General features: G+C 32.2%; 3 protein-coding genes and 3 long non-coding RNA genes across 14 annotated transcripts; 2 read left to right on the forward strand and 4 right to left on the reverse strand.

Annotated features, from left to right (window-relative positions):
• Window positions 1-6,014: 6,014 nt before the first annotated feature.
• On the reverse strand, window positions 6,015-34,875 carry LOC127713497 (baculoviral IAP repeat-containing protein 2-like). 2 transcript variants are annotated; one of them, XM_052219793.1, is made up of 5 exons: window positions 33,376-34,871; window positions 9,540-9,721; window positions 8,478-8,622; window positions 7,746-7,919; window positions 6,015-6,626 (listed from the first exon to the last, which is right to left on the reverse strand). In XM_052219793.1, the coding sequence occupies exons 1-5, from the start codon at window positions 34,676-34,678 to the stop codon at window positions 6,427-6,429; spliced, it is 2,004 nt and encodes a 667-aa protein (XP_052075753.1). In that variant the 5' UTR covers window positions 34,679-34,871; the 3' UTR covers window positions 6,015-6,426. The 2 variants fall into 2 exon arrangements, with proteins under 2 accessions (XP_052075753.1, XP_052075762.1); XM_052219802.1 differs by lacking the exon at window positions 7,746-7,919 and having other exon boundaries at window positions 33,376-34,875.
• LOC127715127 (uncharacterized) lies at window positions 10,567-20,052 on the reverse strand. 3 transcript variants are annotated; one of them, XR_007988238.1, is made up of 3 exons: window positions 19,962-20,052; window positions 15,560-15,753; window positions 10,567-10,963 (listed from the first exon to the last, which is right to left on the reverse strand). It is a non-coding gene; the product is annotated as an uncharacterized LOC127715127 (long non-coding RNA). The 3 variants fall into 3 exon arrangements; XR_007988208.1 differs by lacking the exon at window positions 19,962-20,052 and adding an exon at window positions 18,414-18,964; XR_007988201.1 differs by lacking the exon at window positions 19,962-20,052 and having other exon boundaries at window positions 15,560-16,351.
• On the forward strand, window positions 25,534-32,057 carry LOC127715465 (uncharacterized). The gene is made up of 3 exons (XR_007988444.1): window positions 25,534-25,582; window positions 30,064-30,150; window positions 31,322-32,057. It is a non-coding gene; the product is annotated as an uncharacterized LOC127715465 (long non-coding RNA).
• A 23,284-nt stretch (window positions 34,876-58,159) lies between the features above and the next one.
• Window positions 58,160-82,646, reverse strand: LOC127713758 (allene oxide synthase-lipoxygenase protein-like). Its single transcript, XM_052219816.1, has 16 exons — window positions 82,560-82,646; window positions 81,074-81,565; window positions 78,176-78,220; window positions 76,843-76,971; window positions 75,646-75,743; window positions 74,605-74,740; window positions 73,090-73,185; window positions 71,896-71,992; window positions 70,556-70,673; window positions 66,289-66,381; window positions 64,783-64,843; window positions 63,047-63,155; window positions 62,387-62,478; window positions 61,629-61,802; window positions 60,226-60,389; window positions 58,160-58,454 (listed from the first exon to the last, which is right to left on the reverse strand). Exons 2-16 carry the CDS (start codon window positions 81,530-81,532, stop codon window positions 58,340-58,342), a joined length of 1,986 nt encoding a protein of 661 aa, XP_052075776.1. The 5' UTR covers window positions 81,533-81,565; window positions 82,560-82,646; the 3' UTR covers window positions 58,160-58,339.
• On the reverse strand, window positions 66,441-69,886 carry LOC127715576 (uncharacterized). Its single transcript, XR_007988491.1, has 2 exons — window positions 69,465-69,886; window positions 66,441-67,499 (listed from the first exon to the last, which is right to left on the reverse strand). It is a non-coding gene; the product is annotated as an uncharacterized LOC127715576 (long non-coding RNA).
• A 29,111-nt stretch (window positions 82,647-111,757) lies between the features above and the next one.
• LOC127714376 (spermidine synthase-like) lies at window positions 111,758-133,952 on the forward strand. 6 transcript variants are annotated; one of them, XM_052220609.1, is made up of 10 exons: window positions 111,758-111,878; window positions 119,165-119,335; window positions 122,247-122,367; window positions 123,553-123,645; window positions 125,364-125,517; window positions 126,827-126,910; window positions 128,287-128,432; window positions 129,946-130,068; window positions 133,158-133,199; window positions 133,616-133,952. In XM_052220609.1, the coding sequence occupies exons 2-10, from the start codon at window positions 119,199-119,201 to the stop codon at window positions 133,646-133,648; spliced, it is 933 nt and encodes a 310-aa protein (XP_052076569.1). In that variant the 5' UTR covers window positions 111,758-111,878; window positions 119,165-119,198; the 3' UTR covers window positions 133,649-133,952. The 6 variants fall into 6 exon arrangements, 5 of the variants coding, with proteins under 5 accessions (XP_052076569.1, XP_052076681.1, XP_052076626.1 ...); XM_052220721.1 differs by having other exon boundaries at window positions 119,175-119,335; XM_052220666.1 differs by lacking the exon at window positions 111,758-111,878 and adding an exon at window positions 117,071-117,281.
• The last annotated feature ends 10,227 nt before the right edge of the window (window positions 133,953-144,179 follow it).

The raw sequence follows: 144,179 nt of genomic DNA on the forward strand, positions 1-144,179 counted from the left end.
CGACGACAAAATGTTGCAAGCCCGACCAAAAAAAATATCACAATAAATCATTCAAACAAAATTTACAAACAAAAACATCATCAAAGTGTGCAGCAAAAAAAAAGCCCAGACACAAATTTAAGTGAACAAATTTAATAATTTACCTATATAATTTTGTAAATAGGCAAACGCTCCACTTTTTAAACATTATGATAGTAAAATACTTAATTCAATTTTACTTATGATTTTAAAGGCAATCAAAATTTCCATTAAATTTATTTTCCCGCATTTTGTTGTCCATATTCGTGTCAAATCCTATATAGAATTTATGAAGTTGAATGTTGAATTTGTTAACAGATCAATAACCTCCTTGGACTAGATTATGACCACGTTTGTTTACAAGAACAATATTGACACATATATATATATATATATATATATATATCTCACTATATTTAGATTTCAAATTTTTCCACAAATTAGGTCACATGAGTCTATTTACAAATCATTGTAATTGTAGTGCATAATTACAACATTAAAACTCTCATCCCGTGATTTCATTTTTAAATTAAAAATCTCATCCCGTGATTTCCTTTTTAAATTAAAACTCTCATCCCGTGATTTCATTTTTAAAGTAAAACTCTCATCCCGTGATTTCATTTTTAAATTACATATATCTTAAGTTAATTTTTATATTTTTGGCAGTTCTATCTCTCTTTCTCCCTTTTTAGTGTAAATTGCAGGGTCAAAAATGTTGACAAAAATATCGCTTTAAATTGATATCATTCAAATAGACTTAATATAACGTATAGATAACGATGAAAATTTGCTTACTCTTAAAAAACAAAAACAAAAGAAAACAAACAAAATGGGGAGTATGCATTGTCCGAATCAACTTTAGGCGCTTAAATAAAAAAACAAACAAAAGTTAATTTAATTATATCTTTTAATCTAATTCTTCGACAAAATTAAAGTAGAGCTATAAGGAAGTATCTGATGGCAATCTGATGGTGGTTGCGTGTTGCTTGTTCAACGGTCAATGGCAAATATTCCACGTATATTCAGGTCGAGAACACAATGTCATTTTTGCAAAATTGGATAACCGGGATGAACGACGGGAAATTTATTTTGCCACTGGAAATTTTTTTTTAGAAGGGCAGACATTTTACATTGTAACAGGCAACCTATGAATCACTAAGTGAGTTGAATTTTTTTTCAATCAGCAGAGGCCCTCACATTCCACTTAAACGAAACATCGCGACACAGAGACGTTACCGTTGTTTTAGAGATTGAAATTTAAGTTGCGTCGATATCGTTTCTCGTTCACTAAATTTTGTATTTTAAGATATTTTATAGATCAAGATGATATTTTGTAGAAATCGTTAAAATAAACTTATACAGGTTATCGTGCTTGTTTTGGAGTAAAATGGGTATCAAAATAAGGAAAACACAACTTGGACTTTCATAATGCATTTAAAAGTCTGATGTATAAAGGAGTTTTGTATACAAAGAATAAACACAAGCAATCGAACAAAAGAACGAAACTAACGAACAAAAAAACAGCCTAATGATGACTATACAAATCTGATTAAAATACAGATCATATGTCTAAGCTTTGCTTAACAGGATCTGACAATATTCCTTCCTACTTTCTGGTTCAAAGATCTTTCGGGATGCTCTGGTTTTGTCGGACCAATACACACCTTAAACAAGAGTGCACATGCTGAAATGTCTCGCCTACTATACTGACCATTGATTTTCTGTTGATAGTCCTACATAATTATAAAGTTTTACTACAAGTATCACATTCACATTTATGATCCAAGAAAATGAGGTCAAGGTCAGATAAACCAAGCCGGAAATACATGTACACCTTTAATACAATCATTCCATACACAGAATATAAATAACATATTGCTTATAGTATAAGAGAAACAGACCAAACCATGGAAATTCTATACTGACCAATGAACCATGAAAATGAAGTCAAGGTCAGATGAACCCTGCCAGACAGACATGTACACCTTTAAACCATTCCATGCATCAAATATAGTTGACCTATTGCCTAAAGTATCTAAGAAACAAAGTTAACCAGGAAAACTGAACATTGACCAATCAACCATGAACATGAGGTGAAGGTCAGATGATACCTGCCAGACAGACATATACACCTTACAATCATTCCATACACCAAATATAGTTGACCTATTGCTTAAAAATTAAGAAAAACAGACAAAAAACAAAAACTTAACATTGAGCAATGAACCATGAAAATGAGGTCAAGGTCAAATAAAACCTGTCAGACTGACGTGTACATCGTGAAATATTTCAATACACCAAATATTATTGACCTACTGCATACAGTATTAGAAAAACAGACAAAAACACAAAAACTTAACATTGAGCAATGAACCGTGAAAATGAGGTCAAGGTCAAATGAAACCTGCCAAACTGACATGTACATCGTAAAATATTTCCATACACCAATATAGTTGACCTACTGCATACAGTATAAGAAAAACAGACCAAAACACAAAAACTTAACATTGAGCAATGAACTATGAAAATGAGGTCAAGGTCAAATGAAACCTGCCAAACTGACATTTACATCGTAAAATATTTCCATACACCAAATACAGTTGACCTATTGCATACAGTATTAGAAAAACAGACCAAAACACAAAAACTAAACTATGACCACTGAACCATGAAAATGAGGTCAAGGTCAGATGACACCTGCCAGTTGGACATGTACACCTTACAATCATTCCATACACCAAATATAGTAGACCTATTGCTTATAGTATCTGAGATATGGACTTGACCACGAAAACTTAACCTTGATCCATGAAATGAGGTTGAGGTCAAGTGAAAACTGTCTGACAGGCATGAGGACCTTGCAAGGTACGCACATACTTAATATAATTATCCTATTACTCATAATAAGAGAGAAATTAACATTTCAAAAAATCTTAACTTTTTTTTCAAGTAGTCACTGAACCATGAAAATGAGGTCAAGGACAATGGACATATGACAGACGAAAACTTCATATTATAAGGCATCTATATTCAAAGTATGAAGCATCCAGGTCTTCTACCTTCTGAAATATTAAGCTTTTAAGAAGTTAGTTAACGCCGCCGCCGCCAGATCACTATCCCTATGTCGAGCTTTCTGCGACTAAAGTCGCAGGCTCGACAAAAATTAGAAGGCTGCAATTTCATTCACTGTTGTGACAAGTACCAGAACAATAGAAAGTAAAACTAAAACGGACTGTTGTCAGATCTTTGTAAGCAAAGATGGACGCAGGATCTGATTTTAATCAGATTGTGATAAAGAAAAAAACATCGAATTTGACTTCAAAAATATTCAGGATTTATTTTTTTTTTGCCTTTTTGAAACCAATTGTTAGAGATAAGTTCATCTCTTAAGGATCCAAGACAGTATTTGGTGGGTTTTTTTTTTCAGACGCACTCATTGAAAAAAAAATGTCCATCCAATTCCGATCGATAAAAAATTACATAATTAAAAATTAAAAACTGGTTCGCTTTTCACTTTTCAATCAACGAATAGAAATACACAACTCTATATAACAATAAGGAGATGTGGTATGCCAATTGCCAATGAGACAACTACCCACCATAGTTCAAAAGAAGTGGATGTAAGCAACTATCTAATCAATTTATGAAACATTTATTAAACTTACATGAAAAAACAAAGAACAAATAAAATGCTTCGCCGAGCGCAGCCTGATACGACCGCAGAGGTCGAACCCTGAACAGTTGGGGCAAGTTTGGACATAATATTCAAGCTTGATACTGTCTGAATTTGGATTGTGATCAAATTTTTGACATAAAATAGGTTTCTGACACAAAATAAATGTGGTCAAAGATCTTTAAAATTTGAAATGGGACATTTAATTTACCTAGTATGGTCTGATATCCAAAATCTAACAACATGGTTAGATTCGGCATATAAAAAAACACCAAAAATTTAATTTTAGTTGAAATCAATCAAAGTTTAATTTTGGACCCTTCAAACCTTAATATGGACTAATTTGAAAACAGGGCCAAAAATAAAAAATCTAAATGCACAATAAGATTCAGCATTTCATAGAGCCGCAATAATTTTTGATGAGATCAAACAAAGTTTAATTTTGGACCCTTTGGACCTCAATGTAGACCAATTTAAAAATGGGGCCCAATATCCAAAATTGTAATACAAGGTTAGAACCCCAAAAAATTAAAGACTAAATTTAATCCCATTGAAATTGGTTAAAAGATTTGTATTTAATTTCAATTGAAGATTTCTTGTAATTGCGCAATACTGTGCTATTGCGCAATACTGTGCTATTGCGCAATACTGTGCTATTGCGCAATACTGTGCTATTGCGCAATACTGTGCTATTGCGCAATACTGTGCTTTTGCGCAATACAGTGCTGTTGTACAATACTTAGTTAATCTGTTATAAATAATAATTTACACACCCTGTTTGGTGTGTATCTCCTGCCATATCAGTAGTTGTTGCTTTTATATATAAATCAGAAATAATCAATGTAAAAATGGAAAAATTTTGGGAAAAAAAACCCCAAAAATTATGAAAAAAAATCCCCCCAAAAAATGTGTTCCCCCTCAAAAAAATATTTTGAAAAATCTTGAAGAAAATAGTATGAACCCCCAAAAAAAATTGAAAAAAAAATCCCCCCCAAAAAAATTTTTTCAAAATAAATTTCAAAATTTTGAAGAAAAAAATATGAACCCCAAAAAAAATTTGAACCCCCCCCCCCCTCCCCTTCCAAATGTTTTTTGAAATGTTGAAGATTGTTTTCTTTTCAGGAAAAATGTACAATTTCAGAGAGTTCCATAAACTTTAACACAAGTTATTGTCTGGAAACTAGAAAAATGCTTGTTTTTGGCCCCTTTTTTGCCCCTAATTTCTAAACGTTTAGGGCAATTACCCCTAAAACTCAATCCCAGCATTCCCTTTGTGGTATGAAACCTTGTAGTACAATTTCAGAGAGATCCATACACTTAAACACAAGTTATTGTCTGGAAACTAGAAAAATGCTTGTCTTTGGCCCCTTTTTTGCCCCTCATTCCTAAACTGTGGGTACCATAACCCCCAAAATCAATCCCAACTTTTCTTTTGTGGTATTGAACCTTCTGGTAAAATTTCATAGGGATCCCTTCACTTAAACTAAAGTTATTGTCCGGAAACCAAATGTGTCTTCGGACGACGACGACATGATTTTTTGCGGTCGTATAAAAACATGTCAAAATTTGACAAAGGGAATGTGCATAATTTACACAGGGGATACATTGTAACCGATTTTTTTTTGTAGTTTTGAAGATCATTAGTTTGCTAATTTAATCACAAGTTTTTCATGTGTTTGATTGGGTGATTTGGAGGGTTGGTACAAGGTGTAAATTAAGAATATTGAAAATGTATCTTTTGAAAAATTTAAGGAAGAATGGTACTATGACAAAGTTATGTCAAATGATAAAAATAAATAACGTACATATAGACTGTTCAAAAATGTATATTGTATAGAAAATTATCGGATTTTTAATATAACTGGTAGATACAGGAGTGCTTTAGATGGTTGGAATCTCAAAACAATTAAACCCCTTCACGTGTTTATGAGTCTGCAAGAACCTCGTAAGGTGTTCCGTCTCTTGCCATATCTAAGAGTTTTGGGTTTTTTCTTTAGTTTAACTCATTTTTGGGGTTTTTTTTAAATCGCGTGTGTGTGGAGGTGGGGGTCGGTAAGGGGGCATTGGGTAATTAAGTCCGATCATAATTGTCTTTGTTCTATTTATTAACCATTTGTTTTGCCTAGGGACGAGTTAGACCTTTGCTTATTATATTGACAACTGATTGTTGTTGAAGAAAATATTGAACTTTTTTGGTTTCCATGGACATCTGTCTCATTGACGTATCCCAACATCCCAACATCTCACTTTTTTTCTTTAAATATACAAAATCGACGTAAAATTACCGCATTTTGTTTCACCTGTGATGCATAAAAATTCCAAGTTATCGCAAAATTGTTTTATTATGGTCAAGTATCACAAAAAACGAGGAACTGCAGATATAATTGCGATATACCATATACAGTCACTTTATAGCTTATATATATAAGTGCTTTTCGGAATACTTGTATAAATCAATCATATCATATATCATCCCTTTTCAGCGCAAAAGGTCAATTGGTCAAAGTTTCAGAAACTAAACATCTCAATATACTGAAGTTTCAAAAGTTCATATAAAGTCAAAGATCACACTGATCGATATTCTTCACAAGCTTTAGTAAATTGTTTCTTTGGAGTATGCTAGACAAATTAAAAATCACTTCATTTATTTGTGAATATATTGCTTCATGGGTGTTTGTTAAACTATTGCAACATCCATTGGGCTTCTATGATAATCCTTCTACAGGGCAAACTTCTTAACTTATGATTGCTTTAACAGTTCCTTTAATGAAAGCTCTGCAGATCGGACAACGTCTTAGCGCAGGGGCACAGTTTGCACACGCTGCCATGTGCCCACATGGCAAGAAAACGATCGACACTGGTTCATCTAGACATATTTTGCAAGTTTGTTGGTCTTTTAAGTTCCTATTTTCTTCTTCAAGACTTTTTATTGATACTACAAAGAACAAAAAGATACCAAGTTCATTACATAAAGAATACCAATAAAGTAGTGTAATAAATCTCACTTCAGTCTTGATTCTAATTTTAGATTTAAAAAATGGTTGAATAATAGCAAACTATTTTATTGATATATTTAGTATACTAATAAATGTTACATAAGCTTTACACACTGGGAAAAGATGCACCGATATAAACAAGTAAAATATAGATCTATAGGGTTATATATTTGTCTATGCGGCAAAAGGATAGTAGGAGAAAAGACAAAGTTTACAAACTTTTAAATTTAAATTTAGAGGCATGGCCCTAAATAAAACGGGAGAAAACGGAGTGCAACTTTCATGTACTTTGGAAGAAAACATTTCCTGGATATACTTTAACTTTACCAAAAACGATGCTTTTGTATGTTAAACAATGATAGCGTTATATCATTTCTTCCAACCAAATTTTCTATTTTCATGACATTTCTACGAGTAACCTCAAATTGCGCAGATTGGCCTAATAGCAAAGCAATATTTTTTTGGGTTAATTAAGACATGTGTTTTTTTCTCTGATTTTATGTTCATGCACTGCAGGTTGCACTTTGTAAATACAGCTGTTTCACAAACCACGCCTCTTTTGGGGAGATATATAATAGTCATAGATATTTTGTTTTGTTTACATACTGGTTCCCAGATATGATCTCTATGTTTCATCTCGTAGAGACGTAACTTGGAGATGTCACCAGTATAAATACACATGAATAGCGGCCAAATTGAAATCTGTGGAAGACCCAAAGTGAAGGGAGTGAAAAAACAGAATTTTAGTACAAGTTTAAAGTCTTAGAAGTTCGGGGCATATAAATGTTAAAAATATGCCGCACAGCCCTATATTTTGACCTTTGAAAAAATAGTAGTGCATATGAGCTTTCCATTTTAGGATATAAATTTTTACGAAACTTCCTATTAAAGTGGTACAGTTTTAGCCGTAAAAGGAGTTCCTATGCACGGGAAATTGTAATGTCTGTATTTACAGAATTGCAACCTACAGGATATGTATTATTTCGGTCCATGGAAGACAAACTCGAAATTGGTGTGTTATATAGTTTTTCTTCAAGAGTAAAATGAAATACACTTACATTCAATGTTTGGGTCAAAATGTTCCTGTTCTTTTTTACGTGTATTGTGAATGTCATTTTTGACTTTTTGTGCTGATGGAGAGCTACTTTTAACCGGTAGGCTACAAGCCGATTTATTGTGTTCTCTTTCTTCTTTTTGGTCAATTGTTTCAAACAACAAACTAGCTGTTATATCTGAAAGAAACATCATAAAATATTTATATACATATGCATATGGGAAAATAACATTGCAATCTGATATATTTTTGTATATTGCAGTATCACAAGACAAGAACATTACACGACCGCTTGTTAGTTCATTTAAATATGCTACAAAGATACATGTTAGATTTATCTTTTAAATAGATTTTTTACTGCATATTTGAATGTTCTATATGACTCAATCTTCCTCTGAACAATTTATTGTTCCATTCATCTGCATTAAGGGAGCTACCATTTGATTTTTCTCGGGGGTGGGGGGGTGGGGGTAGGATAAAAAAGGCAGGACAGGAGTTTTGAGTAAAAAAAGGCAGGATAAGCAACTTGGCAAAAAAAGAAGGCAGGATGACAAATTATGTAAAAAAAGTCAGGATAAATTAATAAAAAAAAAGGCAGGACGGAACAGAGTGAAAAATAAAAAGGCAAGACAGAGTTTACAACTAAAAAAAATGCAGAACAAAATTTTTCATCCTAGAAACCCCCCCATAAAAATCATATGGTAGCTCCCTAACTTAACATTTCTACTTATATTACCTTGAATTCCAATTGATTGTAAGCTCGTATAAGCTGATTTGACTACATTTGGTTCATATCCAAATTGTAGAATTGTTTGCACTGCTGGGTTATTGGTGAAACCAATTAAACCTTTTGACTCCATCTTCTGTTCCTCATGTGTGCTCTGTAATATCAAATATAATTCAAAATTTAAATTTTCGAGCAATATTATTTATTGGATTTCTTGGATGTTAAGTCTACACTAGTCCATCATTCACGAAGTTCAAAAGTCAGGCAATTTAATTCCATCATAAATGGGGAATGTGTCCCATCAGATGATGTCCCCGCTTATATATACAGTTATAAAGGGACATAACTCAAGAAGGTAAAAGTGACGCTACCTAAATTTGTACTTGATCTGAGTTTTGTGGTAATAAACATTGTGTATAACTTTCATAACATTTGGTTGAGGCAAACTTAAGTTAGAGAACGGAAACAAATATTTCAGCAATTTTTCCATTTGAAAAGGGCATAACTCTAGAACACGAAAAGTGACGCCACCAAAATTCAATTTGATCTGTGTTTTGTGGTAATAAACATTGTGTATAAGATTCATAACATTTGGTTGAGGCAAACTTAAGTTAGAGAACGGAAATGAAAAATTCAGCAATTTTTCCATTTGTAAAGGGCACAACCTTAGAAATGTGAAAGTGACGCCACCCAAATTCACACTTGATCTGTGTTTTGTGGTAGTAAGCATTGTGTATAAGGTTCATAACACTTGGTTAAGGCAAATTGAACTTAGAGTACGGAAACGAAAAATTCAGCAATGTTTCCATTTGTAAAGGAGCATAACTCTAGAACAGTAAAAGTTCCGACACCAAAATTCAAACTTGAACTGTGTTTTAAATATTAAGCATTGTGTATAAGTTTCATAACATTTTTTGAGAACGGAAGCCAATTTCGGGACGTACGGACGGACGTACAGACGGACACGGGTTAAACTTAAAGCCCCCTCCGCAACGGCGGGGGGCATAAAAATGTGATCAATATCAATATTTGTTTTGATAGACAATTTAGCATAACAGTACTTAGTCTTACATTTGGAATATTTTCAGGATCCTTTCCTTGTTGTACATCTTCTATAAACTTTTCCCCCATGCACTGTATGACGAATGAGCATTTTGGATACCAACGCGCATGCTCTGTCCATGGCAAATCCCCAACTTCCCATCTACGAAGACCACCTCCACAAAAGAAACATCTACAGTGATCTTCTATACCTAGTAATAGAAATTGTGCAATTAGAAAATAATTTAATATAACATACATCTGCTAATTATCAATGTCATCCATGACAATTTTTAACGAATGACATACGATTTTATTATTTCTATGTCCCGATCTCTTATAAGATATCAAGTAGACTGACCTCTTTCATATAAAACATATGAACTGTAATGATCGGTCGCTTGCACAAAATCTCCCTCATTGCAATTATTTACGACAAAATGTATGTACCGCTATAGATCTCTATAGAAGCGGTGTTAAACATAGAACACTGGACACTTTTAATTTGCAAAACACTCATTTGCAAATCCGCCGCCGCCTCTCCTTAGAGCTACAGTGTCGTGTATATAACCAAAATGTGCGGAATTACATGGGATTCAATAAATTCATTGCTTTTCTGCTGTTATTATTATATCTATTTTGTAATTTGATTTAGAAAAACATGGGATTTTCAATATCCCATGGGATAGGGCAAATCCCATGGGATTGACCATTATCCCATGGGATTTTGGTTAAATCCCATAGGATTTTTTGGGGTCCCATGGGATAATTGTAGTCCCATGGGATATTTGTTGTCCCATGGGACTATAATTATCCCATGGGACTATAATTATCCCATGGGATTTTTAATATCCCATGGGACAAAATAAAATCCTATGATTCAAATTATAAATATACAGTAAATAAATGTGTATGTTACAATGAATTATGTTTGGTAGTAAATTGTTTTAAGATGAATCTTTTTAGTTGAATATCTTTTTTTTCCTTGGTAATGTTAATGCAATTATATTGTTCTATAACTGTTCAAAACTAAACTTTTAAACAACAAAGCAGATAATGTAAGTATCAATATATGTTTATTTATGAATTCTAGAATACTTTTTTGAAACACAATTTTTTCCCATTTGAAATCAATGAAAACTCTATTAATAGGCTTAACATACTAGTAGCTTTTTACATAAATCTATTTTTTTTCAGGATATCCCTCCACCCAAAAAATTAATAGTTTCTTATCATCCAGCATTGTGTGATCGTAATGTATAGTCCACTTTTTTGCCATTCAGCACAGAACATTGTCATTATTGTGGTTTTAATATCTTTAAATATTTCATAGAACTTCCAATTCATTGGCTGAGTGATGAAAATAATAACTGATCTGACTTTTGTCTTTGAATTTATTTTGGTCTTGTTTCTGTGTTTTCTCCTTTTATTCTCAGTGATGAATTTCAATCCTTCTGAAAAAGAACCAATAAAATCCGAAGTTATGGATAATAAAAAATTGTTTGCATACATGTAGCAAGAACATATGATTTTCAATAAAAATAACTATGCGGTATGGATTTTACTGATTGTTGAAGGTTGTCCAGTGTCATCAGTTGCTAACCTCCTACATCCTTTGGTCTCTGATGGAGAGTTGTCAAATTAGCAATATACCACATCTTCCTATTTTAATATTATATAACAATCAATTTATGTATTCTTCTTTATAACATTTGGGTATTTTCCCCAGTTATATATATATAGATCAATGTTAAAACTTTAGGCAATTACAATAAAATTCCATTTTTCACAAGAATTTGCAATATATTATACAGAAAGCCAACAATAGAAACAGCACTTCTTTAAGCTTCTGAAGTTCTGAAAGAGTTCCACTTGTGTTTTATTTCAATTAGAAAATACATTGAACTCTTTGGACATGTTGGAAATTATAACATTGATACAAAAAATTATATTATTTTTTTTTTCTTATTTTTGTGTTGTTCGGTTGCTGTCTCATTTTTATATATGGTTATACATATATCCTAAATCTTCTTTTTTATATACCTAATCATTAATACACAATGTACATGATGTAGTAAAAATGGGATATTTTTTATTTTGATAATCTCAAAACATTATTATTCTATCAAATAACTTATTTCCAAGTTCACAAAACACCAATGTGTCAGATATTAATGTTAAGACATGTATAAACATGATCAACAAGCAGTTGAAACAAGGAATTATTTGGATCTGGAATAATTTTGAATTCTGGAAAATTGATGAGTAATTTATGATGAAAACTAACCCAACTAAATAGGGTTAGCCATGCACGCATGGCTAAGGGGGGTTAGTTAGTTCATACTGAAATGATAGTGAAATTAAAATTAACCTTAGCCATGGCTAACCCTATTTAGTTGGGTTAGTTTTCATCATACATTTCTAATCAATTTTCCAGAAGTCATAATTATTCCAGATTTAAATAATTCCTTGTTTTGACAGGATGTCATGCAAAAATCTCACTTATATTAAACTTTCACAAAAACTCCATACTCAGCAAGTACTATTAAAGTTCTTAGTACAGGAAAAATTCCTAGTACAGGAGACAATGCCTGGCAAACACTAGCATGTGTCAATGTCTAGTCAATCATGTAATCAGGCTCAAAATCTAAGTTTGGCACTGAATTTAAAAGTTCACCACATAATGAACATGTGTATGAAATTCAACTTCATGGTAAGCTATGTACCTTAACCTAAAACTTTAACCTAAGAATGTACTATAATTTCACCTTGACATTTCTATGTTCAGTGATCCATAAAATCAGGGTAAAAACAGTAAATGTGGTGTTTAATGTATACACAAGAGTGCACACGCTGAAATGTTGCGCCTTCTTTACTAATCATTGATATCATGTTGATAGTCCTAACTATAAAGCTTTACTACAACTATCACATAAACTCAACATGATCCAAGAAAATGAATTCAAGGTCATATAAACCTGACAAGAAATATATGTACACCTTACAATCATTCAAATTACTAAATACAGTTGACCTACCGGTATTGCTTATAGTTTCTAAGAAGCAGACTTTATTAAGAAAACTAAACATTGACAAATGAACCATGGAAATGAGGTGAAGATCAGATGAACCATGCCAGGCAGACATGTACAGCTTACAATCCTTCTATACAACACATATAGTTGACCTATTGCTTATAGATTAAGAAAAACAGACCAAAACACAAAAACTTAACACTGAGCAATGAACCGTGAAAATAAGGTCAAGGTCAAATTAAACCTGCGGGACTGACATGTACATCATAAAATGTTTCCATACACCAAATATAGTTGACCTATTGCATTTAGTATTAGAAAAAAAGACCAAAACTCAAAAATTTAACTTTGACTACTGAACCATAAAAATGAAGTCATGGTCAGATGATACCTACCAGCTAGACAAGTACACCTTACAATCATTCCATACACCAAATATAGTAGACCTATTGCATACAGTATAAGAAAAACAGACCAAAACACAAAAACTTAACTATAACCATTGAACCATGAAAATGAGGTCAACGTCAGATGACACCTGCCAGTTGGTCATGTACACCTTACAGTCCTTCCATACATCGAATATACTAGACCTATTGCTTATAGTATCTGAGATATGGACTTGACCACCAAAACTTAACCTTAAATATAAAAAAGAAGATGTGGTATGATTGCCAATGAGACAACAACTCTCCACAAGAGACCAAATGACACAGAAATTAACAACTATAGGTCACCGTACGGCCTTCAACAATGAGCAAAGCCCATACCGCACAGTCAGCTATAAAAGGCCCCGAAATGAAATGTAAAACAATTCAAACGAAAAACTAACGGCCTAATCTATGTACAAAAAATGAACGAAAAACAAATATGTAACACATAAACAAACGACAACCACTGAAGAACTTAAAAAATTTTAATTTACCTATTCAAACCATATCATTATTATTTGCTTTTATATATAAATCAGAAATAACCAATTTAAAATGGAAAATTTTAAAGAAAAAAAATGGAAAAAAAATCCCCCCCCCCCCAAATTTTTTGAACCCCTTATGATTCATCACCCCAAAACTTAATAACAGCTTTCCCTTTGTGGTATGGTACCTTGCAGTACAATTTCAGAAAAATGCTTGTTTTTTTATCCCTTTTTGGCCCCAAATTCCTAAACATTTACGGCAATTACCCCCAAACTCAAACCCAGCTTTCCCTTTGTGATATGGAACCTTGTAGTACAATTTCATAAAAATCCATACACTTACACACAAGTTATTGTCCTGAAACTAGAAAATGCTTGTTTTTTGCCCCTTTTTGGCCCCTAATTCCTAAAATTTTGAGGCAATTACCCCCAAAATCAATCCCAGCCTTCCCTTAGTGGTATGGTACCTTGCAGTACAATTTCAGAGAGATCCATACACTTGAACACAAGTTATTGTCTGGAAACTAGAAAAATGCTTATTTTTGGCCCCTTTTTCCTAAACGTTTTGGGCAATTACCCCCAAACTCAATTCCAGCTTTCTCTTTGTGATATGGAACCTTGTAGTACAATTTCAGAAACATCCATACACTTACACAAGTTATTGTCATGAAACTAGAAAAATGCTTGTTTTTTGCCCCTTTTTTGGCCCCTAATTCCTAAAATTTTGAGGCAATTACCCCCCCAAAATCAATCCCAGCATTCCCTTTGTGATATGGAACCTTGTGGTACAATGTCAGAGAGATCCATACACTAACACACAAGTTATGTCTGGAAGTTACAAAAATGCTTATTTTTGGCCCCTAATTCCTTAACTGTTGGTACCATAACCCCCAAAATCAATCCCAACCTTTCTTTTGTGGTATTGAACCTTATGGTAAAATTTCATAGAGATCCATTCACTTAAACTAAAGTTAGAGTGCAAAAACCAATGTGTTTTCGGACGACGACGACGACGCCGACGTCATACCAATATACGACCGCAAAAATTTGCGGTTGTATAAAAATCAGTTGAAAGAGGCTTAACTCATCAGATGGATAAAAATACAAATACTACAAATACAAGTGGACGTGGCCGGGGAATTATACATCCAAACAACAAAAAGACACTAAGTACAGATCTGAGAGTACTCACAGTTACTGATAGCTAGTACAAAGCCACTAACAACTAATAAAAAAAATCATGCATCTAAGACTAAGTTCTTGTTCACTGATCTATGAAATGAGGTCTAGGTCAAGTGAAAACTCTCTGACGAGCATGAGGACCTTGCAAGGTACGCACATACCAAATATAGTTATCCTATTACTCATAATATGAGAGAAATTAACATTACAAAAAATCTGAACTTTTTTTTCAAGTAGTCACTGAACCATGAAAATGAGGTCAAGGACAATGGACATGTTTCAGACAGAATTCGTATCATGAGGCATCTATATACAAAGTATGAAGCATCCAGGTCTTCCACCTTCTAAAATATTAAGCTTTTAGGAAGTTAGCTAAAGCCCACGGGGGGGTCTCAACATGGGATTTTGGGTACAGTTGTGCAGCTGGAATTTAAAAAACTCCCCCCATTCATATATTGAATAATTGTGAAATCCCTACCTATACATATATTTCACAGCGAAATAATATCCCATTAAGTGAAGATCGTTGCACAACAAACTGAAAAATTATGACCCATTGATATATTTCCTCGGTAAAATTGCACCCCATTGATATATTTGATGCATCAAAAAAGGGACCCATTCCAGCGGCACATATGTATATACCTTAATATAGGAAGAGACTCCCCCGTGCTAACGCCACCACCGTAGCCGCCACCGGATCACTATTCCTATGTCGAGCTTTCTGCGACAAAAGTTGCAGGCTCGACAAAAATACATGAACATTTTAAAGTACTAAATTTTGAGTATATACATGTAAAACCACAAGTTACTAACTGAAGTTCATGGTGAACTGTAACCATAAACTTTAAGTGAATACAATTTAGAGAAAGACAGATGGATGCACAAACACTATCATAACAGAGCATAAAACTTACCAAACAAGATGTTTTACATTTATCCTTCAGAAGCAGGAAAACTGAAGTGTTTCTTTTCTTTCTCTGCCCTCCATGATATAAACTTCAAATTCATTCATGCAAAATATGAAAATCTGCAAAAGTAGGACCTTGTACCGCAGCTTATCCACATTTTGACTTTTGAACTGCATTGTTCTTTTCATCTTGCTGGCAACCTAAACATAAAAAAAAATGATAAACACATAATTCTGGATTAACTTTGTGTATTTATTTTTGTTGGTACAAACAATTTTTTCCAACTTTAAACTAAATCTGCCTCTGCTTTAAAAAACAACTGAAAACCATGTATTTATCTTAATTGAAAACAATTTCTTGAGTTTTTCTCATTTGTATCACCCTGTTATTATATATAAATTTTATTTTTGTCCCTTTTTAAAAATAGGAATGGTTTAAATTCCTCAATAATCATGATAATTCTAGTCAGTCAATTAAAAATGTATGAATAAATTATTTAACCTGTATACTATTAATATCAATATATTTCATTTTTGATAAAAACTAGGCTCTGTGTTGAAGACCATACCTTGACCTATAATGGTTTACTTTTATAAATTGTGTGACTTGGATGGAGAGTTGTCTCATTGGCACTCATACCACATCTCCCTATATCTACAAACAGATTCTATGGGCGAGCAGACATTATACCCTGGAGGTGGTTTTAAAAAAAAGCATACGACTTAGATGTACCATAAGCATGGAAAAACAATTCAGCAGTCAGTTTCACAAAAAAACTTACAAATAATATTGATAGTAATTAAGTCATTTACAATACAGTATACTTACGATAAATTGTAAGTTTTTGTTTTTGTAAAACCGACTCAAGTATACTTATAATCAATCTTAGTCGTAAGTATTAAGTATTATTCATCTTTTGGATAATTTGTTGGGTTTATTTTATGAATATACAGTGGCAGATCCAGAACTTTTCATAAGGGAGGGCCGGCTCCAGTCATGCTTCAGTGATCCCTATATAATCAACCAAATTTTTCCCAAGAAAACCTGATAAATTTTTAGATGTTTTGTAAAATATTTTTATTTTCATAAATAAAAAAACCTGATAAATTTTTAGATGTTTTGTAAAATATTTTTATTTTCATAAATAAAAATTCGGGAATTTTTAAATGAAATATTGTTTTAAATTGATTTGATGATTAATTATTAAATGTTAATTATGTATGATTACTGTTAATTGGTATTTATACACAGCCTAATATGATGTTATTGTTGGGTGTTTAAAAATCATGATTATATATATATATATATCTTTCTTTATTCTCATCACCAAATACATAGGTACAGAGAAGACATGCATGTAATACAATACATTAGATACATAAACATAAATATACAATATATACAACAACAACAAAGACAAAAAGAAATTATTCAGGAGGACACACTCGCTTGTTTAAAATTCGTATAAACTTACATAAATTTATGAGATCTGTCCTATTTGTAGACGACATAATTTCAGTAAATAATATAATATTTGGCCTTATACTAAAATTTCGATTTATAAATTTATTTCTCTCTTCTCTAAAATGTGAGCAATTAATAATGTAATGGAATTCATCTCCAATATCTAGCTTACATAAATTACACTTTCTTTTTTCCCTTTCTATATTGTACCATCTTCCAAGTTCGACTGGAAGTTTATGGTTACATATTCTAAATTTACATAATGTTAAAAAATCTTTTTCGTCTAAAATATTAAAATATTCTTCAAAACACAATAAATTTTTAAAAATACGATAATTCAAGGCTTTGGAACAGTTTTGAATAGTCTCGTTCCATGTTTGTTTGAATTGATCACACAATCTTACTTTGATATTATATTTCAACCATACATCATTTAAAAAGAGCTGTGTGTTCCAGATATAAGAAAATCCACATTCATCAAATATATTTTTAACACATATTAACCATCTAAAATCTATGTTTTTAGTACAATACAAGTGGTACAGTAGCTTATAAATAATACAAGAATACTTTGACTGCTTTCCCATAATTAATTTAGACCAGTAGGATATCATCCTTAATTTTACATCAATAGCAAGTGGAAAACGTCCTAGCTCACCGTATATCATACAGTTGGGAGTGGAAGATTTCAGATTTAGGAGCAACTTACAAAATTTTAGATGAACCTTTTCGATAATATCACAGTTACTGAATCCCCATATTTCTGATCCATATAACAGAATAGGTTTGACTACTCTATCAAAAAGATCTAACTGACAAGAAACTGATAGGCTATGAAATTTCCCCCTTTTTAGTATCTCATACATCGCTTTTGTCCCTTTTTCAACTTGTGATTTAATTGCCTTTTTATGATTTCCCGATTGTTGTCATGGTTGTTTTAACTTGCTTTAAATGTAAATACTGCATGTATTTAGCTTGGTATGAGTAAAACTTTGAAGATTTTAAATAAAAAACATGAAAGATAATTGTTTTTAACAGCTTGGCTCCTTTGATCTCATGTGTGTCAGAATCTCACTTTATTCATAAACAATGAAAAAAAATATTTATAGCAATACACTATCCAAAACATGCTTACGAATTATTCAACATATAAAAAAAAAACGTTGTCAGAATCCCATTTCCTTTTGAAACAATTAAAAAGAAATATTTATAGCAATACACTAACCAAAACATGATTAAGATTTTATAAACACCTAAAAAAACGTTGTCAGAATCTCACAGAAAGTGGTGGGTTTTCACCCTCGTTGTATTGCGGAATAACGATTTAGACAAATTGAGAAAAACATCATGTCTGTGGTTGATAATAGTGTGTGTGCATTAATTTAATTTTCTATACCTTCTTATTTAATATTTTTCCAATTTTGAGTACTGACGGCAAGTGTTGTAACCAATGTCTTGAGACCAATGTGCTATTTACAAGTGCGATCGAGAAATGCAGGGGAAAGAAACTTATCAATTATGTTTATTCTTAAGACAAAACTGAGCCGCCGTAAAAATGAACCGTGTCGAGGAGGTTACTGACACGTAATAGGGCAGAGACATATTTACACATATGTGTATATATGTCTCTGTAATAGGGTCATCCCTCGAGAACATTAACTAGTACATTGATAGTTTACTATGCAGTCAGTATCCCGAAAAAAAAACGTATGGATGCAAAACGCTTAAAAAGTGGTTTCGGCTGACTACTTATACGTGCACTTTGTCTAAAAAATATCCCGGCAGCGTTAAAGTTGAAGTCAGGATCTTGGTGGGGGTGGGTCTTCTTTTTCTGTGTTCTTTCTTTTTTTTTGTTGCTATATTTCTACAAACTTACACTTTTTGCTCATTACTCTCTTTCCTCATATTTTAGCATTTCATTATTCTTTCATCTTTATTGTTTGCCCGTTATTCTCTTTCTGTTAACCCCCATCCATACCCTGTTATGTGGACTTACGCTTTCTGTAGTTTATTTTATCCTATTTCTGTCTAAATACATTATTTATCACAAAACAAAAACTTACTCAATATTTTTTTATGAAGTCCTCACCAGTTGCGGATCCAAAAAATGTCATTAGGAGGCACTAACTGTCATGTATAAAGAGGGGGCCCGCTTCGGTGATTCTCTAAATAATCAACCAATTTTTTTTCCAAAAAAGGGGCGGGCCCCCATGCCCTCACCTTAATCCACCTCTAAACCATTCCCACTTCGTATCCTTGAATTCAGATTCAAGATCTCTCTGACTAAAGTAAGTAAGTAAGTCACATTTGCTTATATCAGGTTTTTGAATTGAACTGGCGGATAGTTGTTTCATTACCAATCGTACCACATCTCCTTATTTATATATATACGAAAGCTTTATTCATATTTTTTGGTGTATTGATGAATGTGTAAAGATGCAGCAATTGTAATATACATTTTAGAGTACAGCACAAGAGATGCAGATTATATAAAACCAATCTCACTATACAAATCCTTGATACAACTTATAAGTCGAAGAAATACTGACAAACGCCATGGCAAAAACTTAAAAACGACCTAATGATGTACAACAGTCTATAAAACTTGACTATAGCATTTAAAACACATAAGAAGCACCCAGACAGTCAAACAGAAATTAAAAGAATAAATAATTTGTAAAGATTTTCAACTAGGCCTACAGCTATATTTTCTTATCGTGTAACAGTAGGCTAAACATAGGTTCTGGTATTATGTGATAAGTCATTTTTTCATGCAGACCCAGTTTTATTGATACCTTGAACTTAAAGTGGTTTTATGCATATCAGCCCAGATTATGTGTGTAATTTTATTGAACAATTCAACAATACACGTTCTAAAAAGGTTAAATTCAATTTAAAAATTTACAAATTCAGATCTACTGGCATTCAACACCCAATTACTTACTTGCTGTATATTGCTAACTTTGATTGTATATTGTCAATCCCTCCACATCGTGAATACGCCATGCGAGGTGTTGGATAACTTTGATACAGGGTGGCGGCTTCGAAGCGTAGAAAAAAATCCAGGTAAATGAAAGTGTAAAATTTTGTTGTTGAAAATTTTAAGTACTAAATTCCTAAATTTGTACTTCACTCCGTTCTACGGGTAACATGGTTGTTTGATATGAAAATAGGATAAAAAGCATCCGGAAAAAATTAATTATCACGTTATAAGTATTTGTAAATGGATATGAAAAAACTTAACAAGGAATAAGTATTGGTAAACGGACAGAAAGTCGCAGGACAAAGGTTTAAATTAATTATTTTACAATTGTTTAAATATTTGAGAGAAAGTTCTTGACGAATTGACTTTATTTATAGATAAATGTATTTAGTTGAGGAAATGATTAATTCGCCTTCAAATAGTTTTTTTTTTATCAATAACTTATAAAAAGGAGACATTTTTGACAGCATGACTTCAGTTAATTACCAAACCACTTTGGCAGATTGTTTTCTTAACAATCATTGTTCATATTAATATTCAAAAATAAATTTTGTTTACAAGTCCGTTTACTTTTAAAAATGTTTCAGAAAAATACTGAAACGTTTTTAAAATTAAGTTTATTCAAAAAAAAATATATCCCAAAACTGAATCGTGACTTTTTACTTGTTACTTTTTGTTGTACGTTCTAAGTGTCAATCCTAGCAAACACAAATTTGGAAATAAAATCGATTACAATGTAATTTTATAGAAGGAAAAAGGGGGGTTAATGAACAAATTATTACTATACACTCACATACTTCTAAAAAGATTTGCATATGTAAGCTGTCTATAGATAATGTTAAATTATTTCAGGAGTTTCAATTAATTAAGGAGAAAAAAAATTATAAACAGTTTAGTTTTCAACGCCTACTACTACAAAAAATAGTGATTCTTTTTGTAGATTGGGTACTTCAGTTTCGACTCAAAATTTCCTATTGTAATTGTTAGATGGCATGCCAAATATTTAGAAGATTGTATTTGTACTTTATGTAATTGTGGTGATATTGGCGACGCGATTCATTATATTATAGCAAGGATTTGTAAAAATCCTTGATTATAGAATGTTCGGCAATAGACGAAAGTAGACAAACCCTATTTAAACGGGGTTTTGATCTCCAAGGACGCCACATTTTACATCGAATAAGATCTGTATTTGTTAACGTTTTCAAATGAAATAACTTGAATTAAAAATTTCCCGACTATGTGAAGATTTCTTATATTTCTAAATGGCTTCAATTATTACATGCAAAACGAAAAATTTATTTAACTTTTTTTGTAAAAACAATATTCATATATTTTTATAATTTTTCCAAGGAAACGTTTTTTTTTTTGTTTTTTTTTGCAAAGTTTACTTGTATGTGTTTATAACCATCACCAATCAGTCCTAATTATTAAAGATCAAACGTCGTAATCAAAATGATGATTGGTATTGAATATGATCATCGGTCAAGCATGACGTATCCCAAATAACTTCTTTAATGTTGGTTTGATTTTATCAAAACCAAAATTATAAGATCAAATATTAAATTATCTATCGAATGTTTACCCTCAACGCTCACTAAAACATATATACATGTCCTGAGTGACTTTTTATGTCCTGTCTGCACTCAGGAGGTCCTGAGCGGTTTTTAGACGTACCGTTAATTTATAGGCATATATTTGAAGCTGTTCTTAATTATGTACATTATCTATAGGTATACATGTATCAGACAAAAAGCCTTTCCAATGAACTTAGTTCTAGTTACCTTAGTTCCTAGTCACAGGCACTTGTCTCAGAAAAAAAATTTCCTATATACTTTTAATGTTATATTAAGCAGGGACTTTCTATACTAAGTTAGTACAGAAAGTCCCTGTATTAAGGTATATAGGAAACAAAATTCTGAGACAAGTGCCTGTGGTCCTAGTGTGAAATAAATCCACTGGGAATTGGCCTTTTTAAACACATCTATATATACGTTTTCTCAAGGGTTTGTACATGTAAAGTGAAATTATGTTTACTCAATGCGTAGTTACATAAGTTTATTTGCTACTTTTTTCTTCTTTATTTTATATAAATGATTTTTTTTTTTAATTTTAACATTTTTTTCTTCGAAAGAATTGTAGTGTTGCAATAGGGAATGGACACAGATACTTAACTACATTTAACGAAAAAAAAATTGTGTAATGTCATCAATCTGTAATACACATAGACAGGATGTTCTCTAGAAAACTATGATATTTCAAATACGTTATACACACCCCAGGGTACACGCACTGTCGTAATGGAAAATTACTGCATGCTTTAATTACCTGTAATCAGCCATGCAACAAATCAGTTGACTGACCATGTCATTACAGTTTTAAAAGTTTTTCCTCAGATCAAAACGGAATATTCATTTTAACTTTAAAATTTAAAACTTTAAAAAGTATACATTGATATAATTATAACGTAAAAGAATTTAACAATTTAATAATCGTATTTTTCCAAAGATTAAGATACAATTATATTTATTATTCTGGGACTGACATATATATCACAGGCATTTGTCTCAGAATTTTTTTCCTATATACTTTTATTAAAGTATATAGGATTTTGTTTCCTGAGACAAGTGCCTGTGAGATATATACATGCATAAGTCCCAGAGGCTTATTCTCATTTCGCCTTAGCTGTCAAAATCTTTATATAAAATTAATCCCATTTTGCCTTAGTACAAATTTTCAGGTAAAAAAGAATTAACTAAGGCGAAATGGGAACATGTGTAAACAATGTAAATAAGTTATTTTTTGTTTGTATTGCAATAAGTGGATATTTGTTATTTTATTGTCAAAATCTGCCATGAAATACTTTTTAAAAGAAGATGTTTTTTTTGGTGTCTTTCCGATTGCTTTTAATTCTTTTTATAGTAGCTCATCTTTTTATGAAATGTCATTTTTTTGTACTAGCTGCATAAAGAGATCATGGTTCGTCCGGCTTTCTCCTAAAGTTACATCATCATAACAAGGACAGTCTATACTAACTATATAATATAGAAAGTCTCTGATCATACAATACATACTTTTAAATTTATAATTTCCTATGGTCAGGCGGGGGCATCATTTGTGTCTTACAGACAGCGAAACAATTCCAAGTTATATGCCAACATCACTGTTTGTCAAATCTAAAATATGTGGAACTATACTCATGCATATATGGAAGAGCAGAAAGGGGGGGGGGGGGGCATTGTCCATATCTAGTTTTTACTTATGTGATATATTTTGTGAATAAAGTCTTTGTTCTTGTTTCTTATTAGAGATGACCAATAGGTTACAGAATATTTCATATTTTACTGAATAAAATAAAGAAAAATATCATACAATCATAACAAATATTTAATTTCTGATTCAGCACTGAATTACAAGCACAATTTTAAATTAGCATACTAATCAGAGCTATACATACTAATATTATCATATATAATTAGCACAATTTTAAAGATTTTTGTTTTTGATTTTTTTTATTAAAGTTTCTGTTATATATGTAAACAAGTCTGTGGGGAAACTTGTCTTTTTTTTTTGTTCTATTAAACTTTTTGTGTTGCATAATCTAAAGGATAATTGAATTATTTAGATTTTTCTAATTGCATAAAATTCATAAAATTGCAACTTTTATCAAATGAAACAAAAACTATTTCAAGAGAAGCAACATTCCTACTGACAAATCTTTTTATTGCAGATTTTTTTCTGATTTCACAACTTTTGAAATCATAGAAATATTCAATTTTATTAATTGAATATAAAAATAACAACTCAAGAGAAACAATTCAACCATTACATGTTGTTTAAATTGTTATAAAAACACAAAGGTTTAATTTGTTTATTTAAATTTTTTAACTAAATTCACATTTTGCCTTAGTTCAATTCCCATCTCGCCTTAGTATTTTTTTTACCTTTTTTACCTGGAATTCACAGCTAAGGCTAAATGGGAACACACCGTCCCAGACATATATAATTGTAAATCAAAATGATTTACATAATTACTGGGAAATAATATAATGTTTCAATGTTGATGTCACAAATACACATGAATTATTTGATGATGCATGCTGGAATTTCTTATCTAACTGCATGACGGTGACCACAGACATATATATATATCCATTTACTGATTCCAGAGACATATATATGTCTCTGCTGATTCTATAATTTCTTGAGAAAAAAAATCAGGAGGGAAGTCATTGGGAAGTGAAACAAACATTTTAAGCTTTTATTCAAAATTGTTGGGAAAACAATAAAATACGACACTGAGTTTTGAAAAAAAAAGTTTATGATTGGTCTTAATTTTTTTTTTTAATAAAGATAGAAACAATTTTTGGTCCCAAGAAAAAAAAACAATGCCCCCTTTTTAGCCAAACCGACACACGCCGATGAATGAAGAATTCCAAGTAGGGTCACAAGGTCACATTTTAAAACTTTTTCAGTCGCCCATTCTCAAAAAGCAATTTTGACTGACATTGTTTTTAGTCGAATTATGTTTTTTCAGGTCAGGTTGCAAAGTGGCAGGTCGGATTTGACAATGTCAAGTTGACAACGGTCCTAAAAAATATCTGAAAAAACGTTGAATCAAACGATATGAACCTACGCAGTTTTATATTATAAGACTGACACACACCAGTGTGCTAACTGTGCTGGGTGAGGTGCTGTAACTTGATATACATGTATCATTAAGTTACAATACTGTTAGGATTTGCCTGCCTTTTTACAGGGACTTTCTATACTAACTGTTAGTATAGACTGCCCCTGGCTTGAAAGTATGGTTCTCTGCTCATCAACGGGTGCGTGATTAGCAAATCAAATATCTTGTAGCAGTAAAATACCTCCGGGGGTGGGGGGCACTTCAATACTTAATTGATAGGGGTGTCGCTGGGGTTCTGTTACCCCACCCTATTCATATAATTTAGATCTTAAAAATGTATACCTTTTCATATATTGCGTGGGTAAAATTGTAACCTTTTCCCGTATTGGTTGGTTTTCGTGGGGTGTGTTGGAAAAGTGGAATATTTAAGGCTAAGATTCTGTATGTAATGTTTACTTACGGCGAGACTTTCGGCTGTGAAAAAATGACAGGGCTTTTCATATACAAGTAATTGGAACTTTATCGACCTTATCATATATTTCTGATAGTTTTCCCCACCTATTCCCATATTTTCAAGATGGAAAAAGTGACCTATTCCAGCGGCACTTCCTATATACAAGCCCCCCCCCCCCGAGTAAAATACACAAATGTATGTCATGTATAATACCTTAATTCAGGAGCACAGTCTGTCTTTACCGTAAATAACTTCGAGATTAATATGTAAGTTTACTTTGCTAATCGATGTTCCTGTAATTCATATTTAAATTTATTTGTGAGACCCCCGTCACTATTTATATTCACTCAAAGAAAGGGGTTCTCCGTTACTGGGAAAATCCAAGGACGTATTGTGTTAGTTATACGTCCTTGGAAAATCTTATCTGATTCAGGATCAATTCATCGGTTACACTCCCCTATCACCAGTGATTCTTTGTGAACTGACATTCTGAAAAAGGTATACTGTTGACTATCAATTTGCATGATTAGTTACAAATGTCGACTCGGACTACTGCAAAAGACAATAATTCAATTCACTGATTTAGATTGAATAGTGGTTCGGTTAATCCCCTCTTCCCCAAACAAGTAAGAATTGGGTTACATCTTTTTTGGTAGTCCAAATAATTATGATGTCTAGCAAGGCTTTTTTATTTTTTGTATGCCCCCGCCGTAGCGGTGGGGGCATTAAGTTTTACCCTTGTCCGTCTGTACGTACATACGTCCGTACGTCCCAAAATTGGTTTCCGTTCTCTAACTTGAGTTTGCCTCAACCAAATGTTTAAGTAAAAACTTATACACAATGCTTATTACCACAAAAAACAGATCAAGTTTGAATTTTGCTGGCGTCACTTTAACCGTTCTAGAGTTATTCCCCTTTATAAATGGAAATATTGCAAAATTTTTAGTTTCCGTTCTCTAACTTAAGTTTGCCTCAACCAAATGTAATAAAACTTATACACAATGCTTATTACCACAAAACACAGATCAAGTTTGAATTTTTGTGGAGTCACTTTAACTGTTCTAGAGTTATGCCCCTTTATAAATGGAAAAATTGCAAAATTTTTATTTTCTGCTAAATATCAAGTTATTTTTAAAATTGGAATTATCCTCCTTTGTCCATTATTATAGTTGAATCAACTACAATCAATGCTTTATACAATGCAATGTTTAATTTTGACTTCCACTGATAAAACACAGATCAAGTTGAATTTGGATAGTGTCACTTTAACCATTATTGATTTATGCCCCTTTATAAATTGAAAGATTGCAAATTTTTAGTTTCCATTCTGTAACTTAAGTTTGCCCCAACCAAACATTATGAAAGCTATACCCAATATTCATTACCACAAAACTAAGATCAAGTACAAATTTTTTGTTTCCGTTTTCTAACTTTAGGTTGCCTCAACCAAATGTTATGAAACTTATACACAATGCTTATTACTACATAATACAGATTAAGTACGAAATTTGGTGGCGACACTTTTACCATTCTTGAGTAATGTCCCTTTATAAACATAAAAATTGCTGAATTTTTCGTTTTTCTTTCTCTAACTTTAGTTTGTCTCAACCAAATGTTATAAAACTTATACACAACCATTCTAGAGTTATGCGTGTTTACAAATAGAAAAATTGCTGAATTTTTAGTTTCTGTTCTCTACTTAAGTTAGCCTCAATTTGGGTAGCGTCACTTTTACCGTTCTTCAGTTATGTCCCTTTATAATTTTTCTATCTATCTATCTTCATATTTCCGCACTCAGTCACAACTTTGACTATTACGTGCCCAGAAAAAAGTTAAAATAGCCTTGCAAGACGTCATAATTATTTGGACTAATCTTTTGGCAAATATGGTCGTACCACAGGAGTTTGTTACAATTTGCCGGGTTTTCTATCCTTACGAACCCTGAAAAACTTACCAGGCCAGGTGATAAAAAATCGGTCTCCCCTTTTTATCCCACCAGAAAATCAAAAGGTTGTCTCCTTACACCTACATGACAAAAACATATACAAATATGGTATCATTGCCAATGTGATGGCTCTTCAACAGAAACTAAAAACGTAGAAGTTAACAACTATATAGGTCACCGTACAGATTTCAACAATGGGCTAAAAAGCCAAACTGGGTAATAAGCTACAAAAGGCTAAAATAGATAGACAATATCTGACAAGGGTAGAAATGTTCAGAATGTTGAAAAAAAAATCTACTGTCCATTTGCATCAAAACTGGCAGCTGACTCATAGGAGTTGTTGCCTTAAATAAAGATTTTAACCGTTTTTTTTTCTTCATATTTCTTGAATTTGCCTTTTTATCTCGAAAACTGTAATAATTAAAGAGAAACTTAAATCTTATTAAAAAGTTATTGCTTTTCAATGATGATTTTGATCCAGTTTTTGCAAAAACTTGGAAACTTTAAATCTTGGGTAAACTCCTTATATTATACTGCCTGGTCTCGTGGTAGTGTGTTCACCTCACGTGCAGAAGGTTGTTTATTTTGAACCCAACCGGGTAAAACCAAAGACTTTAAAGTTGGTATTTGCTGCTTCTCCCCTAAGCACGCAGTATTATTAAGGAGTAAGAGCAAATACTGGTTTGTTCAGAGTCAGAATAATGTGTCAAGGTAAGGTGACATGTCTCTCTGAGAACTAGTGTAAGAGATAAATTGTCTGGTCAGACAAATATAACTAGTATAAAAAGTCAATGGATACAGAATTTACTAGTATATTTAGTCCGATGTCAGTAATTTATGTCCCCAGACTAATTTTCCTAGTCCATGACATCACTATTCCTAGGTAAAAATGTCCAGTTTTTCTAATACTGTATGCAACATGTCAAGTATATTTGGTGTATGAAAATTTTTAAGGATGTACATGTTAGTCTGGCATGTTTTATTCGACCTTGACCTCATTTTTATGGTTCATTGCTCAATGTTATTTTTTTGTTTTTTGGTCAGTTTTTCTATTTTCTTATTTTCAAATTAGCAATAGGTCAACTATATTTGGTGTATGGAATGATTGTAAGGTGCATATGTCTGACTGAGAAGTTTCATCTTATCTTGACTTTACTTTCATAGTACATTGAACAATGTTTAGTTTTTGTGGTTTTTTCGGATACTGTAAGCAATAACATGAATAATGCCCCTATATTTGGTGAATGGAATGATTGTGAGATGCACATGTCTGTCTGGCATGTTTTATATGACCTTGACCTCATTTTCATGGTTCATTGGTCAATGAAAAGTTTGCATTGTTTTGTCAGTTTATCATATGCTTTTAGCAACAGGTAAATTATATTTGGCGGATGTAACGATTGTAAGGTGTGCATGTCTGTCTGGCAGATTCATATAACCATGATCACATTTTATGGTTTTTTGGTCAATGCTAAGTTTTCTTGGTTTTTTATACGACCGCAATAAATTTTTGCGGTCATATATTGGTATGACGTTGGCGTTGTCGTCGTCCGCAGACACATTGGTTTTCACACTCTAACTTTAGTTTAAGTGAATGGATCTCTATGAAATTTTACCATAAGGATTGATTTTGGGGGTTATGGTACCAACAGTTAAGGAATTAGGGGCCAAAAAGGGGCCAAAAATAAGCATTTTTGTAACTTCCAGACATAACTTGTGTGTTAGTGTATGGATCTCTCTGACATTGTACCACAAGGTTCCATATCACCCAGGGAATGCTGGGATTGATTTTTGGGGTAATTGCCTCAAAATATTAGGAATTAGGGGCCAAAAAAGGGCAAAAAACAATCATTTTTCTAGTTTCATGACAATAACTTGTGTGTAAGTGTATGGATCTTTCTGAAATTGTGCTACAAGGTTCCATATCACAAAGGGAAAGCTGGAATTGAGTTTGGGGGTAATTTCCCAAAACGTTTAGGAATAAGGAGCCAAAAAGGAACCAAAAATAAGCATTTTTCTAGTTTCCAGACAATAACTTGTGTTCAAGTGTAAGGATCTCTCTGAAATTGTACTGCAAGGTACCATACCACAAAGGGAAGGCTGGGATTGATTTTGGGGGCAATTGCTTTAACATTTTAGGAATTAGGGGCCAAAAAAGGGGCAAAAAACAAGAATTTTTCTAGTTTCAGGACAATAACTTGTGTGTAAGTGTATGGATCTTTATGAAATTGTACTACAAGGTTCCATATCACAAAGGGAAAGCTGGGTTTGAGTTTGGGGGTAATTGCCTTAAACGTTTAGGAATTTGGGGCCAAAAAGGGGCCAAAAAAACAAGCATTTTTCTAGATTCCAGACAATAACTTGTGTATAAGTGTATGGATCTCTCTGAAATTGTACTGCAAGGTACCATACCACAAAGGGAAGGCTGGGATTGAGTTTGGGGTGATGAATCATAAGGGGGTTCAAAAAATTTGGGGGGAGGATTTTTTTTCCCCTTTTTTTCCTTTTTTTTCTTTAAAATTTTCCATTTTAAATTGGTTATTTCTGATTTATATATAAAAGCAAATAATGATGATATGGTTTGAATAGGTAAATTAAATTTTTTTAAGTTCTTAGACCACATTCATTCTGTGTCAGAAACCTATGCTGTGTCATATATTTAATCACAATCCAAATTCAGTGCTGTATCAAGCTTGAATGTTGTGTCCATACTTGCCCCAACTGTTCAGGGTTCGACCTCTGCGGTCGTATCAAGCTGCGCCCAACGGAGCATTTTATTCATTTTATCAGATATTATTAGCATATGTCTACTTGTTGGTGTATGGAATGACTGCAAGGTGTCATATAAAAATGAGAAGATGTCTGTCTGCCAAGTTAAATATTACTGTGACCTCATTTTCATAGAATATTGATAATATCAAGCAAAAATGATGAGCAAGACAAGATACAAATGATCCAAAATTGTCAGTTGCCTACTCATTATGTTATAGTAGTTATTGTCATTAAATGATAATGTTTACTCTTTTATGTGTAGGGCAAGAACATTAAAGATAAAGGGAAACTATAAACAAAAGAAATTATCAACAAAAATAGATTTACAGACGTCAACAAAGCCTAAATGGTAAGTCCACTTCTATAAAAGTTATTGCCCTTGAATAATGATTACTATGAAAATAAGATGTAGTATGATAAATGAGAAAACTATCCACCAGAGTTCAATTAAGTGGATGTAAGCAATGCAATTACTTATTAGAGGCCAATGATGACCTGTAAATAATGACAGGCAAAATATGGCAGGGTTGATATAAGAATAAGAAGCGGTACAATTGCCAATGAGACTTTTCTCCAATAGAGATCAAATGGCATTAAATTTAACAAAATTAGTTCACTGTACAGCCTTCAAAAATGAGCAAACCCTATACTGCATAGTAATCCATAAAAGGCCATGAAATAACAAATGTAAAACAATTCAATAAGGGCATGGCGTCATTTAAAAAGGGCATGGAGTCTATCCATGCTAAACATGCTTGGGGGAAACATAACAAAGGTGAAAGCTAAGTGCCTGATTTTTGCACAAAACAATAAACAAAAAACAAATATGATATATAGCAACAATTGACAACCACTGAATAATAGACCCCTGACTTGGGACAGACACTTACAAAATGTGGCATGGTTTAACATGTTTGCTGGCGCTAAATCCTCCTCTAATTAAGGACAGTGGTGTAAGTGTCAGTTCAATATAAAAACTATAAAATCAGTTGAAAAGGGTTTTTTTCTGCTCTTGGGTCAGGTTATTTTGATACATTCCCGTTTTCATTCTCAATTTTATTAACTCATTAGAATGCAACAAAGCAAAAAAACAGCTACCAAAAACACAGACCGGATGTGGCTGGAAATTTATTCTTTCCCTTTAACAAAAAAGACTCAACATACAGATCTATTAGTACTCACAGTTACTGACAGCTACTTCAAAGCAAATATCAACTAATAAAATAAACATTTAGTGAGCACCCAACCCACCCCTAACCTGGGACAGTGGTTTTAATAACAGCACAACATTTGAACAAACTGTAGACATTTGTTGCAATTGGCTTAACTCAAAAGACTGCAACAAGGCACAAAAAACAACTAATATGAAAACCATAGACACAGAGCACTGAAATAAGAGTTCTTACAATTTTAAATATTCAAATGAAATTTTTATCAAAATGTACATAAACATGATAAATTAGCCATTTTATTGCTGTATTTCTCTTCATTTATAATTTTTGAGTTTTGTGTATTTGTAGGTCAGACATCTTGGTTTTCATGATCATCATTCAACAGGTCAATACTGAACAGCAAACTTAAAGTTGATATTTTTCTACATAGTGTGACTTTTTTATTAATTTGAAATGGAATGTGTTTTTTTTTCCTACATAAGAAAGAGGAAATTTCAACATAATGACTATAAACAAAAAGGAGTCATATCATCATGATCATAGATGCTCAAGAACTTAATCATGTAAATGCAACAACGTAATTATCAATTGAAAGAAGGGAGGAATGAAAAAATATATTAGTATTTTGTTGTCCAAATGAACTTGCTTTGTCCACTCATTTAAATCGCTCCATCCAATAAAGATGTACGGAGGAAGATTTTTGAAGAACAGATTGCAAAAATGTTTTGTCTAAGAATTGTAGGAATATTCTAGTGGATGAAATAATTTATTTACTTGACTCTTATATAGTGGACTGAATAATTGTTCATAGCAAGCTGAAACAAGAAAACTAAAACTTAACAGGAAAAGTGTTTATTTTACATGTTTTATAAATTTACAAATATAAATGTAATATTATGAACACCACAAAGGAATAAGATTCAAATCGTTTGCATATTCATGTATTGCAATGGAACTATAACAAAGAAAACTTTACCTCATAAAAAGAGTAAACTATTAACTGTGCTTTGTCAATTTATTCAGTCAGAATATGAAATATTTTTTTCAGTTCTATTTTTCATAATAAAACAAAGAAGACAAAGATTTCAAATCAATATTTTTTTCTTTTATTAAGACGTCATCATTTTATTTCAGTTAAAGGATTTTATTTTTTTACTTTAAATATTATTATATTTCCAAAATAATAATAATCTTTATTGTCATATAAACAAATTAAAAACATGTTTGTGACAAAATGAAAAAAACCAAAATACACTCATATATATATATTATAAACTTTTTACTACCAAACAGAATTCATTGTAACATTCGCATTACTGTTACATTTCTAATTTGAATTCCATAGGATTTTATTTTGTCCCATGGGATATTAAAAATCCCATGGGATATTAAAAATCCCATGGGATAATTATAGTCCCATGGGACAACAAATATCCCATGGGACTACAATTATCCCATGGGACCCAAAAAAATCCTATGGGATTTAACCAAAATCCCATGGGATAATGGTCAATCCCATGGGATTTGCCCTATCCCATGGGATATTGAAAATCCCATGTTTTTCTAAATCAAATTACAAAATATATATAATAAAAACAGCAGAAAAGCAATGAAATTATTGAATCCCATGTAATTCTGCACATTTTGGTTATTTACACGACACTGTAGGTCTAAGGAGAGGCGGCGGCGGATTTGCAAATGAGTGTTTTGCAAATTAAAAGTGTCCAGTGTTATAGAAACAATACACAATGATTTATAACCATGTATACCCATCCCAAAAATACTTCCATATATTTTTTTCCTTTAAAAAAAGAATTGTAACATATGCTCTGAAAAACTACCATTCTACTTATTTAAAAATAAAATGTGGATTGTGGACACATGTGGACACAGATGATGCCCCCGCTTGCATATCATATAGTTATAAAGGGACATAACTGAAGAACGGTAAAAGTGACGCTTCCCAAATTTGAACTTGATCTGAGTTTTGTGGTAATAAGCATTGTGTGTAAGTCTCATAACATTTGGTTGAGGCTAACTTAACTTAAGTTAGAGAACGGAAACGAAAAATACAGCAATTTTTCCATTTGTAAAGGAACATAACATTAGAACGGTAAAAGTGACGCCACCAAAATTCAAACTTGATCTGTTTTTTTGTGGTAATAAGCATAGTGTATAAGTTTCATAACATTTGGTTGAGGCAAACTAAAGTTAGAGAACGGAAACCAATTTTGGGACGTACGGACGGACGGACGGACGGACGGACGGACGGACAGACGGACAAGGGTAAAACTTAATGCCCCCTCCTCCGCTACGGCGGGGGCATAAAAAATGACACTACACTTTATAGATAGAACAATAAAAAGCACTTTATGTAGACTTTATTACAAATCTATATTTACCGGTATAAAAGAAACCTGCAGTCACCAATTCATCTGGTGTTTGAGAAAAGTAAGAAGGACAATTTGCAAATGATGACAATCGAATTGTCCTTACAGCAAATTTAGGGTATTTAGGCTTTTCAAGACAAATACCCATGTTCATTGTCTCCATATTTGAAGCTAATGAACTGACAGAGTTAGAAGATTGCGGTTCTTGAAGTGGCGACTGCAGGAATCTGCTGTTTTCTGGCATTCTAATGAGACCAGTAGTGTTGTTCCGGGAAAAAGTTGCGAACTCCGAGTTTGTTCTCCTTGGCACTGTACTATTTGCTAGGTTTTCCTTTCCCAACCTGCTATCGTTGCCTGCGGAAACACTATTTTCTGGAGAAAATATATTCTGGTTCATGGTAACATTGTTTTCTGAATATGTTTCGCTTGTTTTCATTTCATTTGCTAAAGCTGTTTCAATTTTGTTTTCGTTATCCTTTATAACGACTAGGGTTGACGCTTCCGGTGAACTTCCACATGCGCCAACAGATGCGGAAATATCTGCTGTTTGCATGTCATTGTTTCTTGATATCATATTTAAGTTGTCCACAACGAAAGAACAATTAGGTGAATTGTCTTTATGTATTTGTACTGGGCTATCGTTTGTCTTCCAGTTTTTATAATTTAATCCACAAGAAAAGCAGACGACCTCATTTTCGTTTCCTTCGTAGTAAAATCCAGCTTCGGCAAGTCGTATCACTGAAATACTAGTATATGGATAATTAGCAAAGCTTGATAATCTGCACCATTCAAACTGCATAGATTCCTTTAAAGATGATGGTAATCCTGTATTCCGTTCCTTAATAAAACTGTTATAGTCCTGTGGGTTTAACACATAAGTTTGCAAAATAGTCCTCGGAATTTGATATAGTCTTTTGACAAACTTGTTAATCCATAAACATGCCTTAGGATGTTCGATAAATTCTTTCAGTTTTGCTTTATGTTTTGAAAAGTAATATTCAATGTTAATTTTGGACTTCCGAGTTCGCTTATTTCGTTCTTGATAATCCACAATTTTGATAACCGTCATTATGCAAGCACATACACAGTAAAACACTGCGAAGTTTGTTTTTCTTTTCATTGGTTTTGCAAGGACTGATTTGGAATTATCATGATCTAGAGTTTGAAAAAGTGATTCATTTCTTTCACACGAACTATTTTCGTTTTCCGTTTCAACGACCCTCTCTTCTGTTACTTTCAATTCATCAATCACAAGTTCATTCACATAAATGTTCACTTCATTACTGTCTTCATGATTATATTCTGGTATTGCCATATCTTTCTAGTAAGCTAAAGTAAACAAAATCACAAATGTTGTCGATCTCTTACTAAATCAATTTTGTTAAACTCAAATGGACCCAAAGATTTATTTTTACGTCTGTCCTGGCCATTATCTACGGCGTATGAAGTGTTGTCATCTGTCCAATATCTTATACGAAGTTTAAACTTTTTATACGTAGTTATTGTGTAATTTGTTTCTAAAACTGAAGCTGATGTAATGTTAGATAAGGGTCGACCATTTGACTTTCTGAAAGGAGTAGGATTTTTGGAAATAAATTTGCTGGCCTGATAAGAATTGACTATAAATAAGCCTACCCTAGACTGGATGAAAATGAATATTCTGCCCCCTTAAATGCAGGAAATAATTGTGAACTTGATCGAAAATAAATATTTGCGCAGCAATTTAAGCCGTTTAGCTTACCTCCGAGTTAGAACCCCTTTATTCAAAGGCATTCATATAATAATTTGCCTAGGCTCTGAAACTTAAATAAATATTTTAAAACAAATAGTTCAATCAGGGATTTATTATTCATTGTTATTTGACCATTACACATTATACATTTTAAATGATCATTTCAGCTAGAGTAGACTTTTTCTAATATCTGACCTCGAAGCAAAGAATTCAATTTTATACCCCTCAAAATTTCATAGGTACTTGGGGACAGGACATTTTTTTTAGCCCTCTCCCTTTTTTCCCAAATTCGTTATATTTTTCTTTTTTATTTCAATTTTTTTAGTATATTTATGTTTATATGACACAGAAAAACACGAAAACAATGAAATTAAAAGAAAAAAAAATAACGGATTTTGCACAAAAAAGGGGGGCTAAAAAAATTGTCCTGTCCCCAAGTACCTATGCCAAATTTTAATGTATAATGAATACTTTACTTTGAGTTGTCTATTGTCCGAATCATTTTAGAAACAAATCCTACCGTTTTACAGCATCAATAATGATAATTATCTACTTTCGAAAGTCATACACACCTTTTTTTAATTTACAAATTCTCAATGAATCTAAAACGCATATCAGTCGACTGGCACATATTTGTGAAAGAAACTTTCTCCGTGTTCTATAAAACAAACTAACCATGGATAAGTAGCATTTTTCATAATTATGTTTTTTTAAACATCGGAGTCTTTTTGTTATATATTTCTTTATTTTTATATAACATGTAGTTCTTACATGAAGTCTTCTTCGTTTACATATGAATTGTTCTATCTTTACATATTATGACTATAATTTAATCTAAAAATAGCATATACAATGCGGAACTCTTTTAGAATGTTCAATACGTGATGGAAAATATATATATGGACATTCGTCTTGTTTATAATTATAGTTTATTTTTAGACCTGGGGTCACTAGCCAGTTATGACTCATTGTGATAATCTTTATTAAAAGTTCTGTACATCTGTCTATGGGGTTTTCCACAGTGACTTCGCTTATATTTTGATATAATCAAAAGGATGCTACTATTAATATAATTACTTTTTTCTCTTGACATACGCATATACATATAATGTACAATAATTAAAGTCGTTTTACAAAAAACAATGATATTATTTCTTGAATGGCCAAGTTTTACTATATAATACATGTGTACATGGACTTTCTTTTAAAAGAAAATTCTTTATCGTATCAAAATGTCAGAAATGTAGTACTGTTATTGATTTATTGTCCTCATGCAGGTACTACTCTAATTGGCCGATAGAACAATAATATATATATATATCCCTTTTCGACGGTTTGGTAGCGAGTGGTAGTAGAAATGATACTTCAGAATTGTCAAGTGCAGTTTTTGTGTCAATTTTCTGGGCTTTCAGTATCATTGCGACAGTAACGTTTGTCAGGGCTTTGAACACATATTTACTATCTCTTCAAAGTTTATAGCAAGTGGTTTGCTACAGAAATTTCCTGGTTTTTTGGTTTGTTTTTAGCAATAAAGGGCATGTAGCTTTAATTAAAGAATTATTGGTCATATTATATAGCCACCACCCCTTATTGATATGATTCCGGTAAACTTGGTTTTAATTGGGTAAATGGTTTCCAAAGACCTGTTTTAGAAAACACAAGTATTAAATAATGTGTAAATCTTTTCTATTTCTGTTACAACAGCGGCCTTATTAAACATGTTAAAGTCATATGCAACTCCATCTTTTTTTTAAATACCTGAAGGGAAAAGTTTTACTATAAAACAAATGTACGTGAACATTCTTGTAAAGGAATATCCTTTATATTATCAAAATCTTCATAAATGTACTGCTATAGAAATATTGTCTTCTCGTACTCTAATTCACTGATATTTTCCCGTATGCAGTGACCTTAACTACGAGACCTCTCGTTAGAACTTCGGCCACCGCACCGCGCAAGTGCGAGGGGAAATCCGTGATGAAAGAATGTAAACAAACGTACACTGGAATGTAAATAAAATAAATGATTCTTAAAGAACAAATTAAATACACCAAAGCATTTAACAACTGTTAAGGAAATGTTTACTTAAAAAATGGGAACGCATGGAAAATAATAAAAAAAAATATTATGTCTCTATCAGTTCACTTATTTTTCACGTGCTTCACATGCTCTGTGTTGATTGTTTATCAATGTCACGATCGGGTAAACTTCGACAACAAACTCGAAAGTTAATTAGCTGATTGAAATATTATTTGTCGTATAATTTCATATGAATTTAAAGTCGGGTATCAACATCAATCTTAAATTGAATCATAATAATTATATTCAACTTAAATGAGGTAGTATTTGGCCACAGTCGTTTTCAGGATTTTTTTAAAGACAGTTCGTCCAAATTTTCTATTTTTAGTAACAGTGACGGTCAAATGTGAAGGTTTGTTGAATCCTCAGGCATATATATAATACACATAGGGGACATAAATTTATCAATTTATTTAATATTTGAAATTTTTTGGTCCGTTACTGAATTTTTTTTATATTGTAATTACCTACTCTCAACCTTGATTTTTATTTAATGATACTTGCTTTTAAAACTTTCCTTTATTTGGAAAGTGCAAGCCAAGTTTGATCATTAGCCAAGAGGTTTCAAAAAAGTTTACGACAGATTGCGAACATTTAATGATGGTAGTTATAGCTCTAACTGGTTGTGTTAATTAAACAGATGACATAGAATCGTATGGTAAATTAAGTTAGTATAAGCTACATATCAAGCTTTATTCACTACGAATAAGTTTAATGTATCTGTTCAATTTAGAAACAATATGCCGTTCAATCAAGTTTGCCGGTAACTGTATCATGTTTTGCTATCTCCCACTGAAAGGAATTATATTTGCTGTTGAATATTAACCCAACTACCTGTGTATATATATATATATAGGCCATGTAGGTCTCTTTCAACAGAAAATTAAAAATTAGTCAATAATATGTAAAATATGTGTTGTCGTTTAGATAGAACCATATGAAAATTAGTATTTTTGGCGAAAAAAAATTCCCTGGATATTTCCTATGAAATATGTTGGCAGCAATTATTGTTGAGCAGTGTGGCACCGTTAAAGTCCATAATTCCTCTAAAGTCCACAACACCGCTAAAGTCCACAACAAATTTCCGCTAAAGTCCACAACGCCGCTAAAGTCCACAAAATGACCTCCGCTAAAGTCCACAAGAAAACGCCGTTAAAGTCCACAATAACAAGTTCCGCTAAAGTCCACAAAAAAGCACCGTTAAAGTCCACACATTTTTTTTTTATTATTAAAAACATCAATTCGTTTTTTTTTATCCCGTTAGTACAATACAAAACATGGGCCTTTCTTCTCGGTAGTTATTTGTTTATCAGTTTGATAAATGAGAAAAGTACAGTATCTGTAGATGATTTTGTTCCATTAATTTTGATCTTTGTATTATGATCAGATGATGATGGCCAATTTGGACATCATTTCTAAAAAGTTCGTAAATTCGTTAGTTATTAACTTATTACATTATTACTGCATTCTTCAAGTACTGTTTTTTTTTTCTTATTCTTTGCATATAATCACTTTACGTATTAACTAATGTACAAAGCAAACGTGCCTCCTAATCTATAACATTTGAACGGCATTCATTCGGACAACAATCTTGATTATGATTATAAACAAAAAAAAATACTAAGTATATGAATCCTGTCTCCTGTCACAAAACTTTTAACCAACGTTTAACGTTACTAATTTCGGTGTTGGTTATAGAAAACAACGAAATATAATGTGTTATGATTTTCAGAACGGAAAAATGAAGCCAGTATGATAAATTCTAAATAAAAAAGAAAATATTCTATGCTTTAAATTATATTTTTATCGATTAGTATAGGATATCGATGCGTTGAATTGGTGTCTACCAAAAAAACCTGATTTGAGTACATTTCAGTGAGACAGCAACTCAACAATAAATGTAATAGATATTTACAACACTCTTCCGGAAACCAAAGTGAAAATTTGAATATTACTTGCATCATACTTGTATAACATTAATATCAGTTAATAGAATATTGATTAGTTTTTGACCTAAAATGAATTTACACAAACTTTCGCACAAAAGTGTATGTGTTGTACTGTTTCATCACTGTTCCAGGTTAGGGAAGGGTTTGGCGCCAGCAAAGTGTTTAACTTCGCCACATTCTGTATGTGCCTGTCCAAAGTTAGGTACCAGTAACTCGTTGGCTGTCGTTTGTTGCTGTATATCATATAATTTTCCCGTTTATTGTTATGGAAATACATGTATATCAGGCCGTTAATTTTCTCGTTTGAATTGTTTAACCTTTTTTTCTTTTATTTCGGGCCTTTTAAAGCTTACCGTGAGGTATCGATTGTGCTCTTTATTGAGGGCCATACGGTGATCTACAATAGTTGTTAAATTCTCTGGTAGAGAATAATCTCATCGGCAATCTTATCACATATTTTTCTATCAGTTAAATAATTTCCGAGGCCTGGTTTGCCGATCGATCTAAGAAGTATTATATCTACAGTAATCACTAGGATGTCAACACCGAGGTTGTAAATTCGATGAACCCCGCTCGAAGCAAGGGCGTTCGACTCCAATCCTTATTAACTACTTCTGTATTGTTCTGCACTCCTTTATCTAAAACAACATATTGTTGTCTTATTCCTTACACTCACATCATTTGAACTTTGATGAAGAGTTGTCCCATTGGCAATCATACCAAATCTCCTTATATTTTATAATGACTGTTTACTTATTCCGTACTGTGTTCTGTGTACTATTTTCGTTAACACATGACATGGGTAAAATATCTTTGTTCTTACTGTGCTATAATCTGGATAATGCACAGCTAAGGCGGACCCTGGATTTTGAAAGGGATGGAACTTGATTCCATAAAATTAAAAAAAATATCTATTTTATAATATTTTGTGTACAATGTAAATCTTAAATTGGTGTTTCACAGTCAAACCAGTTTACTTAATAATTATTTTTTGTCATTTCTGCCAAAAAAAAATGTATTTTAGAATATCAATTTAAATAAACTCTATTTTTGTGTTCCATGGAATGAATGTATTACGACTATTTAGATATGTATACCTATTTAGTGACTATTTTGCGATCGAATTTAATGAGGATCATTTTTAAGTTTGTACCAAAACAGCGGAGGAGGGGGAATAAGCTGCAGATCAATTGTAAAGATGCACCATGTCTTCAAAAATGAATTCAGTAGACACAAAATAAAGGGGGAGGGGAAGTCAAAGATTGAAAAATGAAACATTTTTTTCTGTTTACTTAATATATTAAATTAAGGTACATTTCTCCTCGGTTCATCTTCTTCTAAGCATATTATTGAGGGAAAGAAAGGCACTTAATCTTTACCCAATAACCCGTTCAGTTATGATTTTTCATACACCGATTTAAAAGGTATGTAGCAAACTGAACTAAAACTGAGGAGATGTAGATTATACGTCAATAAGACAGTAATCAAACGACAAAAACAAACTAATGACTAATAAAGGGCAACATGTAGTATAGTTAAGAAAAAAAGAAAGGTGTCTACACAATATGTCAATTTTTAAATCGTCAATAATTTATATAAAAATTGTAAATAAATTTAACAGAAACGATGAAAAAAATCTTACATCAAACTGCAATTCTCCAAAAAGTGTAACAATTTAGGAAAAAGCCTAAATATAAAAAAAATGTTAATTATTTAATACTTACCAACCTTTAACTGCATTACAGCGTATTTCCCCCCTTTCTTTGCCCTACAAGAAACTTTCCTAGGAGCCGTGGATTGCGGAATATCGTCCGCATATTTCCAAAATGTTCACGTTAATTGATGACGTAATGTGTTAAAACAGTTATTCGCCAATCAAATCTACGTCGTTCTGGTTAATTAGGGTCACCCGAGCCGTGCAGAATAAATCATATATACCGACTTGCTTGGTGAATAGCTATAACATAAAAACAAGAATGTGTCCATACTACACGGATGCCCCATCCGCACTATCATTTTCTATGTTCAGTGCACCGTGAAAATGGGGTAAACACTCTAATTTGGCATTACAATTAGAAAGATCATATCTTAGGGAACATGTGTACTAAGTTTCAAGTTGATTGGACTTAAACGTCATCAAAAACTACCTCGACCAAAAACTTTAACCTGAAGCGGGACAGACGGACGGACGAACGGACAGACGGACGGACGAACAAACGAACGGACGCACAGACCAGAAAACATAATGCCCATAAATGGGGCACACAAAAATATACATACAATAGTTGTTTAACTTAGTAAAGTGTTTTTAATCACATGCAAAATTAGTCAAAGATTAATATGTATAAACTCACAAAACGCTAAATCTGTTCTGCAGTAACCAATAAAATTGTTTTGATGAGAACAGAAACATTCCTTGATAGTATATAATTCGTGAAAGTTTCAGCTCACAATTTCATACTTGTCTTCCATTTAGCCTTTTAAAAATACTAAAAAGTATCTTAAAAAAGAGAATAAAGAAAGGAAATTAACTCTGAAAGCGATACCGTGAACTTTGATGTGACGTATATTTTATCAATCATTATGACTATAGGATAGTTCCACAATTGTTGGTGTTCGGGCTCAATGCAAGATGAACGTTCCTATTGCCTTTATCTTATATCCACACCCTCCAATGCTCATATACATATATTTTTATTAGTTCTGGATTTCTCAACACACAAATAAATCGGCAAGTGAATGTAAAAATCAAATAAAAAAAATTTCCAAAACTACATTTGACGGCATTAACAGTTGGATTTTCACAAACCATTTGTTGAAAGACGCAGAATTGTCTGAATATATAATTTTATTTGTTTATTTGGTCATAATTTTCTTCGGTTATTTTTGTTTTTCTCCTGATGCAAATCTAAATTTTGGATAAAATATAAACTTTGTGTTATATCATCAGAAATTGATAATTAACGCTTCAAAATAAATATATTACCAAATAAACAAATAAACCTATGAGAGTTCTGCTTCTATTGGTACCAATTTTGATTAAAATCTTTCATGAAATAGTCCCTAAATATTTTTTATGAAAAAAACGTAAATGTTCATGATATATATAACAACAAATTGTAGATGACCATTAAATTTTACTGGCTTGACGGTTTTTGAAGTAACGTTCCTAAATGTTCTAAAACTTATCTTCCAAAATATACATGTATGTACTTCCAATAACTTCAATTTCAATGAGTATTTGAACTCAATTTCATACTTAATACAGTAGATTAACTCATAAAGTTACAATGTAGCGTCACTTTTGTATTTAGTTAAAGTTTTAATTTCATTTTTTGACTCTTGGTAAATTTGACAAATGCACATGTATGGTCGAGCTCGTACTAGACCGTACGAGTATACTCATACGGTACGAGCATACGTTCGAGTATACTTATACGGTCCAAATACTCATATTGTCTGGAACATATATACATGTAGCATTGTTGAAATAAAATATGTTATACTTGTACTCATCATGGGTAATACACAATACAGAACCGCATCCGCGTATAATTTATTCAATTCATCATTTATTCTGAAACAAATACACTTTCCTTTTTGAGAAACAAAACAAACATGCAAACCAATGGGTGATGGAAATCTGCTGAGCACCACAAAATGCATGAATGTGTGGAATTCTTTATCATTATTTTGATTTCAAACAAGAACATTATGGTTCAAAGTCTATTTTTGAGATTAACGGACCGTTTTGGCTGCTATGGAGCCTAACAGACACTGAATGGAAATCATTCTTATGTTTTATAGATATTTGCAAAGGAAATTTAAATGTCAAATATAGGCTCCAAATTATGTCAGTGTCTCCATCATATACATAAAGAGAACGCTATGTTGGAGTTTCTTGTAGATGAACAAATGTTTACTAAAGAATAAAAAGAGCACTATAGCTAGATAACTTTTCAGAAATGTTGTCTGTTTGATTGATAGGAAATCGCAATACAAAGATCAAATTTATGGGGATCAAAAGCAGATACTATAATCTTTTCATTTATCAAAAATATAATTCAAGCTGATAAGAAATACTTTCCAAGAACAAAAGTCCATGCTTTTTATTAGATCCATATATACTATCGGGAGTAAAAAACAGCGAATTGATCTTTTGATAATAAAAAAAAAAAATGTTTGGACTTTAACGGTGCTTTTTTGTGGACTTTAGCGGAACTTGTTATTGTGGACTTTAACGTCGTTTTCTTGTGGACTTTAGCGGAGGTCATTTTGTGGACTTTAGCGGAAAGTTTGTGGACTTTAACGGCGTTGTGGACTTTAGCGGAAAATTGTTGTGGACTTTAGCGGTGTTGTGGACTTTAGAGGAATTGTGGACTTTAACGGTGCCACAGAGCAGTATAAAACATAAATTATAAGTAAAAAAAAAGAAATTTTGTTGTCTCTCAGTGTTATCATTATTTTCGTATTTAAATGTTATAAAATATACGGGGATTGGTTGGCAAAACATTTTAATGCACTGTAAAGAAAAAATCTAAAGGAGTTTCAAAATACTATAAAGTAAAAAAAAAATGGAACAGATATCATCTTTAAGACACTAGCCAGTACTTTTGGCAAACAACATAGATGTGGTATAAATAAGCCAATAAGACAACGATTCTACAGAGACCAAAAATTACGTAGATGTTAGCAACTATCATAGGTCACCTTAAATAATTACAAAATTCCATACCGAATAGTAAGCTATAAAAGACTCCGACATGAAAAAAAATGTAAAACATTTCAAATTAGAAAGCGAACGGCCTGATTTAAGTACAAACAGTATAAAGAAAGACAAATTTGATAGACAGAAACCTACGTCAACCACTTATTTACAGGCTCCTGACTTAGGACAGGCACATACAGAATGTGGTAGGGGCAGAATACAGAATGTCTGCGAGCGCTTAACCATCCCCTCACCTGGGACAGTGGTTTAACAGCACAACATGAAGAATGAAAACCACTAACTCAATATAGCAAGTTGCTTTCTATGTTAAATTCTGAAATTGCAAGCATTCATAGCTATTTTTAAGTTTGAATAAAGTGACAGTCATTTCATGCCAACACTATACCTTATCTGACTTTACTGAAAGCTTCAACATTCCTTTAGTTGCTTATTAGAGCGCACTGGTTCCCGGTAGTTTCGTAGTACAAAATCAGGTACATGTATTTCGGATCTTAACAACAGGACAAATATGCCCTCCTATTTCGATTTTATATATATATTTTTTATTATTCAAAAGGAAAGTGTCAACAAGGTATCTACGGTAATTACACGTCCTTTTAGCTTTCATCTGATACCAAAATTACCCAAATATCATACTTATGACAAAGTTACAGCTCTAAGTAAGAACTATTTTGTTTAAGATATGTACTACGTTCTTGTTCTTTCGGGCTAAGCCCAAATTAGTTGTTCTATACCTATAACACAAACAAACTTGCTTGATTGACTTCTGCTTTACTTAATTGCATTCTACATGATCTATTTCTAACAAAGAAAAGCACATAAAGTTTTTTTTTTTTTCAACTAGAGGTAAATACTATTTATTCCTTGTTTTAATATCTGTCAAAAGTTTTAAATGGTTTCTTTCTTCTGGTTTTAAGTTGTCAGTTTATTAATCAAGTTTGTATGACTAAACATAGGAGGGAGTTGTACATTGAACTTTGATTTTGATACTAGTATACAAAATGAAAAAGAAATGGTTATCCTTAAAAAAAAAACATTTTTTTTATATATTTAAACAAGGTTTCCACTGAATATGGTGAATACGCTTACGATGCTTTTATCTCGTTCTATGATGATGATAGCGTATTTGTATCAAAATATTGCATGGAAAACCTTAAAACTGAAGGGAATTATAAACTGATCGTGCACCAACGTGACTTCCTACCAGTTTTATTATTCAAAGGAAAGTGTCAACAAGGGATCTACGATAATCACAAGTGCTTTATCTTTCGTTTGATACCAAAATTACCCAACTGTCATAATTATGACAAAGTTACAGCTATGCGTAGGAACCATTTTGTTTAAAATATGTTTTACTTTCTTATTCTTTCGGGTCTGGCCCAAAATAGTGGTTCTATACCTATAACAGAAAAAAACTTGCTTGATTGACTTCCGTTTTACTTAATTGTACTCTACATGATCTATATCTAACAAAGCAAAGCATATAAAGCTTTTTTTTCAACTGGAGGTAAATGCCATTTATTCATTCATGATCCTCCTTCTGGTTTAAAGTTGACAGTTTTTATGACTAAACATGGTAGGGAGTTGTACATTTAACTTTGATTTTAATATTCAAAATGAAAAAGAAACGGTAAAATTTTTTTTTTTTAATTTTTAAACAAGGCTTCTGCTGACCATGGTGAATACACTTATGATGCTTTTATCTCGTACTGTGATGGTGATAGAGCATTTGTATTAAAAGATTGCATTGCAAACTTAAAAAATGCAGGGAATTATAAACTGTGCGTGCACCAACGTGTCTTCCTACCAGGCCAAGAGATAACAGTCAATATATTACAAACGCTATTAATGACAGGAGAAAGACAGTCTGACGTCTTTAGTGCCGTTTTCTGCTCTTTGGTCGGGTTGTTGTCTCTTTGACACATTCCCCATTTTCATTCTCAATTTTATGCATAATAACAAGAAAGTTTTTGGATATTTGTGCTCCGGAAGGGTCAGCAGATCCTGCTCCACATGTGGCACCCTTTGTGTTGCTCATGTGGTTTATTCACGGTTCTCCAACATTTAAAAAATCTAACTCACGTTTATCCAACAAGTATCAGACAATAAATGGGATAGGTGTTTATGTATTAGTCAGAATTTTTGTTTTTAGGAAGGTATAGTGAGACCTGTGTACAATATATAATCATTTTTTCATGTTATACTTTTTAATGATAAATGTAAAATAATTAATAAATTCAGAAAAATTCAAAAACAAATTTTAGTATAAAAATTCTTATAATACTTTTCAACTTCCGATTATAATCTAAAATAAAAATATATTTGACAGCTTTCAAACGATTTTTGTCTAACAAATCATTGAGTAATTGTTAAAAAAATAAAGTATCGTTAACCGCACCCAGTGGCGTAGCTTACGTTTTGGCAACCGAGGCAGGTAACCGAGGCAGTTTGTGAAAACACATATACTCCTCCTTTATACCCGTTTTAATCATTTTAAGGTATCCACATAATGCAGCAGGTTCTGACTATATACTGACTAGCTACTTAACGTACCATATATCGACTTGTATAGACTTGTTGTAGTTATTGATTTAAATCCTTTGTGACCTATAGAAACATTGCCCTTCTCTGATTTATTTTTTTTACTAACTTATTTAATCCTACTTTAAATAAAATCAGTGAATCCAAAACAAAATCAGTAAAACAGATGATTATTCAACTCACGAGACGAGCCTTCTCCGATCGAATCACTCGACCATTCAGGTAAATTATTGAATTTATTTGATAACAATTTCTAGATATCTTTGTCAGGTTTATATGAGGCCCCGTATACAGTTTAACTCTACACAATACAAGCAATGGTCGATGATGTTATGTACCAACTCGTCTTTAGTCTACTATCCAATAAAAGTGCTTGTCAACAACATCAACTCCAACTAGCACCACAAATATTCTTTACTGACTTTGAGACAGCTACCCGTTATCCGGCCGAACGAGCATTTGCCAACATTACATTAAGATGCTAGCTTTTTCCAATGCACTCAATAAATCTTTCCCAGATACTATATATTAAAGCAATAGGCTAACTACATTTTGTGTATGGTATGATTGTAAAATGTACAGGATTCATCTTACCCTGACCTCATTTACATGGATCAGTGATGGTGTTGAATTTGTGATATCTTTTAGTAAAATCTTCATGTTACAGAATTTCAACATACATTCAATCATGATAAGTAAAGCAGGCAAGATATTTCAGCGTTTGCACTCTTCTTTATTAATTAAACTTTTTGTGCTTAATCTTATTATCTTTTTTTTTTGTATAATACTATTAATGTGTCCGCAAATTAAAAGCATTCACCTGTGCAAAATTTAAAGATTTTCCTAGTGTTTTTGACCAATATTGTTAATAATTTTATAGGATTGTAAAATATTTTCGTTGTTAAGCAATGTTTTGTATATCAATGTTCTTTGATGAAATAAATATATTTCTTTCCAATTTTGACTTTTTTTTCGACCATCCATCCGTCAGATCAATCTAAAGTTGAACCGAGCTGGATTGACTGTAACTCATTTCATTAATACTTTTTTGCTAAAAAAATCACATTTCTCCAACAAGAAATTATCTAGTGTATACAAATATATTAAAAGCTGGAGATTCGAGAAACGTGAACACACCGTTCATGTGAGTACCAACCTGGTATTCAGTGTAATTCGGTATGTCACATTCTGGGAAAAGGAGGACGGGAATGAAATTACAACGATGGGAACATCTGCCGCCATCTGTAAAAGGAGGACGGGAATGAAATTACAACGATGGGAACATCTGCCGCCATCTGTGAAACAAATCTTCCATAACGGTCAACCAACTCATGATGGCATCCGTAAAGTTTTCGAACGGATGATTTCATCTTCACAACTTGGAACCATTTATATAATGGACAAGTCAACACTATGAACATAATGTTGTGAGATCACACATTTCGTCACTTGCATTGTCCAACTGTGTTATTTACTATTAAAATATTCAATTTAAAAAAGTCATGTAATAAACAATTCATTTTATAGTGTGTTTCTCTTTAAAATATAATCTGTAGTTTGATTTAATATTTTAATGAAAATTAAACAGATAGATATTTGAAATGCTTTTTGTGCAAAACCATTGACAAATAGAGAAAGCCGCACTAAATAAAACAAAATAGACGACAAACAAAAGCAGGGTATGTTAAGATCTTCACTTTACTACCAAACAGATGAAATAGACGACAAACAAAAGTAGGGTATGTTAAGATCTTCACTTTACTACCAAACAGATGAAATAGACGACAAACAAAAGCAGGGTATGTTAAGATCTTCACTTTACTACCAAACAGATGATTTTAATTCTATCATTGTGAACGTTCCATTTCTGTTAAACAACATTTTAGAACAGCATATTCGTGCAGTATATATCTCCCAGTTGATACATTTTCAGGGCTGACCTCATTACTTACAAAAAATATATTGTACAAAGGATTCCAAATGGTAACTTTGAAAAGTTTTGCGGACGTTATCATGCTTTGGTTAATAAACATGGCATATCTGTGTCACAGATGACCACCGATACGTTCCACTTGTTGTTACAGACCTTCTAAAATTCAAACTGACCATTATTCCGTGCGTTCATCGTGTATCGTGCGTGTTGCGTGCGTGTATCGTGCGTGTATCGTGCGTGTACCAATCGTGCGCTCATCATTCATCGTTCCGTGTATTTTCCGTGTAACGTGCGTGTATCGTGTATTCTTAATCGTGTATGGTGCGTGTATCGTGCGTGTATCGTGCGTGTATCGTGCGTTCATCAATCATTCGTTCTTAACCGTGTATCGTGCGTTCGTCAATCGTGTATAACTGTGTACATCAGATAACGTGCATTTGTCAAACATTTATCTCTAATCGGATAACGTTCATTCATTGCGGTTTTTATATGATAGTCGGTTATAGAGCTCATCAAAGCTTATATTTTATCTCACGGTTAAAGTGTATATATATGTTCCGACTTTAAATAAAATTTACATTCATACTTACTTTCTTGTGAACACTTAATTAACTTCATCGTATACATAACGTTCATACAGATTCATGAATTTTTGTAAACATTTCGTGGTTATTCAGTGAATCTTGGCTGGGACTGACACATTTTAATATAATGATACATGTTCTACGTACAAACAATAACATGATGACATTTCTACGACAGAACAGTTAAAATTGGAATTTCTATTCAACTGAGCGAATGGGCTTAAAAATATACTATTGGCCAACTGTTAATTGTTAAAAAATATTCCGCCAATTAAAAACAACAGTGCTTTTGCAAAATTTAGATGTGGGTAGCACTAAAAATAGAAACTGGAAAGTATGAAAGAAAAGAAGTCCACGAGATGACATGTGTTGTAGCTCTACTATTGAAGATGAACTTCATGTCATTTTAAAATGCCCTTTATATGTAGATTTAAGACAAATTATGATACATTAAGCTAAACATTTTAATGAACATTTTAACCTTTATTATCAGATAGCGAAAAATTTATATTTTTATTTAATAACGGCAATGTTGCTGCTATAGTTGCCAAAAACATCAACAATATTTCATTGAAAAGAAACGCCATTTTATTTCCTAGTTCTCAAAGAAAAAATGTTTTATTTTCATATAGTACAGGTGGACACTGTAAATTTTAAATGTAAATGAGTAAATATATTGTGTCTTAAAAGTCTCTCATTATTCTTTTTAAGATTGGTACATACAATGCAAATGTTTTAATGTTTTATGTTTATTTCTGTGATTCTCATTTTATGTTTGTATGTGGTGAGACTATAATAAAATATTGAATCAGTATTAACATGATTAATGTTCAACTTGAGTTATTTCTCCAATGTTGAACAATGCAAGATTGTAATTCTTCGCTTATTTGGCAAATTCATATTCTACTAAATATTCAAACATTTAAGTTTTGATAAATACCATTACAAATATAATTTTTGTCTTCGTTTCTGATGGTCACGTGCAGGTAAGGTTATTCCATTGAGAAAATACAATATACAAGATTGTCGGGTAAATGTGGATTGCGGATTAAGATTTTAGATGTCAAACTTGAATTAACAAATTAAACTGAGGCGAATTTAACACGAATATGTATTTTCTCTTCAACAGTGTTTTTATTCTCTGTTCTTTATTTTCATTTAAAATAAGCTACATATGTTTTGTGGAAAATTGAATACAAATAAACATATGTATTTGAAGGCATTTTTTTAATTAAACAAGTATAAGATCACGCAAATATATCCCGTATTCCTTAAGAAGGATTTTAAATTGAGGAACTTTTTAAACTTGAAATTGTGTTTACGAGTTTAAGATATTCTTTTTTATTTAAATTTTTTGATAAAATAGTTAAATATATTGTATTATCATAACAAGTCTTTATTTAAATTATTTAAATGGAATAAACATGGAACACTTTCACAGATTCACTTTTCATTGTGTTCATGGTTGCATATCAAGGACACCGTTTTTAATGTATGTCTAAAAGATTAATATCCGAAAAAATAATTCACAATAGTACTTTGTATTAAAGAATGACGGATTATTTTACCATGGGGGTATTTTTTGTTCCGTTACTGAGGACATCTTTTTGTCCTTTATGAATCCATATGACAAATTTGACTCCAATAAGGATAAATTTTATCTTATAGAAAAATCGGTAGTTTTTATCCGATAGATTTTGTGTTCATCTTTATCGGATATAAAAGATTGAAAAATACAAACAATTAATTGAAGTTTCGTATGCATCTATCACGATCCAGCAACTTTTGACTAGTATACCTAAAGGGTTGCCTTGGTTTTATAGCTCAAAACGGTATCATTTGTTTTGCTTTACATTGGGTTAAATAATGAAATGTATGTTTCAGAAATTTACACAAGTTTGATTTCGGCTTTGACTCCCGGGGACACTGTCGTTTACAGTAAAAAACGAAAATCTACACATATACGTTCTTATAAAAAAGAAGTTGTGGTATGATTGTACTATTAATTCATCCATCTTATCCTTTTAGTTTTGTGATAATTTGCATATCAAATACATGAAACAACAGGGGCGGATCCAGCCATTTTAGAAAGGGGGGGTTCCCAACCCCAGGGCAAAAAAGGGGGGGGGGGGTTCCAACTATATGTCCCCATTCAAATGCATTTTTCATGCATCTATAACGCTTTTCTGGATTTACTTTCACTAGGAACGCTCAATGCTAAATTTGAAAGCCAAAGAATGTATAAATTAGATAGGAGTGTAGAGCTATATGACCAATAAATGGCCTATACACATTCACAACATTCTGTGTATTTATGTGTCTGTCCAAAGTCAAAAGCACGTAGTTCAGTGGTTTTCGTAACATCAATTCTGTTATATACATGTATTTGGGCTTTTTTTGTAACAAGATACATGTAGATTTGAAATAAAGAAGGCCGTTAGTTTGCTCAATTGAATTGTTTCATATTTTTTTCATGTCGGGGCGTGGCCTTTAATAACCGACTTTACAGTTCCCGTATTTTTTCATTATTGAAGGTCGTATAGATATAACTGCTAGCATTCCTCTTGATTTGAACTTTCTTGAATAGTTGACTCACTAGCAATTATACCACATTTTCTTATTTTTACATAAGCCTTCAATCCATCAAAAGCCAATATAGTCTGCTGTAGCTGAAACCTACGTTTCTTAAAAAAAAATCTAAATTTATATACTGACAATTTAAGAAATGTTTGTCATAGATATCTGTTCGTGATATAAGTATCAAAATATTTTAGCTATGAAGATGTGTAAACCCTTAAATAAACCCTATTTCTTTGGGCAATACCTACGGGAATTAAAATAATAAAAACCATTATTAAAAAATCGGATTATATATGTGTGTATGACTCGGAGGTGCAATAGAGATCATAAAGTTTGATGGCCACGCGTGAAGTGCGCTGGTCTGCGCCGAAGTGCGATGAGCTGTTCGATGGTTTGCGATGGTTTATATAACGCGGGATACCTAGATTAAAGTCTACAGATGTGCAATTATTATGAGCAGTATATTTGTTTCAATGTCAGTATATAAAGCATTTACATGTGTTATTGTCTATGAATGTAATAGTTAAAGTTGCCGCGTACTAATTTAGAGATCGTCCTATTTGATGTTTTGCATGTGGAAATTATTCTTGCTTCAACATGTATCTTTACTTAATTTGTTCCTCTAATGAGATCATCATTTACCGTTATATAATCATAAGAATAGTTTCACGGTGGACCCGTATGTATTGAGGGAATGACACTTCATCGTACGTAAAAACAAATCTTTCGTATATTTCCCGTTTCACAGTCCTACATGTATATTGAATTTTACCCACAACTCAGAAAGTTGACCAGCGCGGGTATGCTTAAACCTCTTATTCTAGATGTCAGGTAACTTACTCGTGTTTATGTTGGATTGCTGTCTGATTGACGAATATCCGTCATTTTATATATATATATATAACAAACAAATTTAAATTATATGTATATATATATATAACAAACAAATTTAAATTATATATATATATATATATATATATAACAAACAAATTTAAATTATATATATATATATATATAAAGAAAAGTTAAGTAGAATCCGTATGCTGGTAACATATAAGAAAATTAATAAAAGATAATAACGGTTTCAATTCATCACTTTTACTAGCGCTTTCACTGCTTTAACAGATCTTCAGGTAATATTATATATTTAAATTTGTTTTTTAGGGGTGCATCCAGTTGCACCTTTTCATTAAAAATATATTTCCGTGAAGCAATCTCAAAAGATTACTCACTTCAATAAAAAATAAATAAGGGAAATGAAACCTCTTCTCGCATGTTGCACTTTGTGTAATTGTTCTCTTCGACAAAATACTGCCTTGAACTCAATTTTGGTATAAATATAAAGAAGCCACATTTGGTTCTTAAATGGCTATTTTTTAAACACCTTAAGCTAGGTAAAGCCTATCTCTTGATATAGGCTCTTAAATTCGGCAACTTTTAGAGACCGACCGTGCTTGGGTTGTATAGCAAGTCAAGGTCGCTAAACTCTCATTATCCGTTTAGAGACTTTTTGAAAATACGATGGTTACTGTCTCATTAGAAACTAAAACCTTATCAAATATGGTGGCCTTCGGCTGTCATCTGCTCTTTTCGGGTTGTTGTCTCTTTGACATATTCATCATTTCCATTCTCAATTTTAAAATAACTAAAAATATGATAAACAGTTGTCAGATCAATATTCATTTAACAAGCCAGTGCGTTGATACAGTTTATATTCTACTGAATTTACTATATCCGTTATTATTACGTAATTATATAAGTCCCGTGTCCAGGTAAAAATAACAATTTGTGGTTTGTATGTCAGGTGAAAGTGACAACGGGTGGTATGTATACTAAAATGTTTATCGTCTTCCATTATACATGAGGGTGTGGATGGGGGTTTATAGAATAGAAAATTATTGACCAAAAAATAAAGAATACAAAAAATAACCAGACAAATATATAGAAAAGAAAATTATGAGGTACTAGAATATATGGAATAAAGAATGATCGACAAAAGGTATAACGATTAAAAAAAATTGCCTAAAATGATAGAATACAGAAATAATGAATCCCTATTTAGACCCTCATAATCTGACGATGACATTTAGCTTTAGGACAATTATGGGCATGTGATACAGTTTTAGAACCACAGTGATTTTTGTTTACAAAAGTTCACATATATACAAGCTAATTTTTACAAAATCAATGTTTATATGTAATAAAAATTATATCTTCATGTGCTAAATTTAAATGACAAATGGGTTTGAATTATTCGACATTAAATAATTTTACTTATAACATTTCAGTTTCTTGGACATTTTTGTCCTTTGAACAGACATCCTTAACTTTTTTGTTTCAAAAGATAAAGATATGCGGATTTCGGTAAAGAGATTAGAATATCTTCGTTATAAAATTGGGCTCTACATTTGTGTAACAATTCTTTGTTAATATTTAATTTTTGTGAAAAGAAATTGATACAAGAAGAAAAAACGGTATTTTTGTTGTATATTTATGTAGTTAAAAAAAAGTCGGTAATTTCTTCATAAAAGTTGCAACGAATAATCTTCATACAGTATCAAGCAAAATGTCATGTCTAAAATGAGGGGGCCATAACTGATAACACTTTTTCCTTAAAAAAATGAAAAAATAATTATTTGGATAAGAAAATAACCCAGATATATAGATATATTAGAATAAAAATATTTTTTTAATTTTTTAAAAATCATTTAATATTCATCGGTTTATGATTAAATGAAAAATATAGAAAATTGTAAAGTTGTTTTTAAGGAAGGAAAATAATGTTTGTCCCGAGAAAAAAGCCCCCCCCCCCCCCCCTCTTATAAATGATCATTAATTTACCTAGTGGGGGCTAAAATTTGGAGACCGATCGCGAGGCCTGACTGCCATAAACAACAGATAACGAACAGCAAACAGTGGATACACCAATTGATATGTATGAAAGACAACGGCGGACACAAAATGATTGCACTGAATAATTTCAACTACCATTGAGATTGTTTTTTTTTCAAATCTCCTTATCAAATTTGAAATGCATTTTAAAAAACCTTGGGATATCTTTTACAGTTTGGAATTGGAATTGGAATTAAAAATTGCATTTCCCAAAGAGTTTCAGGTAAAACCCCGAGAATCTCACCTCCTAGAAATTTGAAGTGCCAGGATGTTTGAAAATATGTACGAATTTTATTACATACTTGAAATTGTATAAGGAATATAAAAAGATTCAGTATGTTTACTGTACAAACAAACAACAGACACCAAGTGATAGATACAATTGCGGCTTATATTGTTTAATTCATTTTTACTGAGAGCAAAATTTGATTGATTGATTATTCACTGGTTGTTTATACGTCCAGTGGCAAACATTTTTTTTTCATGCATATTCAGGACGAAAAGTCGCTTCAGAAGTATATTATGAAGTATTTGGTATTACAAATGTTTACATTTTCTCATTATTTGGTAAATTTCATTTTCTTAGCTATTTCTAATTAATTTGTACGAATCAGATTTTTCTGACAAGTTATATATTTTGCTTTAAATTAACTCTTACGATTCTGATAATATAAGGAACATTGTAACTTAAGTTAAAAAAAAGAGATTATGATTGTTTAATCAGTTGTTATGTAAGTTCGCTCGTGTCAGTCGGATCACTGATTTTCGGTAATATCAAGGAAAAACCGGCACGTTCCAAATATTGTTCAACTACTCATTTAATGGTGATTCTTTTTCTTTAAAAATTGGAATTTATGTAATAAAAATCTATCTATCTCTACCATAGTATGAAATCAGAGTACAAGTAACACGTCCTTTCTAGTCTTTAGTGGCATATCATTAGTCCTTAGCAGTGTTTAGACGTACAAGCAGAAAACAGTCGAAGGCCACCAATGGGTAGAAAATCCCGCACCGAAGGCGTTTTTCAGCTGGTCCCTAAACAAAAATGAATTTTAGTTCAGTATTAATGGACATCATACTAAACTTCGAAACATACAAATATTTCCTAAATTTCGGAACGTAAACTTATGATAATTTATTAGTCAAGGTTACAAATTTAGGCAGATAAAAAGAAGGGGAGGAGGGGGTCAATGCATTTGAATGGGGACATATGGTTAAAACCACCCCTTTTATCCTGGGTTGAGAACCCTCTTTTTAAAAATGGCTGGAATCGCCACTCTTTAAAACGTAGCAATTTATAAATTATTTATATTAAGTAGAATTATAAAATCGATGAGTTTTATAATTTGACAACACTCATTGATATTGGAAATACTATACTACAATTAATTTATTTAATACATGGAGTGTTTAGTAAAACTGTCGACCAATCAACACAGAAAGCGAGATATCTAAAATTTGTATACCCTTATAGATTTTCATTATCATACATCAATTTTAAATGCAATTCCAAATAAAATGGCTTTGAGAACCCTGTATTAAGCGCTTATCGTTCATTCGTCAATGAATCATTCACCGTGCGTGTATCGTGTGTTCATCATTCATCGTGCATCGTGCGTGTATCGTGCGTTCATCACTCATCATTCATTTTTCGTTAATCCTCCGTGTAACGCTCATCGCTCATCGTGCGTGTATCGTGTATCGTGCATTCACCGTGCGTGTATCGTGCATTCACCGTGCGTGTATCGTGCGTGCGTGTATCGTGCGTGTGGTCAGTTTGAATTTTAGAAGGTCTGTAACACAATTTCGTCATATCTTTTTGATGCGATTTATCACCATTCTTTACTTGTAATGAGTAACGCGACGGTTATCTCAAAAAGAAGAAACTCTATACACTTTCGGAGAACCCGAGATCGCCCAAGTTTTCTTTTATTTGTGCTTTTCCCTTTAACCATGGTGTTGATGGTTTTCTTGGATTTGTGACAAACAGTCAGAAATGAAAAGAGAAACTGAATTCAAATGTCAAATGTCGTTTATTTCTGATTTAAAAAGCGCAGGAAGCAAACATTTCCTTTTTTTTTTGGTTTTAAGATATAAAAAAACAAATATATAACTTTCGATTGTTATTGTTTGTTTCTCAAAACGAAAGACGCTTTGTGGCATTACATTTCTTTCTCATTGTCACCTATAAAGTAGCAACTGAATTTTTTTACATCTTTTCTATCTTATTTTAGAATCGACAACACAAACATCATTGGAGTAAAACAGAAATTCAAAAGTGAACAATTCCATTAGAAACTTCAAGTTCTCCAAATAATTTACTAAAATACTGTTAGTAGTTTAGAAGTAATTTCAAATAGAAAAAAATAACAATTAATGATTTTCGTGAATCCAACTCGATTTTCTTGACTAACCAGGAACTTTCAAATCTAAACATTCGACCGTCAGAGATGTAAAAAGAAAACGTATACACTCTAGAAAGCATATGACTAAAGGTATCTACTACCCCTTTGTAGTTTTGCTATTGAAAAACCCAATGAAATTATTAAGATTAGAAAAAGGATAACAGATGAGGCACAATGACATTATGTACGAAAAGTTTTCCGAAATTTTCATTAATAAATAGTCGAGTATATAATAAAATGAAGGCACGTCAATGTTATTTTTAAAGAAAGCAACAAAACACCATTTTGATCTTAACATGAAATAGAAAATACAGAATTTTATAAGGTATTTCAGATTCTATTGAGGTTTTACATAAATCCAATCTCTGATATTAAATGAGTTTGCGGGTACTAAATAAGAACGAACCGACTCATCGATCACTCCGCTTCAATAATCAGAGATATACACATACCAGAAGAACAGAAAAAGTCATTTAAGTTTTAGTATTCTGCCTAATTGGAGATACAAATGAACACAAAATGCCCAATAATTGTTATTTATAACTAATGACCGTCAATAACAGTACGAGAAACTAGTCTTCAGTTGGTATTTCCAAAACAGGTTATGCATTTAAATTTAGATTTTGTAATAAGCATAACACTACTATTTATTTTCGAAAAATCGACAAATTAATTATCATGGCATTTTCACGTGTTGTACAATACCTAGTAATTGTAGATATATATGTACTACCCAAGGATTCTGAAAACGCGTCTATTTGCAGCACATCTACATCACAAACCTTTCTATGATTGCCCGTTTATAAATTTTGTAATTTATAAAGAAACTAAGGTTTCAACTCCCTCAGGCAAAGTTGACCTTAGATGAATTTGGATTTTTTGGGGGATTTTTTGGTCATATAGCTCTGCAACTGTTTTGGTTCTTATACATCCTCGGCTTTCAAATATTCGGCTTTGACCGTTCCTCATGAAGGTAAATCCCGAAAAGCGCTTCGGACTCATGAAATTGATAACGTGATGTTTCATTTTTTATCTAAACTTAATGTACATTTGTCATCAGGACAACTAACGATGGACTCACCAGTTACTTTAAATTAAAATAGGAAACAACAAAAATATAGAATTAGATCTATCATTTTTTTGGACCATATCTACAGATGGAAACATGTGTTTTAATACAAATCAGTTTTAATCTTTTAAACACCACCGATGCTACTTACGTTTCCGAATAAGCGACACTTTTAAATACAAGTAACACTGTTGTCAGGTACTTTTAAAAAATCCTGTTGCATCGGATATTGAAAAAAACTTAGATTTTTAGAGTTCTTGATGAATGTAAATCCAGAAAATGGCTTCGAACGCATACAATATCTAAAGTGTTATGTTCATTTTTTATTCTGCTACAAGTAGGATATATTGTGCCAATCATATTATAACACATTTCAGATAAATCATATAGTTAAAGACCACATTAAAAATATAATCTGATACTAAAAAATATAATCTAATATGTTGTAGATAGTGTTCAGTTAGCATAACGCAGACAGAAACTTCAAATGCTAATGGAGTTCGGTATTGCTGTTGGATGAAGCCAGTCGTATGGATTTTCTCTTATTTTGTTGCGCTCGTCAATTGTTTCACCAACATTCCTTAGGCTTTGTCGAAATCTACAATGGAAACAAGATGGCGGATTATTGAACAGACAGCAAAAGAAACAAATATTAGAATCTTTAAAACAGTTCAAAGTTTTATTTCAGTGGTGTTGTCTGGTTTTGGATTTTGACTAATGATTCTGAACGCAGATAGTTATACAGAATTAACAAGTAAAAATCGTCCGAATGTCACTCAAGATTACAATACAAAACTTCTGTATTCACATTATGTATAATGAGGACACGCTTCAAATAAAGCATAGTTGGGTACTAAACTTATTGGCTTTTTAATTTGTATCTTGCTTTTGCGAAGCCTAAACACTTTTCAGGTAAACAGTGCATTTCACTTCCCTGTTCATTTATTCATTACCTAGTTTATAGGTTCTGCCTTTGATTCCACACAAGCTTTACAGAAATGTGCAAATGATATTTGATAACGAAATATTTAATTTTTGCTATGTAATTTAAGTTATATTTCTGATTATTCAATATATTATCCATTATTGCAATAGTTTTTAAGCATTTGATAGGCGAGATTCCCAACCACTTACTTTGCATAATGTTTAGATCAAAGTATATTTCAGTACTATAGTGTTAAACTTGTGCTTAACACAACATTAGTGTATAATACTATAGAACAATAGTCATGGTCATTTTTGGCTTTTCAGTTTTTGATTTCCCTTTATATTCAAAATTGTATATCGACAATTTCAATGCAATTTTACTAATTTGATTATTTTGTATGCAATCGCAAGTTTTTTTTAAAAAGAATACCAATCTCAATGTATACCACGAAGTAATTTATCATTAACTAATTGCTCAATCCGACACCAAGGATATTCATTTCTATAGAGCAGGGAGTAAGAAAAAAACAAATGAGACAACAAAAACGTCCCTTTGAAGTATTCACGATTTACGATTAATACATACGCTTAATTGGCAACATATGCCATGATACTTCAAATTTGTAAAAAAGCTGGTCTTATTTGACATATTACTGGACTCCATACCTATCCCTCGAAAATGCTTCTATATAAACAGCGGGAGGTGCTTACCCTCTGGTCTCACTTTGTATAGAATGCATGCTATTCCGATTATTTTCAATACAAGGTTGTTTGCACGTTAAACTAGTTTAACCCTCCCACATCTTGTGTCTGCACCAAACCAAGCTATCAGAATAATTTGTTATTTATTATTGTTTGCCTTTGTAAGTTCGTCTATCATTTTCCGAGGACTCGGATGTTTGTGGTTGATGTAGTATTTTCTGCTGTTTAAAATTTGTCCTTTTAATACTTTTTATGGATTTTACATCGGCCATTAAAAGTAAGCTAAATCATCTGTTCGAATTTGTTGTTAATTGTATATGTAAATTAACAAAAATTCATAGTTATACATTTGAATGTACAACATGTTTAGGAAAGGGTATTACATATAGTATGTATCCATACTAATTGCATTGTCAAACAACGATATGCTAGAAAATTGCATGCGTCGAAATCAGTGTGTTACATTTGATTTGATATTTTCTCTGTATAAAAATGTTATTATATACTTCTATGTTTATTAAGTCATATCATAATCTTAAAAAAAATCACGAAAACATTTATTCCCCACCATTAATCAAGCTGCTTTAATAAATTTGTATCAGGAACTGAGTGCACATGTTTTAACTGCATATATCATAAGTTAACCATCATGATGTACACTCTTTTACTTATATCCCTACTAATTTTTAAATTATAAGGAAACATCTGAAATATAAAAGCTGCATAAAGTCTAAACTTACTCATTTACAAGTTTCACTGCCGGTGGATCTACAATCAACTGCTTTTCAAAATCACCAAGACTTTGTGTTGCCTTCTCACTAAGTACTTTTGTGATCGACATTAACCCGAGAAGCTCAGCTCGGTTAGCAATAGACTTCAATATGGTTTCAATCTCTACTGGACTCTAAAATTTCAAATTAATATATAAATGCTGTTAATTGTTCCATTTATATCTGTTGTATGAGTGAGGGGTATAATTTTTTCTCAAGACGTCTGATTTTCATGTATCCCACCTTCACTGTCTTACGTTGGGTTTCTAATGTTTTACACTGTCTTTTATACATACGATGTTATTTCACTGTAAGTCTTTTAATATCAATCCTTTCATGAAACTCATGATACATAAATTAAGTTGATTTAAATCGTCTTTCAGGATTTTTCTCGACATGTTTTAGGATGTACAACAAGGCAATCTTTTTAAAATCATCATTTTTAAATGCTCTTTATGTTTGTTATTTATTTGGCCTTTAAAAAAGAAGGTTTTTCATTTGAGCGCCACTGATGAGTCCTGTGCAGATGAACATTTATCCGGTCTTCTAAATTAAAAGCCTGGTAGCTTTGGATAAACACTTTTCTTACAACCACTGGATCGATAATACTACTGACTATATTCAAAGAAGTATACAGTATAGAAAAGTAAACATGTAATTGCTACAAATAGTTGTGAAACGATACGCGCTTTAACATTAAGGCTGAGACTATCATAGCGAAAACTAACAGCTGATTTTAATCAGGTTGATATCATATATTAAATTTAAGTTTTTGAAACAATTCACATACATGTATTCAAATGAGCTCAGTGTGCTATTCATCGCTATATATTGGTATTTGAGGCATTTTGATACAAAATTGAAAATTTTACATTGATGATTAATATTACATCGAATGATGTCGCTAACCAAAATGATTTATTTCGTATCAGTATTACAATATTAAACTTAACTTTCAACATTGTGTTCATACAAAAATTTACATGGCAGTTTTCGTTGCCGCTCAATAACATTTTAGGTACCTTATTGATTTTACTGCGGTCAAAGAGCTTTACAATTCAGTTGCTGAAAACTTTCTCAAGTCAGGCTAAATGGACAATGTGCAGTTCATTGTTGTTTGTCTAATTGTGCATATCTGTTTTTCTTCGGGGGAATTGGGTGTTGGTTGATGATGTGATCTGTTGTACCGTGTAGTAAGTTTGGAGATTCTTGTTTTTCTTTTAATGTATATTTCAATCGACAGTAAAGTGAATAAAAGCTCTTTTTTTTTTTCTATTTAACAATGCCAAATTCTCTTCGTGGCAATATATTATTGCTGTCCCGTGTTATTTGATCCAATATTTGTAAACAAAAAAAAACAGGACACGCCTTACCTTATCCTTAGGAGGAACTCCATGCATAGTAAACGGGAATCTAAAAGGAGCTGCGTACTCGTCATACTGTTGGAAGTTGGCTGCAGCATGGGCAACGCTACATGTATATATAATGGCTGTCAACGTCACCACTAGCTGGTCAGTTGTTTCAAATTTGCCGTCATTTGGAACTCCCTGCAAAGTTGTAATATAACATAAGTCTACTTTTTAAGAAAAAAATAAGACGACAGGAGAGATAGATTTATTTAATACAATCATCTTGATTTAAGGCAAATACGCGATATATTTTTTGCAATTTTTGTTATTTCAAAAATTGTATTTTCAACCAAAAATTAAAAAATCGATATTAGAACTTTAAACTTTAAAATTAAACATGGTCTACTTAAAACTTTAATTGCCTTTGCAGATATTTGAATACTTAATTCTCAACATCGAAATTAAGTGCCGGCTTATGGCATCATTTTTCCGCAAAATAAATTGACCCCTGTGTTCAATAACACGGTATTTTCTCACTTTCCAATTTGATCAGATTCTTTTAATCATATGCATTTGCTTTGCAAATGACTGTTTTTCATTGGATAATTTAATAGTTTTTCTTATTTATTATATTTTATGATAAATTGGAGTTCAAACTTGTGTATCGTTACTTTTGTTGACTAGTATATGTATTAATTGATTGTCTGATTAAACGGCCACTTGCAAATATTTCAAGCATGTCAAAGACAATATAACATATATATAAGATAGAAACTACGAACCAAAATTCCTACACCACCATCATCTCTTGACTTTACAATTTCTGCGCCCCAGTTCTGTATTTCATAGTCGGCCTTCAGTGAACCTTTTTCGGCTATAACATAAACAAATTGGATTTCAATAGCTATTGATACTGATTAATGATAATACGTTTAAAATAGAATCATGTCCTACTTCAGTACAAGCATTGGTGCAACAAAAATGTTACTACAGATTAGATGTTGTGAATAAATAAATATTGCCCTAAGAAAATGTACTATTGTTCACTGTTGATGACATTGGAACAATATGCATTGCTATTATTGAGTTCTCTGCTAATTAATAAACTAGAATAATCATGTAGGAAAGACACATTTCTGTGATTAATTTTGTTTCAAGAAATTAATACTGCAAAAACATGACTTGAAATCAGTCATCATAGACACCCTGACAAAAGACACAATCGGAAACCAAATGTGAAGAACACACTGTTGACATTTAAGAATGAAAGACACATTTAAAATCTCACATGTAGGACACATAATGTTGCCACTGTTTGGTTTGATTAGAGACATGTTAGAAGTGAAGTGCAATCACGAAAAACTGGTCAACAGATTTAAAAACAATATAAAATTTCATATATAATCAGTAGAACTAACCAAAATGAATTCAAAAGCACTTACAATAGTAGTGAGTCACATATTTCTGAACGTAATTTTTGATGGCGTCATAAAGGAGAAGCGCATCATCCCTCATCTGATAGGCATCAGTTAAAACAGACTGTTCAAGAACCTGAAAAGTAAAACACGTGGGCATCTAGCAGCATACCGTTAATTTCATAACTATCGAAATCAAATATTTTGTAGTGAGTGTTTAAACAAATAGCAGATTCCCGTAGATGGTATCTCCTTAAAACATTATATTGCTGTACATTAGTATTTTCCGTTAACGTTCACGAATTCCAGCATTTACAAAAAATCATTTGGTTTTTTATACAACTGTATCTGATATTATCAACAAAGCAATTGAGTATCAAAACTGATGGTTCAGCATCCACTGTATCGCATTTCATGCACAATTAAGACATTGTTTACCATTTACAGCAAATATTTCAATAACACATTCTCTCGTTATCATTTTGTCGTAATATAATAGAACTTAAGATTAATGATTAGACAGTTCCCTTCTTTTTGAGTTTTTCTCTTTCCTTCATGATAAGTTTTCGTAAATTCTTCAATACAAAACCTATATTTCTCAATTCTTCCGAAATGGATTCGTTTGCAGTGACGACTCATATGTGTCCATTATTTTCATTATTTTGAAACTTTTCGTAACAAGAATATGTTTAGAATAATATTTTTTGTAAATTTTGGCTGTCAAAGAAAGTAAGGGAGCAAACATTTTACTTCAAAAAGGGGGGAGGGGGGGTTATGGTTTTTTGTCTGAGTCAGAACATTTTTTTTTAGTTTTTTTACGCTATTAATCTGATTATTTTTTTCAAAATTTAAGACTATAAGGCATGGGGAAAATCTATATTCAGAAATTTTTTTTTTGTCATCTGCTTGACCACAATATTTTTTTCATCAAATTAGGGATCAGAGTATTTTTTGGAATAAACCATACCCCACCCCCACCCCACCACATTCCAAGATGCTCTAGTTTGTAGTTTCTGAGAATAATGCGACAAAAGTAGCCAGACGAGAGAAGAAAGGAAAGCCAGTATAGTCCTCCTTCGAACGGGAACGGATATAATAAAGGTAAATTCTAGCTAATAGCTGAATAGTATTTCAACAATCGTATCTTATTTTTTGTCTTAATCGCAGCTAATGCCCCCTTAATCATGTTATCGTTAGAAGTTAAAGTATCAATAAGTTTACAAGGATCGTATTTAAGTTAACGGTCTCTATTAAAAAACGTAAAATAAGAATGTTATATCCCATTTGCAAAACAGCACAGCCAATTGTACAATGTAAATCTGTGTAACTTTATCATAAATTAAGGCAACAGTAGTTTACCGATGTTCAAATCTCCGTAGACAGAAGAAAATAATTCATAGTTTACACTATCTTAGAATTTACCAAAATTAAGCAATTCTATTTTTTCGTAATGTCTCCTTGAATTTCTTATTCTTTCTGGTGATTTTCATGAAAAATTCTTTAGGAATCATTTTGGTTAACTCCATTAATTTCATGGGATTTGTATTACTTATTCTTTAACTTTCGTGGAATGTTGCTTATGTTTTCACCCTTTTTTCGTTTACCCAAGTAGTAGATAATTTTCTAAAATTTTAGTTCTCCCCTCTTACTTTCAATACCAGAATTTCATTTCGATTTTTAGTAAGTACATTGTAAGTCAACTTTTGTCCTGAATTAACTCGTGCGAAATCGTATGTTATAAAATATAATTCATTTAAACGAACCCCTCTGCTCTTTAAATTTTCTGGTAAAGTTCCATGTAAATCCAGTCTCCAGAAATCCATACTGAAAGACGAAAATTGGAAAAGAAATTTACCTTGAAATGTATAAAGAAGACGCATTCTGGACACAAAACAGACGAAGTTAAATAACATATACAAATAGTATACGTTAATATAATAAAAGCATGTCATTAAACTATGCCAATATATTAAAAACAAGCTCAAATACTTTGGATACAGTTGAAAAATATTTCTTTTCATCTGATCGAGATGCAAGTCATATTTTCGAATCAATAATTTAAGAAAAAATATTTCATGTCAGCATGTTCAGTACAATGAGCTTGCTTTAAGTAACTGCGATCCCATTTTGATACGGTTTTTATCACTGTTTTGTTTAACTTGTATTGTTGTTTATCTTTTATTTTAGAGTTCATCACTTTTTTTTTCTAAATTGATTTTTACTCTTTTAAGTAAATCTTATTAATCCACGGGGAGGGGTTGAGACTTAAAATCTTAATTTTTTACCCTTTCACATGCTCGTGTACCGATCCTAAAAACTATCGAAAGATACCTAGCTCATGATTTTGTATACTAGACACGCGTTTTATATGCATAAGACTCATCAGTGAAACTCACACCAAAACAGTTGTAAGGCCAAATCATATTCGAAGTTGAATAACAATATCAAACTAAGAATCACGAAATTTATGCTAAATACGGCAAAGCAAATTGTTTCCTGGTAGAAAAAACCTTGTAAGTGAGGATCTTCGTCAGTGATTGTATTTTAACACATCAACATGTTGCTGTTTTGTGAAACATCTTGCGTTTTGAATGTAGCAATTGTATACACGTGACAGATGATATAAAGTATTGTACAACATCAGTCCATTGTGAGAATATGAACGTTAAGCAATAGCATATTGTAATTTTGGGAGTTGGTGTTGATTGCAGATCTTTATTAGTCTCTTTGAAATGAAATGTCTGTTGCTCTCTCATTGATGTATACCAGAATTCCAAGTGGTGAAGTTAAAAATTACGGACGCCATCATGAGTTGGTTGACCGTTACGGAATACCTGTTCACAGATGATGACGAATATGTTCCAATCGTCGCAACCGAAATCTCGCCCTCCTTTTCCACGAATACGACCTACCGAACTAGAATTAACACCGTGTTTGGACTTACATGAGCAACATGACGGGTGCCACATGTGGAGCAGGATCTGCCTTCCCTTCCGGATCACTTGAGATCGACCTCAGTGTTTGGTGGGGTTTGTGCTAATTATTTAGTTTTCTATGTTACGTTTGTAATACTGTTGTTTGGTCTGCCATGGCGTTGTCAGTTTATTTTAGACTTAATAGTTTGAATGTCCCTTTTGATATCTTCGCCCTCTTTTTTAAACAAAATTATTTTTTTACAGGCAGAACATACACTCTAATAGGCGTCTTTTATTTTTTTCTGTTTTTTTTGTTAATATCCATGTATCAAAGCAACTGTTTAATGTTCTTACCTCTTCTTCATTAAGTAGAAGGCAGCATTAATTCCACCATTTGAAGTTTTGTCAAAGTAACCTCCTGGGTTGACCAAGACACCAAGACCAAGGCTGAAGTTATATGCCAGAACCAAAGTTATTTCAGTATTCACATTATCAAGACGTTTATCTTTTTAAGGTCTTTCCACTCCGTTAGGAAAGACCTTATTGTTTTTCTAATGGTTTTTTTTTTTTTTTTTTTTCTTCCAGCATTTTTTTGACATGGCCTCCCCTCGTTTCTATTGGAGTTATCAAGAACAAATATGGACCATCGATAGAACTCATCATGAAGTATTACCAGATGAGGGCACGTAGGATTTCATCATCCCCTGTAGAAGTTATCTCCCTTTTATTGGGTTTTTTCAACATGCCCCCCCCCCCCCTCGTTGTTTTTTAAGATATCATGATTTTATGTGGACAATAGGTAGATCTCATCATGATGTATTACCATATGAGGGCACGTAAGATTTCATTATCCCCTCTGAGAGTTGCATCCCCTTGAAGCAATTTCTTTTATTTGCATTTTTCTTAAAAAGTATAAGAGATAGAATCGAATTGAAAATGGCAGCATCTACAGTAACAAGTATGTTATCAATCCTTATAAGGAGTTATTTCCCTTGAAAAATTTTACACAATTTTTGAAAAATTCTATTTCGAGAACCGGAAGTCGTAGAGACTTGAGATTTTCACCAATAATCTTTAATTCATGTGACCTTTTATTTGCACCCAAGGTCAAAGGTCACTGAGTTCAAAAAAAATTTACGCTGCAATTTCAAGCTTACATATTAGGAAAACGATAAGAGTTTGCTGCATACATACTGTGTATAAAATGTTCCTCTCGACGAGCTCTATATTTTATACATTAAGCTCAAAAATATCCGACCGTCTGTTCAAAAGTTACGACGAGATAATTCTTTAAAGTATAGTTTTGTGTGCATATCTTTTAAAAGGCAACAGATATCAACCTACTATAAACTGCAAAAATGATGAGTATTTTAAGACCTTCAGTTTGAGGTCAATGTCAGGTCATGATGAAATTTTACCTTGACCTTCAAAGTGTACTATGACCTTGACCTTGTGACATTTGAAAGGTCAAGTGGTCCTGAGTTGAATGGTGGTAGTCCCATGTCTCTAAGACTTCCGGTTCTCAAGTTTGGTATTGCATCATATATTTGATGATTCATTGTGACCTTTAAGAACTTTGGAATTGTCCCAAATTTTTGTCCACAATATTGTCCTTCAACTGCAGATTATTTATCATTTAACAGATTTGAAATATCTATTGTCGTTTTAGAGATAATGCAGTTTGAAATTTTGCGAGCGGAGGCATGTATTTCTGAATCAACAACAGCTTTCCACCTGAAATTTTCAGAAATTGAAGACTTAAACATAATTATATGTTTGACCAATTACCAGAAACTTTAAATGAAAAACTAAAAAAAAAATCAATTTGAAATTTTCATCTTTTACATTGACTTTGTAAGTTTCATAAGTTCTATTTATATAATTGATATTGCATCATTTTTGGCACTTTGCCAAATGCGGTCATTATGTATATCAAATTGAAGGTCTTAATGAGCTCTACTCAAAAATGAAAATTTCAAACCCCTTTTTCATCCCAGTGGGAAGGGTGGGGTCATTTAGTGCAAAAAATTCAAACTTCTCAGATGGTTAGGTTGTCGCATATCAAATGAAAGTCCATAAAGCGTACATTTCAAATATCAAATTGACGTCCCCAAAAATGGGTTGGGTGGGTCATTGAGTGCAGAAAATAAATTGTCTTCTAAGGTAAGGTTGTTGTATATCAAATGAAAGGTCATAATGTGTACATTTCAAATATCAAATTCCTGTCCTCCAAAAATGAGGTGGATGGGGTTATTAAGTGCAAAAATCAAACTTTCTAGAACATGGCGTTGTCGCATATCATATGAAAGATCATCAAGTCTACATTACATATATCATACTTCCGATATCAAAAATGTAGGCGGATGGGGTCATTGAGTGTAAAAAGTGAAATTTTTCAAAAGGTATGCTTGTCGTATATCAAATGAAAGGTCTTAAAAAGTACATTACAAAAACATCATTTTTAAAGGAAAGACCTTTCAATTGTTTTACAAACAATTGAGATACTAGTTGGGTTTTTTTTCTTCCAGCATTTTTTTGACATGGCCTCCCCTCGTTTCTATTGGAGTTATCAAGACCAAATATGGACCATGGATAGACCTCATCATGAAGTATTACCAGATGAGGGCACGTAGGATTTCATCATCCCCTGTAGAAGTTATCTCCCTTTTATTGGGTTTTTTCAACATGGCCCCCCTCGTTATTTTAAAGATATCATGACTTTATGTGGACAATAGGTAGATCTCATCATGATGTATTACTACATGAGGGCACGTAGGATTTCATTATCCCCTTTGAGAGTTGCATCCCCTTGAAGCAATTTCTTTTATTTGCATTTTTCTTAAAAAGTATAAGAGATAGAATCGAATTGAAAATGGTAGCATCTACAATAACAAATGGCAATGTTAATAAACATAAACAATTAGTATGTTATCAATCCTTATAAGGAGTTATTTCCCTTGAAAAATTTTACACAATTTTTTAAAAATTGTATTTCGAGAATCGGAAATCATAGAGACTTGGGACCTTCACCAATAATCTCTTTTTCATGTGACCTTAAATTTGCATTCAAGGTCAAAGGTCACTGAGTGCAAAAACAATTCACGCTGCAATTTCAAGCTTACATATTAAGAAAACGATAAGAGTTTGTTGCATACATACTGTGTATAAAATGTTCCTCTCGACGAGCTCTATATTTTATACATTAAGCTCAAAAATGTCCGACCGTCTGTTCAAAAGTTACGACGAGATAATTCTTTAAAGTATAGTTTTGTGTGCATATCTTTTAAAAGGCAACAGATATCAACCTACTATAAACTGCAAAAATGATGAGTATTTTAAGACCTTCAGTTTGAGGTCAATGTCAGGTCATAATGAAATTTAACCTTGACCTTCAAAGTGTACTATGACCTTGACCTTGTGACATTTGAAAGGTCAAGTGGTCCTGAGTTGAATGGTGGTAGTCCCATGTCTCTACGACTACCGGTTCTCAAGTTTGGTATTGCATCATATATTTAATGATTCATTGTGACCTTGATGAACTTTGGAATTGTCCCAAATTTTTGTCTACAATGTTGTTCTTCAACTGCAGATCATTTATCATTTAACAGATTTGAAATATCTATTGTCGTTTTAGAGATAATGCAGTTTGAAATTTTGAGAGTGGAGGCATGTATTTCTGAATCAACAACAGCTTTCCACCTGAAATTTTCAGAAATTGAAGACTTAAACATGGTAATATGTTTGACTAATTACCAGAAACTTTAAATGAAAAACTAAAAAAAAAATCAATTTGAAATTTTCATCTTTTACATTGACTTTGTAAGTTTCATAAGTTCTATTTATATAATTGATATTGCATAATTTTTGGCACTTTGCCAAATGCGGTCATTATGTATATCAAATTGAAGGTCTTAATGAGCTCTACTCAAAAATGAAAATTTCAAACCTTTTTCATCCCAGTGGGAAGAGTGGGGTCATTTAGTGCAAAAAATTTAAACTTCTCAGATGGTTAGGTTGTCGCATATCAAATGAAAGTCCATAAAGCGTACATTTCAAATATCAAATTGACGTCCCCAAAAAATGGGTTGGGTGGGGTCATTGAGTAGAGAAAATAAATTGTCTTCTAAGGTAATGTTGTCGTATATCAAATGAAAGGTCGTAATGTGTACATTTCAAATATCAAATTCCTATCCTCCAAAATTGAGGTGGATGGGGTTATTAAGTGCAAAAATCAAACTTTCTACAACATGGCGTTGTCGCATATCATATGAAAGATCTTCAAGTCTACATTACATATATCATACTTCCGATATCAAAAATGTAGGCGGATGGGGTCATTAAGTGTAAAAAGTGAAAATTTTCAGAAGGTATGCTTGTCGTATATCAAATGAAAGGTCTTAAAGAGTACATTACAAAAACATCACTTTTACAGGAAAGACCTTTTAATTGTTTTACAAACAATTGAGATACTAGTCTTTTATTTATTTTTACTACTTAAGTTTTCTTTAACCAATAGATTTATGTTTTTTTTACAACTATAACTTTTAAAATTATTTAAGATTTTGTCTTGGAGAAATGCGAGTTACATGTTTCATTTAAGATCAAAAGAAAAAATACATACAAATCTATAGCAATCAGGTAGATAAAATGAGGATTAAGTAATCTGAAAATAGGATGTGATGGTGAAAGGTTTCTCTTTGTCGCAACACATATTCCTTCCATCATGAAATGGGTGAAATCTGAAAAGTAAAACAACAGTAATCAATTCATGCACGTTTTCTTTAAGTTTTGAGATTTTCATTTATTCATATTAGAATGTTATAATCAATTTTTATTTTATTTTTTTTTTTTGGGGGGGGGGGGGGGGAGGGCGATGTTTGGGTGGCCGAGTGGTTTAATTAGTCTAACTACTTTATCACTAGCCTATCAACACCGAGGTTGTGAGTTTGAATCTTATTTGGCTAGGATTGTTAGTTTTTAGAATATTTGGTATGATTGCAATCAATTCTATATTTTTGTTAATACTTTTCTTTTGAATTTCTTTTTGTACGTGTCTTTTCGTCTTATAGCTCGCCAAGCATGTATACATTACAGAATTGCGGAATAGCATGAAACATCTACGTAAAGTTTTTTTCGCGATTTATGTAGCATAAACCTGAGGTAAAATGATTCCAAGTGTATTGTTGTTTAATCGTTTAACGTGATTAAAGAGGCATTAGCTGTCAAATTCATGTTCACCGATTTGACTCAAATTTTCACAATTAATTTATAACATACTAAAACGTATATCTAAATCATATAAAGTCTAAAATAAACAATTTTACAATGCATGAGCTTGATAATATGTTCCAGCATTCCGTGTGTATTTTAGTCTAGACGCCATCTAATTAACCATCGAGATGACCTCCGAAGACTGCCGACGGTAAAATAAACCGATATAAACATGAATATACATATAAATAGATCGAAAACTCGTGCAATTGGATATTTTTAGGTCTATTAGATTTCATATTATAGGTTAAAACATATGTCAATCATCGTTTTTATCTGTATAAGAATGAGCTTTTGTGGATAGAATCAGTCAAATAAATGGTTTACCCTTGTTTCACTTTCAATGTTGACATTTTTTTCCTTTTAATAACTGAACACACATTATTCATGCGTAAACCATCTCTAGCTAACGCATTAAATTGGAGGTCACATGAATACGGATTCAATGAGGTCTAATTTGCAAGTGAATAATTCATCAGCGATGTTTTTAGCTTATTTTGACAAAATTGAACCAAACTGGCTTCTGAGAGCGAATTATTATTTCACTATTTCACTTTCATTAATGATTGAACAAAAAAAATCATATTTTGATATTTTTTATATCTCGTAGCTAATGCCCCTTTAAGAGTTTGGTAAATCTGGTATCGAATATATCAAGGAATTTCTAATGTAAAATATTTTCCTACGTACTCAAATGAGTAAGAGCTTGATGGTATGTAGCTTCAGCCTGATTGTACCACAGCTTTGCCAACATCCACGTGTACACTGGATCTGATGGTAAGAAGACCTGTTATAAAGTAAGAAAAATCAAAGTCCAGAATGTATGTAAAAGTCAAAGATATTATCGTGCACTAAAATTTAGTAGCTGGACGTCAGTATACTGTGTCGAGATAAATACTTCATATATAACATTTATAAGTGCTGCCGGGATGTTGGTACATACATTTTAAATTCACAAAAGGAAAAGTTAAGCCTCCTCTTGTGTACAGTTTAGATCTCAATATATATGCACTATTGAATTATACGTGTTTGACAATGCATGATACAGACTGACTGTAGTCAGTATCTTTGATATCCTCCATTAAAAATATAGTGAAAAAAAGCATTCAACATAACGATAAACTTTGAATTATTCAATAAATTAAATAATCTATGAAGCGAAACATGAAGAAGTTAAAAGATAATGCTAGCTTCCTTTTTGATTTTCGTTCTTAAGGCCTCAGATGTCTCTTTTGGTACCTTTACTTTGAGCATAATGTGGAATTGTTTTCAACATGTAATAATTCTACATAAAAGAGAGAAGAAATATACCAAAGGGACATTCAAACTCATAAGTCGAAAATATATAAAAGTTTAAAAACACATTTTACTGCCATTCAAACACAGACTATGCATTGACGAAGCCAAAAATTAATTTTTTTTTCGTTTTTTTTTTGTAATGATTAGTTTATCTGTAGTTAAACAATGATTAGATTTTCCAACTGTAATGCTAAAACAACAAAAATACCGAACTCGAAGGATATTTCAAAACGCGGAGAGTCATCAAATGGCAAAATCAAAAGCTCAAACACATCAAACGAATGGAAATCAACTGTCATATTTCAAACTTGGAATATGCATTTTCTTTTGCAGAAAATGGTAGATTAAACCTGGTGTTATGCTAGCAAAACCTCTCACTTGTATGGCAGTCATATAGAATTCCATTATATTGACAACAATGTGTGAGTAAAACAAACAGACATAATAGGTAAAAATGTCAAAAATTGGGGTACAGCAGTCAACATTATGTTATTATCTTAATCACTATAAAAACAAATAACTAACGAATAGGTTCCATAATATACAATGAAATGACATGACATGGAAAGTAATTAATCAACTTACTGGGTTATCCGTTCCTATTTGCTGAAATAACTGTATAGCTATCGGCATAAGATGGTTGGCATTGTTGAAATAAAACAAGGCAAAAGGGCAAGTTATCTACAAACATTATACAAATAAAATAGAATAAAATTTATCTAAAATAATTAATAATATGTACCCCCTTTTAATAGGTAGACTGTTTACATTTTTACATCTGTTGTTAATCTGACATCATCTGAAGTAATCTCATCAAGCTTTATACATAAATAACAAAGTATAAAAAAGAGAAATACTCGTACCTACTTACTAGGAACATTCCAGTTCCTCGTCAAATTAACCAAGAAAATTTTGTTAATTAAATAACGGTACCAATTTTACTACTGCACCACACGTGCTTTCGACTATAATGTACCCTCAGTCATCTTCATAACCTTGGAGGTTATTTGTCTATAAGTAGATACTATAAGTATCATTTACAACACACAGATTTGTTTATTGCATATGTATTATGATGGCTGGTTTGTAATCGATAACAAGGTAATTGGTTTTGTTTAATGATGTTAGCATGATTTTGATGAAACCCCTATAAAATTATAAAATGTCCAAATAATGCTAATGCAAAATATTTCATTACTGTAATTTAGAGTTTTCTTTTTCAGGCATTTTGGAATCGGTCCATCTCCAAAATACTGAATGGTAGAATCGGCATTGCGTATCAAAATCTAACTAAAAGATATATAAACTTAAAGAAATACAAAATTCTACAGTATTCCCTAAAATAACAATACAGTATGATAATTTTACTGTGCATTGAGAATAAATTTTAGATTACTGTTATCACTCATAGTAATATAATCAAGTTCCAGCCGAAAAAAAAAACACCGACCTAACCATCCTATTTTGAAGTTACCCTCATCCTGAGTTAGAAATGGTAGGTCTTTCATTTCTGCGTGTCTGGTAATTCGAGGAATGTCTAGATAACTTTTGGTTAGAATGATAGCAAATAATGGAGTTAGCTCCCCTTAAATGTTAATTTCTAGTGCATTTCAACCAAATTACCAGAACAGGAGAAGTAAAAGAATGTTATATTCGTGCACCATTATACATTTTGAAGATAAATTAATGTCAACTTGAGTGGCTTTTTGTTTGTCATGTTTTCACCGCTGCCTGATTCTTAGGCAGATTGGCACTTAATGCCTCGCCTTGTGTAGGTTGCTTGCTATCCCATTAACGTCCTCAAGCATTTGTTAATCATGTTTTGTGAGAAATTAGCGAAGGAGCACAGTAAAGACAAATATTAAATTTGTTTACAAAATTGAATAGTCCGCTAACCAAACAACTACTACATGCAGATGAATATAAATTTACCGATGATTAAAAAAATGTTTATTTATCTGATCTTATTTGACAGTGTGACACATTCAAACAAATAGGATTTTACAGTTACATCAGTCGGGCGGAGATCGATTGATCTTGTAGATACTGCATTTTTTTATCTTGAGAGAAGAATTAACATATATTATCAATATCACTTACAAAAATGTCCTCTGTCTTTGCAGGGCATCCTTCTAAGATCGCTAAGTCAATAATGAATAGTCTTTTTTCTTCCATGGCTTGTTCTATAGTCTTGCCTTCCAAAAATGGCTTAACCATTTCGTAAGTCACTCCAAACCTGTCAAGATGTTAATATTTACAATTTCAATTTCTTGAAAAAAAAATGACGTAGTTTATGTCACGCTAAAATTCACGTTTCTCATTCCAAACTCCAAAGTAACTTTCACTTACTCGGTGATGCTTTGTATCATTCCTGTTTCAATGATCATAATGATAATCCTAGAAAACCCATCACCATGAAAGCTAGGGAGCAAACTTGCTTATTTACTTACTGCCATGTACGCCATTGGCGTGTAGGGAAGTAACGAAGATTTTCTACTTTTGTCGGTCGTTGGCAGTTTTCTTTAGTGTGCCCCATGTTTGCTGATGTAGACTAGCCTCTGCTTCTACAGTGATACTCCATGTCATTTTGGATCTTCCTTTTTACGTTTACTTGCCAGTGGAATGCTATCTTATTGATATCATCTTTCTCTTTCCGTGGGACATGTCCATTCCACCTCCAGCATCTTCTCATTATAGTAGTGGCTTCATCTTGTTGGCATTTGGTGACAGGTACTGGTTTGAGATTTGGTCCGGATAGTATATTGCCCAGATCTCCATACAGCCTGCAGGTTGTTAAGAGATGAACTTGCCTTAGATAGTCGTCTTTTAATGTCAAATTCTTTTTTTCTTCCAGTAAAACTGAGTCTGGTTTGTTTGCATTTAGCGTCAGGATTTCAGTTTTCTTGAGTTGATTTTCAGTCCTGTTTGATCTGGATATTTTTGTACAGAGCAAACCCTTAACCTATATATTAAAAATGTCAAAATTATCCTTTGGCCTTGCAAAACAAACTTGTTATAAGTATCTACGTCAAATTAAAAAAAAGGTTTAAATTGCTTTGTACAAAGGTTATTTAAAATTATTAATGAAGTTTTGATTATCAAAATTTTTATATTCTGAAAATAATTATAAAAGAGTTATACTTTTCTGGGATTGCTGTGCACAGGGTGATGAGTAAAGAATTCAAACTTGCAAGTCTCTGTCGCCCAAAATCTGCGTCATCATTGAAATATTCTGAATTCTGTAAACAGAGGACATAATAAAAATTATTGCAAAAAAAATAAACCTTCTTCGAAGAAATTTATTATCGGTCTACCCTTTGGCTGTTTCACTCTCCTCATCTTTTTATTAATTTGTTTATCAATACTTTGTGAATGTAAATGTATGCTTGGCTCATCCTCAATAACTGGACGCACCGGGCTAATCCCCGATGCCATTATGTTTGACCCAAATGGTCAAATCAACTTCGATAAATTGATTGTCAGATGTTTCATCAAATTGATATTGTAAAATATGAAACCTTTCTGTTTCGTTCGCTGTCTACAAAATGCTGCATATTATGAATTTTTTCATATTAATTATTTTGTATGTTCAATATGTTCAATATGTTATTTCAAGACACCTTTATTAACTTATTCACAGAATAGTATAATTATGGGTACCATTATCTTTCCATCCCGTGCAGGAATAGTGCAGGCTCTATTTTCGTTACAGAAACTCCCACAACAACTTTTTGAAGGGTTTATATGTGGAATGTCACAAGCCAAAATATCTGTTCATATCACTTACACATCCCTGGATTCAGACGCATACAATTTATTATGTGTTATTTTTAATTCAAGACGTTTCGTTTGAATGGCCTTGGCCTTTTGTCAGGAATATTGATACGTGATTAAAACAGTATCGTACAATTTTGTTACTTTAGTTAAACTGCTATAAATGTTCCGTGATTATTTGCAAGAATTTTAGTAGTCATTTTACATTGTGTAATAAATAAACGAGAGTAGTAGAAAGGCGAAAGATATTAAAGGGATATTCAATCTCACAAATCGAAACAAACTGACAATTCCATGGCAGAAAACGAAAAGCAACAACAACAGTACACAAGACACATCATAGAAAACTTGTGCACTCTTTAATGTTTTTGATTTTGGCTTTCCAAACTTTTGGCCTAGAACATGACATGATGAAGGTTATTCCCGAAATTCGTGTTGCGCACGCACATGAAAATCAAAACCTATTATAACTTAACAATACAAAACCTGAACGAGTTAAAGAAGAAAGGTAGAATGGTGTATTGAGATGAAAGGTAAAATGTTATGCTCTATGTAAGAGGTTACCTCTGGAACACCAAAGACTGGCGTATACACAGTCTTGACGTCCTCTACATCCTTCCAATTGTAACCATTGGCCATAATTAATCTCTTACTTTCTTCTGTATATATTTTTGTCTTCATTCCAATGTTGAACTGTTTAAGTATACATGACATTAGTTAATCATATAGATAAATAAATATAGACAGTTAAAAGAAGTAGTTTCTAGCACAAATAAATTTGTTTTCTCCTTGTCAATAACTTCAAGTTATATTACGCAACCTAGCTTTTTGTTCTTTAACTACCAGTATATGGAATTGGATGCTGCACATTATTTGTCAATAAGATCAAAAATTATGTACAAACCACTGAAGACAATCAAAAGTAAAATAACAAAAATACCGAACTCCAAGGATAATTCAAAACGGAAAGTCCCTTATCAAATGGCAAAATCAAAAGCTCAAACACATCAAACGAATGGAAAACAACTGTCATATTCCAGACTTGGTACAGGCATTTTCGTATGTAGATAATGGTGGATTAGACCTGGTTTTGTAGCTAGCTAAACCTCTCACTTGTATGACGGTCATATAGAATTCCATAATATTGATGTGTGATGTGTGAGCAAAACAAACAGACAATTTTTGATATATAAAAAGATACAGAAACATTTACCCGACAGAATCAAATAAAATGAAAATATTATAAACATTTGATCATACTAGAGAGTGACAGGTGACTATTGTAAGCACATGGTCAATAAAGATATGAATAAAACCAATAATATATATATATATATATTTCTCTAATTCTATGGAAATTTATCCCTTTCCGAACCCATTGTATAAAAAAATTTAATCAACGTGTGGTTGCCAGTGATCTCAGAAGATGATTGGATGATTTTAAGGGTCTTAACCTTTCTCAGCTCACTGTATGCGTCAAAATATGCTAACAGGTGTAAATGAAATTGACAATTTTATGGAAAGTGGAAGGCACTCGAAGGGGATTTTAGTTTAGCAAAAAAAGAAAATTTATTTTTTAATCATTAGAGAAACAGATTCTTACATAGTTTCTCGATAGTTAAATTATAAATTTTAAAGTCTTCGCCGAGGCTCGGACTTTAAAATTGATAATTTAACTATCTCGATTGGATAAATCCGATAATCCACTGGTATCAATGTAAGAATCTATATATATCAGAACAACAATGCACCACAAATAACCTAAATAACAAAAGATTGTTAAAAAACAAAATCTTAAACAATAAAATCGCAACGTTCTAAAAAAAAAATAATAAAGTAACTTAACTAATCATATTTGCCCGCGGGGTCTATATTATATTTTCATAAATATACTCACTTGATAATCGAATGAAAAAGTTTCATCATCTGGTAGTTCTTTAATCTACAAAAATTAATATATTTAAAAATATATTGCACATTTTTAAAATCCTTCTTTTTGTTGTAACAATATAACAAGGAAGGAAAGAAAATGTAACTTAAACATAATTGATAAATGAGATGATTTATTTTTTTGAAAAATCAACACGTCGTCATACCGATGTACTACATAACCTAACTGAACATCGTCACATTTGACAGTTTTGCTGTTTATATGTTATACCGAACTTTCAACTATACAAAAAGCCACACTTAGCCATTTGTCATAATGATCACTGTTTGTTCTGAAACTCTTCTCCAAAATTTATTTTAAACGCAATAAGGGCGTGACCCATTTGATTTCCTAAAGGAGAAGAGGGTGACTTTATATAATAGGAAATATTTTGCGTTCAAAATAGAAAATAAAAGAAGCAACCTAGCAACAGGTAAAAACATATATTCCGTTCGCGAAAAATCCTTCTGTCCCCTTACTCCAATTTCAAATGGTTGTCTCCCTAACTTAACTGACTTGACCATGTTTAATCTGTTCTTCTGTCATCTATTGTGTTCTATAATTGGCATCATGTTATACATAAAAATGTGTCATAGTTATTTACCTTTTATATACTACAACCTTTAAGTGCATAAACAATCATATGAGTAGTAATTGAACAGATGGTAAAAACCACGACACACCATTAAAATCGTTATGGTGTTCTGTTGTGACAACATGTGATACTACGATTTAAAAATTAGAAATTTATTGAGAACGTTATAAAGAGGTAGAATCAATTTCGACCTTTTTTGTTACACTTGGGCTGTCATCAAAAAGGCTTGCAACATGTTCAATTGCTGCTTCATTGCAAAGTATCACATCCCCATGTGTTTACTTTGAGATTCTATCAATGCTATGGCTTATTTCTTAACATATCCCCAAATTATAAACACATAAAGAAAGCCTCATTCCGTGCTAAGGACGGAGGTATGCAAATTTTTAGTATTTATTAAAACAAATTGTAAATACATACTTCACTAAAAACAAAGTACTGTTGGAACTTAAGTTATCTTTTATCTTCGAGTGCAAATGATTTTATTTTGTTAATTAAGCGGCGTCCTTTGCAGCTGACAAAAACATTGAATTTTGCATGTTTGATTCAAAATGCTTTCAACAGCAAAACGTGGTATTAGATCAAATTTCAATTCATAGAAGTAAGTAAAAGTGTTGTATTATGTTAAAAGTCTATCATATAGACTCTTTTATATTCAAATTCCATTAGCGTCGGCAACTTTTAGATTTTGATCCTGGTAGTTACGAATTCAGAGAGAGGAAATTGTTTTAATCTTTTGATCGCTATTAGAATTGTTTATATTCATAGCAGTAATAATCAACAGAACTCTGCGCAGAAAGGTTTTGTTTTAAAGCAAAGTTATAATGTGAATGTGTTATACGTCCCCTTTTCCAGAATGTGACATACCGAAATAGACGTATTACCGGGTTTGTTCTAACATGAGCAACACGACGGATGCCACATGTGGAGCAGGATATGTGTACCCTTTTGGAGCACCTGAGATCATCCCCATTTATTTGGAGTTTGTGTTGCTCAGTCTTTAGTTTTCTATTATGTGTTTTGTGTACTATTGTTTGTCTATCGGTCTTGTTCTTTTTTATCCATGATGTTGTCAGTTTATTTTCGACTTTTGGGTTTGAATGTCCCTTTGGTGGTATCTTTCGCCTCTCTTTTATACTAGTATATTCAATATATTTTACGCTCCAGATTTGACCATCTTAGACCTTCAACTTTGAGCTTTTGACTGGGTTGATCATGGACATGTTCAATAAATTGATGGTATTTGTAACTTTCCTATTCCTAATATTTCAATTATTTATCAAATGACTTCCTCTTTTTCAAGGACTAATGGTGAACTGTGATATACAACATATATGGTCATAGGACGTCACTCTGAAAATAATTTTGATACATTCATCAAACCTTTTCAATGAATGCGTCAAACTATCGATACTGATAGATCTGAAAAAAAAAGAAAGAAAAGGCCGCCCTTTGATACCATATGATATAGTCCACTCATATTCCACTCTTAATGAAAATTTAATGAATATATATGCATTTAAAATAGTGACACCCAATACGAAAGAATGCTTGTATAATGTAGAAGAGCTGGCAGTCGATAACTATTTTTTTAAATTATCTAACCAAAGGTTTTAAATTCGATTATCACGAACATACAACAATTGATACTATTTGAAAGGATTATTCAGTAATCACGCCGAGTATCCCGATCCCGAATCTGCGGATGGATCCGAATCCCGTGGGTCAATTAATGAAAAGTTTGTAACGGTACATAGGTTAAATCTGGATCCAATTCCCACGGAGCATACTTCCTCCGTGGGAGTCGGATCCATATTTTACTTGCCCACCGTTACAAACTTTTCATTAATTGCTCCTCGGGATTAGGATCCTTCCGCTGATACCCGGTGTGGTATTTGGATTTTAAAATTGAATAAATGAAGCTATAAGCAACCTAAATTTTCAATTCTTGGTAATCTGAATGGCTATTGTTCTTAAGTCGACTGGAACACATTTGATCTGATATTATTAATTAGTGTTAGTCTTCGTTTTGATAATACTTAGACATTTATTTGATGTTACACTTGCCTTCTGTTGGGCCTTTTAAAAAATAGCCGTCCCTGTGTTCTCATCTTTAAAGCGCAATTAAATGACAATTTATCTTTAGTTTTAAAAAGTTGCTAGAGCTTTCATCAGTTAACAACACCAACACATTTAATCGTATTAATAGTATATATGTTAACCAACTGTTCAAATCATAAGGTTAAAAATTATGCAAATATTACATGTACCTGAGCAGGTAGTCCAGGCGATTTCACTTGTAACTGATAGTCTTTCCGTATAGTCTGTAATTCAAGCATTCTCTTTTGTTTGAAAGGATCATCTTGTGGTAGGCATGTGTCTATGTGTTTGAAAAGGTAATGATTGTCTGCTTTGATCCACTTCATAGCAGGGAATATAGACGTGATGTTAGTTGCCACATTAGTTACCTCGATCCAATCTAAATACCAGCTGCTCAGCAAACCATTATTGTCTCGCCATAGCTCGATTCTTTGAACTTCGGGTATGTTGACATCAGAATCAACTGAATAGTTATCAACGCTGCCTCTTTCAAAATCATTTTTAAAGAAATGATCAAGGTTGTACTTGCTTGTCTGGGTACCTTTTCCGTGCAGTATTATACACACATTGGCATCAGTCCCAGCTCCCTTTCTGTCTCCAGTTTTAACGGATATTTTATAGGACACCATATTGACAGGACTTTCAGTCTACAAGTAGTTTACCTGTTGATTAATAAAATTTACATTACTAGTATATGTTTACTAAATCAATAGTTCCTTTTGGGATTCTGTGTCTGGGGCGATTTTCTTATTTTGCCGCCCTCAGAATCCCTTATCAGATGTTTCCCGATTTGCTACCGGTACCAACCGTAGTACGAATTAGGAGTCGTCTTTGAACTTTTGAAAATAATTGATGTATGTTTTATGAATCATCATCAAAAGTCTGTGGAGAATTTTTAGCTGCCACTTGGTATTGATTTTTTTTTTTTTTTTACTTTTTTCATTTTTCCAGTAATCTTGAACGGTTACAGACAGTCTATTACATCTCACATTCTAAGACAGTTATATGTGTATTTATATTCTGCAATTTCATACAAAATACAAATAAATAAACAGACACCCTAAATTTTATCTATTTGAAAGTCATCCGTCACTGTACTGCATACTAGATACAATCGAATCCTAACATTTTTTCCGGAGTAGTTTGGACACAGTTAATTAAGCTCAAATGAAAATCTTCATCTTCATATTGCTTTATAATCATTTTAATTTACCTACGCAAATATGAATTTGTTTTAGATTTTATTTTGTATATAGGCAGCATTAAGCAGCAGACTTGTAAAGATGCAATTATTCAATTTAAAAAAAAACGGCTAGTAAGACTCAAACTAGATTTAAAAAAAACATATTTCATTTTATAAAAAAAAATCGCGCTATGACACTATAACTAATAACGCGCTAGAGATAGAAGAGATAGTAAATTCTATAGTCAAGTGTTTATATACTTGTATTATAAAGCAACACATTTGGTAATCTTTAATTGTATTAGATAAAACCATAAATATAATAACACCATTTCCACGAATGAGGTCTAATATCGAGCGCTGAAGTGCAGAGTGAAAGTAAATAATGCTGATACATAAACGTAAGATCACAAACAACTTCGCTGATTGCAGTTTCATAACTATTTCCCCAAAAAAGTAATACGAAATTATACCTTATTTCAACTATTGTTTCAACTTGAAATCCTCCAGTCGAGACTTTCTTGTCGTTGTTTCACGCCTAGAATGAAAATGAAATAAAATGGTTATCACAGCCTTCAAATATATACAGATTAAAAATCTAAATCGAGAAGACATCCGTGGCTTACTAGTAATTTAATTCTTAATCTTTAAAAAGGATACATACAGTTTAAGTAATCTGCTTAAAAATAAAGGACATCTTTTAAGTAATGTCCAAACAAAAATTATATGTGCAAAATATGTCAATCAATTTTTTTTTTCAGTTTTCCCCTCTCTTTGAATATTTTTTTTTCCCATTCATTTGTTAAATCCTTATTTCTTTTATGTCTCGATAGTATATAAATTGACATCGCGTTTATAGACTCACATCGTCTCGATTACCCAGACGCATATATACATATAGCGTCTGGGTTGATTAACCGGACTGGTCAGATATTTATAGGGGGCGTAACAAAAAATTAAATATAGAACATCATCCATAAATAGCACTTCCGTTATCCCCAAAATAATAATAATAAAAAAAAAACAGTAAGCAGTGTACTAGTATATCTATATGTGATCATTAAACTGACATTCTATGTTCTTGTAGCTCACGCAGTATTCTTGTCTCAGTGGTTTATAAACATTTATTTAAGAATTATAGTCAAAATAAATCTTTACACCGTACTTATTCAGATTTCGGATATTTTTTTCGTTGATTAAAAATACTTATAAGTTTTAACCATTTTTTTGCCATGATTTTTATCTAAAAGACTTTATCATTAACTACTTGTCTAGCTTAAATTTCTACAAAAAACGATTATAAACTGTAACTAACGGTGCCCTTTTTGACCTGAATTTTGTACATGTACATTTAAAAAAAAGAAAAAAAATGAATTGGTAAATGCTCATACATGATCAGTCCAAGTTTTCCAATATAGAACGTGAATGTCTGTTCTAAATGTTAGAGCACTCGTGTATAGAGGGTACCACGCTCTCTGTGCGCTATGAGAGGGGTTCATAGGTGGACCGTTGTACTAAAGGCTAAGTTTCTGCCCCTTTGCAGGTTGCAGTCATAAATTCTCAGATCTGTATCCCGGACGGCCTCTATTACAGGACCTTAGTTTTCTCGTTTGAATTGTTTTACATTTGGGATTTCATGGCCTTTTATAGCTGACTATGCGATATGGGCTTTGCTCATTGTTGAAGGCCGTACGGTGACTTATAGCTGTTAATTTCTGTGTCATTTGGTCTCTTGTGGAGAGTTGTCTCATTTGCAATCATACCACATCTTCTTTTTTATACTTATTTTATAATTATTGTTAATTTCTGTTCGTCCTGAACATGTATGCAATATATTTACCACTATTTACCACAAGACGATAACCAAGCAACCAGCAATCAATCTATTCTTATATTCTAGCACACCACGATATTCTCTTATCTTTATACTATAAAACGCCATTATTCTCTATTGTTTATATCATAGCACACCACTTTTCTCTATTTTTATATTGTAGCACACCATTAGTCTCTATTCTTTATTTTTTGGTCCATTTTTCTTAGTTTTGTTCCATTATTCTCATTTCTGAAACCCCTGTTATAATTTATGCTGTCCTTGTTATATATTCTTTCAGATATCTAATACACCTGAGACTACTATATGTGTTATAGCAGTCTCACGATACACTTACCTTACAAAAAACACAAATCAAGTTACTTCTATGTAAAGAAAACTAATACAAATACTAAGAATGCAATGTAAAACAATTTCCTCAACAGCTATTACTTGCAGATCAGTGAGATCACACAATGAGCCAACTCAATTTTCATTTACAAAATAAACTGCAAACGACAGAATAGTATCGCCTAATCCTTTTGGGAAGAACAAATTTATGAACCAACCTTCACACAATACCACTGTGCCAGTGTTACCCCGTGTCCATAGAGGAAATACGGAACTTAACCAGTCATTCATGCAAACCGAATACTCTTTAAATGCATGTTTGAATCATGCACATGGAGAAGATGGAATAGTATTTATCCCATACTGCATGGTAACTTGTAAAAAAACCAACAACTCAAAAGTGTATTGTTGTCAATTAACTGATTTATTGTTTCAGATTTCCATCATTTCTACTACAATTTTAATATCCATCATGTATTAGTATGCAAGAAAGGACATCTTCACAAGAACAATATCTTCTCTTGTGAACCTTTATATAAAAATAAGGAGATATGGTAATGATTGTTAAAGAGGCAACAACCCACCAAAGTTAAAATGACGTGGATATAAGTAAATATAGTCACTGCACGGCCTTCAATATTGATAAACTCCATACCGTATAGTCAACTATAAAAGGGCGTGGCATAAAAAATGTGATACAATTCAAACGAGAAAACTAACTGTTTAATTGTTTATATGATTTTTAATTTGTTAATATAAATCTTAATGCTCTGACATGTCTGGCAACAATGTTGTTCTTTATTTTTTTGTTTTATAGACTTAAAATACGTCTGTGTATCTTTTTTGGCTTTGTGGTTGCTGTCAAAATAATGTTTACCCAACATTCTTGGTACTGTGATTTATTTATACTGATTTATACTTCAGTATTTAAAAACAAATTCTTTGAATCTTATTCTTATAAAATTGAAGCTGTTTAAGCATGATACAATGAATATCCTGAACATTATATTTTTTTAATTCTTGACATTTATCACATAAAGTCTGTGTCCAGAAATCCTCATTGGTTTGTCTACAAAAGAAAAAAAATATTAAAATCATATCAATTTTGGTCACCAACATAGCATATATATGAAAAAAAAATATTGTTTGAGAAAAAAACATACAAATATATTGTATAAATTAGTGTCCAGGGACAAGCTGAATCCCGCCTCCGGAAGGGTGACTTTCTCACTGCATTGAAGACCCATTGGAGCATTGGGCTGTGTTTTGCTCTTTGGTCGGGTTGGTGTCTCTTTGACACAGTCCCTTTTTCTATTCTCTATCCAAACCATGCATGCGTTTTTCTCATTGTTGAAGGCCATACAGTTGCCTATAATTGCTCACATCTACTTCATTTCAACTTGGGTGGATAGTTGTCTCATTGGCAATGCCGCATTCATACCGCATCTCCTTATTTTGCATAACAACGTGTCCAATTTCTAATCTGTATTGTTTGAGCAAAGTGCATATGTTTTTCTTTTAAATCGAGTTTAGAACATTTTGTCCGTTTGGTGTATATACAAAAATGGCATCTTCTAGATACACTTTGTCTGTTTTTCTTCTACTTATGGTTTTGGATTGCGTTCCCTCCTTTGAATATGTACATCATTGTGAATCTCCCCTTTTTTTTACACATATCAAGATGCAAACTCCCTTATACAGATAGATACAACAATTTAATCTTGGATGAAGGTCATATTTCGGCGTCATAGCCCATTTCATCAAATATTCATAAAGTAAAAGATACTTCATATCAACCCCAAATTGTATTTATAGCATGTACGACTATTCGAGTGGTCACATGCAGTCAATACAAAGTTTGTCATTTAATTGTATAACTATTAACTCGTTTGCATAGCACGGACATGCATGAAAAAATATAACTACTCAATGTATCAGGTTGCATTGAAATTTATGTTACAGTTTGTATTGTTATAACATCCTACGAAGCCTAAGGTTGGCTATGCTGTTATTTTCCTTCGCGGCCAAGCCATGCTGTCTGGTGTTTTTTCGTGATTTGTATAACGTCACAAACAAATAGCTTTAAACGACGTAATTCGACTAATCCAAACAACAATCGAAACACTCGGACTTTTCAATAATATTATCGTAATGTAATTTCTTCATAAGTCAATAACCATCTTCTTGGTTATTCGTCTTGGATATTATCCATTTAAACAAGCTAAAAAAAAAGCCGATTTGTCATGAATTACCATTTCTACATCACTTGTCATCCAGACGCTATAGTTTGAAAAATAAAGCGGCTGGATGATCGAGACTAAGACTCACAGTAAAATACTAGTCTGGATCATCCAGCCACTTTATTTTTCAAAGGATAGCTGGAATAGGATCCCAGTTACGGCAACCAGTCCGGTACCCACGAATGTAGTTCTAAAAAAAATATATAACTTTTATTTAAAATGGTGTAGTTTTATTATTACACAAGTTCTGTAACTGAATGTAGATTGAATTTGAATGGGTAGGCTTTCTAGCTTGAATTTCTGTAAAAATTATTGATTGATTTAAATGTAATCTGGCGTCGGTACATAGTGTAAATTGCCTAAATTCTAGCCTTTATTCTTCCCCGGAAGTAGACCGACCTACCCTGTTGTCAATCAAAACAAAATTGTCCAACGGAATGCCGGTCATGAGGCACTGAGATTGCACTTAGAAACTTCGAAACAAATGCCTAACGTGAAACAGAAATCCAAAGGTGGCTATCAAAATTATTTATTGGACAGCACCCCATTTATTTACTATGATTTTCAATGCGTTTCAATGGGGGAAATAACTGGGTCCCCGTTCCTGTCAGAGGGCATATTTTGAACACTTCAATCTGCAATTGTAAGCTTATTTGTGGAGTTACATAGATGAAATTTGGCCAGCAACTTCAAAATTCAATAAGGAAAACAATGGTGTAATTATTTTTAAAATTTGAATTAAACTTTTTAAATTAAATTGAAATTTAAATTTATGAATTTTTTAAAAAGTTTGTTTTTCAATTTAAAGTTTCAAAAGGGGTTACAGTAAGGTCATTTTGATGGTATTATGTATTCATACACTTGTAAGTTAAAATGGAGGGATTTTTCGAAAAATATCAGCAAAGAATATTAGAAAAGAGCCACCTGGCAAGAAATAACAAATGTCTTATATGGGATCAGGGGACAACAAAAGATGGAAAATATGGGCTTATTTCTTTCCAGTATCCTATTTCTGGGACCTGGAAAAAGAAAAAAGCCCATAGATTCAGTTTTATGGTTTTCAATTAGTTTTTGATAAGTTTTAAATATTAAATAAAACACTTTATGCCATTTTATGTGTCATAAAAGTTTGTGTGGGAATGCGGCTCACATTACTGAAGAGCCGCATCACATAAATAACGACAGAATATTTTGTAAACTCAGAAAATTTTGCCAGGGCCTCTCCAATTTAAAAGATTTGGGCCTGGATTTTTTTTGAAGATATATAAGGGGTAGGGCTATAGCTTATATAAACAATTTTCACTGAATGTACAACAATTTTAGACTCCTTTTTAAAGATTTTGGTGGTCCTTAAAAGGACCGTTAATTTTGTCTGTATCTTTTTCAGCAGTAGATGAATGCAGCTATATCTTCCTTGATTTGGGAACTTTTGAAGAACAGCTTCTGGTATGTATATTCTTCTTAGCAGGTATTACTCTACCATATGAATGATCGTCCATTATGCTTTTACAAATGCAGCATCAAGTTTTGGATCAGGTTGCCCTTTTTTATATCTATCTGTACGTTTACTTCGATCCTTTTCTTCCACATGAACCTTAGTCTTCTGTCCGGTGCGTTGTAAATTTTTCTTTTTCCTTTCTGGAGTATTTTGGTTTACTTTGTTCCGTTCACACTCCCTTTACATCTGGTTGAAGTGTTTTAATGAACCTTTTGAGATTTTAAAACCAATACATTCTGCTTTTTGTCACAAGGAATAAGCTGTACCATTATTCAAAGTGTGAATTATTGATGATGCCCTCCCTCCCTTCAAATTTCTAGAAAAGTTCATATTCTTTGGTAAGGAAACACTTAGTGCTCTGTTAACAGATTCACCTTTTTGAGTGTTATGATTAAATTTCATTTTCATTAATGCTTCTTCGCTAAGTTTCATTTTTAAAAGTTCCTGCATTATTAACTTGTCTTTGTTATCCATATTCAGGTTGGTTAACTTGTTTGGACCCAAGTACATGGATCTCCTATGAGCCACCAACAGTTTGCGTGTCCACCACCACACACGTATGAACTAGTGGGACATTTAGAGCAGTCACAAGTATAACAACGCACAGTAGCATTAAGCATTCAGGCAGATCCAGGATTTCCCTCGACATTTGTTAAACTGTAGGAGGTGCCGTCTTGACTGGTTTTAGCTACAAGTGAGAACTTCTCTGCATCTAGCCTTTTCCATTGTATATTAAATGAACTTAGCTGACTGTTTGAAGACTAAGTCTCATGATTTATACCCTTGTTATGGGGTATGCTTCTTTGCATATGTAATTCTTATAAGATTTTTTTTTTTTAATTAAAAAAATAATTATAATTAATTTTTTTTCAGCAGATTTTTTTTTTTAACTAGATTTCCATATCAAAAATGAATTTATCTACCATGTGCAATTTACAGAATGTAAATATCTTTTAAAATAAAAAAAGTTTTGCTGATTTTAAGCATATTTTCTTCATGAATTTATGATTTTATCCGATCAATTTTCTGGTATTTGAGATGTCATAGATAAGGATCAATAACTCTGTAACTGTTGGATCAAATCTATTGAAACTTTGCACAATAACTACTGCGATGTATATCTTTATTTTAAAAGTGCAGTTTAAAGTCTGGAAAAAAAATTAAAGTCTGACAGGAATAGGATCCCAGTTACGGCAACCAGTCTGGTACCCACGAATGTAGTTCTTAAAAAAAATATATAACTTTTATTTAAAATGGTGTAGTTTTATTATTACACAAGTTCTGTAACTGAATGTAGATTTATTTGAATGGGTAGGCTTTCTAGCTTGAATTTCTGTAAAAATTTTGATTGATTTAAATGTAATCTGGCGTCGGTACATAGTGTAAATTGCCTAAATTCTAGCCTTTATTCTTCCCCGGAAGTAGACCGACCTACCCTGTTGTCAATCAAAACAAAATTGTCCAACGGAATGCCGGTCATGAGGCACTGAGATTGCACTTAGAAACTTCGAAACAAATGCCTAACGTGAAACAGAAATCCAAAGGTGGCTATCAAAATTATTTATTGGACAGCACCCCATTTATTTACTATGATTTTCAATGCGTTTCAATGGGGGAAATAACTGGGTCCCCGTTCCAGCTATATCTATATATGCGCCTGGGTAATCGAAACTAAGTCAAATACCGGGTTTTTCATTCCGTGAATTTTGTCACAGGCACTTCTCTCAGATTTTTTCCCCCTATATACCTTAATATAACACAAGGTACTTAACTCGCATTTTTGAAAAATGTCAGCCGGTCGCGAAATTCCGTATGATTTTAATATTTATTTTCTTTTGTAGACTTGTTATGTCGTAATTCTAAATTGATTTTTCTACACAATGGTGTATAACACGTCTACTTTTGTTGTCGGAATCACCCGTAGCAATCCTACCAAAGTATGTCAATCGTAATTATTTCGTCTACCGACGCCAGATTGGAAACACAAAACTCGCAGTAAATGATTAATTATAAAAATTATTTAAAAAAAACTGTTAGTTTTTGTCTGAATAGAACTTATCACCCAGTTAGTAAAATTGTATAAGATAAAAAATCTAACAAATGTTATTTGTGGTATGTCTAATAAGTTACGAGGTTCTTTTTTAGACACAAATTTTCCCATTACATCAATGTCATTCAGGCTCTCTCTGGACTTTACGTATGAAATGAAATAAGATCAGATAACTCCGAGAAACATTTAGACCTTCCCATGAATTTTGACCAATTGGAAACCGAGATATATAAAGAGAGTGGGAAGATACCTTTTACTGCGAGACGTATCTTTCCAATCTGGCGTCGGTAGACGAAAAAATTACAATCGACATACTTGGGTAGGATTGCTAACGTTACGGATGATTCCGACAACAAAAGTAGGCGTGTTATACACCATTGTGTAGAAAATATACATATAAATACTGAGTACTTCAACTATTTTATTACTGCAAATAACATGCGATGATACGTATGAATATAAGAGACGAAATTCGAATTCTACCGATGCAAAACTACAGACTCTGCTGGACGACGTGGACAAGAGTAACACTTTGCTTTTTGGTAAATTGTCAAATGTTGCAACACATGGTGCTGAAAAGAGGGATAGGGATTTAATATGCATTAAGGGAACTACCATTTGATTTTTATGGAGAAGGGGGGGGGGGGGGGGGGGGGACTAGGATGAAATTTGAAAAAAAGGCAGGACAGGAGTTTGGAGTAAAAAAAAGGCAGGATGAGCAACTTTGCCAAAAAAAAAGCAAGATGACAATTTATGTAAAAAAATATCAAGATAAACTTATAAAATAAAGGCAGGACAGGAGTTTGGGAGTAAAAAAAAAAGCAGGATGAGGAACTTGGCATAAAAAAGGCAGGATGACAATTTACATATATGCAAAAAAAAGTCAGGATAAACTAATATAAAAAAGGCAGGACCGAATAGAGTGAAAAATAAAAAGGAAGGACAGAGATTACAACAAAAACAAAAAAAGCAGAACAACATATTTGTTTATAAAATAACCATCCTAAATATATCCTAAAGTTAGGACCATCCTAAGACCATCTTAAGACACCTGAATTGGTATCCTAAAGTTAGGACAATTCCTAGGATTTTCCTAAGTTACGACATGTTTGATAAACCCACTTAGGACTAAGATATGTCCTAAGTTGGTCTTAGGACACGTCCTAATCCTAAGACTGCTTCGATAAACAGGCCCCGGGTAAATAAGTTCGAGGCACAATTAGTAGACAATAGAAATCCTTTGTGAAATGAGATCGTCCCAGGTCTCTTAGATAATTATTTTGCGTTGAATGACAATGAAAAATGCACGAGCAGGTTTGTAAAATTACAAAAAGTTGACAATTATAGTGAACTTCTCCCTCTGATTATAACTTTGTCTTTGATTTGAATGTAAACCATACAAAATAGTTATTCGCAGTTATGAAAAAGAGATGATTGCAGCAAAAAAAATCTAAAAACTACTTATTCATGTCAACTTCAACATGAGTAAACTAGCCTATTTAAGAGATGTTAACAATTCTTTAATCTCAAGAAATTTTAGATTATCACATATTTGTTTATAAAATAACCATCATAAATATATCCTAAAGTTAGTTAAATTGGTTTGTGAGATGTATTACGGAAAAGACAGATTAGCTTTGCAAATATGTTCTTTGAACAATTTAAATCAACAAATGACAATAGTAAAAGTTTCTTGTACAGAAAAATTAAGACAAAATTTGAATCAGACAAATACATTCTTAAAAATAAATTTTGAAGATTAAAAAAAAATATGACATATACGAGTAAATTACCATTTCTTAGAAATAGACAAGGGATAAATATAAAAGAATTTAAAGAGAAAATAGAATGTGTGAATGTTGTCATAGTAATGACACTGTTTCTAAACTACCCCGGCAAAAAATGTTTGAACTCAATAGTATCTAATATCCGGTACGGTGACGGACCATCAACAGACAGAGAAAAGATAGGATTTCTGTTTATTTATTTGTTAATTTTATTATATTGAAGAATATACATACACATATAACTGTTTTCGATTGTAAAATATAATATTTTTTTCAACCGTTCTAGATTAATGGAGAAATAAGTGAAAAGGCACATCAAAATGGTGAATTGAGTGAACCTTGCCTCGAATTTGTTTAATTTCTCTTTATATTGTGCACATTGTACGGAAAGAAAGGTACCAAAAGAAAGATATCAACGCGGAGATTGCAAGACTAGTCAATTTGAGCACCTCAATATTTGTATTTTTGTGCATGAAACGAAAGAAATGGGTCATGTCAAAATTGAAGGACCCAGTTTTGTCAGTTTCGTTCTATATAGATAATTTCACAAAGCAAGACCCGGATTTTTCATAGAAAATAATGCATAATCGCAAGACATGAATTAAAATCCGGCGTTAATCAGGAGTTTGATGGCTTGTTGGAAAATAATTTCTTTCAGAGGATAACTTATTTGTAATAGTTTAACTATACAAAGGTTATGATAAAGATAGTAAAATACACGGAAGTTATAAATCGTATCCTTTTCCTGTTTAAAACAGGGCATATTTAGATTATCACAACCATTTCTGGTGCTGCATTTGTTTGTTCACGTGCTACAGGCGAATGTCTTTATAATGAGTGTTGTAGAGTCTGTTTAGTTACGCATCAAACTGATAAAATGAACAATGTGTCAAATGTTAGAAATAATCAAAACAGTTTGTACTATATCTGTAAAACATATAAAAATAAGAAGACGTGATATCATTGCCTATGTAACAACCGTTTAACAGAGACCAAAATGACGTAAGGTGTTGCAACTATATATAACGACAAATTCTACCCCAGTGAGCTTAAAATTGAGTATTACTACTGTTACATCGAAGCCCGCTTCATATTTGGATTCGTTTCTTGAAATAGAAAATATGATGCGGGCTTCGATATATTAATACTATCCTCAATTTCAAGCTCACATGGGTAGAATGGATGTAGAAATGATGGATGTAGGAGAGGGCTAGTTTCTTTTGTCCTCACGCGGTAGCCCTTGAATGAAGAACGCTTCGTATGAGTACAGATAAAGATCGGCGGAGAAGAAGCAATTTGTTCCCTTTGGAATGTCAATTGTTTGTGGAAAATTTCGACCTCCAAATTCAACAAATATGTTATCTATGAGAAAATCTAACTTGTTGGTGATTTCATCTTCAGAATACTTTTTGTCTTATTCAGAAGGGTTCCTCACAAAATAAGCTTTTTCTCTACCTAAAACTAGAAATGTATACCTGCGAGTGTCATTTTTTGTGAAAAAATAAATTCATGAACTAAATGCTTCATTCGATATTTTGAGAATGTGGTGAAGTTCTTTTTTTTTGTGTTTTAAAGAATACACATCTGATTGACGCCTCTGATGTAATATGTTTCACAGCAATTCTGAAGGTCATTTCTTAGATATCAATATGAGTTTTAAAATCTTTGTTTAAAAGGATTCTTATTATATTGCTATTACTTTGCGTCCGACGTCTGATTATTTTTTTTCAAAATTTTTCTACTCTGACACCACAAGGAGGATTGGAACTTTGTGTGCTTGATGTTTATGATATCCTTCTCAGAACTGATGAACTGATATTCTAATACCACCTGCTTCAAACAAGTCTATAATGCTAGATGGTGTTATTCTTTAAAATTTTCTCGTATGACCTTTAATGCGGATTTACAACAATTGCACCATATTCCACTTTTATGACCGGGCAAAATGATATCTACTCATTCGTTTTTCTTTCGAATGATATATAAAAAGTAAAATAACAAAAATACCGAACTCCGAGGAAAACTCCAATATAATATAGCTGTGTGTTTGGTAGGTGAAACATATACTTTTTGGGTCTAAATGTTACTCGCCTATTATACAACATGTTATATTTATATTTATAACTTATATTTTGTCAATGTACATATAAAAATCGAACAAATGATTAAGCTTATTTTTGATGGCCGATATATAATCCACAAAACCTTAAAGTATAATAGGACAAATTTTAAACAGCGGACAAAAACTATATCATCCACAAACATCCGACTCCTCAGAAAATGGTTTGATACAGACACAAGATTTGGTAGCCGGGTTAAACCAGTTGAACGTGCGCACGATCTTGTATTGGAATAACTGTATAGTAAATCCAAATAATACTTTATAAATTACATGCGTCCGAAGCGCTTTTCAAATATAAAAGTAATTCCCAAATGAGACCAGAGAGTAAGCATGTCCTGCAGTGTAGTGTATTAAATAGCATTATCGAGAAATAATTGTGAAATTCAGTATTTTCGTGAGGTAACAATCTGCTCTATCACCCTCTTAGATATGTATTATTTAATTTATTATACTGAATGTTCTCTTATTGCCGTCTATTAAAGTTTAAATTCACAGTAATATACTATTACGTCTTGTACATATCAACCATCCGTAATTATTAAAGCGCACATTCGATCAATCATCTCCGTAAAGGGCAATAGAGTATTTCCCATTGGATAGAGTAAATCATCTCCCCTGTATTAACCAATCAAAATCTGGCACTTTGACATGAAGTATAATGACATCGATTGATTGACCATTGAGATGTGCTGGTATAGTCCGTTTGATTTCTATAAATCTTCAGAAAATAATTCTTAAAAATTCATTTTTACAAATAAACATTTTTTTTCTTGATGTATGTTAATGTATGATATATACGAACTCTGACTATAAATATCATTATTTTTGGCCAATAATAAAAAAAGTTACCCATTAGGTCTCTAGGCTACTTGATGGAGTAAGTATGAATAGTGTAACAGCCTTAAATTCAAAACAAAAACATTAGACATGTGCTTTAAACTTGTTAAACCAGTTATAAAAAAACTTATATGGTGGTCATTTTCATGACATGATAGTATCCTTTGATATTTAAATGAGTTAAGACACATGGTACAATGAAACAAACATTCAAAGCACATGTCTAATGTTTTTGTTTTGAATGGAAGGCTGTTACACTATTCATACTTACACCATCAAGTATTTTATATATAAAAAAATAGAAGTAACATAGAGACCTAATGGGTAACTTTTTTTATTATTGGCCCAAAATTATTATATTCATAGTCAGAGTTCGTATATATCATAGATTAACAAATATCAAGAAAAAAAAATGTTTATTTGTAAAAATGAATATTTAAGAATTATTTTCTGAAGATTTATAGAAGTCAAATGGACTATATATCAACTCACTAGCGACATTTATTTTTGCGGTCTCATATCTTCAGACACATATTGTACAAGAAAAGTCGTGTGGTCTGTAATTTTTACCGATGGTGCCCTATGTCCGACTGTGCCATTTTGATCTATTGATTTGCCTGGCCGTCGATACTTACATAGCAGGAGACGCTTATCGTGTCGGCGCTACCGGCCTCGTTTGTTTTTGAGTTCATGCGATTCCATCAGTCATTTATTGTTCCCTGAATTTGTGTCTCCTTAATCGGTATATGAAATGTTAAGGGTTTTAATAACTAGTTATCTACAAATCTACAAGAGGTATCTTCTGCTTTTTCTTTTTCTTTTGTCAAATAACTTGTTTGCGAGTTAAGCAATTTACCAGTAAGATTTTATCACATATGGATAATTATGTAAAAAAAAATCAGGACGAAAGGAAGAAGTTCCATAACTTAATAGCTAATAGAGCATAGTATATCATAAAATGCTTTCAAACAAGAAGAAAGTTCTATTAAAACTGTCTTTTGCACGACAGATCGCCTACCTCTCCTTTCACAAAGGACATAATAATTGCAACTTACCTATCAATACACTAACAAATGTAACATAATAAGAACAGACTGTCTCTATGAATACTTGAAATCAGTGAAAATATAACATTAAGACGATTCCCAGTATTGTACTTTGTTAAACTTATGAAAGTTAATGATTTGACATTTTAAAGTTTTATGGTGATTTGTCTTTTTTGTCCAGTTAAAGAGAACTATAAAATTGAGAATGGAAATGGGGAATATGTCAAAGAGACAACAACCCGACCAAAGAGCACAAAACAGCAGAAGGCCAGCCAATGGCCACCAATGGGTCTTCAACACAGCGAGAAAATCCCGCACCCGGAGGCGAGCTTCTGCTGGCCCCTAACTAAAACATGTGTATTAGTTCAGTGAATATGGACGTCATACTAAACTCCAAAACATATAAATAAACTAAAATTAAAAAAAAACATACAAGACTAACATAGGCCAGAGGCTCCTGACTTGGGACAGGCGCAAAAATGCGGCGGGGTTAAACATGTATTGTGAGATCTCAACCCTCCCCCTATTCTAGTCAATGTAGAATAAACAAACTCACAGCAATACGCACAGTAAAACTCAGTTTAGGAGAAATCCGAGTCCGATGTCAGAATAGGTAACAAAAGAAACTAAGCAAAATCACAATAATACATAAATAAACAAGGGACTACTAGCAGTTAATGACATGACAGCTCCAGACTTCAATTAATCTTATTGAAAGATAGTGTCTTCATCATATGAAAATCAAGCACAATACCTCCCGTTAGGGGTTTAGCATCATACCATCATAAAATATATGAGAAGAACATAACCCGTATCATGCCACCAACTGGTTTTAGAACAAATGTGTTTATTTCCGATGCAAAGACCCAAGAGTGAATCAATATTATTACCAAAATATGTTATAATCTTTAATGACCTGACAACAGTATCGTAACTATATCCCTTCTGAATAAGTCTTTTTAAAGGTTTGGTTGGCTTATGAGGAAAATGCCGACATTTTTGTGCTTTGTAAAGAATATTACCATAAAAGATTGGATGTGAAATACCTGAACGTATAAGATGTCTGCATGTTGATTTATTTTTACGAATGATGTCCTTGTACCGATGATAAAATTTAGTAAATGTTTTGACTAGTTTGTGATATCGAAAACCCTGGTGTAATAATTTTTCAGTAATACAGAGATTTCTTTCGTTAAAATCAAATACGTTGTTATATACACGAGCGAATCGGACAAGTTAAGATATATAAACACCATAAGATGGTGCCAAGGGAACGTCACCATCTAAAAATTTGATTATTAACAATAAAAAAGGAAAAATCATCTCTTTTATCTTAAATTTTGATATTAAGCTTCCCGTTAAAGATATAGATATCAAGATCCAGGAAAGGGCAGTGTTCATTATTAGTATTAGCTATATTTAAAGTCAGTTCAGCAGGATAAATTTCTTTAGTGTACATACTGAAGTCGTCATTATTGAGAGCTAATATATCATCCAAATATCTAAAAGTGTTATTACATTTTTTGTATCAGATGATGCTTCGATGGGTCTTTGCTGATTTTAGTCATAAATTGTAACTCATAACAATACAGAAACAGGTCCGCAATAAGTGGTGCACAGTTAGTCCCCATTGGAATTCCGATAACTTGACGATAAACGGAATCTCCATAGCGAACAAAAATGTTGTCTAGTAAAAATTCAAGGGCAGTATAGTATCAAAGCAGGTCCAATTGACATATTTCTTTTGTTTGTAGATTATGAGGCAAAGTGGTATATAGGGTAGAAAAATCAAAACTTTGAACAGATTCGAAATCACCAATATAAGCATGCAATTTATCAAGTACTTCCAACGAATTTTTGACACTCCAAAAGTAATTAATTCCACTATTTTCAAAGGCCTTATTTGAACAATTTATTACCAGGTTTTTGATTGTACCAAGTGTACTTGTAAGTAGAATAGACAGTTTAGTAGTGGAACAATGGCTTGAAGACGAAATAAATCTATATTTGTAAGATGTTTTGTGCAGTTTCGGAAGCCAGGACATATTTGGAACTTTAATTGTATTTGGTTCTGCTAGTAAAAATGTAGCTAAAAGTTTATGTTTGTTACAGATGTCATTTTCCGAATATAGAGTCAGTTGGAATGTGGGTGAAATCGTGATATTATAAATATATTGTATTGTTAATGCTGTAAAGTGATATTATATTTTCGTATATAATCACGACATCAGTATCATATACTCGTCCTTGGTAAATGTAAATTGCAGGTGATTTGTATTTAATGACCCACTTCATAAATGTTTCGATCAAAATTTAGAACGTTAGCACTGATGTCATATTTTCACATTCAATTTAAAATGGAAATCCTGAGTTCTTTAAATTGCATCTTTGTTAAATGTTTCTCAGATTCAGAATAGTGAGGGGTATAACCAAAGCAAGCACACTTATTTGCAATTCATGCTCTGTACAAGCATTATATCTCCCCCCCCCCCCCCCCCCCAAAAAAAAAAAAAAAAAAAAAAAAAATCACAATCTTAAAACTTCATTTATCCAATATGTATACAAAGAGATGCGGTATGGTTGCCGATGAGAAAACTATACAAGTGTGTTTAATCTCGCAGTTGTAACTTTCCAATACCCGCTCTTTAATATGCATGAGGTACATATTCCGAGAAACACGTTCGTTATTAAAACATAGTTTGGGTAAATTTTAGGATAACATACCAATCATCTTTAAAACATTTGTTTTATAATATATTGAGTGAACTTTTCTGAGATGTTATATAAATGTACTTTTTTCGTTTCTATTTTCCTTCAGTTTTAATGGGTCTCATGCCTGCCATCGCTCTCTGGACCCTGTTTATGAGCTGCTTTAAATAAATATGCTGTCCTTTGCAGTAGATGGAAATTTAACGTGTAGTCAATTACGTTAATATTTTTTGGGGTGGCTCGGTACTTATACATGCCGCCATTTTGTAATTGTGCTATGGTCATTTTTGGTATTCTTGTCTTTCATTTTTGCTTATGTATGTGCTTTGTCTATATGCCATTATGTTTTTCTTTATTGACGTATTTGTTTGTTGTTATAGTGTTAAGATAATAACACAACGTTGACTGCTGCACCCACATTTTGACATTTCTACCCATTATGTCTGTTTATTTTGTTCACTCATTGTCGTCAATATAATGGAATTTAATACGACTGTCATACAAGGTTTAGCTAGCTATAAAACCAGGTTTAATCCACCATTTTCTACATAAGGAAATGCCTGTAACAAGTCAGGAATATAACATTTGTTTTCCACTCGTTTGATGTGTTTGAGGTTTAGATTTTGCCATTTGATAAAGATTTTTCCGTTTTGAATTTTCATTGGAGTTCGGTATTTTTGTTATTTTACCTTTTTTTAACAATATTTCAGCACAAAAGAACATCAGACCTACACTAGATTTCGTATCATTGTGATACAGCTGTGTGGGTAATCTTCTTATTTTAAATCAGAAAGTATTATTAGGCAAGTTTTGAATAGAAAAATGATTATGTCTTCATGATAGATACCTTTTTTAAACGAAAAAAACACTTTATAAATCCAATGCGTCTATATATCCAAAGGAGATAAAACAATAATTATTCTTTCACACCTTGTGTAAAAAGATAAAAATATGTAAATAAATATGTAGAAATGTTTTTCCTTCTTAGTAACTATAAAGACAATTTTAATTAAGCGTAACAGGTGTTTTGCAGTATCCACTGCATGCGCTGCTTATCCTAGATAATTTTTCGGAATGTAATACCCATCATATTTGAAACAGTTGCTGAAATGTTTTCATTTGGAATGTTACATAACATAAATGTTTTTAATCTAAATTTCATAAATTGTTGCTTTAAATATTTAAATTCAAAGTTTGGTCCTACACAGTCATGTTTGCAAATATTTTTCATTTCAATCTTGGCTGCCTGTTTTGAAACGAAACTCCACCTTGATGTTGTATAACAATAATGTCAGAAAGGTATTAGTTATTGGCATTTTTTATTTATACAAGTAATTAAAACACAGCTTAAGTAAAACTCCTTTGAATGCCTTTTCAGAACTTTATGGGGGTATCATTACAGTATACACATTAAAATCTCCTTGTATGGACACGATTATAAAAAAACATTAATTTAGTTCAATGATTTACTTGCAATGTTGTTCTTAGCAAAACAAATTATGGATACTGGTATTTATTGCAACCGAAACTTGTAAATCAGATCTATCACATGAGTAATGTAAAGAAAGAGGACAAAATGTTACGCATAAGAATAAAATCAGTAAACAAAAATACGTTATCATAGATCGTTCGGGATAACCCTGAATTCCTGTGCTCCACTGATTAGTGCATAATAATGGTAATATATATTTCAATAAGATGAATCAAAGCTAGAGTTAGAAACTGAATATAGAAAGCACTTGAATGTTTTACTACAAAATGTAAAAGTAATGGGGGTCATTGTAGGAATTATGTGGGACTCCACAGTTTTAATAACAAGGTCATGCGTACAGCCGTAAAGTATATTGAGTTTCATTGGGTAGGTGTATAATTGAACAGCCCATTATATAGTCCAGTTAGAGATAACATCTAAGTCATCAGCCAAAGAAGCAGCTGCTACAGCACGGTCGTCGTCTATTATAATAAATATAGAAGTGGCATTTGTAAAAACTCTTATGTCATTTCCAATACCGTTTACTAATATCATTTGTGTATATCAGAAACAGAAAGGGTCCCAAAACTGACACATGAGGAACACCTGCGTGTTAACTTTTACGAACTGATGAAAACATTTCTGAAAGTTTAAATAAAAATCCTTTGTATCAAGATTTAAGCTTTCTTAAAGCTCTGGATACATCACATACTACAAACCTTACGCCCCTTCCATTTTCCATATTACGGATAATTTTATAATATATTTATATATATGTAAAAGGTCATTAATGTCGACCAACTTTGCAAGCCTTGTCAGTTTTAAGATTTATTTTGTTGAGTTGTTGTCCTCCTGAAAATGTATGAAATATTTGTAACTGGACGTTAAGCAAATACTAATAAATCAATCAAATGAATATATCAATCTTTTCTAAATTGTAATATATGTTATGATTATGTTTGATAGTAAACCAATCAGCGGACCCGGTTCGATGTTCTAGATATATCAAACGAAAGAATTTCTTAAAATGTCGATATTTCAATAGTTCTTCAAAGTTGCTACAAAATGGATACACTGGAATTATGGTCAGATATACACACACAAATGGAGATAGAAAATAACAGAAAAAGACATGACGAGTTTATTTATTGCTGTGTGTTTGTTTATTCTACATTGTCTATAGAGGTATAGGGGAGGATTGATCTAACAAAACATGTTTAACCCCGCCGCATTTTTGCGCCTGTCCCAAGTCAGGAGCCTATGGCCTTTGTTAGTCTTGTATGTGTTTTTAATTTTGGTTCATTTATGTGTTTCGGAGTTTAATGTGACGTCCATTTTCAATGAACTAGTACACATTTTTGTTTAGAGGTCAGCTGAAGCCCGCCTCCGGGTATGGGATTTTCTCGCTGTGTTGAAGACCCATTGGTGGCCTTGGGGTGTTTTCTGCTCTTTGGTCGGGTTGTTGTCTCTTTGACACATTCCCCATCTCCATTCTCAATTTTACTATAGGATACTAGTATTGAAGTCCTATTGGATCAGCCAGTTATGGTTTCAGTAGGTTGTTCATCAATTCTTAAAAGTGTACACTCTGTTGTTCACCGGGTATCAGTTTGGGGATTCTTTCTTTTTTGATTTATATAAAGATATGGTAAATTGCACTGAAATGGCATAAGACTTCTATATTCATTATAATAGTAGACGACGATCATACTGTAGCAGCTGCTTCTTCGGCTGATGACTTAGATGTTATCTCTATCTTGACTAAATCATGGGCTGTACAATTTCACTAAATATATTGTATGGCCGTCCGCATGGCCTTGTTACGAAAACTGTGGAGTCATACTTAATCCTACAATGACCCCAATTACTTTTAGATTCTGTAGTAAAACATTCAAGTTCATTCAGTATGTATTTTCTATCTCTAGCTCTGATGAACAATGAACAACTAAGAGAGTTGTTAGCCAAGGGACCAAAATATCGAATTCCTCAGCCCATCAACTGGAAAAAGAACTTCAGGTTACTGATGGATGCAGTTAAAGACTATGACAGAAAATGGGTAAAGCGCAAGCCAGATGAACCAGAACTGGACACTTTGTCTGAATGGATCAAAGCTATTCGATCATGCATTCAGAAACGCATTCAGAAACTACGATGTACTATGAGCACAAGGGTTTCTAACCCATTCAAGAACCCGAAGGTTGTGGATGCTTTATCCTCTTTGTATGACAAATATGTCGTTGTTCCAGCAGATAAAGCCTCCAATAATATTGTCTTCGTATGTAAAAATCATTACTTGGAATGTCTCACAAAAGACCTTGGAATAAACAGCAAAACTGGTAATCCTACATATTCTTTAACCAAATTTACAAAGGATGAAATTTTACAAAATCACAAATCTGTCCTTTTTTTTTTTTTTGGTATTAACATAAAAAAAACGAAGAAAATCTACCGTCATTATACTGGATACCAAAACTTCACAAAACTTCTTATAAAGAAAGATACATAGCCGGATCATCAAGATGTTCAACTAAACATCTTTCTAAAGTGCTAACTACTACTAGTATTCTTTCTACAGTAAAAGATGGCCTTCAAATATATTGTGATGAGATATATTCTACCAGTGTTGTCAATCAGATGTGGATTCTCAAAAATTCTAAAGATCTACTGCTAAATCTTAGATCACAATCTCTGCAATTTTGCAGCAACATTAAAACTTTAGATTTTTCTACGCTTTACACTACTATTCCCCATGCTCAATTAAAAGATCGACTTCACCATCTCATTAAACAGAGCTAATTCTATAACAATGAGAATCGTAGATATAAATTTCTTGTTTTGGGTTATAATCATTCTTGTTTGTGAAGAACCACACTGGTTCTACCAGAAAATATACTGAAGATGATATTATCAAAATGCTGGACTTTTTGATCGACAATATATTTGTTCAGTTTGGAGGATTGATATTTCAACAGACAGTTGGTATTCCAATGTGTACTAATTTTACATCCCTACTGGCCGATTTGTTTTTGTACTCGTATGTAGCAGAATTCATTCAGAACCTTCTTAAAGACAAAAAGAAAAAGCACCTTGCGAAATTCTTTAACTTTATTTTCAGATATATTGATGATGTCCTATCACTGAATAACCTGTATTTCCGCCAGTACTTACATCTCATATAGTTAAAGAGCGGGTATTGGAAAGTTAAAACTGCAAGATTTAACACACTTGGATAGTTGTCTCATCGGCTATCGTACCGCATCTCTTTGTAATGCATATGGGAATAATGAAATTTTAAGACTGTGATTTTTGGTGGTTTTTTTTTTGTATGTTTTTCTTTTTTTTTTGGGGGGATGGGGGGGGGGGGGGGGGTAAAATGCATATACAGAGCATAAATTGCCAATAAGTGTGATTTTGTTATACCCCGCACTTTTCTGAATCTGAGAAGGTTATATGAGCTAACTATTTCATTTAACAAAGATGCAACTCAATAGAACACGGGATTTCCATTTTAGATTTAATGTGAAAATATGTCAGCTGTGCTAAGGTTCTAAATTTTGATCGAAACAGTTATCAAGTGGGTCATTATACAGAACACCTGCAATGTACATTTACCAAGGACGAGTATATGATACTGATGGAGTGATTATATACGAAAACATAATATCACTTTACAGCATTAACAATACAATATATTTATAGTTATCTTTAAATGGACAAAAAACATAAATCAGCATAAAACTTTAAAATGTCAAATCATTAACTTTCATAAGTTTAACAAAGTACAATACTGAGAATCGTCTTAATGTATTTTCACTGATTCCAAGTGTTCATAGAGGCATTCTGTTCTTATTATGTTATTGTAAGTGCATTCATAGGTTAGTTGAAATTATTATCCATTGTGAAAGGAGAGGAAGGCGATCTGTCGTGCAAAATGCAAGAAAATTTTAATTCAATTTTTTTATGGTTTAAAAGCATTTTATGATATAATAAGCTCTATTAGCTATTACGTTATGAAACTCCTTTTTTTGTTCTGTTTTTTTTTTTTTTTTTTGTCTTTTTTTTTGACATAATGTTCCATAAAGGCAAAAGTAGTAGACCGCTATTTAATAGTCATAAATCTATTAAGCCAAAACAAATCCGGGTTACAAACTAAAACCGAGGGAAACACATCAACTATAAGAGGAAAGCAACGGAACAATATGGGATAAAATCTTACTGGCTAATTGCTTAACTCGCAAACAAGTTATTTGAAATTAGAAAAATAAACCCGAGGCAGAAGATACGTCGTGAATATAACTAGTTATTAAAACACTTAACATCTTATATAGCAATTCAGAAGACACAAAAGCAGGGAACCAGCAAAGACTGATAGAATCGCATGAATTCCGAAAAGAACGAGGTCAGATTCGTCAACTCGGTAAGGGTCTCCTGCTATGTAATTATAACCGGCCATGCAAATCAATACTTACTCAAAATGTCACAATCGGGCATTGGGCACCATCGGTCAAATTACAGATCACACGACATTTCTGGTACAAGATGAATCTGAAGATATGAGACCGCAAAAACATGTCGCTAGTGAGTTGAGACACAGTACCATGTATTGGTCGATCAATTGAAAATGGTGACTGTGAAATTTATGTAGTGTGTCAACTGTAATCAATGTTCCTCACAACTCTGTTCGCGCAGTTTTTATGAAAGAAGTACAACCCCTTTAATGAGGTAAAGTGTTAAAATGGAAAATATTAACGTATTAATTGATATGTGCAAACGCCAAACGATGAAGCAGAGGGGATGTTAGTGCTGAGACTGGAAAGTTTATCATGAAATTGAAAGTTTGGTTTGCAATGGTCTTCAACTTCGTTAAAGACTTGGTTCTAACGTCATTAATGATTTTGTCTTCCAACTGATTTGATTTGAGCGCTACTTAGGCGATAATAATTAGAATTATAATAATTATAATAATAAGAATCTATCGTCGTTAATAATTTTGTATTTATCTCGTTAATGATTAGGTATTTTCGTCGGTCACCTGCGATGGAAATCAAAATATCTTTTTTCTGACAAATAGCACCCTATCGTTATTCCCTATCCTCATTAGAGTTAGTTTTATAGTTTTTTATTGAATGACAATGTACAAGTCTTATCTAAATTGTAAAAAGACATCCAAGGTCAGCAAAAATGGTGGTCTTACTTATTGATTCCATATACCCAGTTGATAAATAAATTAAATATATGTGTGCTCAAATACTAAATACTCATTGGGCATTTCCGGTTTTAATTCAAGATATTGAATTTACGACTCGTGTTTTAATTCAATTGGTCGAGGTTACTATCATTATCGAAACAATTCACATTATCGACCGTTAATGCATTATCAAAACAGTAACTATCATTATCTGCGCGCGACTCACATAAATTAGATCATCTATGATAGTCGACCGTAAAGTATACTTTCCGCCGACTATCTGCAATGATCGAGCGATAAACTATCATTATCCCCGATTATCTTTTAATGTGATTCCCGCGTTCCATACATTATCATTGTGTACGCATGTATCAAAACGTTAGGTAATCCTGGCAGGTTATTTAATTATCTTTCTCATATATATGAAATTAACGGATTTACCTTTGTTTACACCAAGGAGATTTTAATTTTATTTGATTATCAAATTTGAAATCAATGAGATAGGATGTAATCGATAATAAGACGGCAACCCAACAACACAATTTAACGAGAAGAGACATCTCGCTGTCAACAATAGAAATGTTTCTACATGTATATATTATGTTATGATTTAAATCGTCCCGGCAATTCTTAAAGAGTAAAATAATATGTCATATTTAAACTTTTAAAAGGCACTAACATACATCAGTCGTCACAGTCGTCAACACCAGATGCTTATTAACAGTACAAAACTCGCAGGTATAAACATAAACAATAACTAGGTTCATTATTTGCGACACACAAACTAACATGGGATAGGTTTTAACTCATTTAGTACCTAACCCTTCCATTTTTATCTTGACCAATATCATGATAGTAACGAAGGTAAAGGTACAGAACAATCATTTTATAACTAGAGGCTCCAAGGAGCATGTGTCGCTCACCTGATATTTTTATTTACAATTGATGCATAAAATAATGCAACAATAATTCTTTTTTAAAGGAAACTGTGTGGACCAAAATCTAATCTTTCTTATGATTTAACTGCTTTCAACCCATTTATCATTTTAAGTTTTCAAGGTTAAAACACACTTTTCAAGTATGCCGTGCTGCTGTCTCATGGACATACATTTTTACATATGTGAACTCATCAAATACTTCAAATGATGCATTAAAATATTCATTGTCTTATACATGTTTTATTTGTACAAAATGTGCATTTAAGCAGGTCACTTAAAGAACAATATTTACATTCTATAACAACACATTTTCAAAGTAAAAATATGACAGTAAAAGACAGTATATATGAAAAGCAACACATTGATTACATTATGATATGAGAATGGTTTCCATAACTTGACCTTTAAAATGCCTTGACGTTAATTTGTAAGAAACACTTGTTGAGAAGAATTTTTAGCAGTTTTTTTTAACTTAAAAATCTAGATTCTATATTTCATTTCCTCTTAGGCATTTAACAAATATTATGTCAAAATAATTGTCGTTTTTGTTTCCTTTCTATTCATTGTATATTGAGTTATACCATAGTATCTCTGTTTTAAATTTCATTCAATTTTCTTTACTGTGAGATTCAAGTGTTTACTCCATACGTTATTGTTGTATGTAAATATAACAACCACTGAAACAACTGTATAATTCCAACTTTCTTCAGCTGTTATTTTACTGAATTTACTTTACATGGGCTTATTGTAATACAGTATCATCAATGTTCACATATTTCTTCCCTATAATTTACATGAATTGTTCATTAATTACTGTTTTTTAAATGTCTACTACACATTTATCCAATGTTAGCAAACACATAGATGAGTAGAACAACATAAGTGCAATACTTGAATCTTTTTTTTCAACATTCAGTCCTTTCCATGAATTAATGATTAACACATTTTGATAAACTTGTACTTAGTATAACAAACAACTGAAATTCTAAGAAACCAAAAATGTCAGATTTATGCATTATATTATAGTAAAACATATTGTACAGAAACTGATGTATTATGTCTGATGATACATGAACATGAGAGCATTTCTTAAGGTAGCACTTCAGTCAGACTTTTCGAACTCCAATCAACAGCCTTTAAAGATTAATTTCTCCAAAACTACTCAATGGATTTTTAAATTCTTTAACTCATTTTAAAGTTGAAATATTACTCTTTCTTAATCTATAATAAAATTATTTTTTTTGGCATGATCAATTAAAAAATATAGCTCATTATCTGCCAAAAGAGTGCTCTCCCTACCTTTGATGAAAAAAGCACATTCAGGTCAAATTGTATTAAAAATTTGTTTTAATCCCTTTAATTGACCATACACAAGCTACAAAACCGTGTCTCAGATTTTTGATATATGCCTCCAATTATAAGATATATTGATATAACTGCTGGATGCCAAACATCATTTCACCTTTCATCTTTAAAGACCTATTAATTTATTCAGAAACAAAGTATCCAAAAACTGGGACACGGTTTTGTAGAAAATACTCCTTTTAATCAAAAATATCAAAGTCAATCCAAAGGGGTACCCATAAAGTTTCTATTTTCATTTTTTGATAACAATTCCAATGAAAAATTGTTTTGAAAAATCACAAAAAACTAAATATCCCTGTTTGAACCCCTATAAATGCAACATAAATATAAACATTACTCTGGGAACACCACAGGAGTGTTCTGACACCATTATTTTATCAATAGAACCACACAGTTTGTGTCTTTCATACACTTAAACTGTAAAATTTGCATTATTTGTGCACTGTCCATCCCTTAGCAACAGAAATTTAGCATTTGGCGGGTGCTTGACGTCACAGATCTGTAATGTAGTAATTAAATATGGTCAAAGCTACTCCCCTGTCCATACGTTAAAGATAAGAGAATATTAAGAGTGACCAGCTGCATATAATCAACATTTTACATTATTCTCACTATGAAATAATAATTACCATTCATATTTAAAAAGAAATATATGGTACTGTGAAATTAATTAGGACACAGAAACTTAAAAATGTACAATACAAGATATTTTCATACTACCTACTGTCCTCTATAAAATAGAACAGGAAATTCTTATAAAAACAAGATAAAATAAATTTCACTATAATGCATGTGATTTGTTTAGAATAAGGATTGTTGTGAATGTCTCTGCTGGTGTCAGATTCAGATACATATTCTTCTTGCCTTAGTAATAACATTTGTCAGAGGCTTTCAAAGCTACTCTCACACATTTATATTTATCTATATGGCTTCACTTTAGATTTTTTTACCCTATACATTTTTTTCTCTTTTATACTTTCTTTTGTTTATCTCCATAGTTATGTAAACTAATTTTGATTGCAACATACTAAGATAAGACCACATTATTTATATTGTGGTCCGAGATTATCAGGTAGACACTTGGTATCAACAGATGATTGAAAGAATAGCTCCTTCAATATGCTCTTATATGTAAAGTATTTACCGTGTGTTTTTATTTATATAATTTAATTATTAATTTACTCCCGGTTGTGACATGATAATGACTGGGATTTTTACAAAATGTTTAGATGGATAAATACTTTAAAGTAATGTGATAAAAATAATTTCACTACAAATTCATTATAAGACTGTAGTGAAAGTCTTAAAGAGAAATATCAATGAATATTGGATAAGATAAATATACAGATACATTTGGCATTACCAAAAGTTAATTGTACATAAACATGATAAATGTTTAGTAAAATATATATATATATATATATATATATAGTGAACAAAAGTATTGAAATAAGTACGAAGTAATCTTTATAAAAAGTTACAATTTCATAAATATTTTGATGATTTGATCATAGTTCATCAAACAGCAAGTTAAAATTGTTTATTTTGTAGGAAGAGAAATGTGATATGGAACTCGTGGTCTTCAAAACTCCTTTATTTTACATCTATATTAAAGAGATGTTTTTTTTTATTGTGTTCAAAAACAAATATTTCAAGCATATATATATATGAGTTCGAATCCCGGCCAGGGAATAACAAAAAATTTGCTTCTGCAAAATTTACAGATCTAACATTGTTGGGCTGTTGTTTAGACGAATTATATATATATATATATATATATATAAAAGTCTAAATTGAAAACAACATTCAAACCTATGATTGCGTTGGATAAAAACCGCATTTTTTATACGTGTGCATGCAAAACAAATTTCTTGGTAGAGGGGTCTAAATACAGCACAAACAACATTTTCCAAAAAAACAAAAAAGTGAAAAAGTATATTTTAATAAAACGCATTTGACTAGCAGGTCGAACAACGGATGTTCTTAAACCCTGCTGACTGCCATTGGCGATTATATATATATATAAGTCTAATGATTTGCACAACGGTACTAATTTAAGATGGTAATATACGAAGAAGATGTTCAATAAAATCGTGTTGACAAATATTTCGGCTTAACAAATAGCCTTCGTCAGTGTCAATAATTTTAACAATACTAATTGTATGTGTAAAAATAGCTCAATAATACAGGTAAGATTTGGTCTCTTGATTTAATCCCAAATCTTGAACTTCCGGTTGGTTTTTTGTCTAATATCGTTTCATTTGGGATGCGTTGTGGTGGGCTGTTATTTTAATATGTTGTTTAAATGACATTTTTTGTGACCATGTGGTTACAAGTGCTTGTATTCTTTATTTGTGTAATTTCGATCTTTTAGCTTCAAGTGCTGTTTATCTCACCTGGCCCGAAGGGCCAAGTGAGCTTTTCTCATCACTTGGCGTCCGTCATCCGTCGTCGTCGTCGTCGTTAACTTTTTACATTTTGAACTTCTTCTAGAGAACCATTGAATGGAATGAAACCAAACACTGCATGCATATTCCTTATGAGATGCTGACCAAGTGTTGTTACTTTGAAGCCGATCCATTATCCAAGATTGGTCCTAGGCTTCAAATTGAGTCCATGGCAAACGGAAGCAATTAAACTTGATGAAATAGTTCGCTGACTTCTTTCAACGTGCGTAATTACTACCAGTACTTTATCAGTCGACAATGTCGAAAAGAAACATTTTGATCCAATTTACATGTCCACGACCTCGTCTGCGTCATCTTAAAAGTAAAATTGACATCAAATTATAAAAAAAAAAAAAACAGAAAATACAAGATCCGGGGAATAGACTAGTCGTAAAATAAAACATATTTAAAGGTGAATTTTTCCTGAATTAATTTTCAAAATAATTTTTTTTTTCAAAAAGTCCTCCAATCTGAATTTAAATTAATAGCATCACAGTCAATATAAAAATAAGGAGATGTGTTATGATAACCAATGAGACAACTATCCACCAAAGACCAAAGGACATTAATGTACACAACTGGGCACTGTTCGGCCTTCGACAATGAGTAACACCAATACCGCATAGTTGCCTATAAATGCGCTTGAATGACAAAACTTAAAACATTTCAAAAGAGAAAACAAATTGCCTGGTTTATGATGAAAACAACAAACAAAAAACAAATAAGCAACTAACGACAACAATTTAACTTGGGATATGCACATACATAATGTGGCGAGGTTAAATATTTTGTTGAGCTTAACCCAACACCTAAACCAGGACAGTTGGGCTACAACACAACATCAGAACAAACTATAAAAATCAGTTGGTAAAGGCTTAACTCATCAGATTAGCACTGAGCACACAAAAATCATAACAAAAAGACAAAAACAGAAAAGGTGCCGATCTAAGAGTATACACATTTACGGTAACATGTGTAACGAAGGTACTTTAAAAACATTATTGTATTTCTGAGCATGTAACTTATAATCATTAATGATTAATCCTTACAGAATGCCCAAAACTACATTTTGAATGATATTGGCAAATGCTGAGTGTGTACCAAAAGTGAATATAAAAACGTTTCAAGCTAAAGTAAAAATTTCATCAGAAGTAAAGCTATCTATAATTGTCTTTCTGATGAAAATCAAAATACTTTGGGTGACAGATCCTTGGATTCAAAATAATGCAAATCATGAATGAATTGCTATAGTCTATCAGATTTGTATAAAACTACTTGTAATGAAGAACATTGTTATTTTGTATGAAATGTTCCCAAACTACATTTCACAGACTCTTTAGTATTCAAATTCCATTAAGGTTCGTAAACTTTCGAAAATTAACCCTGTGAGTGAATCAGTTTTATGGGAAATTGGTCATACCTATCAATTTGTGCGAGAACTAGAAAATGGAACAAAGAGAATCTGACCGAGCTTTCCTCCTTTTTTGTAGCGAGAGGAAACCCGTTTTATTTTGCAAACATTGTACGTATATTATTTTTATCCTGCAAATAAATATTTGTGCTTCAATAACGATAAGATAATTATCTTGTAAATTTTTTATTATCTTATTAAAGATCAACATTTGAGCACGCGTGAATCGCTCAGAGGACACCAACAATGACTTGTGACGCAAGATGATATTTGTATATATCTAATTACAACTTTATTAAGCTATTAATATCCTTTCTGACTTCTGTTTTTAATTTCGTTGAAATTGATATATATATATATGTGTGTGTAATAAAACGTATCCAAGGTCAGGAAAATATCACGCGACCGTATAACGCAATGAACCGCTATGATATTTGTTTTTGGCAATATTGCAAGCAAACAATTTTTAAATATCGCAAATTTACATACGAGGACATCTATTCGGCATATGTGTTGTAGGTAAGTCAATAAAACATTTTGTTTGTAAACTCTATTTAATGAAGAAATTTTTTTTTTTTTTTTTTTGTATCAAATGACATAAAAATAACTCTGATTTCCTGTTATAATGCCGGATTATTTCTTTGCTAGAACAGAATCAAAGTAGAAGTTACCTCGTTCATGTTTTGCTAATTTCAAGTTCGGATTTTGGATTTAAGGTGGATCATCATTATATATTTCCTCGGATAGAATTTTCTTATCCTTTGCCAAAATGTAGATTTTACCATGATTTTTTTCAAAAATATAATAATGAGTATGGGTCATCGTGCTATTTTACAAGCTACAAGTAGTACAAAGTTGCACAATTTTGTATATATTATTCATTAAAAAACACTTTTATGTGAAAAAAGAAATCTAGGAGATCGAATTCTGAAATAAAATATGAGAAGATAGGTTTTATAATATACTTTAAGAAAAGAGAAGGAAATAATGCTTACCGAACTTATTTAATATTTTCTTGCAATAACCAAGGATTTGTATAGTGAGATATAACTAAAAATATTAAAATTAACAGTCCTTAATAAAATGTTTACTATAATAATTATCTCCCCTTTTATGGCTAAGTTGACAAAATAAATTGAACAAAATAAATACTTAGTATTTATTAAAACGGTTTAAAAAGGGCAATAAATCATTATTGTTCTTTATTTGAATAAACAGTCTTTCACATTAATTGCCAGATTTGTCTCAAAATTTGCAGATATAAGCAAAAAACTAAACCGTTTGTGTACATGTATTACTATTTTACAATCTAAGATGGCGATATCTTATTGACCTACTGCAACAGAATTTGTTAACAGAAAAGTAGGAAAATATCTTGGGGCGATCAGTATCAAGAGTCTCGAAAAGAAACAATACGAATCTGCACCTGATAAACAAGGAAAATTAGATACTTTCTTAAAATTTAAGTCTGCATTCCAGTTTGAAAAATAATTAGATATAAGAAATAAAGATAATCGATCAATATAATGCTATCTAAATTTAGAATAAGTAATCAATCTCTAAGAGTAGAAACTGGAAGGCATGAGAGAAAATACAACTCTCTTGGAAAACTACAACTGTTACCCAGATGTGAACGGCTTTGTCAGTTCTGTGATTTAAACCAAGTAGAGGACGAAGCACATTTTTTACTTCAATGTCCTAAATTTAACCATAGGAGACTGGTAACTTTACGATCTCAGATTGATAACAAATTCCCCAATGTAAAATATCTAAATACAAATGTAATCTGTTTTTATGGATAATGATAAACGAAGACAACACATTTTTATCTTTATTGTGTGAATTTTTTAAGCTTAACTTTGCAGAAAGAAAACAGCATAATTGTACTCAATCATAATAACCATCTACCTGGCAAAAAGAAATGTTTATTTCAACAATCAGAGTTATCTCTCTTTATTCACTTTCTGAACTGGTATGATTTATACTCATATGATAAATGACTTTTGTGTATGTTCTAGTGTACTGTATCTAATTAACATAATCAGAGCGAGCGGAGTGAGAAAGATTGGTATGAAAGTGTGAATGATCGTGTTAAATTTGGTAATGCCTGAAAGGGCCCTGTGATTAGGAAATAAAGAATTTGAATTTGAATTTGAATACAAATAAAATGTACTATTAATTAAGCAAAATGAATCTTCCGCAGCCTCTAGGTTCAAAATCAGTTTAGGGGCATCGTGTTGTTCAATAAAGTATGATATATTTTTTGTTTTTGTCTTTTTTTTGCTTTTGATAAAGGGTTATGTGACTTCCTTTACTCCTTTTGTTAATATAGATAATATTTCGAAGGGAGGTTTCACTTCTATTTAAGCCCAGCCACTCCACTGACCATAGTTATGAAAATTAATATTTACAAAAACTATAAAAAATAAATGTGGATAGTGTCCACATGTGGACACAGATGATGCCCCCGCTTGCAGATCATATAGTTATAAAGGGACATAACTGAAGAACGCTAAAAGTGACGCTACCCAGATTTATAAAGGGGCATAACTCAATAATGGTTAAAGTGACACAACTCAAATTCAACTTGATCTGTGTTTTATCGGTGGAAGTCAAAATTAAACATTGCATTGTATAAAGCATTGATTGTAGTTGATTCAACTATAAGCATGGACAAAGGAAGATAACTCCAATTTTAAAAATTACTTGATATTTAGAAGAAAATACAAATTTTGCAATTTTTCCATTCATAAAGGGGCATAACTCTAGAACGGTTAAAGTGATGCCACCAAAATTCAAACTTGATCTGTGTTTTGTGGTAATAAGCATTGTGTATTAGTTTCATAACATTTGGTTGAGGCAAACTTAAGTAAGAGAACGAAAACTAAACATTTTGCAATTTTTCCATTTATAAAGGGGCATAACTCTAGAACGGTTAAAGTGACGCCACCAAAATTCAAACTTGATCTGTGTTTTGCGGTATTAAGTATTGTGTATAAGTTTCATAACATTTGGTTGAGGCAAACTCAAGTGAGAGAACGGAAACCAATTTTGGGACGTACGTTCGTACTTACGTACGTACAGACGGACAAGGGTAAAACTTAATGCCCCCACCGCTACGGCGTGGCATAAAAAATGTTTATCTGTACTTGAAAATATTTTTTTTTAAAGATTCTTATCTACATAAAAAAAAATATCTGTCTTGAACATGTTATCGTGAACAATCAACATTGTCTACTGAAATTTCTTTGAAAGTAATTTTTAAGTGTTTCTATTAATTTTACTTTACTAATATTTTAAAACTCATTTAAATATGATTTTTTTTTCAATATTTGAACCCCGCTATTTTTTTTTCTCCTATAAACTTTGAATGAAAAATGTTTTTTTTTTTTCGATATGTTCTAAAAGCTCACCTTTATGAGTCAAAACATTAAATAGATTAAGATATAATTATTAATTGAAGCAAGACAAAAGGTTAATAAGTATGCAATTCCGTTACTTTTTACTTACTTTTGCTTGTTTAAATAAGGGGCATTAGCTGTCAAATTCATGTTCATTGATTTGACTCAAATTCTCATATTAGATTTATTACATACTAAAACGTATATTCAAATTACAAAAAGTCTAAAATAAACAATAAGCAATGCATGGACTCGATAATATGTATCAACATTTCGTGTGTATTTTTGTCTAGACGTCATCTAATGAACCATCGAGATGACCTCCGAAGACTGCCGACGGTCATATAACCCGATATACACATAAATATGAATATAAACAGATAACGACCAAGTGTAATTGGATTTTTCAAAGTCTGTTTGATTTAATATTGTAGGTAAAAAAGTATATTAATCGTCTTTTTATACGACCGCAAAAAAATTTTTGTGGTCGTATATTGGTATGACGTCGTCGTCGTCGTCGTCGTCGTCGTCCGGCGTCGTCGTCCGAAGACACATTAGTTTTCGCACTCTAACTTTAGTTTAAGTGAATGGATCTCAATGAAATTTTACCATAAGGTTCAATACCACAAAAGGAAGGGGGGGATTGATTTTGGGGGTAATGGTACCAACAGTTAAGGAATTAGGGGCCAAAAAGGGGCCAAAAATAAGCATTTTTGTAACTTTAAGACATAACTTGTGTGTAAGTGTATGGATCTCTCTGACATTGTACCACAAGGTTCCATATCACAAAGGGAATGCTGGGATTGATTTTGGGGGTAATGCCTCCAAATTTTAGGAATAAGGGGCCGAAAAGGGGCAAAAAACAAGCATTTTTCTAGTTTCATGACAATAACTTGTGTGTAAGTGTATGGATCTTTATGAAATTGTACTACAAGGTTCCATATCACAAAGGGAAAGCTGGAATTGAGTTTGGGGGTAATTGCCTCCAAATTTTAGGAATAAGGGGCCAAAAAGGGGCAAAAAACAAGCATTTTTCTAGTTTCATGACAATAACTTGTGTGTAAGTGTATGGATCTTTATGAAATTGTACAACAAGGTTCCATATCATAAAGGGAAAGCTGGAATTGAGTTTGGGGGTAATTGCCCAAAAAGTTTAGAAATAAGGGGCCAAAAAGGGGCCAAAAATAAGCATTTTTCTAGTTTCCAGACAATAACTTGTGTTCAAGTGTATGGATCTCTCTGAAATTGTACTGCAAGGTACCATATCACAAAGGAAAGGCTGGGATTGATTTTGGGGGTAATTCCCTCAAAATTTTAGTAATTAGGGGCCATACAAGGGCAAAAAAACAAGCATTTTTCTAGTTTCAGGACAATAACTTGTGTGTAAGTGTATGGATCTGTATGAAATTGTACAACAAGGTTCCATATCATAAAGGGAAAGCTGGAATTGAGTTTGGGGGTAATTGCCCAAAAAGTTTAGAAATAAGGGGCCAAAAAGGGGCCAAAAATAAGCATTTTTCTACTTTCCAGACAATAACTTGTGTTCAAGTGTATGGATCTCTCTGAAATTGTACTGCAAGGTACCATATCACAAGGGAAGGCTGGGATTGATTTTGGGGGTAATTCCCTCAAAATTTTAGGAATTAGGGGCCATACAAGGGCAAAAAAACAAGCATTTTTCTAGTTTCAGGACAATAACTTGTGTGTAAGTGTATGGATCTGTATGAAATTGTACTGCAAGGTTCCATATCACAAAGAGAAAGCTGGGTTTGAGTTTGGGGGTAATTGCCCTAAACGTTTAGGAATTTGGGGCCAAAAAGGGGCCAAAAAACAAGCATTTTTCCAGTTTCCAGACAATAACTTGTGTTCAAGTGTATGGATCTCTCTGAAATTGTACTGCAAGGTACCATACCACAAAGGGAAGGCTGGGATTGAGTTTGGGGGTGATGAATCATAAGGGGGTTCAAAAAATTGGGGGGGGGGGGGGGGTTAACTTTTTTTTCTTTAAAATTTTCTATTTTAAATTGGTTATTTCTGATTTATATATAAAAGCAAATAATAATGATATGGTTTGAATAGGTAAATTAAAAATTTTTAAGTTCTTAGACCACTTTCATTCTGTGTCAGAAACCTATGCTGTGTCAAATATTTAATTACAATCCAAATTCAGTGCTGTATCAAGCTTGAATGTTGTGTCCATACTTGCCCCAACTGTTCAGGGTTCGACCTCTGCGGTCGTATCAAGCTGCGCCACAGCAGAGCATTTTATTTACCTGTAGTAGAATGATTTTTTGTGGATCGAATCAGTCAACCAAATGGTTGATCCTTGTTTCACTTTCAATGTTGACATTCTTTTCCTTTTAATAGCTGAATACATGCGTAACCCATCTCCTGGTAAAAGCGAATTATTATTTCACTCTATCACTTCACAAATGATTGAGCAACAGAAAATCATATTTTAATGTTTGTTGATATCTCGTAGCTAATGCCCTTTTAGTTACGTATGTACTACAAAAGTCAGGTAAGGACATTTTATTTTTTTTTAAATTTCTCATTTCCATTTTGATTTCTGTCTTTCAACTTGACATTTCTCTGTTCCAAGTTGACATTTCTCCGTTCCAAGTTGTCATTTCTCACTTCAAATTGGTATTTCTCAGTTCCAAGTTAACATTTCTCATTTCCAAATGGACATTTCTCATTTCCAACTTGAGATTTGCAGTTCCTAGTTGACATTTTTCACTTCCAAGTTGACATTTCTCTGTTCCAACTAGACATTTCTCTCTTCAAAGTTGGAACTGAAAAATTTCAACTTGGAACAGAGAATTGTCAAGTTTGAAACAACAAAATGTCCCTACCGGTGTTTCGTAATGAACATGATGTTGTCATATGTAATCCGTATCAAACTTTCATTTTACGTTCAGTTGACGATTTTTTGATTGAAAAAGTATTATAAAAAAATACGGAACTCCGAGGTAAATTAAAAAAAAAAGATAGAAGTCCACAAACATTCAAACGCTCGACTATAACAAACAACGGCATGACTGGAAAACAACTGTCATATTCCAGACAAGGTACAGACATTTTCCGAAGAAAATGATTGGTTAAGTCTGGTTTTATAGCTTGTATGACAGTTGTTTATATTTCCGTTATAATACAGGGTTAAAATTTATCACTACGAGTCCGAGAAAAATGTTATAAATAATTTCAAGACCAATGTATATTATTTGGTCATTATTCTATAACTTTATCCTGTTGACAAAAGTGACTTTTCATATAAAAATCTAATCATTTGATAACAATTTATATAGGTGTGTTTTATGTTTGAAAACGCTTTGTATCGTCATTCTTGATCTTTTTAAATTTAAATCGTACCGGATGCTGTTAAATGGACTGAAACTAATACATGCAATATCACGCCTGGTAAACCATCAAATCTCAACCAACTGGTTAAGCGAGAAAAAAGTTCCTGTTGAGCTTTTCTAGTATAAGATATCAAAAATATACATAGGGTAGGTCGACATTTCGTCAATTTGTTGTCAATCTGTGAATTGTTTATTAAATAGGAGAATGTCATGCCATAGATAACTAAATAAGAGCTTGTCTAGTTTATTACTCGGACCAATATAATTTGAAATGACATTGGAATCACCTTTTCCCGCCAGGTAAGTGAGGCCAGCTCAGTGAGATTTTGACAAAATGACAGTGAGTTCATCAATAAAGCTAACATACTTTTTATATATCAGTGTATGAGTATTCTTCTTAATCAATAACGTATGATAACAGTTTTTCTTATTTCTTAACGAATTTGATTTTATCAAGCTGAATTTGTTATAAATGTCAGGTTGAGATTGTCTGGTATCGGTTGTGATATTCTGTGTATATACAATGTACTTTTGCTGGTGAACTTTTCCCTTACAATTTTGAGGCTACGTTGATAAAAAGAAGAGTTTTTATGTTCACTGGACTAGTTCAATATTACTGCCAAGCAGATATATTGCAAATACCTTTTTTCTCATTCTATGTGGGTCTTGATAGGGGTCAATCAATTCTGTATTCTCTAACTGTTTAGGCTATTTTTTTCCATTCTTTAATTTTGCCCCATTGTTCTCCATTCAATATAATTTAGCACCACATTATTCTCTATTCTTCATATAAACAGCCTATTTTTCTCTATTCCTCATATATACAGCCTATTTTTCTCTATTCCTCATATATACAGCCTATTTTTCTCTATTCCTCATATATACAGTCTATTTTTCTCTATTCTTCATATATACAGCCTATTTTTCTCTATTCTTTCTTTTTTTTGTTACCCTTTATTCTGTATTTTGTGCTTATTATTTTTTATTCTGTATACCCCGTCCAGACCCTAATCTATTTGTGTTCAAGCAAATTGTCATTCAGTTCGTTTTAGGAAAAAGGCTTCAACTTCAAACTAATGGCTGTCATTGACGGGAAATGGTGCCGAATGGAATGCGACCAAATGCCATATGCAGATTTAAGTTTTGGTATTAAAATGGAGAAACTTTTGCACAAAGAAATATCCCAATATCAAGAAATTATTGTGTTCAAAAGGTGAGTTTTGGAAATGATATTTTTTGGCAAAGAATTGAACAATTATTTAGTTGTATCATGGAAAGTATTCTTAGCTTTAGATCTAACCATGCAACCCTATATAAATATATCTGACGCCATAATTAAGTCTGTCTTTCGTCATTGTACTATTATTTACCTGAACTAAACATACTAATCAGTTAAAACTTTAAAGCGAATCGTCAGTGACCTACTGGAAATACTGGTCAGCAAAGGTTAGAAGTGAGAGGTTTAACTAGCTATAAAACCAGGTTTAATTCACCATTTTCTATATAAGGAAATGTCTGTACCAAGTCAGGAATATGACAGTTGTTTTCCTTTCGTTTGATGTGTTTGAGCTTTTGATTTTTCCATTTGATAAGCAACTTTCCGTTTTGAATTTTCCTTGGAGTTCGGTATTTTTGTTATTTTACTTTTTAGTATGCACATGTAAAACATAAGAATAAGAATGATTTCCAATACGACAACCAAAGACCGAAGTACAAGGATGTAAAATACAAGTCACTGTGCTGCCTTCAATAATGAGCAGACCCCATACTTAATAGTAGGCAGAGAAGCTCCCCTGGGTAACAAAAAGAAATCAATTCAAACGAGGAAACTTACGGCCTGATTTAAACTTATAACAATCAACGCAAAAGACGGCATCAAACGACATAGACTGTACTACAGATTTCTGGTTTTGGACAGGTACATGAACTATATGAAATATATACACCACTTTTGACGATATTATGAAAATAAGAAGATGTGGTTTGATTGCCAATGAGACAACTCTCCACAAGAGACCAAATGACACAGAAATTAACAACTATAGGTCACCGTACGGCCTTCAACAATGAATAAAACCCATACCACATAGTCAGTTATAAAAGGCCCCGAAATGACAGATGAAAAACAATTCAAACGAGAAAACTAACGGCCTGATGTATGTACAAAATAATGAACGAAAAACAAATATGATATACAGCAACATGATATTATGTAAATTAACAATTGCACTTAATATAATATATCAAGCAGTGACAAATTTGTATAATGAGATTTTAGGACTATTAATACGTGTTGCTTTCATGTAAAAATGCTTAACCTTGAGTTTTTGTTGAGATTCGTGCTGCTCAAACTGTATAAAATATTAATTCCAAGAATTCAAAAATTACAGCAGCGTATTGCTTTCATGTAAAAATGTTCAACCTTGAGTTTTTGTTGAGGTTAAGCATTTTTACATGAAAGCAACACGTATTAATAGTTCTAAAATCTCATTATACAAGTTTGTCACTGCTTGATATATGAAGCAGTGATTACAAAGTGTTGACGAAATATTTGCCGGTAATGTTGTTCATCAAAACTAGTTTCACTCCGGTCATATCAGAAACTAAATATAGATGTTATAAAATAAAACAGGACGATGTATCATAGTTTGAACCTGTTAGAACACATGGTGACACTCCGTTAAAAAAATCCTGTCTTGTGCATCCGAAATAACAGTCTCTCATAATGGTTTCCTTTCCAATTACGAACTATCTTTTGTGCTTATTTTGCATTTGTCATAATGGGGATGCTTTCATAGGGTGCTGCTGCTTACAAAGATTTTTAATGGTTATGTTCAAACCATATCCTCGAAAAATTTCAACGTTTTTTCGTGTGTATACCAAGTTATTTTATAGAATTCTCAAAAGATTTGTATTTATTATGAGCTGGGACTATTACGGTCAAATGTTTACACTTCCAGACCACCTGATTTTTACTCGGTTTTGGTTTTTATTAGGTTTTCTTTGAGTATATGGACGAGTGCTCGCTTTGCTCAATATTTACTTTCTGTCTTAAGGATGTATTCCTCTGACGTTTCAGTTTCGTTGAAATCTCGTTCTGGAATTATTTCCAAAACATGTGATACAAGTGGAAAATATCAATGAATTTAAAAAATATTATAATCAAACTTAACTCTGTGAAAAAAATTGTGTATTTACAATAAGTAGTTTTTAAGTAATAAAATTTTCAAATTATATTACCAATCAAGTCAGTCTCATTAGCCAAAATGTTGAGAAAATGGGTTAGAGGTACAAGAAATGATTCTATCAGAAACATGTACATCCCATATCAATTTTTTCTTTTCAAATTTCTTAGATATGTATTTTTTGCAATCATTTATGGCAAAGAAGTTGAAATAATATGCTTTTTGTTCTAAAAAAAAAGAGAAAAATCCCAAATTTACAAAATTGACACGAAAATGCAACAACATTTTATAAAACTTTCTTATATTAACAATTAACTATAGTTTTTTTTAAGTTAAATTTATTCAGATTGGTCCACTTCATCCTTAGTGAAATTATGAAAAAAAGTTTAATTGTGAAACTGTGATTTTTTTTTCATGATAATAGCCCAAAAATGGGAAAATCATCAAAATTGGGTACTTTCAAATGGCCGTAGCAAAAAAAGAAGTGCACCACCATATGATTTTTTCTTCACCAATTATTTTTTTACAGTCATAAAAACCCAAAAATCAGGTTAAGAAAAAAGTTTAATTCTAGAAATTTTTGGCTCCTCAGAGGTGTACATCCTTAAGACATTCTGTTGACTATTATCACATTTTTGTTTTCCTTTCGGCATGCGTTACCTGTCTTTGCTTGACTTATGATTTTTATTGTTTGCTAAGACTCTTCTTATTTGGTTTATGTGTTAAAGGCGTTGATACCACCGGCGGCGATATGAAAAGAATGGCAATTTTTGTCGAATCACAAACTCCAAGGGTTACCTTATATATTTAAGTTGAAAAAAATATCAAACAAAATTATTCCCAGTTGTGTTATATATGCCAATGGCCTTTTAGTTTACGAGCATATTTTACAATGTATTAATATCGTTTGAATCAATAATAAGGGAACCTTTTTTACAGTCAATTTTTTGGAAATGTTCTTGTATTGGATGGAACCCTTCAGGTTGCAGAGTTTGACGAGTTTGTATACCACGAAATGATGGCTAACTTACCTCTGAACTGTCATTCAGATCCGAAAACGGTATTGAAGTTTTTAACTCCTGTGGATTCATTATTATTCATGGTACACATATTTTCGTGGAATACGTTGGTAAAAGTTAAACACGAATTTAAATCTTCATCGAGGTACAATTAGTCTATATGTTGGTAGGCAGACTTTTACAAAATCACGAAATCAAATATCCACGAAAGTACTAATGCTTATCAATCCACGAAAATTGGTTTACCCGAAAATAAATGAATCCACAATAGTCTAGTTTGCCTTTTCCATCTTCAATCATTAGATATTTTAAAAAGCCTCTTATACGCATTTTGTTCTTCTTTTTAAAAAAAATATTTTAGTGCAAATGCTTGTTAAATTGGTCCTTGAATCTTTTTAAAAAATGTTGAAATGCTAGCACATGTTTGTGGTTAATTACCATTACAATCATAAAATCTTTTCTTTTTTTTTCTTCAAAATATGCGCAAAATACAAAATCTAAGGTTGTATCTATGAACTTTAATAAAACACGGTTATTACAAAAGGATCTCTTTTCTGTAGGAAAATGAGTCGTTAAATGATGCAATCTGATTAAATTACAGATCTTGTGTCCACGCATTGCTTACAAGATTCTGTAAACACTCCGTAATACTTTCTTTTCTGGTAATGATAACATCAGCCAATAAAATTCCTGCCTACAAATATTTGAAGGTGTGTATCATTACGACAAACCAGAGAACCCGAAAGGTCTTTAAAACAAAAAGTAGAATCCTTTTAAGCGAAACTAGGACACATGATCTATGTTTTAATCAGATTGAAAATGATGTTGAATGTCTAAAATAACATAATTGCAATAATTTGGTTCACAGGTACCATAGAATAAAAAATATCCCCCAAAGAACATAAAAATAACAAAGTATTTGTGCAAAAATTTCAGAATAGAACTATTTTTGTTGAATGATGTACTTAATTGTGTTAATGGATTGTATATTGACAGTTTAGTTTAACATGTTTAAACATATTTTATTTGCAAAGGAAGCAAAAGGGATTGGACACAAGTTATAACAACATTAGTGAAGTCTTCTCCATGTATTTTGATATATACCGAAAGCACATAATGATACAAAAAAATAAAATATTTTGGACTTAAGATGTCGTTATGTTACGTAAACGTTCTAAAAATAAGAAATACTAATGGTAGGTTAAAACGACTTATTTATATTTCAGGTATTGGTTGTTGGGGGAGGAGATGGTGGAATAGCCAGAGAACTTTTGAAGCATCATTCAGTAGAAAAAGTTGTCGTTTGCGAAATTGACGAGGTGACAATACGGAATAATAATAAAAATAATCAGATGTGATATGACTGTTATGAGACGAGACAACTCACCACCAGAGACCAAATGACGTTAACAACTATAGGTCACCGTAAGGCCTTCAACAATGAACAAAACCCATACCGCATAGTATGCTATAAAAGGGCTCGAAATGATAAAACAATTCAAACGAGAAAAGTACTGGCCTGATTTATGTACAAAACAATAAACGAAAACAAATATGATATACAGAAACAAACGACAAGTAGATTTTGTCTTGGCTTTTAGATGTTTATCTGTTTTAATATTGTTTATGTTGTGTTTTCATATTATTGTTCTTGTTTTTTTTATGTTTTTATTTGTTTTTTGTTTTTGTTTTTTTATTTGATTATTTTCATTTGATATTCTTGTTCGTTTGGTCTTTTTGTGTGTATGTATGTTTATCATGAGGGTTTTTTACCGGGAGGGTGGGAGGTTAATATTTCGGTTTTGATTTTCTTTTGTTATCAAATGGTTGGTTGGATGCTACTCTCTTGATGTCACTTCAGAGGGGTTGGGAGGGGGGTCCTGCTCACTCACATTTTATAGCTGTGTTACTACGAGGAATGGAAGCACTCAAAATGTTTGGATATTGAAATGCTTGCGGATATTGGGTTCTTTTGTTGGATTCAAACTTGTTGATGTGAGTATAAATGAGGTGTACTTATCAGACTTTGTTTTTGTACAGACGTTTGGTGGAAATATTCAAACTAAAGATAACATCTTGACCCTAACAGCAGTCTCTTTTTAAAAAAAAACAAACTATGTTTTGATAATTTTTGGAAGTTATGTCACGGGTTTTAAAAGCTTTTAACTCGCCACATTCATATTTATTGCAGCAAGTTTGTATTTAGCGGAATTTGTATTCCTAAGGGGTCTTTTGCTATTTAAATTGTGAAATGAGCAGAAATAATGGTATGAACAATATTTCAGTACGAATGTGGTGAATTACCAAATTTTTTTTTTAGATTGGGGCTAACCTTTACGACACTGAATGATCCACAGATTATGTGTATCTACGATGGCACGACTACTAATACTGTCGTACCGATGTGTTTATTAATTCTTAGTTATTTATATCATTACACTTAGAACTAGACGATAAATCTATCTTATCAATTTCTTTGTTGCATCCACAAGCAGTTGCTGCTTTTAATTCTGTAATCCTGTGAATATCACTTGTCAGTGGTATGGTGTACTCAATACGAGGTCATTAGTTGAATGATAAATTTTCATGGAACCCATTTTTATTTTTATCATTAACATTAGATCGGTGATTACTCATTCTTTCATTTAGTCTTTGTCGTGTTTCATCAACTTAGATCGATACGCAAAGAGTACATTCAATACTGCACACAATATTGGAAGCAGTACACATCAAATCCGCGTGATTAAATGCATTTTAACATTTTCGATTCAAGTTAATTTTAAATTGATAAAATCCTAGGTGTTCGGTTTTTATGATTTCATATATTGAAATGAATCAAAGTTGTATGTTCTCTCTGACACTTCAAAATGGGTATTTTCATAAATGGATATGTGTTCTCTCCAATAATTAAAGTTTTTGATCTTGTTGATGACAAGATTTTTGTTTAAGCAGTAACGTTCTATATAAAAACAAGAACATTTTTAACAATTCAACCAAATGTAATATGCGTAATCAAAAGTAAGGTATGTTGTTTTAGAAAGTTGTTGACGTTTGTAAGAAATATTTCCCAAAATTGTCCGAAAGTTTTAGTGATGTCAGGACGGAATTAGTTATTGGGGATGGTATTGAATACATAAAGGATCAAAGTGGTGCTTTCGATGTCATTATAACAGACCCACACGATAATACAGGTACAGTTTATTCAATTATATACAAAGTGCCGGCTATGCCTTCAAAAACATTGCAAAAACGTTCACCGTATTGTAAGTTCAATAGGTCCCTATACAAGCTAAGCGTGAACACAGGGTCTGTATTTTAATTAGATTGAACCAACACGACGGACAACCTCTTTTATTAAGATGAAAAAGAAAGGATATGGATATCAATTTGTCAAAGAGACAACAACCCGCATCCGAAGGCGGGCTTCAGCTTCAGGGAAACTACATCTATTATATTTGTGCCTAATAGACTAAACATAATCTTACAACTTCGTGTTATCTTTCTTGAAAATCATAAAAAAAAACTGTGTAAAACAAACATACTCAAATAAGATCTTTCACTTCTTATAATGTGACAAACAACTAACTAACAGATCATGTTTATACAGTGATTGACAGTTCACGGGTAGTTAACTTAATTTAGAAGTTATTACATATTTAGAAAGTTGACCATCTATAGATTTAGCTATAATTTATGCCCCTTTTGGTCCTATATCTCTCCATGTGTTTTGTACTAATACATCCTTGGCTTTAAAAGTTTTGGATTTGAGTGTTCCTAATGAAGGAAAATCCATAAATGCGATTCGTACGTATTAAATTTACAAAGTGTTTGTTCAGTATTATTTTATAGCATAGTGTCGCTATCGCTGCTGGTGGACTATTAGTCCCCGAGGGTATCACCAGCTCAGTAGTTAGTACGTCGGGAATCACATGAGTTATCGCATACATTTCTTAAATTGTCCGTTGATGAGAATCTCAGATTACAACTCCCTCAGTTAAAGTTGTCCTTATCCGGATTTGGCTACAATTTAGACCCCTTTTGGTCATACAACTCTCAACGTGGTTCAGTTCTTATACATCCGTACCTTTGACCGTTCCTGATGAGTGTAAATCCAGACAAACGCTTCCGACGCATACAATTTGTGTCATTTGTATTTTATATAGCACGTGGTCGACACTGCTGTTGGTGAACTATTAATACCCGATGGTATCATCAGCTTAGTAGTCAATGTCATTCGTTAATTGCATGAGTTAATACATATCTTTCTTAAATAGTCCGTTGATAGATTTAAAAATTATTTACAAACAAAGCTTCCAACTCCCAAACGTAAAGTTTATCTCAAATGGATTTGGCTATAATCTAGGTCCCTTTTGGTCATATAGCTATCGATCGCGTGTTTTGGTACTTATACATCATTGGCTTAAAATCTTTGGCTTTGAGCGTTCCTGAAAGCGCTTCGGACGTATTTGATTTATAAAGTGTTATTTTCATTTTTTATAGGAGCAGCAAAAGGATTGCATGAAGAAGGTTATTATAACAGCATGAAAAGAGCATTAAAACCAAATGGTTTGATTTGTTCTGAAGGTAAATCTGGTATCAAGCAGAGCATACAAACTTATAGGTGGGGATAACCCTTCATTATTTATTTATCATTTTGACACTGAAAAATTATAGTTTAGCTACATGGGTCATTAAAGAAATAGTGTTTTAATGCCATGCTATATGCTCATTTAAACATGGGTAGGCATTAAATATGTCAATATCTTTATACCAAGCGTTGGCGAGGTGTAAAATGTTGTCAAATATAATGCCTACTCATGTTCAAATGAACATAGAGCATGGCGTGATAGAATTATTTCGATTCTATTAGGAAAAGTTAAAACTTTTGCACTTCGAGGTGGACCTATAATAAACGTTCGAAAGGCAGACATTTTGATTTGAAGCCAAAACGATATAGAAAGTCAACCTTTTCACGATAAAAATTGAACAGATACATGTAAAATTACTCTTAGAATGAATTCATTGAGGTTCCTAGCGAGCAACACCAACACAAATGTCTATTTTGAATATCAGCGTTGTTCAAAATACAACTGACGTTGCAATTTTAATACGACTTTCATCACATGCAGTCCATGTTCTATTGGAATTAGAACATGGCTTTTTTTCCAAAGGGAAAGAAGAACGTCATATTAGAATGCTATATATACACAAGGAAAATAACACTCCGATCGATTCTTGATTTACCTTCATCAGGAACTTTTAAAACCAAAACTGGGGACGTAAAAAGAAAATCGAGCTCCAGTTAAGGTCAACTTTGTATTGGAGAGTTCAAATTTAGAAACGTTCTGCTAAAATTTCAACAAATGACTTTTTGCGCTCTTCAACAACAAAGTAATTCAAATAAGTTGACTGTCAAGAAGAGCTCTTACTTTAATGTGAATATGTGCTTTTAATTGTGCATAAAAAGAGGTGTAGTGCATATGTCAACGACACAAAAAAATCAATGGACATCTATAGAGCAAAATATAGTTTCAAACGATAGCCAATATCTGTAAAATACCCTTAATTATCTAACAAAGGATCCAAAAGATTTAACAGACACGATTAATGATCTGCCATCAACAATCAATTTTTCAAATAAGACAATGAAAACTCAAAGATTCCAATGATTAATAAAGACATGCGAATGAATTTATGGCATGGTTTTAATAATCGTTTCGTAAAAATAGTTTGGTAATCTTGTTCAACATAAAGCATAACACAATTTTAATAAGGTAGTCAGCTGGTTTTTTTTTTTTTGTAATTCATAAATGCATCAAAAAGCATATTCCAATGAATTATTAAAAAGAACAATTTGTTGTTATTTTTTATTGTACGCAAATTTATATTTACATGACTTTGAAATATGATGGGATGTATTGTCCACATTTAGAATTGCATGCTTTTTTAAAACTTTGTAGGTAAAGACATGTATTTTGAACTACCAGTTGTGAAAAGATTGATGACTTTTTCACGAAAGATATTTCCGAAAGTAGCATATGGATATGCAGTTACCCCATCTTACGCACCTGGCCATATTGGATTTCTTCTATGTGGTACGAATCCAGTAAGTTACAATGTATCAACAAAAATTACAAACATCTTATTATTGAATTCGAAGCTGCTTCAACAATATCGAACGATAGTTTTCTTCTTTCAGTTCCTAGCGATCATTCATATGAATAGTTGAAGATAATTTTGTTTTAGAGGGGTTCGTATTGCTTTGTTTTTATACGCCCGTCAAAGTTTTGACGGGACGTATCATAGTATACAAATGTCGTCTGTCCGTCTGTCCGTCTGTCTGTCCGGCGTAAACATGTCGCACCGTAACTTGAGAACGACTTATCCAAATTTCATGAAACTTATTATAGTTGTTTCTTATGATGGTCAAACGATCTGTATACTCTTTGGTGAAAATAAGAATAAAACTTTTTGAGTTACGGGACTTAGTAACTAAAACAGGTGTGTGGTTTTTTTTTCACATGTCGCGCCGTATCTCAAAAACAATTTATGGTTATTGCTTAAACCTTTACACACTTCTTAGTTGAATTAATCTTAAGATCTGTATACTTTTTGGTGATGATTCAAAATTTTATTTTTGAGTTATTGAGTATTTTTTTTTAAAAAAAATGGGATGGGGTTTTTCACATGTCGCGCCGTATCTCAAAAAAGATTTATGATTATTGCTTAAAATTTTACACACTTCTTAGTTATATTAATCTAAAGATCTGTATACTTTTTGGTTTTGATTCAAAATTTTATTTAAGAAGATATTGATTTTTTTTTTTTAAAAGGGGGGGGGGGGGGGTTTCGCATGTCGCGCCGTATCTCAAAAACGATTTATGATTATTGCTTAAAATTTTACACACTTCTTAGTTATATTAATCTTAAGATCTGTATACTTTTTGGTTTTGATTCAAAATTTTATTTTAGAGATATTGAGTTTTTTGTAAAAAAAAAAAAGGGGGGTCGCGCCGTATGTCAGAAACTATTTATGATTATTGCATAAAAATTCACACACAAGACGACGGGCGTATCATGCGCTCATGGCGCAACTGTTTACTGTTTTTATTGTTGTGGTTGTCCTGTTTTATTTATGAATATATGTGTTGTTTCTATAGGTATCAATCTTGTTTATCCACTGTCCTGAAAATACTGTTTTCATTTCGAAATGTCACATTTGGTCAAGTTAAAGAAATTTCATGTGTTGAGTTCGTGTTGCTCAGTTTTATTATTTCTGTGCAGTGGTATGTAGACTTTTGATTTTGCCTTCCAACAGTCTTATAGTGTCGAGAAGCACCTCTGATGTAACAAATGTTTTGACTGGTATATTTGATGTATTTATGATTTTTTTATAGAAATTTCAATACTAGAATATTTTGGGCGAAGTTACATCAGCGTTTAGTTATCTTGAATACCTTTAAGTTTGCATTTATCATTTGCCTGAATATTTTTTTTTTCCAATTATTAATATCGAATGCAGTTTTGCGTACTTTTATCTTATTGATACTTTGGTACTTGTTATTTTTGTTATTTATAGATTTATATATAAATTTACGTGACAATTGTTTATTTGACAGAATACCAGTTTTAAGGAGCCTTTAAAGACTTTAACAGAAAATGAGATAAAAGAGAGGAAGCTAAAGTATTACAGTAGTGATATTCACAGAGCGTGTTTTATTCTTCCAAATCATATTAGGGAGGTGTGTATTAATTTTTATCTGATCCGTTTATTTGGCAATCGCTAATGGCAGTCGGCAGGGTTTAAGAACATTTGTTGTTCGACCTGTTAGTCAAATGAGTTTTGTTAAAATATACTTTTTCACTTTTTTGGTCTTTTGGAAATTGTTGTTTGTGCTGTATTTAGACCCCTCTAACAAGAATAATTTATTTGGTAATTTAAAGAGTGCTTTCCAGAGAACAACTGAAAAAAAATGTATTGCAGTTAGTTACTAAATTTAAACTGACTTCGTTCATCCGAGATCTTTGCAATTCCTATCTTGTTCTCTGCTTCGATTAAAGAGTATTTGGCACAACCTTTCGGAAATTTGGTTCCTCCTCAATGCTCTTCAACGTCGCACTTTATTTGAATTTTAATCTTTTTATTCGAGCGTCCCTAATGGGTCTTTTGTAGTCGAAACGCGCGTCTGGCGTACAAAATTTTAATCCTGGTATCTATGCTGTGTTTATGTATACACTAAATGGCCTTTTTATCCGGTTTTGGTTATTTACAATAAAAGTTTGAACTATGAATAACAGAAGATACTGGATATACGTCAATGAGATAACAACTCAACGACAGAAATAACTAAAACATAATATAGAGTGTAACAATTAAACATCATCCAGCAAACGACAGTAGCTTATGTAATATCTCAAGATCTTAATCGTTCAGAATCTACAAAACTTTATCAACTTTGTATAGAAACAGTTAAATAAAGGCAACAGTAGTATACCGCTGTTCAAACGTCATAAATCGATTAAGAGAAAAAAAATCCGGGTTACAAAATAAAACCGAGGGAAACACATCAACTATAAGAGGAAAACAACGGAACAACAGAAACACTGATCTGCAACAAAAACAAACGCCAACATACATAGAAACGGACTATTTGATAACAACTGCCATATTCCAGACTTGGTACACGACATTTTAAGAAAAAATGGTGGGTCGAACCTGGTTTTATGGCTAGCTAAACCTCCCGTTTATATGACAATGTTAAGAAATGCCGCTAAAATGACATAACTACGTGACAGGAATACAGTTCAAACAAACGCAAGAACGCTCAGAACAGAGAAATACATAAATAAATAATATAATAGTACATTACAACATGTAAACCGAAGAATAACAACGGACATCTCCCATGAAATAACGACAGCACAGAACAACACAAAATGTGCGTCACATGAATGGATCAACACCACAAAAAGTGACGTATTTTTGTGACGTATATATTATCACAGGTAATCTTGAAATTCATACAATTATATGGAACGAGATCCAAAAATTCACAATTATTTTCACAATACTAGTCCAAATAATTATCATGATTATGACAGTCTTGAAACGATATTTTAAATTAATGCTGTGACGACGTCATAATTATTTGAACTAACACAATACTTTATCCATGGAAAATGGAAATTAACTCGACTTTACTGACAAATAAGAAATATGTGAAATGTACCGAAAATACAGAAATCAAACCACAAACGAAAATACATAACACAATATCCAACAGTATTTTCAAAAGAAACATCATAACTAAATACATGAATGTTGGATGTATAAATACAGAGACACCTCGTATAGCAATGCGAATTCACACTAGGCAAAACAGTCATTTTTGATATTTCCTCCTTATAACTCTGTTGGAGCAGTTTCTGCGTAAGGAGCACACTCCTGTATATGAAGTCCGAATAGTGTGAACATGCACGAGCATAACGTATCAATTGAGATATGTAAACACCATACGACGGAGCAGAGGGTATGTTACTGCTGAGAAATGGGAAATTGATAATTAGGAAGTTGAAATCACCCCGTTTGTCATAGATTTTAGTGTGAAGTCGTTCATCTGTGTCAATATTGAGGAAAAGATCAAAGTATGAAGCAGTCCTTCTAGTATCAGTAGTACCCTTAATTTCAAGTTCACTGGGATATATGAGATGCAAGTACTGACAGAAATATGGGTTAGTCAGTGATAGGACATCATCAATATATCTGAAAGTAGAATTAAAGAATTTCGCAAGGTGCTTTATCTTTTTGTCTTTTAGAAGGTTTTGAATGAATTCTGCTTCATACGAGTACAAAAATAAATCGGACAGAAGGGGTGCACAATTAGTACCCATTTGGAATACCGACTGTCTGTTGAAATATCATTCCTCCAAACTCAACAAATATATTGTCGATTAAAAAGTCCAGCATTTTGAAAAGAAAATGCTACATAAGAAAATGCCTGTACCAAGTCAGGAATGTGACAGTTGTTTTCCATTCGTTTGATGTGTTTGAGTTTTTGATTTTCCCAATTGTTAAGGGACTTTCCGTTTTGAATTTTCCTTGGAGTTCGGTATTTTTGTTGTTTTACTTTTTTGATAATATCATCGTCAGTGTATTTTCTGATTGGATCAGTGTGTTTCTTCACAAAATAAGAATTATTATAACCCAAAACAAGAAATTTATATCTACGATTCCCATTTTTATTGGAAAAGATCTGTTTAATGAGAAGGTGAAGTCGATCTTTCAATTGAGCATGGGGAAAAGTAGTGTAAAGCGTAGAAAAATCAAAGGTCTTAATGTTGCTGCAAAATTGCAGAGATTGTGATCTAAGATTTAGCAGTAGATCTTTATAATTTTTGAGAATCCACATCTGATTGACACCACTGGTTGAATATATCTCATCACAATATTTTTGAAGGCCATCTTTTACTGTAGAAAGAATAGTAGTCAGCACTTTAGAAAGATGTTTAGTCGAACATCTTGATGATGAAACTTTGTATCGTTCTTTATAAGGAATTTTGTGAAGTTTTGGTATCCAGTATAATGACGGTAGATTTTCTTCGTTTTCTTTGATGTTAATACCAAAAAAAGAAGTACAGATTTGTGATTTTGTAAAATTTCATCCCTTGTAAATGATGTTAAAGAATATGTCGGATTACCAGTTTTGCTGTTTATTCCAAGCAAAACTATTTCAAATGATTTTAACATACTTAGTTTAGAAAATTGATTTATATGGATAATGAGTAATGAGGATGAAAATATTGATTGTCAATATATAATTTAAAATGGTAGCTTCAGTATTTGAGAACAGTGCAGTTTGAAGCAAGACAAAAGGTTAATAAGTATGCAATTCCGTTACTTTTTACTTACTTTTGCTTCTTTTTGGATGTCTTTAGTAGTACCATTATTATTGTTGTCAAGAAAATGCAAACATATCATTGTCATTTCTTTATTTGATATATTATATTTATTTATGTATCGTGCACTGTAATTAATCTGCTCCTTCTGGGCACGTGCTGTGATTAGCAAAATAGATATATGTAAATATGTAAATGTATGAATAACCCGAATAATTCAGTCCCTCCCCGTGATCGACTCTCCCACTCGCGAGTAGCCATTGTAGAGCAGTGGAATATAACGACTGAATTACTCGGGTTAATGTATGATTCAAATAGAATAAAATGATAGTGTCAAACAAGAATCTGAGTGTTCATCTTAGTTTTATTATTTGGTATATAAATTCATTCCAGGAATTGTATCCCGATGGAACTCTACAGCAATAGTGTGTTTTCCGAAGGAGACTACAACTCATTTGAGAATAACTGATTGTACATTATAATTATATGTAAACAGAAAGTTCAGTTATATATTTCTATTGTTGATTGTGTTTTTACTTTTACGGTTTTAACAGGAAATTAATTCAGTGAAATTTGTAACCAAAGAGCTATTGCAGACGGACAGTTGAACAAATTTAGGGCTGGGGTTAGACTAAAGCCTAAACGTCTTCCAAATCAAAAAGTAAAAGATGACAAAAGAGGCTGTTTCGTGTTTTAAATGTAAAGTAAAATAAAGAAATATCAAAATTGACATTGAAGTTGGCGTTTGGTATAGCCATGGTAAGAGGCTGTTTCCTGTTTTGAATGTAAAGTAAAGTTTATGTAGTTCATACGTGTTTCTCGTTTCTCGTTTTTATATAGATTAGACCGTTGGTTTTTCCGTTTGAATGGTTTTACACTAGTAATTTTTTGGGGCCCTTTATAGCTTGCTGTTCGGTGTGAGACAATGCTCCGTGTTGAAGGCCGTACCTTGACCTATAAATGTTTACTTTTATAAATTGTAACTTGGATGGAGAGTTGTCTCATTGGCACTCATACCACATCTTCCTATATCTATATAAAGTAAGCAAAATTGCAATTGACATTGAAGATGGCGTTTGGTATAGTCATGGTAGCATTATTAGTTAGTAATTTTCAAATTGAAAAAAAAAGTCTTTGAACACGAAAACAGCTATTATAGGATATATAACATGTAAATCTTTTGAAAACAACTTTATTTTTTAATTAAATTGATGTTGCACCCGGGCCTAAGTTTATAATGGTGCATACCAGCAATGCTATCAAAATTTGAAATGTTTGTTTTTATTTTTGGCGAAACCTATCCAGTAGCAATTTTCGCAAAAATTCTGAATTTACCGAAGTATATATATTCATGATAACATAAAGATAATTAGGTTTGTAACATCACAATTCAGAATTTTGGGAACTTCATTACTATTCCAGGGGTTTGAAATAGTAAAATGATACCAATTTATCCCTTTGTCAGTTGTACCGGTGAGTATATGATAATGAACATGTCTATCCATCTTGTCTTAATCTAATCTTTATAATTGTTTATGAATTTGATCACGTCTTAGTAAGAAAAGTGACACACACCGATCTGCTATCATGTGATGCATTATCATTGTATAGGTTTAACATGTTTAATGAACAAATGATGACAAGAGTAGCATGACAGTTGTCACTAGTGGAGCAGTAACTGTTGACCCTCTCGAAGAACATGATTCATTTTCTATGTAGTGTTTTCAGAACTTTTGTTTGTCTCTGTATTTTTTCTGTCTTTCTTTTACTTATTGTCTTTCATTGTCACCTTTTTTTAGTAATTTCACATCTCCTCATAATTCAAAGAATGGTTTGAAACAAACATATTCAGTAGTTAGATACACGATTGTGTATTAGTTGGAACAGTGTCAAAAAGAAAGCTCTAACCTTGGACAAAATTGCGTTAAATAAAAAAACGTACACAGGTTAATTTAAATATAATAATTTTGTTGTTAGGAGTACGGAAGTAAACATTGTTTACAAAATTAATAAATTTGTTGTTCAGAGTACGAGTACATAAGTGAAAATTTATCGTCAAACTAAATACTTATCAAAGGTAGTTTATATTAAAAATAGCCAGACGAGATATAACACAAAATAATTAAACATTGAATAACAGAAATGCATTACAATTTTTTTCAACAGGTCAAATTAACACGAAAGTACGATTTGAGAGTACTTGCAGTTACTGAAAGCTATTTAAAAGCCAAAAACAATTAACAATAAAAAATCATGCACCAGAGACTAAAATCAGTTAAAACATATCCAAGGGATTTAGTGTTTTAGCGCAACTAACAGTCAAAGAAGACATGACTTGTGCAATGCCAAAATAAAGTATCGACAGGCAGTAGGATCGTTAGGATTTAACATTATAATAAATATGTATCATGTTATATATATAGATAAAGCAATCTCTAAATAGAAAATAAACATGAATGTGTATTTATACATCCCAAAATACATTCGAAAAGAATACAAATTTAGTTATGTTTTAATTTGTTGATGACGAAATCGATGTTAGTGCCAATGTAAACAATATTCAAGGAAATTATTACAACATTAATAAGATAACCTTTACTAATAAGTTTGTTTAAAGGTTCGATGAGTTTACACGGATCACATAGTGATTTCCGTGCTTTTAGTACAATATTACCGTGAAATACCGTTTTTAATAAGATTTCTACAGGTACAGCCAAATTTACTAAATAAATCTTTGTATCTATGAAAGAATTTAGTAAATATTTTAAGTAATGTATAGATAAGAAGTCTAATTGACGACGGTATTACCCTATGTTCTGTACGAAGAGAGACAACTTTTATTTCCTTATGTTCACTCTATATTCGCTGTTGTAAAACTGCAAATTGTAAGTATTAATAATTACAAATATTCTTTCATAAATTAAGTATAGGTTTTGTAACGTCTTACCTCAATATTCACATTATCCGACACATTTGATAATGGTTTTAAATAGTCCGTTCCTGAAGGACACAATAATAAATAGCTAAAGTATAGCACGCACATTTTGAACAAATCCTTAAATTTTTTACACGTAGCAAAATTGATCAGTCTTCAGCGATTATCTTTCCATGAGTTAATTCTTTTCTAAAAACTTAAGGAAGTTTCAATGCTCAAAATTTTTCATCAATTTAGCTTTTCAAGCTTTTGTGTTCAGGAGTACTTGGTGGAGATATGTCTCCTGTACATAGGAGTCATTATCATAACTTTACACTACAACAGTGTGGGTATCGCTGCTGGTGGACTTACTCGTCCAGTAACAATTACTTATGTATTAGCTTTTTTCGCAAATTTGTGTATATAACTACTTCAATTCCATGAGGCAAAGTTGTCCTTTATTTTGTTTGTTCAATTTGGAAAAACAATTTTGTTTCGGCAGTTAAAGATATGACTGACTGTTTGTTGCATAAAGTCTATTTGCTAACATCACATGCATATTCAGAACTGAAACAAGTTAATTTCAGATGGGCGAACAAATGTTGTATATTCAATCAGTGCTTAATATATCGGGGGAAGTACTACTATTGATGGGATGTTAAATCATGATTTGCAGTCATTATTCATAACCTACAAGCAGCAGTCTGGAAAAAAAACGAACTTCCCTTTTGTTTCTTTCGCCTCTCATTTGCAACTTTCTCAGGTTTTGACTTATCATTTTACGCCGATAGCTTCTAATGCATTAAAAGATCTTTATCTTTCCAAGTTTGTGGGTCACTTTGTACCTCATGACGGTAGTCCGTAGTCCGTGTGAATCGAACGCAGAGAATCTTCGTTTCACTTCGACCGTGAATTATACATAAAAACGATAACATGAATTGCCAAAATATCGGACAGTACTACAGAACACACAAACTACCAACAACTGACTCAATTGTTTGAATCAGTCATCGGAAGAGGAGGTATATAATTATCAAATGCATGATGTTCAAATAATTTAAATATGCAAGCATTGAATATGGTGGTAAGATATAAAATTTAAGTACATGTATACATTGGGAATTAACGGAAAAGTTGTTGACTGAAATATAAAGGTCTGTATATGGTAAGGTCAGCTGCTCACAGCAGATAAGGTATAGCTATATAAGGCAAAGGTTTGACGGTTCTACAACATGCAAGTCACAGATAATCTTAACCATCCGACTTTGGAATTTTCAAAATAGCTGCCGTTGCCATGGAAACTGCAAAATTGTCAAAAAATTCAAAATGCTTCAAACTTCATGAAACTTTACACAAATGTTGACTGTCTTATGTAGATGTGGCATTTAACTTTGGAATTTCCAAAATGGCCACCGTAACCATGGAAACACGAATGCCTAAATTTGAAAATTGGTCCAATTTTTATGAAACTTGTAAGTAATGTGACCTGTCACGTGTAGATGTGATATCCGACCTTGAAATTTCAAAATGGCTGCCGTTACCATGGAAACAGCAGAACAAAGGTTGGGGGCCGTTTTGGCGAGTTTTGTGTTAGCATCCTAACACAGGATTACTTGTTATGTCACCCGATCGACAATGTCGGGTGACATATTGCTTTTCCTCTGTTTCTTTGTTATTATTATTATTCTTCCAATGATTTTTGTCCGGCAGTTTTTTTGGAGCCAATGGAACCAATCTTAATGATAGTTCACTATAATGAGGAACACAAAATTTCGGGTTGCAGTAGGTCTTAAGAACACAAAAAATGGCTGCCGTTACCATGGAAACGGAAAAAATGTGAAAAAATCCATTTTTTTGGTTTGGTGAACTTTTTGGATATGCTTAAACTTAGAATCATTATAATTTAATACAATGTAGGTGCCCACTATATACTGATGTTGGATGATTTTGGCAATCATTGGAAATACTATGTTGCCATGGAAACTACACCAAAAATTTCAAAATAATCAAAATGCTCCAAACTTAAAGAAACTTCACAGTAACGATGAGCAACATTGGAAGATGTGGCATTTGGAGTTAGAATTTCCAAAATGGCTGCTGTTACCATGGAAACAATGCAAAAAGGTCAAAATGCTCCAAAAACTTTAGTGTTTGGTGAACAATTTTGGTATGCTTAAACTTGAAATCATCAAATTTTTATACAATATAGTTGTTCATTATATACAGGTTTTGAATGATTTTGACAATCATTGGAACTACTATGTTACCATGGATACATGAGCAAAAATTTCAAAAATTTCAGAATGCTTCAAACTTAATGAAATTTCACAATAATGTTTACTGTCATGTGTGGAAACGGCAATTGGCATTGGAATTTCCAAAATGGCTGCCGTTACCATGGAAACAAGGCAAAAAAGGAAAAATTATGCGTTAAATTTGTAAATCCGCTAAATGTTCAAAAAATTACAGAAAGATGTATAGCCATCAGTATATATGTAACACTCCCAAACGTGTCCTTCCCCCCAAACGTGTCCGATTCCCCAAAACGTGTCTATTCCCCCCAAACGTGTCCATAATATCCAATGCTGCCCAAACGTGTCCGATTTCATAAACCCAAAACGTGTCCGAGAATTGTTATTCGCCAGAACGTCTCACGTCTTTTAGCGCTAATACATGTATGCCCTCAATAACGTCAAAAACGTTTACGGCAATTCCATGATGGGGGACACAGTTGATGAAGTGGTCATTTATTAGCATTAGTTTGTTCAACGCCGGTTGTTAATGATGATCATAATTGCAAATTTAATCTGTAACATATGAATTAACTTTTGAATGAAATTGCTTATTGTCCTGTTGCAAGTATTTCATGCATATTTAGAGCGAACATACAAATAATTTTAGTACAGTTGAATTAATCGTTTACTAAGTGAATTATTTTGTACTATTAAACTCCGATATATGCCTTTTTATGTCATTCCTGTCGGCGAATATTACACGGCGGGCTTTCTATTATATAATTGACTTCCCTTTTTTCAACACAAACTTGTTTTTCAGGCCTTTTTTTTATTTTAGGTTTCGAACATCACTAAAGACACAAAAACAAGAGACATAACGTCCAGTGCCAAATAATTCATGCATTATTTGAACGACATCATGTTAACAATAAATACTGTACTTAGGTTTTATTATCATACCGGGAATTTAGGATTGAGCCTAAATTTTTACGGTTACTCGGGATTAACACTAGTTGGAATTTTAATCTAAAAAAAATAAAGAGCCAGTAAAGCCGACTTTTTTTTTACTTCAGTAAGAAACTACTTCAATCTCCTTTATGTAATAGAAGCCGTTTTAAATAAACGTTACGGAAATTTAAAAAAAAAATGTTGCCTTCCAAAATACAACTGATGGCACCATGATAGAGTGAAATGCTATAGAGGTTTTAATGCGCAGAGATAGTGACATTTTCCCTACACGAGGTATCTGATTTAATATCTACAAATTAACTGAGCATGGCTGCTTACATTTACATCGAACATAGTTGAACGGACGCCCCACTTTTACCCAGGTTATACTGCGGGTTTAAAAAAGACCTTAAGTAATTTTTTTTCAATTTTTTAATGAAATAGTAAAATGAGTATACGTTAATGAAAAAGCAATAACCAAATAACCTACGTATTTATAATATGGACACGAATGATAGTTCCAGTAAAAGAAAAAAAAATAAAGCTTGATATGGACACGTTTGGGGGATTGGACACGTTTGGGAGATTGGGCACGTTTGGGGGTTTATATAAATGACACGTTTTGGCGCCCTTTTACATTCAGACTTGTTTTGCAGTTCAGTGACGTCATGTGGACACGTTTGGGGGAATCGGACACGTTTGGGGGGAAGGACACGTTTCTGAGTGTTACATATATGTGCATTCACTGTTTAAAACTTAAAAACTGGCTGCAATCTAGTGGCAATGGGGGAAGGGTGACATCCGCTATTGCTTGCAATGGCAAATCTAGTTATTATTATTCTTCTTAACCCTAATTTGTCCGACCATTTTCTTGCAAGCCTTAAATGATGGAAACTTTATATTTGGTATGATGTTGGGGTAGTATCCCTAGGGGTGCATTCACTATTTTTTATTTCAAATGGGGGTCAACTTGGCACTATTTGGGGGCCGGAACATGGATGGGGTAATTTTTCGAATATGGATTCGCTACTGGTAGAACCTTTAAGTTTTGTGTAATACAAGAGACCGATGTCCAGGTGTCCATTCCACATTTTTTATTCCAGCCCGGGGTCTTGATTAGAGCACACTGAATTATTATCCTGGAATCTTATATGACTTTGACAGTGATGCTTTGATATAGAATATAATTTTCAACAAATGTAATTCATACACAAATTGGTAAGTAGTAATCTTATGTTGTGTTCTTACACCACTGTTCAAGGTTTAGTCACAAGCCAGGAACCTGTATTTCAGTAGTTGTCGTCGGTTCAGTCTGTCTGTCATATTTGTTGTTGGTTCAATGTTGTAGTATGAACCAGGCCGTTGGTTTCTTTTTTTAGTTGTTTCACATTTCTTATACCAGACCTTGTACGTCTATAGCTTATAAGAGAATTCTTAATATATCTGACGTACCCAATGTTTTTACGGTATACATAAATAAGAAGATGTGATATAAGTGCTAATGAGACAACTCTCCATCCAAGTCATAATGTATAAAAAGTTAACAATTATAGGTCAAAGTATGGCCTTCAACACAGAGCCTTAGCTCACACCGAACAGCAAGGTATAAAGGACCCAAAATGACTAGTGTAAAACAATTCAAACAGGAAGACCAACGGTCTAATCTATGTAAAACACGAGAAACGATAAACACCTATGAACCACACCAACAAACGACAACCACTGAACAACATGCTCCTGACTTAGGACAGGTGCATAAAAATGCAGCGGGTTTAAACGTTTTAACAGGCGCCAACCTTCACCCTAACCTGAGACTAGTGTAACATTACAACATAAAAAGACGCACTATAAAATATCAATTGAAATGGCTGAACTCGATCAAAAAGACATTTAAACAACAAGAATGTGTCCATAGTACACGGATGCCCCACTCGAACAATCAATTTCTATGTTCAGTGGACTGTGAAATTAGGATCAAAACTCTAATTTGGCATTAAAATTATAAAGATCATATCATAGGGAACATGTGTACTAAGTTTCAAGTTGATTAGAAACGAACGGACGCACAGACCGAAAAACATAATGCCCCTAGGTGGGGCACAAAAAACAAGTAAACATAAACTGAACGAATAAGTTTGATCTATGACGCAATATCAATACAATATTAAAACGTAGGTGCCTATATAACATAGACGTTACACATGTTACAGGTAGTGATAAAAAAGAAGTAGGAACAGTGTCAAAAAGACAACTCTAACCTTGGACAAAAGTACGTTAAATAAAAAAACGTACACGGGTTAATTTAAATATAATAATTTTGTTGTTAGGAGTACGGAAGTAAACATTGTTTACAAAATTAATAAATTTGTTGTTCAGAGTACGAGAACAGAAGTGAAAATTTATCGTCAAACTAAATACTTATCAAAGGTAGTATATATTAAAAATAGTGAGACGAGTTATAACACAAAATAATTAAACATTGAATAACAGAAATGCATTACAAATTTTGTCAACAGGTCAAATTAACACGAAAGTACGATTTGAGAGTACTTGCAGTTACTGAAAGCTATTTAAAAGCCAAAAACAATTAACAATAAAAAATCATGCACCAGAGACTAAAATCAATTAAAACATATCCAAGGGATTTAGTGTTTTATTGCCATGGACAGTCAAAGAAGACATGACTTGTGCAATGCCAAAATAAAAGTTTCGACAGTCAGTAAGATCGTTAGGATTTAACATTATAATAAATATGTATCATGTTATATATATAGATAAAGCAATCTCTAAATAGAAAATAAACGTGGATGTGTATTTATACATCCCAAAATACATTCGAAAAGAATACAAATTTAGTTATGTTTTAATTTGTTGATGACGAAATCGATGTTAGTGCCAATGTAAACAATATTGATTTCAAAGATCTTATTACAACATTAATAAGATAACCTTTACTAATTAATAAGTTTGTTTAAAGGTTCGATGAGTTTACACGGATCACATAGTGATTTCCGTGCTTTTAGTACAATATTACCGTGAAATACCGTTTTTAATAAGATTTCTACAGGTACAGCCAAATTTACTAAAGAAATCTTTGTATCTATGAAAGAATTTAGTAAATATTTTAAGTAATGTATAGATAAGAAGTCTAATTCACGACGGTATTACCCTATGTTCTGTACGAAGAGAGACAACTTTTATTTCCTTATGTTGACTCTATATTCGCTGCAAATTGTAAGTATTAATAATTACAAATATTCTTTCATAAATTAAGTATAGGTTTTGTAACGTCTTACCTCAATATTCACATTATCCGACACATTTGATAATGGTTTTAAATAGTCCGTTCCTGAAGGACACAATAATAAATAGCTAATGAAATAGCACGCACATTTTAAACAAATCCTTAAATTTTTTACACGTAGCAAAATTGATCAGTCTTCGGCGATTATCTTTCCATGAGTCAATTCTTTTCTAAAAACTTAAGGAAGTTTCAATGCTCAAAATTTTTCATCAATTTAGCTTTTCAAGCTTTTGTGTTCGGGAGTACTTGGTGGAGATATGTCTCCTGTACATAGGAGTCTTTATCATAACTTTACACTACAACTGTGTGGGTATCGCTGCTGGTGGACTTACTCGTCCAGTAACAGTTACTTCTATATTAGCTTTTTTTTCGCAAATTTGTGTATATAACTACTTCAATTCCATGAGGCAAAGTTGTCCTTTATTTTGTTTGTTCAATTTGGAACAACAATGTTGTTTCGGCAGTTAAAGATATGACTGACTGTTTGTTGCATAAAGTCTATTTGCTAACATCACATGCATATTCAGAACTGAAACAAGTTAATTTCAGATAGGCGAACAAATGTTGTATATTCAATCAGTGCTTAATATATCGGGGGAAGTACTACTATTGATGGGATGTTAAATCATGATTTGCAGTCATTATTCATAACCTACAAGCAGCACTCTGAAAAAAAAAACGAACTTCCCTTTTGTTTCTTTCGCCTCTCATTTGCAACTTTCTCAGGTTTTGACTTATCATTTTACGCCGATAGCTCTTAATGTATTTAAAGATCTTTATCTTTCCAAGTTTTTGTGTCACTTTGTACCTCATGACGGTAGTCCGTAGTCCGTGTGAATCGAACGCAGAGAATCTTCGTTTCACTTCGACCGTGAATTATACATAAAAACGATCACATGAATTGCCAAAATATCGGACAGTACTACAGAACACACAAACTACCAACAACTGACTCAATTGTTTGAATCAGTCATCGGAAGAGGAGGTATATAATTATCAAATGCACGATGTTCAAATAATTTAAATATGCAAGCATTGAATATGGTGGTAAGATATAAAATTTAAGTATACATTGGGAATTGACGGAAAAGTTGTTGACTGAAATATAAAGGTCTGTATATGGTAAGGTCAGCTGCTCACAGCAGATAAGGTATAACTATATAAGGCAAAGGTTTGACGGTTCTACAACATGCAAGTCACAGATAATCTTTCAATGAGTTACTGTAGTTACAAATCTATAATAAACTCATCATAGTCATATATACCAGAATCAAAATTGTGTAAGCCAGACCAGCGTTTCGTCAACAAGACTCACAAGTGACGCTCAAAACAAAAACGTTTTTAAAATAAAGACCAAATAAAGTACACAGTTGAACAGCATTGAGAATCAAAAATTTCGAAAGGTTTTGCTTGTATAATCTGGCGGGTAGAAAATCCTTAGTTTTTTTCTCGAAAAATTCAAAGTTTTGTAAACAATTTTAATTTATAATTATGACCATATCAATGAAAATTCATATCAACATTTACATGTATAGAAGTTCTGACTTCTAGGCTAGT

This window comes from Mytilus californianus, unplaced genomic scaffold (assembly GCF_021869535.1).
Source record: "Mytilus californianus isolate M0D057914Y unplaced genomic scaffold, xbMytCali1.0.p SCAF_1, whole genome shotgun sequence".
Classification (NCBI taxonomy): Eukaryota; Metazoa; Mollusca; class Bivalvia; order Mytilida; family Mytilidae; genus Mytilus; species Mytilus californianus.

What these genes read in the sequence shown, in the direction of transcription:
- LOC127713497 (XM_052219793.1), bottom strand. Translation starts at nt 34,678, where the DNA reads ATGGCAATACCAGAATATAATCATGAAGACAGTAATGAAGTGAACATT. An exon ending in ATCCTGAAAATATTCCAAAT is followed by an intron (nt 8,623 to 9,539) that starts GTAAGACTAAGT and finishes TTGATATTACAG; the next exon opens with AGCACACATGAGGAACAGAA. An exon ending in TTTTGACCCAAACATTGAAT is followed by an intron (nt 6,627 to 7,745) that starts GTAAGTGTATTT and finishes TGTTCTTTGTAG; the next exon opens with TATCAATAAAAAGTCTTGAA.
- LOC127713758 (XM_052219816.1), bottom strand. Translation starts at nt 81,532, where the DNA reads ATGGTGTCCTATAAAATATCCGTTAAAACTGGAGACAGAAAGGGAGCT. An exon ending in CGCCTGGACTACCTGCTCAG is followed by an intron (nt 78,221 to 81,073) that starts GTACATGTAATA and finishes TAATTTTTGTAG; the next exon opens with ATTAAAGAACTACCAGATGA. An exon ending in AAAATTTAAAGAGCAGAGGG is followed by an intron (nt 63,156 to 64,782) that starts GTTCGTTTAAAT and finishes TTTACTTTTCAG; the next exon opens with GTTCTTGAACAGTCTGTTTT.
- LOC127714376 (XM_052220467.1), top strand. An exon ending in GTCATTCAGATCCGAAAACG is followed by an intron (nt 122,368 to 123,552) that starts GTATTGAAGTTT and finishes TTTATATTTCAG; the next exon opens with GTATTGGTTGTTGGGGGAGG. An exon ending in TCGTTTGCGAAATTGACGAG is followed by an intron (nt 123,646 to 125,363) that starts GTGACAATACGG and finishes ATGTTGTTTTAG; the next exon opens with AAAGTTGTTGACGTTTGTAA.